Here is a 117096-nt window from a genome sequence, read left to right on the forward strand (position 1 = left end):
AGCAAAAACTGTCTGATGGGCATGAGAACCTTGCAAGGTACGCACATATCAAATATAGTTATCCTATTACTTATAATAAGAGAGAATTCAACATTACAAAAATTATGAACTTTTTTTTCAAGTGGTCACTGAACCATGAAAATGAGGTCAAGGACATTGGACATGTGACTGACGGAAACTTCGTAACATGAGGCATCTATATACAAAGTATAAAGCATCCAGGTCTTTCACCTTCTAAAATATAAACCTTTTAAGAAGTTAGCTAACGCCAACGCCGCCGCCGGATCACTATCCCTACGTTTAGCTTTCTGCAACAAAAGTTGCAGGCTCGACAATAAAACTGCAAAGTAATATAGATGAAGCAATCGAAAATCTAGACAGTTCATAATTATTAGTACAAACATTCTAACTAGAAACGTAGAAGGATTCTCCATTTCAAATTATCATTGATTAAGAACATTGATCTATAGTTAAAGGCTCTAACTCATCTGTCAATACAACTATTTGGATAAAGTAAATATAATTTTTAATCCCATGTAAAGAAACAGAACTGTAGAACATAAATAACCAAAACAATTGAGATAACCTAGAAATCATCCCATTGCTGATAATATTTGTATTAATCCTCACACAGTCATCATATTTCGGTTGATCTGTGGATTCATCAATATTCCTTAGATACATTATTTCATGGTTTTCCTGGGTACAGGTGAACCAGAAATTTAAATCTTTAACAAATTACAAATTGCCTGAATAATCATAGACTTATGCTATTAACTTCGTACTTTATTTGGCCTTTTTAACATTTTTGTATTCCAGTGTCACTGATGAGTCTTTTGTAAACGAAAAACGCTCATCTGACATAAATATAAAATTGCAATCCTGGTATCTATGATGAGTTTAATTATGCATACTTTTGAAAAACCATGATTTCAAATATCCAGGAAAATATAGTTTTCCTAAATTTCAATAAAAATTGGTACTCATGAAGATGAATAAATCCACAGTAAATGTTAAATGCAACATAATTTTGTACTTGATTCTAAGTGTTAACTTAGTTTATTTATTTGTATTTTTTTTCTCCGGTTTCTGATTTTTTTTAGTCGGGAAGGCTAATTAAAGTATTTTTTAGTTATTATTTTTTTTAATAAACAATTAAACTGCTAATTAATAAGTCAAAGAGTATCAAACTATTTTTATTTCAGCATTTGAAAAAATTATTTTATTTTTGTGGTAGATCACAATATAGATTTTGAAACTTCATATTTATTAAACTTTAAAATGTATTTCCTAGTGGAAAAGGACATGTAATCCTTTACAATTATTCTTCTGAGACAATTATTCAAACAATGCATCTTTTAAGTAAAAAAAGAGTGTCATTGTAATGACTTTTTTTACATCTACGGATATGCTATATTGGAACTTTGTGTCTACTTCCATATACTGACTGTTGTCATTGACAGACTCAGACATATAGGCTCTTCAAAATCTAACATGTAGAAGTGTCTATTGAAGCAATGACCTGTTTCCTATTTTAGAAACTCATGAGCCAGACTGAGCCTTGTTCAGGTAATTGATTTTTACTATGGTTCTGTATTTCTAAATGTAATTTATAAAAAAAGACAATTCTACAACTTCATTACATGATATATAGCAGGTTAAATTTATTTAAGCATCTGAGAGTTAAATATGACATTGAAAAGTTTCTGAGAAATTGATGATAAGATGAAGGAACTTTATTTTCAGCAATGATAGCATTCATTTATTGTAAGCATCTGAGAGTGAACCTACTATTGTTAAATATGGCATTGAAAATTTTCTGGGAAATTGATTATAAAATGAAGGAACTTTATTTTTCAGGAATGATAACATTGAAGAATAGTTGTCAATTGATTTCAAGGCTATAACTGGAGACATATTAAGAAGGTTTAATTCCAAATAATTTGAATAATTCAAAAATCTTCTTGTTAAATATAATTTGAAGAAAGTCTGAAATGACTTTTAAATTGATTTAAGATTTAAAACCAGAAAATAAGTGCTTTAAAAGCATAATGTTCATGAGAGAATTCCAATTACAGCTTCTTCTGTGACAACCAATTAATTTTGGAGATAAAATTAAAACATAAGCTTGAGTGAAGGCCTACAATTGTTTATTCTATTGAACATTATGACTCATCAGTTATAGGGAAACGATCAAAAATGGAGAAATGTTTGCATGCATTAGAAATTATATGATTTAAGAAACAATCAATGAAAATGAAAAAATAATTTTCGCAACCTTAGGCAATGCTGCATTCAATGGTTTCAAAATTTGTATTGTGAGTTTTTATTTGGTATAACCAGTCATGTTGTTATACTCCAGTCCTATAATAAAATTAAAGCTTCTAAATTTACAATTTACACCCAACATATTATTCCTGTCACTATTGTAGACAAGTATAGAAAAACAGGAAATGATTTTTCTAGCTTGAACCTTGGTTTCTAAATTCTTTTTTTAACAATAAATGATAATTTACTAATGGCATGTTTTAATATTATATGATCATTGTGGTTTGTGACTTTGTGTGTATGTTCATATAAAATAAATCAGCATGAATTCACAGTAACACAGCAACCAAAACATCACAAACAGAAGAACCACAATTCTGAGATGATATGCTGTCACTTAGACAGAGGAACTGGCATCCATTCCTAATGACTTGTTTTACAGCTACACTGTAGCAACCATGTAACAGATTGACATTGTAACAAACATGACTCAAGACATTAACAAAGTATCGATGTCATTTGTAGGTGTAGAACCCTGTGAAGATCCCTGAGTTAGGAAAAAGTGGTTTTTAGTTTTCATGTAACCCTTTTTGGACTTTTTTTCCTCATCCCCACCAAACGCTTCATAAGGAATAGGAGTTCTAATTGAAGAGTCATTTTCTCTTCTAAGTCGCTGTGTGAATGATGTCTTTTTCTTTATTTTCGATGATTTGACCACTGTGGGCATATCATAATCTATCGATAAACTGTCTTCTTCAGACTCATGTGTCTTACCACTACTTCTTGACGCTGCTCGTTTATGCTGAGTCTCTAATGGAGCACTTCTAATTTTATTTTGATCACGACTAGACAGAGGCGTGTCAGATGCCCATGAATCATCTGAGTCATCTAGGGGAGATAACTGCGGTTTCTTTTTATTTGACTTTAATTGGGATCTTCCTCCCTTTCCTGCTGATCCTATCCCAGAATCTCGACTAGCACCAGAAACTCCACGATTGTCATCTCCAGAAAATATATTATTTTCATCATCAGAAACATTATCATTACCTGGAAACATGCTCTCTGATAATTTTCTCATTGCACCTTTCTCTTGCTTGACATGTTCATTTTCAGAAAATCTGCTCTTACTTTTTGAAATCTGTTCAGTTGATATTCCGTTTAATTTTAACAATTCTTCTCTGTCTAATAATTGTGATTCTAGTTCCTGAATTTTATTCTGCTGATCTGAAATCTGATTTGATAATTCTAGCACAACTTTCATCTGGCTACTATTACCATGGATACTAGTACTAAGGTAGTCTGTCTCTATGAAAACTTGTCTTCTTCCCTCTTTGTTGTCAAGTTTCTCTGTAAAAAAACAAAACAGAGATAAATTAGAAGAAATTATACAGCATATTTGATGACTTCAAACAAGTTATCTACCCTTATTTGGCAGTTACATTTTAAACCATTGATATTACCAGTATTCAAATGAAAATTAAAAAAATAAATCAATCTTGTTAGAAACCTACAGTCTGAATTTAAAAAAAAGCTGGGGTAGGAAATTTTAATGTTTGATTATTATAATTGTTATTTTTAATATTGGTAGTAGTAATATCATTATTTTCTTAAATTCTTCATACTTTTATTTTAAGATTGGGGAACAGATAATGGCATTGTAACTTTAATTTCTATGGCAATAAAGTTAAATGGTTGCTATCTCAACATAGATAATTTTATTTTTACCATCTTCTATAGAATCCTTCTGCAAAAGCACAACATTTTTCTTTTTTTCCCAATCATTTCTATGAGAATAATTTAATTTTACATGATAAAAGTTTCCCATTTCATATTCATTACGTCGATGTTCAATATAATCTATAATTAATTTTAAAAATCAGTAGTGAAAATTCTTGAAAAATGAATATTAAACTAAAAAACATCTTATAAATAAGATTACCTAGCTATAGATAGAATTCATGTATATATGAAACAAATAAATTTCTTTCACTTATTCTTAGCCAATTTATCCTTTTCCTGACCTATTGATTACTCTTATTTAATCAACATGTGGTTCATTTGATCATAGTTGTTGAACTTGTTCATTAGTCAAAATTCAGTAATGACGTCAAATTGTCTTGCTTTCCTCTGAATTTCATATTGTGACGTCATTGTGAAAAAGGCAACCATATCTAATGACAAAGAACACTTCTTTTTGAAGATCATTGGAAAAGTATAATTAACTTTAACTGAATAGTGTTTAAAAATCATTGGAGAAACAGATTCTACCACCAAATCTTGAGAAATAAGATATTTCTCCACTCTTGACAGTCCAATATTAAATATTTGAAACCTCAGCAAGCCTTGCGTTTTAAATTAGAAAATTGACTGTCTCAAGTAGAGAAATATTGTATCACACGCGATGCAGTGGTAGAATCTATTATAACCAATTTTCATTGACATTTTTTCCATAGATAACTGCTGGTTCATCTTTTTGTTATTTTATGAAGATTTTATATCTAACAAATGGTGCATGAAAAGGTTCTCCGAAAAATCATTTTCAACTAAACTGTGTTACAATCACGTTAGTGTACAACTATGATAGTTTCTACTGTCTCGAAATTTTAAACTTTACGTAAAAGTCATTCACTTTTATTCCGTGCGCAAGTTAATCACCAGGGTTTGTTTACACATCAATTACATCTCCAAGAAATGATTTGATCCTATAATCAAGATATATTTTTCAAATTTGAATACTCTATTCCTTAAAATCTTTCTCATTGTATTTTATAATTTTAATTAAGGATTGGATCAAATTAAAATAAAATACAATTTGCTGACATAAAAATAAGCCATTATAACTAAAAATAACCATGGTGTGGCCTCTAATTAAAATACATTCCACCTGATTTCCTCCTTCACATATATATTAATTTACAATTGTAGTTAGAAATTTCCAATTACCATTTAAATTACGATTTTCCTCTGTCAGTCGATTTATTTCATCTCTTAATTCAAACAACTGTATAGATGTCTCCTGTCTGGCCTCGTTAACTTGGGATGTTAACACTTTTATTCTTTTCTTCAATCGCATTTTCTGTAATAAAAAAGGCAAAATTTATAAGCCTATATTTCAAATGCTCAGTAAGTATTTATATGCAATACAGTAAAAATGTTTAGAAATAAAAATCCAGAAAGAATATCCAATTAAAAAAGAAGATGTGGTATGATTGCCAATCATGAGACAACTCTCCACAAGAGACCAAAAAACACAGAAATTAACAACTATAGGTCACCATATGACCTTCAACAATGAGAAAAGCCTATACCACATAGTCAGCTATAAAAGGCCCCAAAATGACAATGTAAAACAATTCAAAAGAGACAATTAACGGCCTGATTTATGTACAGAAATTAAACGAAAAACAAATATGTAACACATAAACAAAGGCCTAGGACAACACTAAATTACAGGCTCCTGTCTTGGAATAGTAGTTTTAGTATTTAGTTTGATAATTGTAGGAATACTCTTTTTCAATTTAGTACAATGTATAGGAATGAATCAGATGGTCTCAAGACAAACTATTTATTTTATGACAATAGGAGTAAAATTACAATGTAGCAAAATAGTTTGACTTGCAATTAACAGGACATGTTAAAACCTGGCCTATTTACGAAACTATAAAATAAACCAGGAAATATAACTGACATTTACTCCCATACTTTATTTTTTAAATGTGTCATTTTCTTGTTCAAAAGAAAATTTATTCCGTTTTAATGTGCATTAGCATTACACTTTATTGACAATGTGAAAGACAAAAGCAGCCATAAAAATTAAAGATATGCCTTCAAATTTCAACAGTTGTAACAATGTACTTTTATCTCATTTCAAATCTCAACAAAGACTGCATAAAAGTCTATTACATATCTACAAGAATCATTGACACAATATATGGTACATTGCATGGAAATGAACCATGATCATGATTGACACCTTGAAAAGTGCAGTTAAAATCAATTCCCTTGCAACTTGCATGTACATAAGAGTTCTTCAAACATCTCTTAGTTAATCAAAATAACACTTTTGGGCTTCTGAACTTCTGATTCCAAAGTGCCTTTCAGGATTTCCATTCATCAGGAACTCTCAAGATCTCTCAAACTTAATCATCTGAAAGCTAGGCATGTATAAAATATATGTAAAAATATTACGTGCTAAACAAATAAAATTAAAGGAACTAAACGAATATATCCAAATTCACCAAAGCTCAAAATTGCCTGGAGGTGATTTAAAAACCTCAAGTTTCTAACTGTAATACTTTGTTAGGAATTGAACTTACTTTAGCATTGTTTTGGTGATGCAACACCCTTCAGAACACTTTAGGTTTGAAATTTAATTTTGTATTAGGTGCTGACTCTGCCTATATTAATGTGTGTATATGTAGCATTAAAAGGGGTGGATGGAGTTTCACATTAAAAATAATGTTCAAAATAAATTTTTGATGTATATGTCGTGTACATTTTATTATTTTGTACAGGTTATTACTTGTACAAAAACTTTGTAGGTGTAATTAATTGTATGATGCCAAATATAATTGTACCAGTAATTACTTGTACAATATTTGTTGAGAAAAAGATAACAACTTGTACAACACATTATCTTTGAGTTCTGTATGTTTCTTCTTTTGCTTTAAACGTTTTATCAAAAAACGTCTTTCTTTGGGTTTGTACGTTAAGGATTTTTTTTGTCGATTGTGAGATATTTTTTTGTTCTTTTACCATTTTCTCTTATCTATTTATTTTTTTGTTTAATTTTGCACAGTAGATACTAGTCAGTTTATGTATTTATGAAATGTATATTGTGTTCGTTTTTCTTTTCTCTTTTTTGAGTGTGTATTAGTATTATTTTTTAAATGTTAGACTAAAGATTACAGACAAACGGCGGACGCAAAGTAACAACATAAAATAACATGACACTATAAGCAAATTCAGCTAAACAGCTTGTTGCCACTTTTTTTTTAAATTATGTGTAAAGTGACAAAGTCTTTAAAGCAAAAATTAAATAAAACCCTTCTACCATTCATTTACGAACATAAAGCATGATAAAAAGTTGCATGTTATATCATATATTGGAAACTAAAGTAAAGCCTAATAGATCAAATGACCTATTTATTTGCGGAAGACAAGTAAGCATGACATCTTGAATTACACATTAAGGGGGCTCGCGGATATAATTTTTTTTTCTAATATAGGATTTCGCTATTTTTTTCTATAAATAAACTTTATCCTATATACCTAATAGAAAAAGAAAATAAAAATATGGGGTCACTGTTCATTCAAGCTCACAATCTGCCTTCAATAGATGAATGCATTTTTGTTTAGGTACTTTTTTTCTGTTCAACTAATAGGAGAAAAAAAGGGTAATATCAAAAATTAAAAAAGGACTAAATTACAGAAATCGCTTAAATTTTACAATAGTTTAGTTTAAGTACAGCTTATTTGAAAAAAATAATAAATCATATAGGTCACCAATGAGTTAAAAAAGATATTTCAATTTAAATGCCAAAGGGAGATAATTTGGAGCTATTTCAATGATATAAACATTTTTAAAGTCATCTGGGGCCAAAAGGATTTTATTTTTTTGGTTAATTTTTGTACCATATTAGAAATTAACAACTAATAGTGTAACAAATAAAATTTGTAATGAAAAAACAAATGTTTAAATACTTGCTGATTTTTTTGTACTCTCGAGCCTTGGTGAAAAATGATTTGTACAAGTTATTATCTTTTTCTCAGTAAAAATTGTACAAGTAATTACTTGTACAATTGTATTTGTACAGGTAATAATTCGTATGATGGCCTCATACAAGTAGTTACTTGTATAAAATGTTTGTACAAGTAATAACCTGAACAAATTATAACATGTACACGACATATACATGTACATTACGTAAACTTGCAAATCCTTTGGTCAGTAATTACTCAGAAAATATGAAATCTCCCTAAAAAATCTGACCAGCCCCTTGAAACATGTTATAGTTTCATAAGAATTTGTCATTTAGAACTTAAGGAAATCTGACCAGCCCCTTGAAACAAGTTATAGTTTCATAAGAATTTGTCATTTAGAACTTAAAGGGAAACTTCGCAAAAAAATCAAAAATTGATATTATGTTCATTCTGTATAAAAATGCTCAAATTCATAGATATTAAAGTTTTATTCCGCTAGATAAGCGATCACCATCGATTTTAAATTTAGAGTATTAATTCTCTGAGTTCCGCCATTTTGTCCTTCTTTCCCGATTAATGAAACGATATGTCTATAAACCACAAAGAAACAAAACTACAGTAACCGATGTAGTCGTAATTGCGTGTCGATATCTTGTCAATCGTACGGTTGTTTTATCCGACTAACTAACCATGGTCTGTTGTTTTTAAACTTGATATTGGAATTAGGTGAAAAGTCAAAGTTGAAATCATAAATAAGTGTTCCGTGAAAATTGTTTTCGAAAATCTAATTTGTTCATAATTCTTTAAAGTAATAAACCGTTTTCAAATAAATTTTTATCTTCCCTCTTCTGATTACCAGCATGGCTAAAGGTATTACTTCCAAAGGTATTGTGAGGGGTGTGAGGTGACACGTCCAGGTATTCAAGCGATTTCCTGTCGGGCTTGCAAGTTCACGCATCGTTTCACTTCTGCAGGTATTGATCAGTGTACACGGCTGATAACATTTAACTTTCCATTTTGAACTATCAGATGTATAATATACAACTCTGTCTTACTTGTCATTACCAAACTCATACGCTTGTTTATAAATAACATTTCTGGTGTAAAGAATATTATTCATAAAAATATAAATAATACCCAAAAAATAAGATTTGATGAAATTAAAATCTATTTAAATATTTTTTCCCAGGGTGAATTTGGGAAAATGTAATATATACTCATTGTCAAAAGTGAAGGACAGATTGGAACATACCAGAAATATTGATTTAAAAATATGTACGCACTTGCCGACGATTCGTTTATACGACTGGATAGAAAGTTACGGAACTATAGCGCAATTTAAAATATATACATGTATACATTGAACATAAGAAAAAAACATATATTTTGAATAAATAGGGGTAAAAGTGTTGTAAATAGACTAGTCCACGTATGCCAACAGTATGTAATCATCGAATGTCGATAGACTATTGTATACCAGAAGAACAAGAAGAGAACCAATTTGATTTAAATACAGGTCGATGTATAACTTTTGCTTTGGTACATTGAAGTTGGGGACATAGTAAAATCACAGATTTATATTTCAATAAGATTGTTCTCGAACAAAGGAAGGAATTCGTCATCACAATTGTTATATATGCCACTGGACGAACACTAATTATCCCGAAGGGATGTGAATATTTTGCTGGGAAACTTTTGAGTATCAAAGTTTCAAATTAATTTCGGGATTTTTTTTTTTTCTTGGTATTCAATAACAGAAAAAAGAAAAAATTACTTGTCCGCTAAATAGGGGTATTCTTGTCAGATGAAAGACTTTTAGTTATATTTAAAAAAAATAGGGAAATATGACATTAAATTGGTTCTGTCTTTTTTTTAAACATCGTTAAAAAGATGTGTGTCTAAGGTGAACGCCACAAGAACCCTGTAATACTAGTACGAGAGTATAGCATGTAAACATTCCTTCTCAATAATATGGTTGTATTGGAAATCTTTTCATACAGATTGACAACTCATTGTCCGATATGCATGTAATATTTGCCACATGACGCCCATAGTTCTTTCTACCATCATCATCTTATTCTTTGATATTGCTGTCAACATCGATGGTTCACACCCAAACAAAATGGGAGTAATGGACCTTCAGAGCTTCTCCGTGTTATACACTTGTGAAATATATAGACGAAATTTCTGTATTGAAATGAATATACATCTCACAAACAGGATTTTCAAATAACGATTTTGAGTAATCACCTTACAAACCAATATAAACGTATGGCAAGATATAACCATGAAGGAATTTAGTTTTTGTCAGACACAAGAACTCATCACTATCATAAACGTATACGTATATATGCATACAATTTCAACTATCAAGAACAAGCGGTCGATGTCGATAGTTAGTTTTCTAACTGTTCGAGTTAGACATGTCACTTGTTCATTCTTGAAAGCCTTCATATTCCCCGTCTAACGATGGGAACTGTTTCTGATTGTGTTGACTATAAATGCTTGTATGGTAATTCTGTTGTTTATCTGTACAAGCGGTTGCATTTCCTCTCCTTTCACAACAAACAAACGAACGAAACGCTACTAGTCTGCTTTCTCTGGAGCTCATCCTCAATGGCTCTTATACGTCAGGAAACTTACATGTATACTAATAATGATTGTTTTAAGAACAACGATGTATGGATGAACTATTCTAAATTCGTCAATATCAGTTATGCATGACTAAAATATAACTTTTATTACAACTACTGTATTACTTATTTGGATTAATGACGGCTATCATGTTCAACATTGCACAACTATTATCATAGAATTAAAAAAAAAAATCCTCAAAAATCCTTAAAAAAAAATAATGCCTTAGCTTAGATACATGGTATTTTTTCACAAAAAGTTCGTGTAAATGATTGTCAAATGAATTTAATTATGTAAGAATAAAATGTTAAAAAGAAACTAAAAAAAAACCCCATGTATGTTGTATTTTTTTGTCAATTAAAAACTTTAAAATTGCAATAGTTTCATTAGCATTTAAACACAGCCAGATTTGAATACAAGTTAAGAAATTCCGGTAAAGTCAATGATATCAAACAGATGTACAATGGTATATCAAATTGGGTAATATTGCATTTAGTTTTTATTAAAGATTAAAACTACTATTTTTTTACTTCATATTTGAATCTTTACGCCAATTGCCGCTAAGAAAGTAATCAAAAATTGTTTACTTTTATTTTTATACATTTTCGGATTTACGAATCTGAATTTTATTTTCAATTAATTTACACAATTTAATTATTGAATCTTTATTCTCATCGTGTATTAAATCTTAGTGTATTAACATCGTGACATCATACTCTTTCTAATCCTTTCTGTTTATCCTTTCCAAATAACAACATTTATACCTGTGTACGCTTGAACTCACACCTGCGGCTAAATAGCTACAAGGTAAACGAATTGACCTCAAGCCGAGAAATATACAGTGACCTTTACAAAATAATATACACACTCTGCTCACACATTAGTTGCATTGAAATGATTATCAAAACAATAACGGTAAATAGACAAGTAAATAGTAAAAATGTTCAATAAATATTTTATGAATAAAATCTCAACAATAATTAATTAAATTTATTCAAAAACATTTACTAGAGACAGAGACATATAATTTTATAGGAGTTTAATTCAATGAATACAAAACGGTATATGCATATTCATTTTCGTTCATTATTATATTGTGGTTAATAACTACGACCATTCGTCAGCTGTGCGCTTTTAATTACGTATATTGTCGATAAGCTATAAGAGTTAAACAGATTTTATTTTTTCCCAGAATTCAATAAATCGGGCTAATACGTCACGACCCACTCGAGAATTCAACCAAAAAAGTTACAAATACTTGATTTTATACGTTATTAGAAGGAATATAAATTTAAAACTTTGCAAATGTGTTTTTTATGTTAAGATGAACATAATTAGATGATAAGTAAAAAATCGCGGAATTTCCCTTTAAGTAAATGTGAATAAAACTGCCTACTGACTATAAATATACTAAAACCTCAATAAACACGGATCATACAGTAACTTTCTAATTTGGACATAAAAGGTCCCTATTTCTAGCTTAAACATTAGGAGTATTTGACAAAAATAACAATGACTAGACTGGAAATTTGTACTTTAAGTTGAAAATGTGTGTGTACAATGTAATTAAGCATTCTTTTCATGATGTCATGAAAAGCACAAATTTAAAATTTCAACAAAAATTCAATAAATTAATACCTAAGTTTTTATTGATTTTAGGGAAGTGAAACATAAATCCATGTGTTGACAATAAGGAAAAGTCCTTTCCTATTTTAACCTTATTCAAGATCTAACACAGAAAGCATGATAAAATATGAAGAAAAACACTATTACATAAATGCATAGGTAATTCAAATCTAGAACTTCTAAAAAAACTGTTCTATTTCTCAAATCATTAAAATCTAGATCAATGGTAATAAATTAAACACATGATGAAATTCAATAAAATTACTAATAAAAAGGAATTACAGATGTGTTTTAAGAAAAGCATTAATGTTTTTAACTGAATGTCAACATACATCCTTTATTCTAAATGTCAAGGAAATTACAAGATTTATCTATTCACAATGTCTATAGTGTCAATCACGTCAATACTAGCATATTATATGCATTTAGTCTGTGAGGTATCTAATGTTCAAGCTCTGATTTCGTTTAATTACACTTTAGACTGGGCATGAAATTTATAAGTAAACATTCCTGATTTATATATGTTTTCTCATTTAGTCTTTTAGAAATGTCTTATGTTTCAGCTCTGATGACATTTAATGACATTTAAGACTGGGCATAAAATTTATAAGTAAACAAAATTTATATAAGCTTTCTCAAAATAAAGAATTGAAAGAAAATTCTTGCAAAAATGTTATTCAAAGACTTTTATAGAAAATTAAAAGAAAAAAGTAAGCTGGAAAGTAGAAGCAAAAAAATATTATTCGCCATCCACCAACAACCCTACTCCTCCAAAAATACAATGATGGACAACATCAAAGTCTAAGTCTCTCTGGCAATAACCTGATGATGATTAAAATCTTTGTCTTTTCTCTCTCTTTCTTACTTCTTTTTTTGTTAGAGGGGGGGGTTTGATAGTTTCTCAAATGAAATGTTTGATTTTAATTTTTTATGAAAAAAGTTATCTGAGGGAAAGAGAAAAGAGGTTTATCTTAAACAGCTAGTAACAGAATAAAAACAGCATTGATTTTAACACAAACACATTCTTGTTCCTGTGTGTAATTCAATAAACAAGATAAAGCTGAAAAAAATAGCTTGTCACTAGAAAAAAATGAGAGACACAGGCTCACAAAAAAAGTAATCTTTGAAAAGACTCTAATCTTCAATGCATTGGGTTACAATAAAATAGTAATCTCAGAAGGCACTTATCTTTAATGTGGGAAAAAGAAAAAAAGAAAAGAAAAAAAGAAAAAAAAAGAAAGAAAGAAAGAAAAAAGAAAAACTATTTCATATCAAAGAATGATCATGATATTTGAATTCAAGCCAAATGTGTTTTTCCTTCTGATATAGAAAATATGCTCAGTTGCTGTTCAATAAAGACTCGGATTGAAAAAGCCCTCTTCATCTCTTATTTTTTGTTATAACAAAATTATTAAGAAAATCAAAATGACTGTGATACTGATTTGAAATAATGAACTTGATATGTCCAATAATGTTCTAATAAGGAAAAACACTTCCTGATCATTGACCGATGACGAATAAGACAGTTTTTTTTCTATAACATGGTAAAAATTTAATTCAATTTATCAAAAACTGACAAAAATGATGTAATGGATAGTTCTTCCTTTTCAAATAATGAATATTTAACTGAATGGAGTTCTTTATTCTGTAACTAATGGAAATGTGTCAGATCTCTCATCAAAATCACAAAGTAAAAGATGAAACATCGTTTAAATTTGATAGCCCATTACAAGTTTTGACAATCAGATATTAGAATCATCAACAAAGCTCAATGCTATTAGCTAATTGCGATATGCTTTATAAATATAAGTTATATAGTTCACATCTAGTCTAATTTAACCATAGAATACTTCATCTTACAAAATAAGTTATATATATATATAGTTCATATGTAGTCTTATTTAACCATTAATAATGTAAACTAACTTATCGTTGCGGGGCATTAATTTTTTTTGCGACTTTCTTTAGTAAAAATTAAATAGCTGCAAAGTAAAATGAAAAGGGTTAAACTCGAAATAAAAGTATCTGAAAATTGGTTTACAGTGCTGCATCATTTCCAAAATTAATACTTATAAATATCATTATTTCTGGTTATTGCTATGCTACACATTAAAGAGCTAGTGAGAAGAGTAAAGTATGTATTTACAACTACAAATAAATGTTTGTTCAGTTAAAACATAAACAAATTTTAATCAGAATTTTTAAATCTATTTTGTATAAAAAACTAAGGAAATTACCTCCATATTCAAAATGAACCAATTTAGATTTTAGTCCAAACTAACACAAATAATTATGCTTTGTGTAAAATCTGTTTAAGTTAATTATGTTCCCTTAAAAAAATCGGGGAAAACTTAGCATGAGAGAAAATGTACTAGAAGTTATTACTGACAGCTGTTCTGGGAGATCATGCAGACATTATTAATAGAAATGAAGACCATGTGTCCATTAGTTGTATCTGATTTGAAAAACTATTATTCAAAGTAATTTCATGGACTTTATTGCTTACCATACATATACAATATCCAGGCAGACTTAGTTTCCCTTTGAATCAAATGCAGCACAAGCAAGAGAAATAAAGAGTACCGACACGAAACACAGAAAAGAAATAATGGTAAAAAACGAAGCACCCACTTCAAACCAAACTCAAGAAAACCAGGAAATAAAATGTCAAAACACAAATACACTTGAAATAAAAAATGCAGAAAAATTTTGCTCGAAAATAACCCTTTACTACTCGCTTATAAGATGTTGGCCTTATTGACACATATTTTAATAAAATAAGAATGTGTGAGCTTTGGAAAATGCCTCTCAATTCCATGTTCAGTGAACCTAAAATATGTAGGTCAAAACCCAAATATGGCATATATATTGAAAACTTCACATCATTATGGTCTCTGGTGGTTAGTTGTCTCATTAGTAATCATATCACATCTCCTTATATACTTAGTTCATATGTGTACAATGTTTCAAAATTGTATAACCACAATCTCATTGTTCACTACCTTAGCTGTTATATCATTTGTAAACTCAGCCTCAACCAATTGTAATGGATGTATTTATGGGACAGAATAGAACAACATTATGCTTAATAATGGCTGCAATCTAAAACAGACATCTGAATTCCATGAAAAAAATAGATTAAAGACAGAAAATAGAGTTTTTACTAAGTCTGAAATCTTCAGCTCCCATTATTTAAATGGTGAAATGCAATAAAAGAACAAAATGTCCAACCATTATAGAACATTAAATTAGTTACTTAACATTTATAGCTTGTTGGAGTTTTTGTCAAACATGGTAGATAAGTATTCCATTGAGAATTCAAAAATGGAATTTCAGACACTTAATTTTGTATATGAACTGTGAAATCAGGAGATTTGTAATGACAGTGTCACAGTAACAAAACTAACATACATATTTTTTAATTGCATTACATGTTAAATAAACTTCTTGCCAGAAAGTAATGTTATACTTCAATTGATACAAATTAAATATCATTAACAAAACTAAAATAAATGGAGAACACATAGGACACAGATGATGCCCCCCCCCCCCCCCCCCCCTTGAATATAACGGTTCAAAGGGACTCTCAAGAACAGTAAAAGTGACTCCACCCTTATTCAAACTGATCTGTGTTTTGTGGTAAATAGCAATTGTGTATAAGTTTCATTTCATTTGATTTAGACAAAAGTTAAAGAATGGAAACTAATTTTGATGTCACAAATGTACAGATAGACAAGGGTATCACTTCCAACTGCAGTAGGAGCATAAAACATACTTGTGTTTATCGTATTCCTATTTTTATGCCTCAAAGTAATCAACCTTTAGTTTTTCTCAACACTTTTGGTAATGGGTGGAGACAAAATAGTAGGTCACCCCATAGAAGCATAGATATTACATTTTAATAGTAAAATTGAAAAAATCCTACAATTACCTGCCTAAACCCTAATTTCCTGCTGACGAAAACCTTAAGCACACATTTGTGTATGCGTGTCTTCACAACATAGTTTACATAAATCTTTTTAAAGTGCAATTTATACTAACATTACATGCATGTTCTTTCTGTAAAATTATTTATATGATAATGCTATCTTAAATAACATCACAAATGAAATCTATCAAATATGTCCTAAATCAAATAACTATGTCTGCAGATATAGTTTTGACTTGAAATTTATTAATAAGTTAAATTTGAAAAAAATAATTTAAGGTGGATCGGGACTATTCAACTGCCCATAATTTCACGCATGAATTACAATGCACACGAAAAGTATTTGTTGTAAATTCGATATTTATTTTTAAAAATTTTGATTGATTAGAAATGTTAAATCATTGTAGTTATGCCACATAAAGAATATTTTCGTTATTATTTGTATCTGTTAAAGGCTCAAATTGACATTTCACCCATTTTCACCATTTTCCCGCAAAAATTTGGGTTGTAAGGTAAAAAAAAATTCCCTTATCGGTGACCTATGTTTTTTATTTGCTCATTCTTTGGAGCCTTATTTCAGCTTTTCATATTACAGTTTTGGACCAAGTGTCATAGAACGTTTTTTTGATATTCCAATCAAAATATGTTAACACCTCTATTTTCTCAATCATTTCATTAAAAAATGGTCCCTTTTACATACCTGTTTAAAAGTAAAATTTTGAGCTTAAATGGTCCATGACCCCCTATTTTTTTTCGACCAATATGATTCACTTTATGTAAAGAAAAAATAACAAAAAATACGGCACCTCTGATAGAAACTTTCAAATAAGCCTGAGCCACCTTAAGGGCATACGATACAGTTTTGATCCCGTATTTACATTTTGATAAGAAATTCCATACAGACTATTTTTTACCTGATTTAATCAAATATGTAATAAAAAATATACCTTCATGTGCTATTTTTTTTGTTTTAAAAGCTAACACAAATTGCTGTTTGTTAAATAATTTGTAATTTCTGTATTTTATGAGTATCCTAAAAATTTATACATTTTTTATTCAGAAAAAAACTCATATTTATCAAATGTTCATGAATGTAGAAAAAAAACATCATTTTTTGCTGTATATTTATCAAAATTTTAAAAAATTGCACTATTTAGGTGTTCATGAAAATTGGCACACATAATCTTCTCACGTAATCAAACCGAATGTCATTTGAAAAAAGAGGGGTCCATGAACTCGTTTTCAAGTTAAATTTAAATAAGTTGGAATGATAAAAATCAGTCAAACTGAATCTTTTCCCAATAAATCATAGTTTGACGTTGCAAAAATAATTCAATAAATCATCCACATATTTCGATAACTTGACCATCATCTTTTTATTAAATATTCTCCAAGTGGATCTGCTCAAAACTATTTAGTGCTTGAAAGACAACTTCTACTGTGGCCAATGATTTTAATGTTGGACATATTGCCAGGTAAGCATCTCAGATTCCTGAGAGTCTCCAGTTTAAGCTTTAATTGCTCTTAAATAAAATGTTATCTAGAAATTTACCCTAACCTAATTGTAGTAAAAGCAGCAAATGTTTCTAAGACATGAAATGCTTTAATTACAAAATAATGTAAGATTTAAACTGAAACTTGATTCATTGTGGCAGCATTTTTTAATGATTTTGTCAGTTTGTTATGTAACATAGCAATTATTTGGATAATGGCACTTAGTGTAATTTTGTTTGATTAAAGCTTCAGATTAAAAAAAAATCAGCCAAGACAAAACTAAGTCAATGATTACAGTAAAATTAGGTTACATACAAATGTGTGTTCAGTTTGATAGTGAAGCTTGAATGAGTCCGGTATTTTCCCTAGCTATTACAGTTTCAAGTCACATTAAGGGCCAAGGATATTCAATTTTGTGGTTTTGCATATATTCCTGTAAACATGGTAAAACATCAGTAATTAATTGGTTTGACAATTCTAAAAAATTGTGGTTTCCTGGTACCCAAAAAAATCCATAAAAATTGGTATCCAACATATAATAATTAATCCACAGTAGTTAAGATCAACAATTAATAAAAAAATCATTTATTTACCATTGAAACACTTGTTCATTTTTTTAATATCCACATTAACTCTGTGAACACACAAACCTAAATGTGTGCTCAAATATTTTGAAAATATCTAACCTTTCCTTTGTTTATCTGATTGATGAGAGAAAATAAGATTGCAACAGGTATGGCAGACAAATTCTTGGTGTCTTTTTCATATGGGGAACACACCTCATCTAGACCATGATTTATTAATTGGATCAAAACATATTTATCATACTACTGGAAAACTTTGGACAATCTCTTGCTAAAAAATACTGAATCTATTTAATCTCACCTGCTTGTTAAAGTCTATTTAATCTCACCTGCTTGTTAAAGTCCTTCTGTTGTTGATCTTTTTCCTGGTTAATTGTGTCTATAATCTGATCCTTTCCCTTTAATGTATCCTCTACAATGTCATTATGTTCTGTTATTTCATTCTGTGATTGTATATTTACTATTTGTTCTTCTAACATCTGAATTCTATCTTGAAGGTCAAGGTTGTTGCTTTCACTTTCACCCACCTGAAATTAAATCATTCATTTTTATTTTCTGTTTTAAAATATGCTGAAAAAACTGCAATTTAACCAACTTAATTGGGAATATTAAACCTACCTATGTCCTGACATTATGTTTTTGTGAAATCGTTTATGATACCTATATATAATTGCTCCCATCATTGACAGTGAAATATAATAATTTAATCTTCTTATTTCACAGTAAATATAAAGGATGTTTTACATAAGAAAATCTGTCATTTCTGTGGTAACAATATCATTATGCAATGTAAAATCAGAAAATTTGCATGCATTTATTATTGTGAATGTTGAACAATGACTGAATGGACAGAAATTGTGAGATTTTTTATTGCCCTTCCAGGCAATGCTGTATACAAAAGAATGATGTCAAAATTTAAAATGAATTTTTTTCATGTTTGCAATACCTACCACAATAATCAATTGCAATTTTCCTAATAATTTAATCGATTTCGCAAAAATTTCTATAGTTGTGTGTCATGTGGTTTTTTTCTAAACAGAGATAGCTTGCTTTTCAATCTGAGCTGAGGCTCTGTGTTGAAGACCGAACTTTGACCTAGTATAATGGTTTACTTTTTTAAATTGTGACTTGGATGGACAGTTGTCTCATTGGCACTCATACAACATCTTCTAATATCTATCTATACCTTACTTTGAAGGAGAAAAAAACAAATCTGCTTGAGAGTCTATTTGTGTCAGAAAAGATGTTTTCACAAAGTGTCAAATGGTACAGAATTCAATTAGAGGCTCTTAAGAGCCTGTGTTGCTCACCTTGGTCTATGTGCATATTAAACAAAGGACACAAAGGATAGATTCATGACAAAATTGTGTTTCCGTGATGGTGATGTGTTCGTAGACCTTACTTTACTGAATATTCTTGCTACTTACAATTTTCTCTATCTATAATAAACTTGACCCTTTAGGGACGACATCAAAAGTTCAATTTAGGATAAAAAACTTAATTCACATAGTTTTCCCACTGACCCCTCCCCCCCTACATCAATTTTTTGATGTCGTCCCTTAGTTACAGAGGAAAATATTTTGTAAAAATTTTCAAAAATTTACAAAATTAATGAATATTGTTAAAAATTGACTATAAAGGGCAATATCTCCTTAAGTCCATTTTGGTCATGTTGACTTATTTGTAGATCTTACTTTGCTGAACATAATTGCCGTTTATAGTTTATCTCTATCTATAATAGTATTCAAGAGGATAACCAAAACGCTGTGAAAGGCAAAAATACTTTAAAAATTACCAATTGGGGGGCAGCAACCCAACACCCAGTTGTCCAATTCATCTGAAAATTTCACAGCAGATAGATATTGATTTGATTAACAATTTAACATCTCAACAGATTTGCTCTAAATGCTTTGGTTTCAGAGTTATAAGCTAAAATCTACATTTTACCCCTATTTTCTATTTTTAGCCATGGCGGCCATCTTGGTTGGTTGGCACACATTTTTTAAACTAGATACTCTAATAAAGATTGTGGCTATGTCTGGTTAAATTTGGCCCAGTAATTTCAGGAGAAGATTTTTGTAAAAGATTATAAAAATTTACGAAAAATTAGTAAAAAATGACTATAAAGGGCAATTACTTGTTAAGTGGGTCCACTGACCATTTTGGTCATGTTTGACATATTTGTAGATTCTACTTTGCTGAACATTATTGCTGCTTACAGTTTATCTCTATCTATAATAATATTCAAGATAATAACCAAAAGCGACAAAATTTCCTTTAAATTACCAATTCAGGGGCAGCAACCAAACAAGCAGTTGTACGATTCATCTGAAAATTTCAGGACAGATAGATCTTAACTTGATAAACATTTTTACCCCTGTCAGATTTGCTCTAAATGCTTTGGTTTTAGAGTTATAAGCCAAAATCTATGTTTTCCCCCCTATGTTCTATTTTTAGCCATGGCAACCATCTTGGTTGGTTGGCCGGGTCACCGGACACATTTTTTAAACAAGCTACCCAATGGTGATTGTGGTTAGTTTGGTAAAATTTGGCCCTGTAGTTTCAGAGAAGAAGATTTTTGTAAAAGTTAATGACGACAACAAACGCCAAGTGATGAGAAAAGCTCACTTGGCCCTTTGGGCCAGGTGAGCTAATAAAATGGGTTTTACGTTAATTAGAAAATTGAGCTTTGACAACAGATCTTAGATATTGACTGTGTGTGTGTGTGTGTTAAGTAATTCACAACATTTGTTAGAATTAGGGGGATTTATTTAAGAGCTTCAGACACCTTGTATGGTCACTTGACTAGACTCAATTGAAGATCCCTTATTTTGTGTTCTTACTTAGTTTGATGTATACCTAACCTTTCCTTTTATTCATATGCTTGAAAAGTAAAATGTATACGACCTGTTCCTAGCTAGAAAAATTAATATCAATTGTTAAACCACTGTTATTCATTTAAATACCTGTTTCTTTAATTGACTTATTAAAGCATCTCTTTCTACAGGACTGGTAAAATTTGAAACTAGTGAAGTGTTTTCTTTTTCTTCTTCATTTTCGTCAGCACTCTGTACAGATTGTCTAACCTGTTTAATGAGGAAACATAAACTCTATGCATTATCTTAACAATTTACATATATATATATATATGAAGCTACATAAATTTCTAAGTTCACACAACCAGATACAAAATAACAGTGATAATCATTTGTCTTTCATTGCATTATAATATATGTAGTATTCAATTTATTTTGTAAAATGTTTCAAATAGAATAAAACTTTTAGTTCTTTAATTGACAAATAATTCATGGTACTATTTAACTAAAAAACCTGGTACTACCAGGTTTTTCTAGCAAGCTATGATTTTTAAGTAATTCTGCCAATTCTCTTATTCTTTGTGTTGCAGTTTTTCTTTGTTTTGTATATTTTATGTTCAAATGTATACCAAATGTCTATCATAGACATGATTAAGAAAAATGAAGTGACATGTATATTATATATATATTGAGAGAAACTCAAGTATGATCAATACAAATAAAAATTAAAATACAAAATGAACAATCATTTATATGAATAGCAAACACCTTAGGTAAGATGATATGATGTTTCACTGCATCAACATGAAATGAAAAGGAACCCTTTCTTAGTTTAAACATATTTATTTATAGTGGATTGGGAAGTTTTGCAACTTATATTAATCCCTTTCCACTTTGCGGGTGCGAGTGCTGCCTTGTAGCGGCATTAGCCTGCTCTTTTTCTAAAATCTACAAGGGTGTCTTTAACGTGCAAGAGATATGGCTCTCTCTTACCACGGGTCAGCCAATTTATCGTCCCCTTCCGACGGACAATCATCGCTACTGTCTTATATAGGAAAATAATGGAATATGTCAGGTAAAAGTAATAAATCATTCTCTATGAACTAGACACATGTATATAATTGATTGATTGTTGGTTGCTTAACATTCAGTGGCAAATATTTCATGCATGTTCAGGACGATGTATATAAGTATACAGTTTAAATAGACATTTAAAGAACAGAATGTAGTACATGTATATAGCACAGTTACACTAACAACAAAATACCTGTAAACTCTTCGAGTCATGTGATAGGGATCTGTTCAGCGGTCTGAAATGAAAGAAAAAATATATCACTGGTTCATTTGTAACAAGAACATATGTAGCACTTTATTTGTAGCACTATCTCTGGAGAAAAAAAATAGTTCATTAGTATCCTTGGAGCATTACTGAATACCGGTTTTTTTTTGGGGGGGGGGGGGGGGGCAATCTTAAATATCACTCTATATATCTGCGTATAGGACCTTATAACATAATTTTAATGCATGTAAGATGTAAAATTAAATAATTTGTTAACATTTATCTTTAAAGAAATATCTGTGCATTCAGATCAATGAAAGCATATATACAGTTCTTTTTATATTGTTCAATTCATATCTGAGTATACAATTAAAGTAACATTTCAAATTAAAAGTTGTTCAAGTTTTACTAAGGTTCTTTTGAGAAACAACATGTACCAACTAAATATTTTAGAAAAGGTAAAGAAATTATTATAGATCAATAACAATTTACAGTGACTTGACTGTTAGTGTTGCTGTCCACCAATTGCAACTCATTCAAAATTTTGACCAAATTGCAATTTGTTTTATTAAACCAAATTGTTCAACTGGTCAGAATATTGAACAAACTGTTCAGTCAAAATGTGAAAGTGCAAGGTGATAAAACTTACTTACAATCCAATAAGACTTTTTTTTTTTTACTTTTTTTAATTCAATAAGACTTTAACTCCACTTTAATGATGATGTGACAAAATTAGCCTATCAGTTTGTATAGGTATATTATAGTCATTTCCATGCTGAAGGAACTGTTATTATTTTGAATTGCTATAAAAATGTCTGATTCTTATGCATATAGAATACTTTTAGAAAGAAAAACTATATGCTTAAAATTAGTTTGGACATTTTTATAGCAATTCAAAATAATAACAGTTCCTTCAGCATGGAAATGACTATAATATACCTATACAAACTGATAGACTGATTATGTCACTACATCATTAAAGTGGAGTTAAAGTCTTATAGGATTGTAAGTATGTTTTATTTTATGACTTTCATGACTTGGCTGTGGTTTTTCTACAGCAGTTAGTTCAAATTTCTGACCAGTTGATCAATTTGATTTTGTAAAACAAATTGCAATTTGGTCAGAATTTTGAGCAAGTTACAATTGGTGGAGAGCAACACTAACAGTCAAGTCACTGTAATTAATCAAAGAGCTGAAAGCTCTGAAGAAAAATGACGCCACTGTCTCTAATATTGGGATAGTTTTTATGCAAGTCTTGATTTTCACATACCGTAATTAGTTTAACAATGCAACATGTCTCGTAAGCATATAATTGATATTCGTATATGTGTGTGTGTGTGAAGTGAAGGCGACAACTGGCTGTTTTTTAAGACAAATGAATAGGTCAAGACTACCTGAATTGTACAAATAAATACCGTAGAAAGGCTTGTATATTTCTCACTGGTACATAGTCTGAATCCGGGTCCGTTCGCGCCCACTCATGTTCGCCCCTTTCACTTTCACACCCTACATGTTCGCACCCAATCTTAATTGGTTTTGTGTTTAATAACTCTGTAAGCAAGTGTTTTCTTATAAGTATAATTGTTGTCATTGTCTCAAAATAAAGTGAGACAGCATTTTATTTTTGTGTTGAATAAATCTTAATCATGTTTTAGATAGCGTATTGTTAAAAATTATAATAATCCTTTCTAAATAAAGTGGTATTTTGTCAACGTTTTATTTTGTGTTGAATAACTCTTAATCATGTTTTGTTGGTGTATTGCTATAACTTTGTTTCATTGACTTCTTTCAAAATGAAGTGAGATTCTGACTATGTTTTTTTCTGTGTGTTGAATAAATTTTATCATGTTTTGGTTATAATAGTGGATTGCTATATTTTGGTTCCTATATTTTATTGTTTCGTTGTTTCAGATCAAAGGGACCAAGCTGTTAAAAACAATTATCTTTTGTGTTTTTCCTTAAAAATCTTCAATGTTTTACTCATACCAAGCTATAAATACATTCAGTATTTACACCAATGCAATTTAAAACAACAATCATGATTTTCCAATTATTCAACTTGAATTTAAATTAAAATTAGGCGCGAATGAGTAGAGTGCAAACGGACCTTGGGTGCGAACGTGCGAGGTGCGAACGTGTAGGGTGCGAAAGTGTATTGGGCGCGAACAGACCTGATACCACATAGTCTGAACCCCCTTCTCCCACAAAATATTAAGTAAATAATCTTTTTGTTACTGTTATCAAAGGTCTAATGAAACTCAGGTAATTTCAAACATTTGTCAAAGAATTCTAGTCAAACCGGCACCTGGTTAAATTGGCACCTGGACAAATCAGCACCTGGTTAAATCGACACCTGATTTAGTCAATTCGTCACCCATGTTAAATATAAATTTTAACAGTATTTTAAGCAAAAAGAGTAAAAAATAAGTAAGGGGTTGCCAGAATTTTTTTCAGTATTTAAGCAAAAAGAGTTAAATACTAACTTTCACATTTTTGGGTGTTCATGTACATTTTGTATATATTTATTTTTCTCAACTTAATGACTTTTTTGGTGTATTTTTAATGATATATATATGATTAGTCAAAATAATTATTACGTCTGGCAAGGCTTTTTTAATTTTATTCTGGGACACCTTTCTATGACCGCAAGGCTATGTTAATTTTTTTCTGGGACGCCTTCCTACGAACTTCATAGGAAGACATCACAGAAAAAAAATAAAATAGCCTTGCCAGACGTCATAATTATTTGGACTAATACATGAGATATTGGATATGTGTTTATGCATTATTTAAACCAGTTGAGCATTTTACAGGATTGTTTGTTTAATGCTTTTTAAACTTTACTGAAAAAAAACCACCTTAAATTTGCTTATTATTTGGCATGAAAGTTTGATTTATTGAAAGGGACTCATAGTTTTCCATTTTATTTTAATAATTGTCTAATTGTTAAAACAACAGCTTGGGTAAGGGCTTCGTTGTTTACCTTTATACACAACAACATATTCACTATGTACTTGGTAACAGTTATTAATTAATTGAATAGAAAATATTATAACAAATATTATTGGATGCCGAATTGACGTCAAATAGGTGCCGATTTGACTAGATGCCAATTTAACCAGGTGCCGACTTGACTTGTACGTTTCAATTCCTCTGCGATCGTTTGCGGTATTTTCTTGAGAAAAACCTATTTTCCATCATTAAAGACAAGGACGTATAACTAACATATATAATATACGTCCTTGTCAAAGAGAAGAAGAAACTGCTTGAAAATGATTCTGGAACGCTTCATGATTGTTAAAATAAGTTAAATTCACTCAAAAAACTATTTTAAAACTTGCGATGTTTAAACAGGAAGTTTCAAAAGCACGTGTAAAAGAAGAAATTAACCGGTGAAAGTGGAAATCCGTACATAACAGATATCACTATAGTACGACTTTGAAAGCAAAACAGTTCCATCCTTTTGTAAAACAGTCTTTAATATACCTATCACATTAATGTTTGAAGGGTCTTAAGCTTATTCAAACCATAAACGGAATGAACAATAACCGATTACGTTTTGTAGTTTACAAATTCTAAACTGGTTCCCGTCAAACTACAACACTTTGTTCGAGTGTAGTGGAATACAAGCAGAAACCAGTTAGTTTGTAAACTGGTTCCTGGCTGATTACTACACAATGACCTCTCATGCATAATGATAACACAAGCAAATTCCAGTTTGTATAGAAAATAGTAAATACGAAACCAAGCGCGGTAGGCAGAGAAATGTAATGAAGTTCAGGTCGCCAGTAATGGAACAATGACTGCGTCATTTTCCAAAAACTATCTTGTGTATGAAATTCAGTGTTTCTCATTAAAAGATATACAAAGTTAAGCTGGGCCATAATATATTGATATTAGTATAATAGTCTCAGAGTTAAGCAACTTTAATCAATATTTTGAAACAATCCATATACATTTGTATATATAAATTATATGGAATCCGATGGATAAATCTGTTGTAGAGTTGTCACTGACTCAGACGTACTTATAAATTATATGGAATTATATACACCAATCAATTAGATGTAACCAAAAGTGTGTTAATGTGAATATAATAGAAACTATATACATGATATATAAACAGTTTCTACTTTATAACATGTTTTTTTTATTAAATGGCGTTATTTTTTCATTATCATGATTATTGTATATGTTCAATACATAAATTAAACTTTAATTATGATGAAATTTATCCTTTTAATATAAAAACAATAAGTCTTATAATGATTGATTGTATGATTTATAAGACATTACATCACAAACAAAAAGGAGAAATTAAGTGTTAACTAGTTGTATGAAGGGAAACAACTCTAATTAATTTTTAATGATTAGATAAATCTATTTTCTAGGCCTACATAGTACTTATACTGGTCAAGTTTTTAATATTCTAAAGCTTAAAATGCATTTAAAATTGATCAATCTAGGTCCAGCCATGTTCTAATGTAAAGTAGTATCAAACTACAAATGTACTTTAATAAGTGCCACTGTGGACCATTAAGTTAGACTGGCCTTAATTCAGCGTAAATAACTCCTTTTTAATAGTGGGGTTAGTTCTAGTTTGAGTCAAACTGTTCGACACAGGGACAGAGAACACAATAAGTACTTGGACAGGCTATAAAGTGTGAAGCATTCAGATGTCTTAAGTTAGTTGGTAAAAAATAGGTTGAATTGGTGGAATGTGGGGTCTGTTTGTATGGAACTATTTGGCTGTAGGGGAATTTTCTATTTTCGTGCTTGGAATCCTTATTCAAAAAGTTTTTGATTGACTGTTAACAAAAGACCTTATCACTATGGTATCCGGTCGTTCCGGCCCCAAGCCGATCCAGCCCCAAGTCAATCCGGCACAACGTCGATCCCGCTCCACGTCGATCCGGCCCCAGGTCGATCCGGCCCCATAATAAAATATGAATAAACTATATTCACTATATGGAGGAATTTGTGACAAATTTGAACAGTATATATAAACGTAATCATTAGTCTATAATTGGTTTGTTTATTCAACATTTGTCTGATGATTGTGAACTAAGGTAATGCCACTCGTAATCACTTAATTCAATCAAATCCTGATTAATTAAAGTTACGTAATCAACAAGGTGTTTATAATTTGATCTTTTGTTTGGTGTATATAATAATAATTAATTGTGTTTTTATTTCAGGTAACATCAGAGGTTTCTATATAACACTTTTTTTTTTGTAATATCCAATATAGTCAATATCTTTTAAGTTTGTATGTATCAGCTTGGGGATCGGCTTGTACCGTTGTGTACAAATGTATGTAACTATTTGTTATTACACAAGACGAAAGACTTGTTAGGATCACAGTCAATTGAAAGAAAATGCTAATTACTGCTGATTAATGTTGATGTCTGAATTCTTTTTATATATGTTTTAATATAATTATACCCAATAATCTGGAAAAAAATCTTGTACACCTTTTACATTATAATAAAAATCATAAACATTTATGAATTACAATTAATATACTGTATATCTTTATTTTTATTCCTTATCCTTATAAATATTTTTTTGGGGGGCCGAATTGACTGTACATATGGGCCGGATTGACGTGGGACGGATCGACTTGGGCCGGATCGACGTGGGGCTGGATCGACCCGAAAGCTCACTATTTGGAAGTCCGCAAATTTTGACAAAATTCTGCGCCACTTGAACTTTTGATACCATACAACAATCTCTTTTCCATTGTGGTGTCAGATATATTCCATTGTGACATAACATTCACAGGAATCTTTATGTTTATCATTTCCAGTAATGTCTGACAAATAGAGATAAGGTATATAAACATCCTCCTGTATATCCTCCTCTCGTGGGTTTTCTGTGATAATGCATTATAACGTCACACTTACAATTGGAAATAAGAATTCATATGACATATAGGAAAACATTTGATCTAACCATACATTTGTGAGACATCTTTTTCTTCTTCTTTAGGTTTCTAGCGATCCTTCAATTATTGAAGATTATTTGCCGGGCGTCGACTATAAAATTTATAATTTACATTTTAGCAGGGAAAAAAAAAAAATCAAAAATAACAATATAAATAAAAAACAAAATAACGTATGTACATTCAAAAAAAAAAATTTTGATAAAACTATATACATTTGATAACAGAATAGTTAGGGATAGAATATGGGGATGAGAGCAGATTCTGTGATCATACTCTTAAATCCCTCTACTGTACTGCATGATACTATTTATTGTGGCAGATAGTTCCAATTTATAATTGTTCGTGGATAAAAAGAATATTTATAACTGTCTTCAGATGTTTGTATTTGCCTAAATGAGTGCGGATTGCTATGTCTGGTTCTATTGTCTAGTGGTATCAAAAGGTTATGTGTAGGGACTGCAACAATTTCATGAATAATTTTGTAGAAGAAAACAAGTCTGTAACGTAAGCGCCTAATTGCGAGTGGGTACCAATTTAGGTCTGTCATCATTTCAGTAACTGAGCTGGTGTTATGGAAGCGATTGCATGAGAAGCGTGCTGCTCTTCTCTGAACTTTTTCGATTTGTGTAATTTGCTGTTTTTGATGTGGATCCCAGATTGTTGAGCAGTACTCTAATTTTGGTCGGACAAGAGCTTTATATGCATGTGCTTTAACTTTTGGAGAGGCTATTTTTAGGTTTCTACGAATAAATCCAAGGGACTGATTTGCTTTTGATGTCATGTTATCTATATGTTTGTCCCATTTTAAATTTGATTGAAGAGTTAGGCCTAAATATTTTGTAGAGTCAACTTTTTCTAGAGAGTGATTGTGTAATTTATAAGTGAAGTCTAAAGGTTTGCGTTTTTGAGTTACACTGAGAATGTTGCACTTATCAGGATGAAAATGCATGAGCCAGTCCTGCTCCCACCTGCCAGCCGCTTCTAAGTCAGACTATCTTAATGTGCTATGTTCAATATATTCTGCCAAATCGTTAATGAAGATTAAAAATAAAATTGGACCAAGCACTGTGCCTTGAGGTACCCCAGATGTTACAGGTATTTTATTTGATGTTTCACCTTCAAGGACTACAGTTTGTGTTCTGTTTGTTAAGAAATCTTGAATCCAATGATATGCATTGCAATTTATACCGTAGAAACCAATTTTGTACATGAGGTGGTGATGTGAAACTTTATCAAATGTTCTAATAGTTTGCAGCAGATGCAAGTCAATGATATTGGGCGATATTTTATTGGATCGTGTTTGTCGCCTTTTTTGAATGCTGGACATACACTTGCGTGACGCCAGTCATCTGGGATCTTTCCAGAGTTGAGTGATGATTGGAATATGATTGTTAAGATGGGAGTGATGGATGATTTACACTCTTTTAAAATTTTACCATGGATGAGATCAGGCCCAGCTGCTTTGTTGATGTTAATGTTATTTAGAAGTTTTTCTATGCCCTGTTGTTGTATTTTAATATCAGGCATTTGTGGATGTTTACTGGCGCCCTTATCTGGTATTGGGTCATCTGTTACAGGTGTGAATGATTTTTTGATCTGTTCATTTAGAATGTTAGCTTTCGCTTTTGAGTCAGATGTAAGTGAGCCCTCTTTTTGGAGTGGTGGTATATTAGAGCTTTCAGACTTTTGTGTTTTTATATAACTGAACAGATTTTTTGGGAAGCTCTTTGATATGGTAGTAGTGTTGTCATCAACTGGTATACCACATATCATATTTTCAATATAATTCCAATAAGATATTCTTTGTTGTTTTTGTATATCATGTTTTAATTTTTTGAGTTGGTCTAGTTTCCCCTTGCCTTTCAATTTGTACTTTTGATATTTTTTCTTATACTTTTTCATTTGTCGTCTAATACTGTCTGTTATCCATGGTAAATTTTTGCTGTTTCTCATCATTTTCTGGGGTATGTTCTCAGTGATAGTGTTTTGTAATGAGTTTTTAAATGTTAACCAAAGAGTGTTTGTATCTTCACTATCTTTTTTATATACGATCTTTTGATATATTTCATCGATATCCTCTTTTATTTTTTGCCAGTTTGCATTTTTATATTTGTATACTTTACGTGGCTCGGTTTGGCAACTTTTTAATGAAAGTAAACATTCTATATATACAATATCATGGTCTGCCTCCCCTAATGGTGGCATGGTTTCAGTTTTTTCAATGATGGCCGGATAATTTGTTAACACAAGATCTAAAATTTTGTCATTTCGAGTTGGTATGTTTACGACTTGTGCTAATGGATGGTCATTTATTATATCTAACAGTTGTTGATGTTGTTTTTGGTTTGCTTTTCCAGGGATGACGCTAGTTGTTTCCCAATTGATGTTTCCTAAATTAAAGTCCCCACCAATAATTATGGCTGACTTTGAGTTTGCGTTTATTCTGCTAATGGATTCATTTAGTAAATCTAAAGATGTATCATCATCTGGCTGAGGTCGATAATAAGCACCTATATAACATTTACGTGCATTTGATATCAATAGTTCTACCCATATCATTTCACATCCTGTGTCTAGTTCTTTGAGTTCTGTACATAAAAAATTATTTGATATAGCTATGAGTACGCCTCCATGACATTGTCCTTTTTTATTTGGTGGTCTATCTTTTCTAAAAACTGTGTAATGATCTTTTGAAAAATATTCATAAGAAGATGTTTTAGGGTCTAGCCAGGTTTCAGTACCTATTATGATATCAGGCTGTGTGGTATCGACCAAAATATCTACTTCTGGTTTTTTGTTCTTAATAGATTGAAAGTTGATATTTACTATTTTTAAAGGTCTGAGTAACTTATTTTGGGTATTTATACCTTTTTTGTTTTGTTTTCTGGTGTCCTTTTGTGATATTGGTGATGAACAAGCATGTGGCTGTCCAGGACTACCAATGTCGCTTAACAATGAAAAAGAATTGTTTGTGACTGATGATGATATGTCAGTATGGTTGAAGAATGAACTGCTAAAGTTTGGGAGTCCACATTTTAAACAATTCCAGGACAGGTTACTGTTGTCCATTATGTTATACATTGTTGTTTGCATACCTCCTTGGCAGTCTACATGGTACCAAGTTTTACAAGAGTCGCACTCTAGAGCTTTACATTTCCAAGTGACATTTTTGCCACATGAACCGCATGGCCAGCGTGGCATTCTAGGGCCTGGGTTGAGTTCTATTTGACCACTTAATAAAATTTTTAACAACAAGTGATGGTTTTTCAGAGTTGCATGTAATGCTTTATTGCAGCAGTGTATTTTGCATGAATGATATAGCCAGAAATACATGGATACAAATTTGTTCTCTGTAATGTTAATTTTTGGAACAAATAACAAAGCATGATGATCTTCAGTGTCTTTTGGGTAAGATTTGATAAAGGGTGATCTACCTGTAGTTTTGCCATTTTCTAATGACACAAACTTATGACATTTGTACAGTACAAAGATTTTTATTTAGTGTGAAAATTCCACCTATCAATTTCAGAATCTATATCTACCTGGCATCCTTTGAGGCTGTGTGGTCCACCTGAAATGAGTGTACTTGGCTGGATCGACTTGAAGCTGACCCCATTCTGAACTGTCGAAACTGCTACATGGACGCCGCCATTTGTAAACAACGTCTTGGTTACTTCGGCGTCTCGAAAGCGCTTCATTCCAAATCAGTAACTCTTTCTTCTGAAGGTTTAAAAGTAACTCAAAATGAAAACAAAGCTGAACGAACTAATTTAAACGTGTTTCTTTTTAAGATATGGAAGAGTGTCATGTCTCAGAAGTGCTACGTCTCCCAGTGATTCTTTATAAAATTTTAAGTTTTCTTCCTTGCAAAGCTTTAAACTCGTGTTCAAGGTAAATTAAATGCAATACACCAGTATATATTTTTTTATAAGTACAAGATAAGAATCATTTCACATTTGACATCTTACTGATGGTGGGTATTAGTTATCACAAGGACGTATAACTAACATATATAACTAATATACGTCCTTGGTTATCCGAAATATTTAACATTGTTCATGAGTGTATTTGTTATAGTGATGTTGCACCCTTTTATTTATCTTGTTATATGTTTTTGTCTTAGACTCAGATCAACCTCCGATCTATTCTTACATCTGTTCTTATAATCGATATCAAAGTCTGACGTTACTTTCTCAAATCATTATCCGATATTTCAGGATAAGAATGCCCTTTACCGTCAGGTGTCAATAGATTATTTCTGCGAACATCTGCGTAAAATTTGTAAAAATTCTACCGTGATTCGTCAAAATGTTCTTATCATTATTCTTCATAGGTCTCAAATAATTATCCAAATGGTGAAGTTGAAATCTTTCTTAGTAAATTTTCCGGACGCCATCACAAGTTTGTTGACCTTTATGGAATTACCGTTTCACAAATGATATCAGAGATGTTCCTTATGTCGCTACTTCAATCCCCTTCCCTTTTCATGAATGTAACCTACCGAAATAGACTATTTACTGGATTTGTATTAATATGAGCAACATGACGGGTGCCACATGTGGAGAAGGATCTGCTTAGCCTTAGGAAACACCTGAGATCAACCCCAGTATTTGGTGGGGTTCTATAATGTTGCTTAATCTTTTTACTATTATTTGTCTATTAGTCTTTTTCTTTTATCATTTTATAGCCATGGTCATGATGGTGCTGTCAGCTTATTTTCAATCTATAAGTTTGACTGCCCCTTTGGTATCTTTTGCCCCTCTCTCATATATCTAATGACTCTGTAGTTGGGCATGTGACATACCAGATTTCAAGCTGCCGTATTTTCTGGCAATGAAAATACAACCATACATGCCATATGAAATAAGAGACTGCAAGAGGGTTAGAAAACTATTTATTTAAAAACAAAAGCAGAAATGTTATACATTTATAAATCAAATTGTACATTTTAAAACCAATTTCTATACTCCTCTTCAAATGCAGTGAACAGGATTAATTAAATTGGATGAATGTTTATGCCACCCCCCCCCCCCCTTACAAGAGGGGGCATTAAGTTTTACCCTTGTCCCCTTGTCCTTCTAGATCTGTACATCCACCCGTCCCAAAATTGGTTTTTCGTTTTTTCTAACTTCAGTTTGCTCAACTAAATGTTTTGAAACTTATACATAATGCTTATTACCACAAACCACAGATCAAGTTCAAATTGTGTTGGCTTTACTTTTGCTGTTCTTGAGTTGACTAGCTACAAAAATGTAACAATTATTAAGGCCCTACCAAATGGCGTGTCGCTTTATGGTGATTAGTTCATCTGTCCATATGAAACAAATTGTGTCCGCTCTATATCTAGAGAACCGTTATGATTGCAAAGTTTATACTTGACATGTACCTATATTAACAGACACCTGGAGAGGATGTGTCATAATTTTTGTACAACTTCCTAGGTCAGAGGTTAAGATTTAAAACTTTTGTTCTAGTTGACGACCCCATGTCCTCTTGTAGAGTTCATGTCTGCTCCTTATCTTTAGAACTGTTATGATTTCAAAGTTGATGCTTGATATGTATATTAACGAACTCCAGAGGGTTTGTCATAATGTATGTACATCTTCCTAGGTCATAGGTCAAGGTAAAAAACTTTGGTTTCAGTTGACAACCCCATGTCCTATGGTTAAAATTGTGTCCACTCTTTATCCTGAGAACTGTAATAATTTCAAAGTTTATACTTGACATGTATATTAACCAACACCAGAGGGTGTGTCATAATGTATGTACAGCATCCTCAATGATCCTAGGTCAAAGTCAAGGTTAAAAACTTTGGTTTCAGTTAACAACCTCTTGTCCTATGGTAAAGATACAAATTTTTACCACATGGGCCTACAGAGATGGCTCTTATCTCAATGAAAGAGCCCAAATAACATTCAAGTTTAATATTTAAAAAAATTGATTTCAGAGTATGTAAAGTCTGGAGTGAGTATGCAGCAACTATTAAGAAAAAAAGAAAGAAAATAGAATGGATGTCATTAGAATGTGATGAAGAAGAGGGTCTGAACAGTAAAACAGAAAACTTGTCTGCCTTCATTGAGGTATTATTGTAAAAAGTGATAGATTTTATTAGAGGTTTTATGTTATGGCAGTGTTTATGGGTTTTTTTGTCAAACAGTGAACATTGTATAGATTTATTTTATATATTTATGCTTTCATTTATAGCAGATATTGTGTTAACTATTGATATCTAATTGTATAATGACCTAACATATTGAGTAGTTGACCACTAGTTTTCTAAGGAGTATGCAGCGGTTGGAAATATAAAATAACACTATGTTTTGTTTTAGTTGTTGTTCAAAACATTGATATTCACACTTGTTAGCTGAGCTAATTTTATATCAATTTTTCCAGTCAATCAGATATCACACAATTAAAAGGATACAGTTTAACTATATATATCTATAGATAATATTTAAAAAAAAATATATAATTGCACTTTTTTGTGGGAACCCAAAATATTTTGAAAAAAAGACTTTAATACTTTGTAATTTCCCATTGCAATATGCTGAATAGATCTAATGACTTGGGGAGGGTTCATTTTAAGTTTGTTAATGATTTTATTTAGATTGATAAATTTAACTTGGATTTATTGCATGTTTTGTGCATTTGTCATTTCAGCAACTATCTAGTGAACCAGATCATGTTTTAATGTTTTGTACATCCAGACTCTATGAAACTCCAGTCAGTTTACCATCATCTCATCCGACAAGGTTTCCACGCAATGCAAAGTGTGAAGCTGTCGAAGTTACCTCCTTCGTTGAAAAACTTTTACCAAAAATATGCCCAATGTTTGCATTAGTTGCAGATGGGGTTGTAGGTTTGTATATATTTGAATTATTAGGTGCTCTAATATAAAACACAATAGTAAATGTTCAAATTATTAAACATTTAAGAATGTTAAATACTGAATTTTTAAATTTACTAAACACATTTAATTGGATCTTAAAGCAGATTTCTTCAGATTATTTGTAGCGCATCAGTTTATGAAATATTATTGAAAGTTTTAACATAAACATGTAAACATAGAAAATATCAAATATGTATTGGATAAAATGAATTTGCAACTGTATAAAAAAAAATGAAGATAGAATAAACCTAACTGAAAAAAATATTTTTCTTTTGTGTATTTTTAAGTTGAATGTTTTGCCAAGAGTGAAGTCACATCTGGAGATTAGAAAATTTTCAGCTGGAGGTTTGGCCTCATTATCATATCATTTTAAGTTGATGTTTTCAGTGTTCATTTTGATAATAAAACTACAAATAAAATCCAGTTTTATAAAAATGTCCATATTTACATGTTTGTAATAAAGCTGTCTTTATTTTTGTAGTAACAGACCAAAAGACAAACAAGACATGTGAAATGGAAGACAGAGATGCTCTGACCCTTCTGTCAATACCAAAAATAGATGGTTTTGATATTTATACCTTTTATGTAGATATCTATATGTATGCCAACAGAATGGATGAAAGTGGCAGTGCAATATTCGAGGTTGACCAAGTCAGTACTGTGCCAGCTGACAAAGAAGTCAAGGCCATTCTTTTTTTCTGTGACGAGCCATTCTGTCCCCCTGAGATTGGCTATACCTTGTTACAGCACTATAAAAGTTGTGTGATTGCAGGAGGATATGTAGACAATTTCAATAGTAATAGGTAATTAATGATATCAGTTTTGATTAAAAGGATAATTTATGAATATATACAGGAAAAAGATGGGGGTCTTTAAAAAGATTTTGCATTCAATTTAGTCAAGAAACAAAAATATGATTGATGTTGATACAAACATTGGGTTATCATTTCATGTAAAATCAGTGTCTGTAAAATTCAACATAAACATTTAAGAGTTCCTGTATATATTTGAGGTTCATGAATATTTTTTTTACAAAGAAGTAGGTCGGTAAGGGCCAATATTGGCCTCAAATTTCAGGTTCATCTAATGAAAGATTTTTGACACTTTTTAAACACATAAGTGTCTATTTCAATTGATTTAATTAGTTTATATAAAAGATTTTAACTCATCTAGTCATTAAAAATGCTCCAAATCAAGCTTAAATATGAAAAATCTATCAAATATGCAAAAAAACTTTACTTTTCAGATGGTTTTTGTCAAAATGAAAGTGGCCGCATCCGTGTTCATCCTTAACCTTTATATATGTTATGTATTTTCATCTAATACAACTTACATTTCAATATTAGGAATGAACACAAATGCAGCCACTTTCATTTAAGACGGAAACCATCTAAAATTTAACTAAAATGCTAAAATTGTGAAGATTTCAGTCATTTAGCATGACTTAATGATGCTAGTACCCGAGATATGTGCATTGTATTGTAAAAAACAGCCCATATTTATGTCGCAGAAGCATTCTGCTTTATAATAAATAGATAAAAGATTACATTTTCAAAACTGCTATATTTTGGGGCCAAAAAAACTGAACCTACTCCTTTTTGCAATCATTGAAGCCATACAACTTGTTCTTGTAATTATGTTCTTACACTTACCGTAAGTGACAAAAATTCCTAAGCACTGACACATATTAAAAATGTACTAGCTTTTTTATTACTGTTCTTCATCTCAATGACACAATTAGGCCTGAAATACAGAGCTAGAGCTCACACCTCATTCCTTGCAAATTAGACATAAAGTTAAAGTTATTGAAAATGAAAATGAATCAGGCAACAGCACATCTTTCTATTCTGAATCTCACTAGTTCATTATCTAAGACAATAAAGTAAAATCAATTGAATTGCAGAGATAGGTCTTCAAAAATGGTCAAAAATTATTTACTAAAGAAACTTTAAAATCATAAATAAAAGTAGGTACCGTAATTATTTCAATATTAATTTTGATCTTCTTTTTTAGGAATTCTGAAGCCTCATTAATGTGTATTGCTCTCTGTGGTCCAAGGGTGCATGCTGCTTCTGTTATAATACGGGAAGAAGTCAACACAGCTCAAGAAGTGGATAAAATCATCAAAAAACTTAAAGATTGTAACATTCCTGAAGAAAATAGTTTTGCTTTTATGTTTGCTTGTATTGGAAGAGGAAAGGGACATTTCAAAGGATCTGAAAATGTAGAGTCAAGTGTTTTTAAGAAATATTTCCCTAAAACACCTTTATTTGGATTTTTCGGAAATGGAGAAGTTGGATTTGAACATTTAAATAAATATGAAGAAAACATTAACACTGAAAAGGTATCATCAGAGATCCCTAACAAACCTCTTCCAAAACTATACCATGCATACACAACAATTATTTGCTTGGTGTCAATTAATTAAATTTAATTAAAACAAAAATCTTTTAAATATACCAGTACGGGATTGTACAGTAAGGTATGCTTTTTATCCCTAATGTATTTACACCGCAGGTGATTAAGTAATGATCTCCATCTGTCTGAAAATAGTCAATACTCTCTGAGACCATTTGACATAAAGCATTCATACTTGATATCATTATTTGTCCTCATGACTATTAAGTTTCTGAGATTTTTGTATTTTTTTTCATTAAAAAAGGGTGATTTCTAGATTTAGGGCAATAACTCAAAACCACCTTTAACTAATTTACTAGAAACATTTGTGAAATGTTAACATCTATTGACATGAGCTGCCTTACAATTTTATAATTTTTAGATTTTACGTTTCAAAGTAATGGGATTTTATTCACTAAAAAGGGGGATTATCCAGTTTTAGGACAACAAAAAAATGATTTCAGCAGTTTTCATGAAACTTTAGTGAATTAATTATATCTATTGATGAAAGTTTCCTTAGGATTTTTATAAATTTCAGATTTTACGTTTTTGGAGTTAAGTTATTCTTTTCATAAAAGGGGGGATTTTGGAGTTTTCAAATAATGCTTTGAGCAGTTATCATGAAATTTTGGTGACTGATTTTTGTCTCATTAAGATAACTTCCCTTTAGTTTATCATGAATTTCTGATATAACATTTAAAAGTATTGAACTTTATTCTTGCAAAGGCAACAGGCGTATCATGCTCTCATGGCGCAGCTGTTTATTACAGAAATGGAACATTGACTTTTTTTTTTATACGACTGCAAAAATTAAAAAAATTTTGGTCGTATATTGGTATCACGTTGTCGTCGTCGTCGTCATCGTCTGAAAAACTTTTAGTTTTCGCACTTTAACTTTAGTAAAAGTGAATAGAAATCTATGAAATTTTAACACAAGGTTTATGACCACAAAAGAAAGGTTGGGATTGATTTTGGGAGTTTTGGTCCCAATATTTTAGGAATTAGGGGCCAAAAAGGGCCCAAATAAGCATTTTCTTGGTTTTTGCACTATAACTTTAGTTTAAGTAAATAGAAATCTATGAAATTTTAATACAAGGTTTATGACCACAAAAGAAAGGTTGGGTTTGATTTTGGGAGTTTTAGTTCAAACAGTTTAGGAATTAGGGGCCAAAAAAGGGCCCAAATAAGCATTATTCTTGGTTTTCACACAACAACTTTAGTATAAGTAAATAGAAATCAATGAAATTTAAAGACAAGGTTTATGACCACAAAAGGAAGGTTGGGATTGATTTTGGGAGTTGAGGTCTGAACAGTTAAGGAATTAAGGGTCAAAAAGGGGCCCAAGTAAGCATTATTCTTGGTTTTCGCACCATTAGTTACTTTAGTATAAGTAAATAGAAATCTATGAAATTTAAACACAAGGTTTATGATCACTAAAGGAAGGTTGGGTTTGATTTTGGGAGTTTTGGTCCCAACAGTTTAGGAATAAAGGGCCCAAGGGGTCCAAAATTGAACTTTGTTTGATTTCATCAAAAATTGAATAATTGGGGTTCTTTGATATGCCGAATCTAACTGTGTATGTAGATTCTTAATTTTTGGTCCGTTTTCAAATTGGTCTACATTAAGGTCCAAAGGGTCCAAAATTAAACTTAGTTTGATTTTAACAAAAATTGAATCCTTGGGGTTCTTTGATATACTGAATCTAAAAATGTACTTAGATTTTTTATTATTGGCCCAGTTTTCAAGTTTGTCAAAATCGGGGTCCAAAATTAAACTTTGTTTAATTTCATCAAAAATTGAATAATTGGGGTTCTTTGATATGCCAAATCTAACTGTGTATATAGATTCTTAATTTTTAGTCCCGTTTTCAAATTGGTCTACATTAAAGTCCAACGGGTCCAAAATTAAACTAAGTTTGATTTTAACAAAAATTGAATTCTTGGGCTTTTTTGAAATGCTGAATCTAAACATGTACTTAGATTTTTTATTATGGGCCCAGTTTTCAAGTTGGTTCAAATCAGGATCCAAAATTATTATATTAAGTATTGTGCAATAGCAAGAAATTTTCAATTGCACAGTATTCAGCAATAGCAAGAAATCTTCAATTGCACAGTATTGTGCAATTAATAGCAAGAAATTTTCAATTGCACAGTATTGTGCAATAGCAAGAAATCTTCAATTGCACAGTATTGTGCAATAGCAAATGTTTTCAACTGCACAGTATTGCACAATAGCAAGAAATATCTATTTGCACAATATTGTGCAATAGCAAGAATTTTTCAATTGATTGGAGTTATCTTTCTTTGTCCAGAATAGTAGTTGAATCAACTTAAATCATTGTTTTATACAATAAACAATGTATATTCACTTTTACTACCAACTGATAAATTAAAACAATCTTTACCATCCAGTGATAACAAGCACCTTTTGTTACATTTAATATTTTATGATGTATTTAAATGAGTAGTTATTGTTGCAAACTCCATTTGAAATTTGAATTGAGATCAGTTTTGGAAAAAGGGATAGGGGATGTGAAAAAAAAAATGGGGCGGGGGGGGGGGGGGGGGGGGGGGGGGTAAATTTTTCTCATTTCAGATTTCATAAATAAAAAGAAAATTTCTTCAAACATTGTTTTGAGAGGATTAATATTCAACAGCATAGTGAATTGCTCAAAGGCAAACAAAATATTTTAAGTTCATTAGACCACATTCCTTTTGTGTCTGAAACCTATGCTGTGTCAACTATTTAATCACAATCCAAATTTAGAGCTGAATCCAGCTTGAATGTTGTGTCCATACTTACCCCAACCGTTCAGGGTTCAACCTCTGCGGTTGTATAAAGCTGCGCCCTTACGGAGCATCTGGTTGAGTATTGTGCCAATAAATACCTTGTGCTACAAGTACTCCTCTGAGACCATCTACAGAAAGCTCTTAAATGTTATAGGACTTTTGTTTATCATCATGTTGACCCTAATTATGTACCGCCATTTTGATTTGACCATTTTTACAGGAATTAGTGGACTTCAACCATTTATTTGAGTTTTGTAACAGGCAAACTTTGTAAACACAAACTCTTCCGAGACAGTTTTATAGGAAGCGCTCAATACTTGTTAGATATGATTTAATTTTTTTTAGTATTGTTATGTATGTTGTGTCACCTTATAGGTAAAATTGCTGTTATTGATACAGTATGGGGGACTTTTTACGTGATATCAGTTTAGTGAAAACTGAATGTAAATAAAAAAAATAACAATAAACTAAATTAATCAGGATGTTCATTTCTTTTTTCTGTAGCCATTGACAATATTAAACCTGTTGCTTGTGGCTGAAGGTTTTTTGGATTTTACTTATAGGCTGTTCCCCGGTGTCATATGGTATTTTGAACCCCCTAAAAAGTGAACCCGGGGTCAAAATACCATGCGGTAAAATGACCCCGGGGTCATTATACCGCATGGTATTTTGACCCCGGGGTCATTTTTCACATATGGTATTTTGAACCCCCCTGCGGTATATTGAACCCCCCTGTTTTTGAAAAATAGTATTGCAGATAATCTAATTTACAATTTATTGGCTATCATTTTTTTAAATTTGTGGTTTTAAGTAGGGGGTTCAATATACCGCAGGGGGGTCAAAATACCATGGCTAAGCAAAATTTTCAAAATATCTTTTCCAGCATTTTTAACACATACAAACCACTTATTGGAGTATTATAACTATTTTAAGGAGTTAGAATAGCTTGAATTTTTGAAATTCTAGGTCTATAGTAGGGGGTTCAATATACCGCAGGGGGTCAAAATACCATGGCTAAGTAAAATTTTCAAAATATCTTTTCCAGTATATTAAATACATACAAACTGCTTATTGGAGTAATATAACTATGTTAAGGATTTAGAATAGCTTGAATTTTTAAAATTCAAGGTCTATAGTAGGGGGTTCAATATACCGCAGGGGGTTCAAAATACCATGGCTAAGTAAAATTTTCAAAATATCTTTTCCAGAATATTAAATACATACAAACTACTTATTGGAGTATTACAACTATGTTAAGGAGTTAGAATAGCTTGAACTTTTGAAATTCAAGGTCTATAGTAGGGGGTTCAATATACCGCAGGGGTGTCAAAATACCATGGCTAAGTAAAATTTTCAAAATATCTTTTCCAGTATATTAAATACATACAAACTACTTATTGGAGTAATATAACTATGTGAAGGAGTTAGAATAGCTTCAATTTTTGAAATTCAAGGTCTATAGTAGGGGGTTCAATATACCGCAGGGGGGTCAAAATACCATGGCTAAGTAAAATTTTCAAAATATCTTTTCCAGTATATTAAATACATACAAACTACTTACTGGAGTAATATAACTATGTTAAGGATTTAGAATAGCTTGAATTTTTGAAATTCAAGGTCTTTAGTAGGGGGTTCAATATACCGCAGGGGGGTCAAAATACCATGGCTAAGTAAAATTTTCAAAATATCTTTTCCAGTTTATTTAATACATACAAACTACTTATTGGAGTAATATAACTATGTTAAGGATTTAGAATGGCTTGAATTTTTAAAATTCAAGGTCTATAGTGGGGGTTCAATATACCGCAGGGGGGTCAAAATACCATGGCTAAGTAAAATTTTACAAACATCTTTTCCAGTTTATTAAATACATACAAACTACTTATTGGAGTAATATAACTATGTTAAGGAGTTAGAATAGCTTCAATTTTTGAAATTCAAGGTCTATAGTAGGGGGTTCAATATACCGCAGGGGTGTCAAAATACCATGGCTAAGTAAAATTTTCAAAATATCTTTTCCAGTATATTAAATACATACAAACTACTTACTGGAGTAATATAACTATGTTAAGGATTTAGAATAGCTTGAATTTTTGAAATTCAAGGTCTTTAGTAGGGGGTTCAATATACCGCAGGGGTGTCAAAATACCATGGCTAAGTAAAATTTTCAAAATATCTTTTCCAGTTTATTTAATACATACAAACTACTTATTGAAGTATTATAACTATGTTAAGGAGTTAGAATAGCTTCAATTTTTGAAATTAAAGGTCTATAGTAGGGGGTTCAATATTCTGCAGGGGGGTCAAAATACCATGGCTAAGTAAAATTTTCAAAATATCTTTTCCAGTTTATTTAATACATACAAACTACTTATTGAAGTATTATAACTATGTAAAGGAGTTAGAATAGCTTGAATTTTTTAAATTCAAGGTCTATAGTAGGGGGTTCAATATACCGCAGGGGGGTCAAAATACCATGGCTAAGTAAAATTTTACAAATATCTTTTCCAGTATATTAAATAGATACAAACTACTTACTGGATTAATATAACTATGTTAAGGATTTAGAATAGCTTGAATTTTTGAAATTCAAGGTCTATAGTAGGGGGTTCAATATACCGCAGGGGGTTCAAAATACCATGGCTAAGTAAAATTTTCAAAATATCTTTTCCAGTATATCAAATACATACAATCTACTTATTGGAGTATTATAACTATGTTAAGGAGTTAGAATAGCTTCAATTTTGGAAATTCAAGGTCTATAGTAGGGGTGTCAATATACCGCAGGGGGTTCAAAATACCATGGCTAAGTAAAATTTTCAAAATATCTTTTCCAGTATATTAAATACATACAAACTACTTATTGGAGTATTATAACTATGGTAAGGAGTTAGAATAGCTTGAATTTTTGAAATTGAAGGTCTATAGTAGGGGGTTCAAGATACCGCAGGGGGGTCAAAATACCATGGCTAAGTAAAATTTTACAAATATCTTTTCCAGTATATTAAATACATACAAACTACTTATTGGAGTATTATAACTTATGTTAAGGAGTTAGAATAGCTTCAATTTTTGAAATTCAAGGTCTATAGTAGTGGGTTCAATATACCGCAGGGGGGTCAAAATACCATGGCTAAGTAACATTTTCAAAATATCTTTTCCAGTTTATTAAATATTTACAAACTACTTATTGAAGTATTATAACTATGTTAAGGAGTTAGAATAGCATGAATTTTTGAAATTGAAGGTCTATAGTAGGGGGTTCAATATACCGCAGGGGGGTCAAAATACCATGGCTAAGTAAAATTTTACAAATATCTTTTCCAGTTTATTAAATACATACAAACTACTTATTGGAGTAATATAACTATGTTAAGGATTTAGAATAGCTTGAATTTTTGAAATTCTAGGTCTATAGTAGGGGGTTCAATATACCGCAGGGGGTTCAAAATAACATGGCTAAGTAAAATTTTCAAAATATCTTTTCCAGTTTATTTAATACATACAAACTACTTATTGGAGTAATATAACTATGTTAAGGATTTAGAATGGCTTGAATTTTTAAAATTCAAGGTCTATAGTGGGGGTTCAATATACCGCAGGGGGGTCAAAATACCATGGCTAAGTAAAATTTTACAAACATCTTTTCCAGTTTATTAAATACATACAAACTACTTATTGGAGTAATATAACTATGTTAAGGAGTTAGAATAGCTTCAATTTTTGAAATTCAAGGTCTATAGTAGGGGGTTCAATATACCGCAGGGGTGACAAAATACCATGGCTAAGTAAAATTTTCAAAATATCTTTTCCAGTTTATTTAATACATACAAACTACTTATTGAAGTATTATAACTATGTTAAGGAGTTAGAATAGCTTGAATTTTTGAAATTCAAGGTCTATAGTAGGGGGTTCAATATACCGCAGGGGGTCAAAATACCATGGCTAAGTAAAATTTTCAAAATATCTTTTCCAGTTTATTTAATACATACAAACTACTTATTGGAGTATTATAACTATGTTAAGGAGTTAGAACCTTGAATTTTTGAAATTCAAGGTCTATTGTAGGGGGAAATTTTACTTTGCCATGGTATTTTGACCCCCCTGCGGTATATTGAACCCCCTACTCTTGGCCCTTAATTTCAGAAATTCTGGCAATTCTAACTCTTTTATGTAGTTAGAATACACCAATAAGTAGTTTGTATGTATTAAATTGGCTGGAAAAGTTATTTTGAAAATTTTACTTTGCCATGGTATTTTGACCCCCCTGCAGTATATTGAACCCCCTACTCTAGGCCCTTAATTTCAAAAATTCTGGCAATTCTAACTCTTATATGTAGTTCATATGCACACACAAGTAGTTTGTATGTATTAACTTTGATGGAAAAGATATTTTGAAAATTTTACTTTGCCATGGTATTTTGACCCCCCTGCGGTATATTGAACCCCTTACTATAGACAATTCAAAAAAATCTGGCAATTTTAGCTCTTATATATGTAGTTAATATACACACACAAGTAGTTTGTATGTATTAACTTTGATGGAAAAGATATTTTGAAAATTTTACTTTGCCATGGTATTTTGACCCCCCTGCGGTATATTGAACTCCTTACTATAGACAACTAAAAAAAATCTGGCAATTTTAGCTCTTATTTGTAGTTAATATACACACACAAGTAGTTTGTATGTATTAACTTTGATGGAAAAGATATTTTGAAAATTTTACTTTGCCATGGTATTTTGACCCCCCTGCGGTATATTGAACTCCTTACTATAGACAATTAAAAAAAATCTGGCAATTTTAGCTCTTATTTGTCGTTAATATACACACACAAGTAGTTTGTATGTATTAACTTTGATGGAAAAGATATTTTGAAAATTTTACTTTGCCATGGTATTTTGACCCCCCTGCGGTATATTGAACCCCTCACTCTAGACCTTTAATTTAAAAAGTTCTGGCATTTCTAACTTTTTAATGTAGTTAGAATACACAAATAAGCAGTTTGTATGTATTAAACTTGCTGGAAAAGTTATTTTGAAAATTTTACTTTGCCATGGTATTTTGACCCCTCTGCGGTATATTGAACCCCCTACTCAAGGCCTTTAATTTCAGAAATTCTGGCAATTCAAACTCTTTTATGTAGTTAGAATACACAAATAAGTAGTTTCTATGTATTAAAATTGCTGGAAAAGATATTTTGAAAATTTTACTTTGCCATGGTATTTTGACCCCCCTGCGGTATATTGAACCCCTTACTATAGACAATTCAAAAAAATCTGGCAATTTTAGCTCTTATTTGTAGTTAATATACACACACAAGTAGTTTGTATGTATTAACTTTGATGGAAAAGATATTTTGAAAATTTTACTTTGCCATGGTATTTTGACCCCCCTGCGGTATATTGAACCCCTTACTATAGACAATTAAAAAAAATCTGGCAATTTTAGCTCTTATATGTAGTTAATATACACACACAAGTAGTTTGTATGTATTAACTTTGATGGAAAAGATATTTTGAAAATTTTACTTTGCCATGGTATTTTGACCCTCCTGTGGTATATTGAACCCCTACTCTAGGCCTTTAATTTCAGAAATTCTGGCAATTCGAACTCTTTTCTGTAGTTAGAATACACAAATAAGTAGTTTGTATGTATTTAACTTGCTGGAAAAGATATTTTTTAAATTTTACTTTGCCATGGTATTTTGACCCCCTCCCCCTTTTTTACCATGGAAAATCAAAACTACCCTTATATATATATATATATACATATGTTATAATTACAAATAATTAAAGCATTCAAGCTACATATGGTCTAGTTATAATGTGTCAATAAGTATTTTGAATGACATTTTGTTGGTAAAGACTTCAGAGCACTTATACCAAGCAAAGATATTTCTTTTAATTGAGCATGGAAAATGTACCTCCCCGTCTTGTATGAATGATTTTTTAATCTATGATAAGCTTTAGAATAATGTAAAATGTTCTAATATTCATCTAGGATGAAAAAAACAGGGGGGTTCAATTTACCATGGGGGTTCAATTTTCCATACAGGGGGGGTTCAATTTACCATGGGGGGGTTCAATTTACCATAGCGGTATTTTGACCCCGGGGTCAATTTACCATGGGGTTCAAAATACCATATGACACCGGCAAGAATACCACATTTATTATTTTGGTTTTGACAGGAAAATAACAAAAATATTGAACTCCAAGGAAAATTTAATCAGAAAGTCCCTTATCAAATGACAAAATCAAAAGCTCAACCATATCAAAGGAATGGAAAACAACTCATATTCCTGACTTGGCACAGGCAATTACTTATGCTGCAAATAGTGGATTAAACCTGGTTTTAAAGCTAGCTTAACCTCTCACTTGTATGACATTTGCATAAAATTCCATTATATGGACAACAATTTGTGAGCAAAACAAACAGACATAATAGCGTAAAAATAACAAAAATAGGGGTACAGCAGTCAACATTGAATTATAATCTTAATCACTATAAAAACAAGCAAAATGTTTTGTATTGAGGTTTCTGTCAATTTGTTTGTTCGTTTAAGTCAGGTTTCAAGTAAGTTTAATGCAACTTTCTACATAATTGTTGATGTTATGATACTCATGACATGTGAACTGATAGTCACCTGTTTACAAAAAGTATTATTTTATTACTTACAGTAGAATTTCACTTTCTATAATGTATCTGAATAGTCTTTTGTGGGGGCTGTAGCTTAATAATGCCAAATCTCCATACTAGCAAAAGTAACAACTTAAACATGACAACAATAGTATACACTATTCAAAAGTGATAAATCAATTGAAAATAAACAAATCCAGATTACTAACTAAAACTGAGGGAAACACATCAACTATAATAGGAAATCAAAGGAACCCCAACATACATAGACACAAACTATTTGATATAAACAACTGCCATATTCCTGACATGATACAGGATATTTTAGATAAAATGGTGGGTTGAACATGGTTTTATGGCTCACTAAACCTCCTGCTTACCGATATATGGCAATGTTAAAAAATATTGCTAAAGTGACAACACTACAGAGGGGGGGCAAGGGGTTTAACTGTTATGCTGTTATGGGGCAATTTAATTCTTTGTTATCTGTTATTTTGAAAATATATTTGTTGTTAGCTGTTATTGTCTTATTCTTTGTTAGCTGTTATTGGGCTTTTAGTTTTTTTGTTATCTGTTATTGTGATAATGTATTTGCTGTTAACTGTTATTGAAAATTGGAATGTTAGCATTTTTTTTGACAGTCAATATTCGGTATAAATTGAAGATCATTGGCCATTGGGGTCTACCACTACTAATATGTTTGTCCCGTATTCAGAGAAGGATTCCATTAACATATACCCATCACAGAAGTGAGGTCCAGGACAATTCAAGTATATCTTATGATTATCCTTTGTAATAAATTCCATTTTTTTTATGAATGTGTATTTAGAATTATCTTAATTTTTTGTATGAGAATAATGTTCCTTGTTTTCCGTACGAACATATTAAATTAAAACAATTCTTAATATGACAAAAAGGAAAACATATGGCCAGGAATATCTGACAAGGATCTCAATTAAGGACTAGGTCTTAACAACCACTTAACCTTTTATATAATATGGTACATAGACTCAGCTATGTGATTCTTTTCAAAGCAGAACCAAAAGCATTGTACAATGAAAGTTCCAACCATGTACTTGGGTCCGAAGCTGCACATAACTCATTACAAACAAAGATTTATTTCGTTTCAAGCCATTGTTTCCCTACTAAACTATGTATTCTACTTACTAGTACACTTGGTACAATCAAAAACCTCAGCCGATAAAAAAATTGTTCAAGTAAGGCCTTTGAAAATAGTGGAATAAATTGCTTTTAGAGTGTCAAAATTCGTTCGAAGTACTTGATAAATTGCATGCTTATAATTGGTGCTTTTGATTTTTCTACCCTATATACCACTTTGCCTCATAGTTTTATTAAGAAAAATTCACACACCTTATTAAATGGTCATTTAGAAAAAGTCAGAATATTCAAACTCTTTTAGGTCACTTTTTAGATTAGCATCAAAGGGAGCTTCAGTCAATATATATAAACAATACACCAACGTTTCATGAGAACTGCTGAAAACATTTTTGTGTTAATGTCTGAAAACTGGAAAATCACCCCTTTTTAATTAATAAAACCCGTTAACTCGGAAACGTAAAATCCAAAATTTATAAAAATTGAAAGTTACCTCATGTTTATAGATATAAACAATTCACCAAAATTCCTTGCTTTGTGAAAGCATTTTTGAGATATTATCAGAAAACTGAAAAAAACACCAATTTTATTGAATAAAAACCCATTACCCAGAAACTTAAAATCTAAAATTTATAAAAAAACATGTTGACAACAGACGGACAACAGTATACCATAATGCGTTCCGTAAACGAGCGTATAAAAAATATTATAATATATTGAGTAGTAATTTAAACACATTCTAGATACATAAATTAATACTAAAAACATAGTCATAAAAAATGGAATGCATTACAAAGGATTATATCTGTTCCAGACCGTATGAGTATTTGGACTGTACGCGTACGGTCTGGACCGTATGCGTACTTTTTCATAATACGCATACGGTCGGACCGTACGCGTACGGTCTGACTAATATTAAGAAGTTGGTCAAGTTTATTAGATACAAATGTATATGACAGATCAACTTATATCTCAAATTAATATAAAAAGTTTAACAGTAATTGAAATAAAAACTAAATAGTCTATCTATTTAAAAAAAAATCTCACTGTAATCTGTTAATCTCCTGTATTTAGTCATTAATTATATAGCCCAGTATGCTCATTGAAATTGAAGTTATTGGAAGTAAACATAATGTGGCAGGACAATTGTTTAAGAATATTTATGAACTTTACAAACAAATGAATACGCAAAGGAACATGCATGAACACAAAATGTAAATGTAAAAAAAATCTGATGTTCTTTGTAGACTGAGAAAGTGTCACCTTGGGCCAGAGTAACAAAATAGAATTCACGGATATACAATTAAACAAATGTCTAATTTCAATTGTTCTCTTATCCACTTTATCCAACTGATTGTAAAAATAACAATTTATATAAACAAAAATAAAGATTTTGATAAATGTTTGTTTAAATTTAACCCATATGATCCCAAAACATGTATGGTCAGCTAGACCGTACGCGTATACTCATACGGTCCGACCGTACGCGTATGGTCGGACCGTACGAGTATACGTATACGGTCCGGACCGTACGCGTACGGTCCAAATACTCATATGGTCTGGAACATATCCGTAATAAGAAATACTGATTTGTCAAAGACCGAATTATTTTAATATTTCATTTACTGTTATCTGTTTTTGTCCATTTTAATTCCTTGTTATCTGTTATGAGCCAAATCAATTTGCTGTTTTGCTGTTATTGGGACCCCCCTTGCCCCCCCCCCCCCCCCCCCCCCTACTACATGACAGAAATACAGCCCAAACACCAGCAAGTATCTTCTCTAATTTGAAACTTTTCGTTTTTTTTAAATAGATAAATGCTTTTGAATGGGGACATATGGTTGAAACCCCTTTATCCTGGGTTAGAATCTGCCATCTAAAAATTACTGCCCCCCCCCCCTTTTTCCATAGTGATGTTTTTTGAAATGATTTGTAGATGTAGATGTATCAACTAATTATTCACTCATTGAAGATCCACAGACTCTTGTCAGAGGCAGATTTAGGGGGCAGGGGGCCCGGACCTCCCTTTTCTGGGAATAATTTAGTTGCTTATATAAGGAATCACTGAAGCATGACCGGAGTGTGCCCCCTCTTAGGCAGTCAGTTGACCCCAAATTATGAAAATTTCTGGATCTGCTACTTGTGAATAAATAGAATTGTTATGATTAGTTTGTTAAATGTCTTAAATCCACCTGTAGCCTAACTATATAAAAAATAATAGAATCTGAAACTAGATGATGTATCAAATAATTTTGCTTTATACATTATTTAAAAGAAAAAATGGTCAGCTAAAACACAATTGGCACTCATATTTACTAGGATTGTTGTTGTTTTTTTAAACTGTCACCAGGGGCAGAGATGCAAATCAGTGCTTAAAAAATCATCTCTTGTCTTCTGTGGATATTTTTTCAGAGGAATTTATGCTGAAGCACCAAAAGATCCAATTGTTTATTCACCTAACACAATCAACGGTTTTATATAAATCAGAAGTTTACAAATATCTTGAAACTCCATTTTATAATTTAAGTAAAGTAAAACATGCATATAAGGGATCTACCATTTGATTTTAGGGGGGGGGCTTGTTCTTTTTTTAAGTTGTCATCTTTGTTCTGTCTTTTTATTTTTCACTCTACACTCTATTCTGTACTGACTCTTTTTTATATTTGTATATCATGACACTTTAATATAAATTGACATCCTGCCTTTTTTTTTTTTTGGCACTGGCTACGGTTACATGGAAATGTAACAATAATAAAAATATTATTGTTACATTGGGGACTAAATGCCGGAATGCATGGTTGGATAAGGAACCGATTAATTACTCATGTAACAATAATTATTGACGCTACGGTTACATTGCGTTATTGTTACATGAAAAACAGCAATGTTCGATGGGGTCTTACATACTTAAAAGTGAACAGTTTTCTCAGCCCGAGTTTTCAACAACAAACCATTGAACTCATATTTTTCGCCTTTGGCACTACTAATTTGAAGTAGTATCTTTAAGAACATCAAATCCATTAATACTTGAAACTATTTAAACACCATTTGTTGAATAATAATATTTATTGTGTATTATTATAACAAGTATTATTTAGTAGAAATGAATGAATTAAGCAACAAAACTATATAGAAGATTAAATTTAATAAATCTAGCGTAAATTGCTGTTTTTCATGTAACAATAACGCAATGTAACCGTAGCCTCAATAATTATTGTTACATTCGTAATTAATCAGTTCCTTACCCAACTTTGCATTCCGGCAATTAGTCTCCAATGTAACAATAATATTTTTATTATTGTTACATTTCCATGTAACCGTAGCCAGTGCCTTTTTTTTTTTGGCAATGTGTCTCATCCTGCTTTTTTATTTTACTCAAACTCCCTATCAGGCCTGTGTTTTCTTTTGAATTTCATCTTTATTTATCAATTTGGCTTTAAAATACATATTCTAACAAACATTCCCAATGGATATCCGCCTACTAAAAATCCAGTAAAATATATTCTAATACAAGTATGAGAATATCGAACACACCCTGCGTACAAAAAAAAAAGACGGAACCGTCTCCTGCGTTGTTCCGACATTTAGTAATAACTCTTTGGAATGTTTACAAACAATATGGGGGTTACACTAATGACTGGACCGAATGACAGGACCGAATGACAGGACCACATGAAAAATGCTAATTACTTTTTCATTTCTCAAGGGATTGATCTCAAATTTGAAATATAATAAGATTTCATCATTTGATAAATAGATTTAAGAAAAAAATTAAAAAATTTTGTAAGAAACTTTAGAAAACGTGACATGACCAACTCTGATAATGACAGGACCAACATCGAGAATGACAGGACCAAATACAAATGCTAATAACTTTTTTATTTTTCAAAAGAATTTCCTCAGATTTGATATATAAAATGATATGTCATATTTTGAAAACAAAATGTTATTAAAAATATAGATTTATTTTCAAAAACTTTCGAAAACGTGACATGACCATCGCTGACTGACATGACCTACCTCGACAATGACAGGACCAGCTGAAATTGCTAATTTCTCTTTTATTTCTCATAATATTTTTCTGAAATTTGAAATATAATAAGATTTTATCATTTGATGAATAGATTTAAGAAAGAAATTAAAAAAAATTGTAAGGAACTTTAGAAAACGTGACATGACCAACTCTGATAATGACAGGACCAACATCGAGAATGACAGGACCAAATACAAATGCTAATAACTTTTTTATTTTTCAAAAGAATTTCCTCAGATTTGATATATAAAATGATATGTCATATTTTGAAAACAAAATGTTATTAAAAATATAGATTTATTTTCAAAAACTTTCGAAAACGTGACATGACCATCGCTGACTGACATGACCTACCTCGACAATGACAGGACCAGCTGAAATTGCTAATTTCTCTTTTATTTCTCAAAATATTTTTCTGAAATTTGAAATATAATAAGATTTTATCATTTGATGAATAGATTTAAGAAAGAAATTAAAAAAAATTGTAAGGAACTTTAGAAAACGTGACATGACCAACTCTGATAATGACAGGACCAACTTTGACAATGGCAGGACCAAATACAAATGCTAATAACTTTTTTATTTTTCAAAAGAATTATCTCAGATTTGAAACATAAAAAGATATGTCATGTTTTGAAACCTTAATGTTATGAAAAATATAGATTTTTTTCAAAAACTTTCGAAAACGTGACATACCATTGCTGAGTGACATGACCAACCCACGTGGACCAACCTCGACAATGACCGGAACAAATGAAATTGCTAATTACTCTTATATTTAACAAAATATTTCTCTGAAATTTAAAATATGTGAATATCATTCCATTTTATACATAAATATAAGAAAACGGTATGAAAAGCCTGCTGTGATGTTGTCAATGACAGGACAATCCTAGACAGTTAATGACAGGGCCAAATAAAAATGCTAATTATGCATGACATTTGTCAGAATATTCCTCTCAAATTTCAAATATTAATGACAATTTAGACCATTTCGCACATCAAATAAGAAAAATATACAAAAAACTTATTGAAAGCTTGCGGTTGTGTGACCTGACCAACATCGGCTATGATCTGGCCTATGAAAAATCATAATTTCTTTCCGACTTATTTTACTAAAATTGTTCAATTCTAATCCATATAATTAGTAAGATAATTCTTATAAATTCAGCAAATTATATTTAATGGTGGTTAAAAATCTTGACCTATCTACTAAACGTATGTTGGCGGACAAAAAACACGAATGATCAGTATATTTAAGAAATCTTGAAATATTTATATATGCTATTACATATAATCATTTTATAGTTTAAGAGATAGTTCATAATAAACTATAGATAAATTAAGATTTATTGAATTATCATCATAATTCTTGACATCATGAAGCCCGATTTAAGCCGCTTTGGAAAGGTATCAAACATTTTAAAGTAGTCCATAAAAATGTTTGATTCAGTATATTTTATGAAAATATTTAAAACTACCAAGACATGCATGCAAGGGTCGGGCAAACTTCAAGAAATGTTTATTTGTTTATTTTGAGGGGAACTATCAAGATATACCCTGCATATACTCAAGCATACATGGAAATAATTATTTACGGTTCTGAAACTGTTAATAAAACAACGACATGAACTATTATGTGATTTCAATTACTGTCATCACAATCTTTATTGGATTTATCAACTTATTTATGGCTTATGTCACACCTTTTGTTTGTTACCTTATGACTGTTTTCAGACGTGTCAGATTATGACCATTAATTAATATACAAAATATTCTGAATGAATGATCTTTATTTTCATTAACCAAATACATTTTTACAGAGAAGATATCACAATGATGTATATAACATATATAAGATATAGCATGTGTAAAATATCAATTAATATGATAAATATTTACACCAAAGAATAATCATGAAACATATAGTTGTACTAACTTGGAGGATAGACTTTCACAGAAATAGATTTAATAAATCTACAAAGTTTCTCAAGCTCTAGGTCACATAATATTACAGCAAGCTTTTAATTTATTTTTTTCTATATTATTCCTATATGCTTATGAGATCGCACAATTGGTATTTTTTTTATTGTTCATAGTAAAACTAAGGTTTTGTATCTCATTATTTGAAAACATCATAATTTCTGTTTTGATGTTTTCAAATAATGAGATACAAAACCTTAATTTTACTATGAACAATAAAAAAAAAATACCGTGCGATCTCATAAGTCATGTCAGTCAGCGATGGTCATGTCACGTTTTCGAAAGTTTTTGAAAATAAATCTATATTTTTTTATAACATTTTGGTTTCAAAATATGACATATCATTTTATATTTCAAATCTGAGATAATTCCTTTGAAAAATAAAAAAAATATTAGCATTTTTATTTGATTACTGTCATTCTCGATGTTGGTCCTGTCAAGGATTTGTATAGTTATCTCACAGGCACTTGTCTCAGAAAAAAAATTACCTATATACCTTAATATAACATATTAAGGTATATAGGTAAAAAAAAATTCTGAGACAAGTGCCTGTGAGTTATCTAACTATACAAATCCTTGACTATACAAATCCTTGGTCATGTCACGTTTTCTAAAGTTTCTTACAATTTTTTTTTCTTCTTAAATCTATTTTTAAATGATGAAATCTTATTATATTTCAAATTTCAGAAAAATATTTTGAGAAATAAAAGAGAAATTAGCAATTTCATCTGGTCCTGTCATTGTCGAGGTTGGTCATGTCAGTCAGCGATGGTCATGTCACGTTTTCGAAAATATATCTCTATTTTTTTATAACATTTTGGTTTCAAAATATGACATATCATTTTATATTTCAAATCTGAGGTAATTCCTTGGAAAAATAAAATATTTATTAGCATTTGTATTTGGTCCTGTCATTCTCGATGTTGGTCCTGTCATTATCAGAGTTGGTCATGTCACGTTTTCTAAAGTTTTGTACAATTTAAAAAAAAAAATTTCTTAAATCTATTTATCAAATGATGAAATCTTATTATATTTCAAATTTCAGAAAAATATTAGGAGAAATAAAAGAGAAATTAGCAATTTCATCTGGTCATGTCATTGTCGAGGTAGGTCATGTCAGTCAGCGATGGTCATGTCACGTTTTCGAAAGTTTTTAAAAATAAATCTATATTTTTTATAACATTTTGGTTTCAAAATATGACATATCATTTTATATTTCAAATCTGAAGTAATTCTTTTGAAAAATAAAAAAGTTATTAGCATTTGTATTTGGTCCTGTCATTCTCGATGTTGGTCCTGTCATTATCAGAGTTGGTCATGTCACGTTTTCTAAAGTTTCTTACAAAATTTTTTAATTTTTTTCTTAAATCTATTTATCAAATGATGAAATCTTATTATATTTCAAATTTGAGATCAATCCCTTGAGAAATGAAAAAGTTATTAGCATTTTTCATTTGGTCCTGTCATTCGGTCCTGTCATTCGGTCCAGTCATTAGTGTAACCCACAATATGAAAACAGCAACACAACTAAAGTCTAAACATTTTGTAATTAGGATTCACATGATGACTAACATCACGATGGTAAAGCTGTCTAGTCTATAGGTACGGAAAATTAAGGAATTTAACTCTGACTGAACTGACTTTATACAGTCAAAAGTGTTTTGAAAATTCTTCTTTGAAAAAAACACATTTTATTAAAAAACGCTATTTCTTATCCGAATTGAATGAATTATTTTATTTATAAAAGCTACATTATGTATATATAAGCCAATCTGAAAAGATTTATGAGAGACGGTAAAATTATACCACATAAATTATTATTCAATTATTATTTACAATATAATCAGAGCTCCAGATAAGAATTCACAAATTGGGTTTTTCATACCCACCATTTTTTTACGAAATTGGGTGATAAAGATTTTTAATTATCAATTTCAGTTCACCCCTCAAGCACATATCAAATTGGGTTTTTAACCACTAAGCTCTTTTATGTATTGTGTTTTTTCATCAACACAATATTGAATATTCAGGCATGTTATATTATAATCACATTATATCAACCTCAGATGTTTTTCCATCTTAAATTATATGTGCTAGCTGTTTTATTTAGTTTATTTACTGACGAGCAATTGTACATTTTATTTATGTCCCGTTTTAAACGTTCTTCCAGTGTTTTATTTTCTCACAACTTATATAAACTGCAGCTGGTGTCACTAGTTGCACAGTAACTAATTACCTTTCTAGATCCCAAATGATCCCCCTACAGTTTAGTTGGGGTAGGCTTGGGCCGGCTAATGTTTAGATTTTTATGTGAAATTAAGTTGCTGTAAGAAAGTTTTGCCAGTACTTTCACCTATTTGCCAGACCTACTTTTGAAAAAAAAAATGATAAGTAGTTCCCAGATTTGAGATACACTTTTTCCAACTGATTTCATTTTTGATGTAACCCCGTAATTATCTTTCATTTGTCTTTCTAGCAATGTTCTGAGACGTTAAGATATGCAAACACGTACATGCGTTTGATGGATGCTTCATAAAAACCCTAGCTGAGTTTTGTTATTATCATAACTTTCCTTAAGCTATCAAAAAGAAAGAAGATGAAAACATGCTGACATTTACTTTGAAATTCATTTTAAATCATTGCATTTGTATGTTATGATAAGTCCCGAGCAAATATGACAACATGACACACGCTAATTGGATAAACGCTGAGAAGATCGAAATGTTTTCATATTCATGTGTACCTGTTGAGCAACAGAAAATTCCAACAGGGACTCATTTCAGCTACCTGATGCAGGGCTCTATTTTTAGAACGATAGGACATTTCCAATTATAAATATTCTAAAATAGATTTACGCTACGACTGTAATCAGATAAGGGTAAATAACGCAAATGATAGTGAGTAAAAGCGTTAAGAACTCATAGTTTTGGCATATAATTGGGTTTTCCTTTGAATTAATTGGGTTATTGAACCCTGCAATGGGCAATTGCATTGGGTTTTTAATTATTTTTATTGCGTAATCACGCAAATACGCAGCTTATCTGGAGCTCTGATAATACATTGTGTACATTTGTACCTAATTGTCTGCAGTTTCTTTCAATAATTATAATTTTTACTTTTATGAAAACCACTGCTTTTAAAAAGACAAATATGAATTTCTTCACACGGAAAATCGTATGGCAATATTTGACATATATATACATGTATCGTCTCATATTTTGTTTCGACCTTGTACTATTTTCACTTTCCGTATGCTGCACATGCCCATATGACGCCATATTTGGCTGCTATTCTTATAGTAACAATAGCAAATAATACCATGTGCGGTGAAAATGTTCCAATTTAGTAAGGTTATTATAATCAAGTATTTATGTTTTTTATTTGATATCTCATTTTTAGCTCAACTGACCTGAAAGGTCTAGTGAGCTTTTCTCATCACTTGGCGTCCATTGTCAATCGTCCATCATCCGTCGTCGTCTGTTAACTTTTAGAAAAATCTTCTCTGACTCTGCTGAAACTGCTGGACCAAATTTAACCAAACTTGGCCACAATGATCACCATGATCACTAGGATATTTAGTTTTAAAATGTGTACGATAACTGGCCTGCCAACCAGCATATCTTTTATACAGTCATGACAGTGTATATCTTCACATACATTAAAATTATATTATATTATTTAGCAGTAATTTATTTTCTCAAATATAGTATAGGAGCAAAAGTTTTATTGGAAGATGGCTGGGAGAGGAAGATTGTCCATTTCAACAGCTCTAAGCAGAAATACAACATTAGATTCATCATTTGGAGGGAATTCAAGTACAATAAGTGCTTCTGCTGCTCATGCAGAAAGACAGATAAAGGTAAAACATTAAACTGACACTAATTTGACACATGTGTAGTGCGATCTCATATTTATTGTGACATTTATTTTGAAACCAGTTTGAATAATTTGCAAAGCAAAGACAGTAAAATTCAAGGTTAGATATGGGAAAAATAATTACAATGATTCATTAAATGATTATTTGGTGTTCTAATTGATTCTATTCGACCTGATACCAATTTGTATTTATGTTGCATATCATTCTATGCATCAGTACACCTTATTAAGGTGTATACATGTATGTTAATATCCTTATTTTGATTGGTCAATAGCTAGTGTCTATTTCTTGCACATGTAGTTTTCAACTAATCAAAACCCTGGAATCATGTCTTAGCTGTAATTATAATAAAAATGTACATGTATTGATACTTTAAGTATGTAGTAAATATGAATACAAGGAGATGATGTCAGGTTTACTTCTATGAGATATCATCTCAATACAACACAAAAAAAACTCACAGAAAGACATCTAGAGGTAAATACAGTTTAACTTTCTCAACAAATGTTTAAGATTAAATTAAAAGTATCAACTGAAGTTTATAATGGAATTGAAATACATGGTTATACTGTATGTTTGTTTTGTAGAAGTTGAAAGAAGAAAATGGAAAACTGAGGAATGAAATCAAAGAAGTTAGGTAAATATAGTAGTGATTATGAATAAAATTGCTCTCATTGTCTGCCTCACTCTGTATACAATATATGACATTTTGATTTAGTTTATTCTTTTACATTTGTGGCACTCATTCTTTCTCTTATTAATAACAACATGACATAAACATTACAGAGTGATTAAAGAAACATAAAATAATTGTTCATATGCACGAGGAAAGGGTCAGTGGTCAAGGGGAGATAATTTTGCTATCTATTAAGAGTATTTACTTCATTTTCTGATTTTCTAAGTTGCAGGCCTTTATCAAGCTATGCACATAAAATAGATAAAAAAAACTGCTATCTTCATTACTCATGATCCATGTAAAAAGATCATTTCTATTTAAATTACAGGCCTCAACAATAACGCTTGTCCGATTGTCCGGTACCAGAGGGAAAAAAAGTCGGACAAGTAAAAGCTGTATCAAGCTTGTCCAGCGGGACAAGTTCAATTATTTTGCAGAAAATAAATTTTAATAATCCAACTTTGATGAACAAAGTAATTATAAACAAAAAACAAGAAAACAAATATTAATTTGACATGTGTTTGTATTCTGTTTGTTTAAATGCAAAACGGTTTTCTTCTTCTTTTTCTACTTGCAATCGATAATTTTTAACTGGTCAGGTACATTTTAAAGGTAAAAGGTATACTATTCTCCTAACAAGTCTAACTGATCCGAATCAATAATGCGCTTTGTAGATAAGTTAACTTTACAGGTCAGTTCGTCACCTCGACAGGTTTAGCTCCAAGTATAATAGACAGTTTGGCACGTAGGAGACATATATAGTAGACATGATTGATAGACAGTTTGGCAAGGCAGGAGACATTTCGGGACCGAAACAAATCAGTACCACATTTTGCTACCTTATTCTGTTCCTTATAATACATACCATACCTGTATTTTTTTCACAAAAATATTTTTTCTATTTACCATAAACATGATAAAATTCCCAAAATCATATTTGATCATAAGTAGAAAAAAAACAATACTTGCAATATAGTAACCTATACCGGTAGTTGTAAATTTCTGTGTCATTTGGTCTCTTGCTGAGAGTTGTCTCATTGGCAATCAGACCTTATCTTCTTTTTATGGTTGTATTTGAATACACTTTTTTTCAACTTCGAAAGATATAGGATACAAATGTCAAATGAGTGTACATGCCTATCAGATGGTGCCTCATGTGCAGAGTCTGATGAGACTAGCATTGATGAAAACTAGAACTTAAGTCCTGTGATATGACTAGATTCAGTTGTACTTGACTCATATTTTTTTAAAGTATTTCAAAAGAAAAACATCAAATTCTGTTTTATTGTTTAAATTCGTTTTGTTCCTTTAATCAACTTACGATGTAAAAAGATTATAATTATTTTTATTAAAAAAAATTTGGACAAGTAACAATTTCATTCGGACAAGTAAGTTTTGGTATGTACTTGTCTTACTGGACAAGTTGAAAAAAAAGTTATTGTAGAGGCCTGAATTAACTAAACTGGCAATCTCTAGTTGAGTGTAGCGCATCAGCACATCGGATTTTAAAATGAGATTGCTAAACTGGGGTATTGTTTGATATAATCAGTCATATCTCTTCTGAGGTTATTGTAAAGAGGGCATTCCAGAAGAAAGTGCATTTCATTTTCAATAGAATTTGAATTACAATATAAACATGATAAACATATCCTCTCATGTCGAGGTAATATTTCATATTTACCACATACTTTAATGAATCGTTCATGTCTGCCAGTTTCTATTCTTAAACAGTGATTGCTGAGTCTGAATTTTGCTTAAGGTAATGGAACCCAAAAGACAAAAAAGTTAAAGGTTCCTTTTTTTTCAACATATAGGCCATTGAAAAATTGGCAAGAAACAATTCTCTTTTGATTGTTCATACATTATACATTAGCACCTCTTTTAATTTCTTTCATAAACAATGAAAAAATATATATAACAAGGATTTTATAAGATTTTAAAATATATATATGGATGATTAAGGTATATATGATAAAATTATGAAAATAAAACTAGGGTTACCAGGATAAATATTTAATGGCACTTGTTAACGGGTAAAACCAGAGGATTCCGAAAAAACTTTGAGGAGCATATAGCCTCAACCCTCTTGATGGTCTCATAAAAGCATGCTTGCCTCAAGTGCAAGATGTCATGGGTTCAATCTCTGGCCATAACCCAAAGACTTCAAAAATTGTTCGTTGGTGCTTCTCCACTAAGCACATAGCAATAATACAGTCTTATGTTTTGATACCATGACTTAATTTATAAACTTATTACATGTTTTTTTTAACTTGAAGGAGCTTATACAACCAATTAGTACAAGAAAATTCCCATGAGAAATTTGATGAAAGAAGAATTATGTTAATTAAATCACAGGTCATTCAGCTGGAGCGACAGGTTTGTGTCAATAGGAGATCAAGAATTTGTCAAAATATAATCTGTATTTAAGTATTTACATTTCATTCTTGTACAGTTTGCTTAGGTTTATTGCTGTTCCTAATCTTGAAAGTCACCACAACATCTCCCATGATAAGTCAGACACACATTCTGAAGAACAATCTAAGTATCTTTTAGAGATGCATACAATGCCTATTGTTTATTTCAATCAATTGATTTAATAATTTTAAACCCTTGGACCAAATTATGTTACATGTATGGCATAGTACCATTTGATTACCAAATAAGAAAAATGCTACTGTTTTCTTACAAATATTGTTCTTGATATCCCATTTATAAGCAATACAAATTTAAAAAAAAGAGCAAGCTTAACTTATGTTTAACATTTCACAAATACATGTAAACATTGAGGTTAAGTTTTGCATATTTTAATTACTTAAGTCACATAAAGAGAATATATGAAAAAAGTATTTTTATTCTCTCATATTTCTATGATTTAAATAAATACATATTCTAAAGATTGCTGCAAAGAAATCATAAGGATATGTGTTATACATGTATAGTAAATGAAATACATCCTTTGCTTCATTTTTGTACAAGGTTCTAATGATGTCAGAGGCTATCAGTTCAAGATCAGAAACATTAGCAGAAGTGGAAAATTCATTAACTTGGATGACAGATCAGTGGAGGTAGGGTTAGAGGTCAAGATCATTATTACAGAAATTTCATTGAAAAAAAGAATATTTGAATAAAAAAAAGTACATACAATGAAAAAAACAAATTAAATATTAGAGAACAGCACAATGTCTTCATTTCTTGTGGTTCTATTGTCTACGTATTGTTTGTTCATGATTTTGAAACAATTCAAAACTTTAGCATTACCACTGTAGTTCTTTTGGTCTATCAGAGCAAAAGTTTTTTATAATCATCAGAAGCCCTGTAATATGTTTTTGAAGCCAACATATGTACATGTAATGAATGGACTATTGTTACATGTATGAGACATTATAAATACCTAATGAAATCAAACCTATTCTTAATAACAACACATTATTTGTCTGTGTCCACAAATATTTAGGTGGTTCATGTTGCATAGTAGCATATTGGAAAGGTACTAAAAGAATTTCAACTAATACTGGGCCAATTTCTGTATTATCAGAATGAATTACAAAATAAAATCTTTTAACTTTGTTGATATGTTAAGTCATTCTAATTGTAGGCAATATATTTCCCTTGAGTCTAGAAGTCCAGAGGTACCTGTTAAAAGATCAGATTTAACATTAATGGTTGAAACTGCTGAATCAGCAAGAATAAAATTGTACAAGCAGATAGAGGTGAATATGTTGAAACAGTGAGCAGCTTTTTTGTGTAAAGGGGAAAGGGTTTAATTTCATGATACTGTGAATTCAATTTTTTTGGTCACCAATTTTCATGGATTGCAGAAATGTTGTATATATCTGGTTTTGCTAAAGTCTACATTAAAGCAAATGGAAAATGTGTTTGTTAAACAGTAAAAACTTGTTAACCTTTACCCACAACATCAACAAAACTTGGTTTTCCAGGAATTATATTGAGTCAGAAGTATTTTTAGAAGTTTAGTCAAGGGATATACATCTGTCATACCTGATGATATATCAAGATAAGAATAGATAACTTTAAACAATTCAGTATTTGAAGAAGATATACAAGCCAAATGTACAAGATACAAAAGTACATCATAGTATTTGTAGTGATTATCAGTCCCATGTTCATATTTATAAAGTATTATGTATCTGAAAAGGACATATTTCCACTGTATTTAAAAAGTAGTTTTACAATTCTTTTTCAGAATACAACAGTAAGGAATCTGACAAGACCTCTGATGTTTGTTAATGAATTTGTACGACCTGGGAGTGAAGAGGAGATAACTCTTCTGGATATTGCTTCAGGTCATCTGGAACATCTTAATCTAAAACATGTGGTGGGTAAAATGAAAAATCTGTATGCTAATAAAAATCTTTCAGGCATGACTAATTTGAATATCAAATAATTTATTCAAAATATAATGGATTACTGAAAAATACTATTTATTTAGATTTAAGAAAAATAGATAACGAGTTAGTTGAAAAAATACTATAAAGGTCATGTTAATGAATTTTAGGTAAACCTGATATTTTATTGAGTTTAACAGTGCTTCTCATGAAACTATTCATTTATGATTACAAAAGATCTATCTAAGTTTCATTCAAGATTTTATAAAAACAACATCGCTATTTTTTTTTAATTTTTTTTTTGAAACTGTGCTCACCACTCTTATATGAAAAAAAAAATTAGTATTGAAATTCACATAGAGCATAACGTTGTTTGTTTTAAATCTGTTTTCGTATATTTTTTACAGGCAAAGCTTGAGACCAAATTGGCAAGTCTATACAAAGAACTAATTGGTTTCCACAGCTTGATAGAGGAGGCTGAAAAACCATCACTTCATCCTGTTTCAGAACATACAAACAAAGCAATGCATGATCGTATGACTACTAGACTTTTAAAATCTTGTGCCATGATAAAAGACTGCTGTGGTGATTTAGTACAACTTTCATTGTTATACCCTAGTGCTCCTTGGGTAAGCCACTGGTTCAAAAAATGTTTAAATTTCAAAATATATCTGGCTGAATTATCATAACAAAAATAATAGTAAAGAAACTTGGAACAAATCTCGATGATAATTATTCAAGTATTGAAGCTTTCCTTCAACTTCGTTCTATAGACATTATATTTTTTTCATTTTAAATCAAACATTCTATTTGATTAATTGAGACACTCCAAAGAATTTATCATCCTCTTACATTAAATTGTCTATCAACAAATAATTAACTCAGCTAAAACTATAACTGGGTTGTTATATGTCAATATAGGGAGAAAAGCTTACGGCTAAATAACCTGATATACAGTAGATTAATTGAAGGAGATGAATCCACTTTAATTTGTTCTGTTTTATTACTGTGCAATTTCATTACTGTTTTTGATTTATTTTTCAGCCACCATTGAAAAGGTCTGTCATAAAAGACTTGACTTGTGATCAGGTTATGAAAAGTCTTCCTGTTTTACCCAAGACAAAAGTAAAGGAGGTACAATCTGTAATAGACGCCATGTTGAAAGCCGTTAATTACAAAAACAGCATGACGAATCATGAGGTAATTCAATGGATAGGATAGACGTCACTTTCACTTTAAAGATTACAATTTTGAAATGATAGTGAGAAGAGTTTTTCAACTGGACAACATATTATTTTATTGAACTATTTGGAAAAAAAGAAAATAAAAGAAAATTTAGATATTTTGATTTTCGTAATTGTTGGATACTTCTATGTTAGTAAATGTGATAGATATTTTAACAAATTCACTGTTTTATTGTAATTAGGATTTTTACAAATGAATTCATGTCAAACACATTAATATTTTATTTTATGGGAAGGGGAGATAATTTAATATTAATTTCTCAAAATCTACATATATATTTGTATAGTTAATATCATAGAGTGATTTAGAAAATTAGTTTACTTTCCCAATATAGAAAAAAAAAAATTATGAGATGAAATGGATCTAGTTCATTTGAATACAAAATTTCATTTTAAAGAAATTATAATAGATACTTTATAATTATAAAAAAAAATCAAGGATTTCTTTTCTGGAAAAAGAATTTTAGTAAGGATCTTTTATAAATATTTCCTTGGTTATGAATTTTCATATGATATTTTTACAACATATATCTCTCATATGATTCTTTGACTTTGTCATATTTCAGATAAAATCACTAAAAGAAGATTTAAAGTTTCACAAGTCAGTATATGATTTACAGTTGGAGTATATCCAGTCATTATTTGATGCTGTTAGGTTAGTATGATATAGAAGCATGGTATATAACACAGAGATATAAGGTCGTTTATAAGCTTGAATCTTTATTTGATGCTGTTAGGTTAGTATGATATAGAAGCATGGTATATAACACAGAGATATAAGGTCGTTTATAAGCTTGAATCTTTATTTGATGCTGTTAGGTTAGTATGATATAGAAGCATGGTATATAACACAGAGATATAAGGTCGTTTATAAGCTTGAATCTTTATTTGATGCTGTTAGGTTAGTATGATATAGAAGCATGGTATATAACACAAAGATATAAGGTCGTTTATAAGCTTGAATCTTTATTTGATGCTGTTAGGTTAGTATGATATAGAAGCATGGTATATAACACAAAGATATAAGGTCGTTTATAAGCTTGAATCTTTATTTGATGCTGTTAGGTTAGTATGATATAGAAGCATGGTATATAACACAGAGATATAAGGTCGTTTATAAGCTTGAATCTTTATTTGATGCTGTTAGGTTAGTATGATATAGAAGCATGGTATATAACACAGAGATATAAGGTCGTTTATAAGCTTGAATCTTTATTTGATGCTGTTAGGTTAGTATGATATAGAAGCATGGTATATAACACAAAGATATAAGGTCGTTTATAAGCTTGAATCTTTATTTGATGCTGTTAGGTTAGTATGATATAGAAGCATGGTATATAACACAGAGATATAAGGTCGTTTATAAGCTTGTATCTTTATTTGATGCTGTTAGGTTAGTATGTACACACATTATTGTAAAGAACATTGAAATATAAGGTCTTTAATTAGATCAAAAATGGAACCTGATGGAATTTCTGAAAAAAAAGATGTCTATGGTTTCTAAAACATAAATTTCAGGCCTATGTGTGATATGATATCGTTATGCTGATATGTTTTCAAACTGTATTTGACCAAACACTCAGAATTTGAAGATGTTTGGGACTTGGTCATCAAATAGAAACATTGAAGATTTTTGGTGTACCATAATAATACAGTTACTTAACAACACAAAGAACATTCAATCTTCAACAATAAACAGACATCTGAGCAAGTGTCTTAATATTCTAACCAATTTATACTTAATTCGATACACAAAATAATCTGTTGAAAATCATGAGTATAATTTTAACTTTAAAATGTCACTGTTGAAATATTTTGTAGAGGTGGTTATCAGAAGTTTGAAGAATCCACCAAAGATGTGATAATAACACCACTTAAAGGTATTAATTATCATACAATAATCTTTTATTGTTCAATTATCTTAAGGTGGTACCTAACACTACAGGGAGATAACTCTGTAAAATCAGCTAAACGTTTTGATTACGTTGTGTTGTTATGGGAATATTAAGCTTCTCAATAATCAAAATAAGCGGTTGTCAAACTGCTATATAACCAGTGTAAATTTTCTGATAAAACGGTTGGTACAAATTTTTTGAAATTTTTATATTTTTGTCAAAGGGTCAAAGTAAATACTTTGTCAAAATTTTAAGAATATTAAACGAGCCAAATTAATTTGAGTTCAAGTGTTGGGTACCACCTTAAGTTATTGTATACTTTAAAAGGTGTACTGATAAATGATAAACAGTCAAACCTGCATTTACGCTTTCCTCATTTTAGCAGACAGCTGCTTCAAGTTATCACTTTCAGTCCCTCCCAAATGCAATCTCTTAGCCGTATTTGGCACAACTTTTGGGAATTTTGGGTCCTCAATGCTCTTCAACTTTGTATTTGTTTGGCTTTTTAACTATTTTGATCTGAGCGTCACTGATGAGTCTTATATAGACGAAACGCGCGTCTGGCGTATAAAATTATAATCCTGGTACTTTTGATAACTATCTACATAATTTAACTCAAATCAGCTGTCACCTGTCAGGGATCACCTATTCCTTGTATGAAATCTGCATTTCAACTGTTAACAACAGTCCTTTAAATGTTTTTGACTACCAGAATATTCATGACAAAAAGTATGTATTGAGTATTGAAGTCCAAATTAAAGGAAAACCTGTTTGAAACCAAGATTCCGCAATATGATGTGAATTCCTTGTCTTCCACTTCCCTCCATTTCCATTGAAAACCCAAACACATTTACAGCACTGGAATCTGCTATTTTTAATTTCATTGAACTTAGAACCATAACTCTCCAGCTGAAACTATTTGCCCCGATCCTGACCATTTTCGATCACAGAATCATTTTTTTTGGGGTAACCTAACTTTAAAGGTAACCTCTCTTGAACGGTCCCTTTTGATACTTCCCAAGAGTGACTACCTTATACAGGTTTGACTGACTGTATTTACTATATTTCGTTATAGCTGTCAAAACCTGAAGTAAGCTTAAAATAATCAAAACCGTATCCATCATCACTTTTTTTCAATAAAAGAAACCAAACTATTAGATCACATTCAAACTGTTTCATTCTGTGCATGGTGATTTAAAAAAAAACAAAGATGAACAATGTGGTAAAGTTGAATTGTATCATTAAAAAGAAGAGATATTTTTGTATTAAAAACCTACATGCACCATTAAGCAGAGATAATATAAAAATTGACTGCATTGAATAACCTCATTTCAAACTTGTGGGGAAAAGTAATAATCAGCTTTCATTTGATTCTCAATAATGCTCTTAATAATATTGTTTGTTTCTCCAGATGTTTTAAAAACTTATGATGATTTAAAAGATACAGCATCAGAAAAGGCTTTGAAAGAATTTTTATCCTGCTTCAAACAAAACTCAGAAAAGGTATTATAATATTGCTTCATTATCATTGCTTTGCCTGTGTATAGATGTTAGAAAATTTGCTTTACTGTTAGTATTATTTGAGAATGAACTTTTTACTTGTTTTGTTAAACAGACTGCACCATTCGACAGTTTACATCTTTATTTTTGTGACCACAAATGTTTTTTCAGATTTACCGTCCAGAATTTTTAGTCTACAGACTACCTAAGGAAGGTTATTCGAGAAATATTTACCATAAAATTGACAATGAAAATGGGGAATATGTTAAAAGAGAAAACAACCTGATTAAAGAGCAAATAACACCAATGGGTGTTCAACGCAGTGAGAAAATCCTGCACCTGGAGGTGGTCCTCAGCTGGCCCTTAAATATAAATGTTTACTAGTTCAGTGAAAATGGACGTCATACTTAACTCCAAAACATATAATTGAACTTAAATTAAAAAACATCAAGACTAACAAAAGCCAGAGGCTCTTGACTTGGGACATGTGAAAAAATGTGGTGGGGTTAAATATGTTTTGTCAGATCTCAACCCTCCCCTATACCTCTAACCATTTAGAATAAAGAAACACACAGCATAACGCACAGTGAAACTCAATTGTAAAGAAGTCTGAGTCCTACATCAGAATAGGTAACAAAAGAAACTAAGGCCACACCAATTAAATTTCTTGTTCTACAGATTTTTTAACTCCAAAAATTGGGGCGAGCTTGCAATTTGAAAATTTTAATAAAAAAATATTTAATTTGCAAATTTTTTAGGCAAAGCTTGAAAAGTAAAGCGAGTGATTATATTGTGTAAACATAAAATAGTAGGTTTTGACAATATTAAAACTTGATTTATTACTTGTACTTTGACATTTCTTTAATTTATAAAGTATTTTTTCCCTGTTCACCATGAAATAATTGAACAATAAAATCTGGTCTATGTATGTGTGACTAATAATGAGACAATTCTCCATGCTAGTCATAATCAGGTTGGGAACAACCCCTTAATGTTATAAATATCCCTTTAATGAGGGGTCAATATATTAAAGTTATAATATATATAGTAAAATACACTTTTTAATACAAAAGGGCTCATATTTCCCCAAAGAACTATATATCTATCTGGTATTAAATGGTCAAAACATGTCCAAGAATTTTGTAATATTCCTGGACTTTAACCATGTTAACACATTTACTTTATTAACAGTTTAATATTATTCAAAATAAGTGGACCCCTCTTTTAGAAAAATTGTTTAAAATATGATGTATTTCCCCTCTTTTTGAGTAAAAAATTCTAAGTTTTCATAGGTTTTGTATAGAAGCACGTACTATACAAATCCTTGGTATTTCTATTTTCCTTTCTACATCAGTAAAATGACCCATTGTCTGAGGGAGAGTTGTTCCCAACCTGATAATAACAAACACAGGTCAAGGTACGGCCTTTTACACAGGGATTTCATCAAGACTAAACAGCATGCTATAAGGGACCCAAAAATTATTAGTGTACACAATTCAAACTGGAAAACCAACGATCTAATATATATATATCCTAACGGGAAAATACCAATGAACCACATCAACAAACGATAACTGCTGAACGACAGGCCCCTGAATCAATCGGGACAGGTGCATAAACATGCAGTGGCTATGGATAGTTTTGTTACACCAGCATACAATATAATTGCAGTTGAAGGCAAATCCTTCAGAAGTTCTTTGTACTTTATTCTAACAACGAACATTTTTTGATAGGGAATATAAGTAAGGAGGAAAGAAACCAATGTTTTGTTCTGTACAGGTATTTCCGCTGTTGTATATTTATATCGGAGCACTCCCACTTGGGATTAATGCTGAAACAAATATTGTCACAGATATTTACACAGTGTGGTGGTGTGCTTATAGGTTTAAAATCGTTATATACAGGTTAGATTGATTTTAAAAACAAATGTTAATATCTTTTCATAATATTTACAAAAAAAACATTACGGGAAATGGACATGATTACATTTCCGGATACGGGAAGCGGGAAAATAAAAAAAAATAAAAAATTTTGTTTTGAAAAAAATAGGTGCGGACGGGTCCGTCGAACAAGGAATTAAATTGGTGTGGCCTAAACAAAATGACAATAATACATAAATTAACAAAGGAATACTAGCAGCTACTGACATGCCAGCTCCAGAACTCAATTAAACTGATAAAAAAGATTATTTCTTCATCATATGAAGAATATGCATAATCCCTCCCATTAGGGGTTTAGTATCATACATGCAGATATTGTTACAGATGTTTTAACATACTGATATCTCATAAAGTATTCATTTTCATTTGTGGATTTTACTGCATTCAACCTAATCATTCGACTTTGTCTGTTAGTTATATTTGATATTTTAAATTATATGTATTATGTGAATGATACTAATTTTAATAGATGTCCGAAGAAAAGTCACATATCTAGGGTTAAATATTTGTTAAATAAAGTCGAATTAAATCCTTTTTTTTTTTTTTTTAAATAAGCACATGAGAGGAAACAGCAAATACAGTATGTAAATGTATTTCGTTTATGTAAAAAATATTTAGCAATTTAATAGAATAAAACAAAGCGTAATATCTATAAGCAAACAAATAAAAAACAGACCTAGAATAATATAAATTGCATTGATTTAATGGACTGCAGTTTAATCTGATGTCTGTACATTTCAAAACCAATCTGGATTAATTATTAATAATTTAATTTTGGATGTAATGCGTCTTCTGATTGGCTGACGTCGTTTTGTTTATCATATTATAGACACAATTTATCAACATTTTTTCATTATTTACGCCGGTTTAAAATGGAATTTACAATTAAATTATAAGAAATAACTGTAATATTTTGTCAGTCTATTTGAAATAACATAAAAAATGTGATGCACACTGTTAAATAACCTGCTACGCCCGTAATTCAGTGTGCACCACATTTTTTATGTTATTCCTTAAATAAAAAAAAAATTATCAATGGATAAATTGTCAGTAATCATGCCACAATAATTGACTGAAAAGCTTCAAGTTTGATTTCTTTTACTTTTCATTATCTTTCTGAATGTTTGATTTTGGTGTTTTTTTATTTATTTAGTCTTAAATGTTACTATAGCTTTTTTTATGTTCTGGTCACATGCATGAACAAATATGTTTTGTATTTATAGCTGGAGAATGCTGTTGAACAATTATCTGAAAGTGATGATGGTATGTTTGTTAGCATATAACCCCCAAAAAATGACTGCTTTAAGAGCTTAGATATCACATATTTTTGTTCTGAATGTTCAAATATCACATTTATTGTAACAAAAATCAGCATATTACAAATTCAAATTCTATTTTCTAGAAGAAGAAAAAAAATAAAATTTCAATTGTTTACTCAAAAGTCTGCCATCTTAGACAGAAAATCTGAAGTATTTACTGTGACTACACTATAAGTTTTGCTTTCTTCCAATGACAGTTTATATCATTTGCGTTTCCTGGATTTGTTCTTCATAATCTTGAACTCTAATTGTAGTTGCACATCACCCTCTAAAGTTTGCACTGGATTTATAGCTATAGCAAGTGACATAAGTTTCCCATTGATTGATTGATTGATTTTTTGTTGCTTTTATAATGTCCAATGGCAAAAAGTTCATGTGTAATCAGGACAAAGACTTAAATCTTAACTTTCTTGTTCTTTCAATTAACAGGGTGATGCATTATATTGTTGATGAATATATCTGTTATATATTTCCAGGATCTGAAGCTCTGACACAGTTTGGTGAGGATTTCTTTTATAGTTTAGACAAATTGGTCTCTAAATGTCAGAGAAATCGAGATAAAGCTGTAAAACAAAGGACTGATCTCAAGGAAGAACAGGAACAACTTGAACAAGAGTTACGGAACTTGCTTGATGAACAAGAACTCAAATATAAAGAACATTTTGTAGAAACTGAAAGAACAGATATAAATGAAACAAATAAGAGAACTAATAAAATATCTCCACAGAGAAATAATTATTTAAATGAACAAAATGTGAGTAAAACAAAGAGTAAACATTCACCAGTAGCAAAAAGAGAAACTAGCAAAGAAAATGACCGTGTAGAGTTTCCTTCTGTGGAAAAAGAGAAATCTGAGTATATTGACGAAGACACTTCTGAACAAAATGATGAAAATGATTTGAAAAACAGGAATAAATGGAATGTTGACGCTAGCTGCCCTCCTACTTTTGATAACATGGAATTCATTTATACAAATCAAACTAAAATGGATAACCAAACAGGAAGTGACAGTGAAACTGAGGCTGAAACAGCCAGTTTACAGGAAATGCGAGGAATACAGGAAAGTGAGACTCCCACTTTTGAGAGCCAGAAATCCTTGGATGTTTTACCACCTGTTGGTCTGTCAAAACAACCAAAGAAGACAAAAACAAAAAAGAATTATGTTCCAAATTTAGTAGTGCCAAATAGAACATTAGAATTAAGGCGGTCAGGTAGTTTATCAAAAATAAACAATACATCTGAACAGTACTTAAAATCAGAACCACAAGAGACAAATGAACAGTGTGAGTCTGATGGGAGTGTGGGTAAAATAAAGTTAGTGAGATCTAGGTCAAGTAGTAAAGACAGGATGAATATACCTCAGAAGAAACCATTTAGATGATCTCAGTTATATTGTTTGGATCAAAATCTGTGATATTATATTGTTGCATATGTCAAAAAATATTTCTATTTTTGTCACATATTTCATTGTTTTAAATATAATAAACCTTTGTTTGACATACTTTTTTATATAAGGATTGAAAAAAGTTTCTAATATACAACAAGGAACTACAATGATATTTTTTTTAAAGGAATCTAGCGTTATTCTATAATTTTTTCTGGTTGAAAAAATGTTAAGTTATCCCAAGTGAGAAGCCTGTAATTCCGTTGTGGTCGTTTGCTACTGTATATATCATATTTGTTGTTTGTTGGTTTGATATTTTGTATATAATTATGGCCCTCAAATTTCTTGTTTAAATTGTTTCACATTTTTCTTTTTGTGGCTTTTTATAGTTTACTTACATCATTTGATATCTGATTGATAGTTGTATAATTTGCAACTATGCTACATCTTCTTACGTTTTTTTTTATTCAAACTTCAAAATGAACATGATTTGATGAAAATTTTGAATAGAGATTGTTATGAGTATTCAGCAACCGTAATAACATGAAAATATATTTATTACATTATATAGGGTTTGAATTTATTCCTTGTTTCGAAAATTCCAATAGGGAACATATATTACATTAATTTTTGAAACAAAGATGAAAATTTATTTCCCCCTTCACAACATGGTGGGTTCTATAATATTGAAACTAGATCTGTCATGTCTTACAAGCGTTATTACAGAAACAATTCATGCCAGATTTATTTATAATAAATTTCAATGGTTTATAAGAACTATTTCTCCGACCTTTTCTAATATCAGAGTGATGAATTTGGAAAAAATGTTATATGAAAAAATTGCATTCAAAACTTTAAAATAACTTGTAGGATCATTATATAATTATGATATTTATTTTAACTATTTATGTCAGAAATGTCTGTAACAATTTTGAATTTTAATGCTGATGTTACTTTAAAGGTAACCTCTATAAAATAAGATTTTTATTTTCCAAATGAGGTTCTCGTATAACAAATAAAATCCATACAATAAACGGTCGGTATTTGACATGACATTCATATAATACACATAAAATACTGATATTTAATAGAGTGAAACAGACTAATATAAGTGAAATTAAAAAAAACGATTTGCTCATTCAGATTTGTGGCAAATGTCTGCTCACTTGATTTTTTTAACAAACAGAAAACAAACAGTAGTTTTTGAATGTTAAACATCTAATACAATTCCTGAAACATCTGGAGTACCACAAGGCTCAGTGCTGCTTGGACCAATTTATTATTTTAAGATTTGGCAGGATATATTCTATGAGTACATAAGATTATTTGCAGATTATATTTTTTTATTTATTAGCATTATTTATTGGGAAATTAAGAAACCAGATTACACATATAAAAAATTAAAATTGAGAATGGAAATAGGGAATGTGTCAAAGAGACAATAACTCAACCAAAGAGCAGAAAACAGTCTAAATAAGTCTGACAGCAGATGTACATAGGACTGGCTCATGCATTTTGACCCTGATAAATGCATTATTATCAGTGTTAAACAACAACAAAATTCTTTAGACTTCACTAATAAATTTCATCACTCACCTGACAAAACTTTTAGCCCTTACTCTTTAATCAACCTGAAAATGGGATAAAAAAGCAAAGCAGTCTCTTGGACTTATTCGACTGCAGAAGCATTAAAGTAGCCTCACCTAAAATTAAAGCTCTTGTTTGACCAACCAATTGGGATCCAGATCAAAGGGAAAAAAAATCACAAATTAAAAAAGTAAGAAAAGAGCAAAAAGCTTCACATGCAACCATTTTCACAACACAAACTCAGTTACTGATTTGATGAAGGACATGACAAGTTAAATTGGTAACCATTTTAAATTAGGCATTTAGATAGTCTTGTTTTCTTCTGCAAATTATACACACAATTGTTGCAGTCCCTACATTTAACCTTTTGATTTCATTAGACAATAAAACCAGACATACCAATCCACACTCATTTAGGCAAATACAAGCACCTAAAGATAGTTATAAATATTCATTTTATCAGCCTTGATATGAATTATAAATAGTTTCATGCAGTACAGTACAGGGTTGCAAGAATATGATCTAATCCTTATCTTTCACCCTTAACTGTTATTGCTATTAAATACATATATAGTGTTACCTGACTAATCCGACATCTGATTATTGCAACATCCTGCTTTAACTGACACATTTTTATGGTCCCAAACTATATCTATCCTTTCAGAACAAACCTGAGTATTCTGACACCCTGCTTAATCCAACTTTTTTTCTGGTCCCCTGTGTGTCGGATTAGACAAGTTACACTGCTTATCTAAATGCTATTTTCGAAAGGTACAGATATTATTTTGATGTTTGAAATTATCCATTTGGTGCAGAAATCATTACAGATAGAGAAAAGATGTAAAGCACAGACATCCTTAAAAATTTCAATTAACTTCTTATATAAAGAATCTTGTAAATTAGCGATAAATTTTAGAAAGTTTGTTGTGATATTTTTGGCAGAAACAATGATAGATTGAATGCACTAATAATTAGCAAAAATGTTCAGCAAATAAAGATATATTACATTATTGAATCCACAACTGACCACTGGGAAGAGTTAATGCCCCTGAATCCCCCTTTTTTCAGCTATTGTATAACTGTAATAGATGGAGAGGAATGGTAAAGCAGCAAAAAACAAGAAGATTTACATATCATTCATAATGGACAAAATTGTCAATCTACTTCATGCACCTCATAGAAGTTATTTTTGTGAATGAGGTTTTTTATTCATTTTTGCATTTTTGACAAAAACAATTAAGTAGTTAAAAACTTTAAAAAGCAAAAATTATCATCAAGAAATTCAAAATGGTAAAATTGTCACACTAGTTTTCACACTAGGTATAGGATTTATTGTTGTTAAAATAAATCATCTCAAAAACTTTCATAGATACAAGGTATACACCGTTCACAGTAAAAATAATCATCATTACAAGACCTGCAAATATGACCCTAAATAACATCTACAAATAAGCAAACATAACTAATTGGAAAAAAATCTTCTCAAAGTAGCATGTTTTAACAAGGTTTTAGGCGCATGGGAGCCATTGGTTTTAAAATCATCACAATGCTATGTATATTCCCCCTTCAAAGTTTTTTTAATTTGAAAAGTTATTACTTTAAATTTTGGGACTTCACTGTAATCTATATATTCATTGCTTAAGTTTTTTTGCATCTATGTTCTTAATTAACAGCATCCTGATTAAATTGATGGAATAATGGCATAAAGTTTTTAATTGCAGCTGACAGGTACCAAAATGACACATTGTTAGTTGTTGGGTCAATCTTTAAAGATTCCATGATATGAAAAGCCGCTGCTTCCTTTTCAGCCAAAATGGCAAAACAGTTTGCCATCAAGTTGTGAAATAAAACATGATAATATTCCTCTATTTGCAATTGGAGAACAGTCATGGTTGATATTACTTTTCTGCAGCTACTTTCGTCTCTTTGTTTATAGGAACACATGAATTTTAGGAACAGTGCATACAGCGTGGGGTGTATGCGTAGTCCAAGCGTTTGTTCTATGGGTAAAGATGTGAAAATGCCATTCGATACGATTTCAAATTGTAAAGGAAGTGGTAGCATCTCTATTTCAGCAGCCATGAAGATGACATCGAAACACATCTCTCCACAAACTATTGACGGTGCATTAAGCAGACTCATTTCAAACTCCGACTTGTTCCTAGAATAAAATATTGTGAAATCTTGAAAACCAGAGATGTCTTTCTCTATATCTACCATCAAACGATCTAAAACTTCTTGGTCATCTGTTTTTATAATTTGATTGATTAAAATTTTCATAATTTCGTACAAGTAATCAACGTATCTGCCTCTATGCTTGACCTGTGCACCTCTATTCAAAACTCGATCGCAAATTTCGACTGCATGATCTATTTCACCCTCATCATAGTAAAATGTTGCTGTTTTCAATGGAAAGCCACTACCATCAACTTCTTCTGTCTGTTCGAGTAATTCTTTTGCCATTTGTAAATAGCCAGGGCATCCTCTACTTTCTCTCAGATACACACTATAAGACAACATCCCCATACAGTGCTTTATAAGTCTCTTGAACAACCATAAGTTTCCTGGAAATTTCTCGGCGTATTTGAGGAGCAAGGTAAATCTATTTAGATTTTCTTTTGGTCTATAAGGAACATAATTTTGCCATAAGCTATTGTTGCTTCCGATAAAGAATAGTCGTTCTAAGATTCCTAAACGGGCTTCTAGCCAACCGAGAGCTATTGATTGACATTTTGCCATCTGCAGCACGGACCGGTCTTCTGAACTTCGTGTGAAAATTTTTTGGAATGACAGCAGCACAACGACTTCAGTTATATCATTTATAAAGATGTTTAAATCTTTAATCAAAGAAGTTGCAGCTTCGCTGGTGAATTTCGAGTTAAGCATGTTCCTATTTTCTATAAAGTAGTTAGGTAAATGCCTATTTGTTATACATTTTCGTAGCATTTTCAGACAGAAAACCGTAAATGGAAAGAAATTTGTGTCCTTGAATTCGTCTTCATACTTTTCTGAACACCAATACACAATAGTTTTCATGATGTAGGATGACAGTACCGTGTCTTTATCTTTTGTTTTAATATAGTCTTTCAGAATAATTTTCAACAGAGCACAGGTTGCTATCTGAACTTCAGAAAATTCTTCAACAAGAATCTGTTCAGCGTGATTAAAAGACAGTCTCCATTGAATTTCTCGATCATGACTATCAAAGTGACCAGCAGGTGCCAAATAACTCGGAGAGCTGCATATTTTTTCTATTGTGCGTCTATTCGGCCAACCAGATGGCCGAAAACGCGATATCCAACAGTTAGCTTCCTCTGGCCAACCTCTATACAACACAGCATCCACGTTATCCATCTCGAATTCAATGTAATTTTCTATTTGTTTATCTTTTCTACCAACCATTTGCCTTATATGCTGTAACGACTGTCCTGTTTCGGAACCCTTTGAAGTAGAAGCAGGACCGTGGGGACTACGCAAAGAAGTTTTAAATGAGCGTTTGAGTGGATAATTGTCTTCTTGTATTAAACCCGACCTATTTGCAAAGTCATAAATGGTCTTTTCTAATCTACCTAAATAATTTTGCAAATAATAATGTCCATCTTTATTTATGAAAACCTCAGGGTCGACATACGTTTGCACAACTTTTAATAAATAATATCCGGGAAACTCTCGATCTGCTTCTGCTTGGACTCTTATCTGAAACCTCATGATATCATCCTCCGAAAAATCAGTCTTTATATCTTCACGGGTGTATAACACATCGACTGACTCATCGTCAGAAAGTAGCTGCACGCGCTTCAGAACTAACATAGAGTCAAAATCACTTGGTTCACCACTAAAATAGGGGCCACCCGTCATTCCGTCGGCAGCACTACCTGTATGTACTGTTTCAAGAAGGTCTTCGTCATATATTTGGAATAAGTTATCTGTAAAACAAAGATAATTCCATTTCAAACGTCTAACGTTGACCTCAGTCTTTGAAAATCCAATTGCTCGCATAGTTTCCATCATAAAAGTATTTTTCTCTTCTTCGTTCATTGTTAAATGCTGAAATATATAAGTATAAGAAATTTTATTGTATTATATTGCTCTATAAATCAGAAATGACTTCAATACTGATTAAGACATTAAAATCCGCGTTAAAAAATTCAACAAGCATTTAAATTTATACAATACTGTGTTTGTTTTTGGTTATTTGATCTTTCAAGTCTATCCATTTTGGAAAGTGAAGTCCCCCTTTCATTTAGTATCGAATTTTATATAATTAAATATGAGAAAAGTTATACTTAGTCTAGATTTGAATCATAATTAGGCAACAATAATACTGTTAAATATGTTAAATATGTAATCTTCTCTCCTTGCTGAAAGAAGGAGCATTGGAATTGATTTCGTCTGTCCTGACTCCATCATAACTGTCTCTTGATACCACGGTGTTTTAAGCAAATTAAAGTCGAATTGTAATGTTGTTGGTTTTGTTTTGTATGAAGTCTTTAATATGCCTGGATTTCGGTAGTGTATGTCTCGCATGCAACAAAAGTCATGGTTCAGAGAATGCTTGAAAAAAATATTACTTTTTCATGTGAATTTTTCTCTTATTACTTGTGATAGGATATCTATATTTGGTATATGGGTTCCTTGCAATCTCTATATGAATGTCATATGTCATACAGGGTTGACCTGTATTCATGGATCATTTCATGGATCAATGATTCAAGGTTTAATAACATAAACGTTACCAAATTTTCTGCACCAGATGTACATTTCGACAATCAATTTAGTTACGCTATGAGTTTGTTTCTAAGATACTTTAAGCAGTAGGTCGACTATATTTGGTGTGTGGAGTGATTGTTACGGGTAAATGGCCGTCTGGCAGGTTATATATCTTGACTTACATCTAGAAATTGACAATGAGGGTCGGTTGAAAACAAAACTTTATGACAAAAGTGATGATTTCAGCTTTCCAACTGTGAACTTTCCATTTCTAAGTAGCAACATTCCAGCAGCACCTGCATACGGGGTATATATCTCCCAATTGATACGATATTCCCGTGCTTGCATTTCCTATCATGATTTTCTTGACAAAGGGTTACTGCTCACGAGGAAGCTATTAAACCAAGAGTTCCAAATGGTGAAGTTGAAATCATCCCTTCGTAAATTTTACGGACGCCATCACGAGTTGGTTGACCGTTATGGAATAACCGTTTCACAAATGATATCGGATATGTTCCTTACGTCGTAACTACAATCCCCTTCCCTTTCATGAATGTGACCTACCGAATTAGACTATTTACCGGATTTGTAATCACATAAGCAACACGACGGGTGCCACATGTGGAGCAGGATCTGCTTACCCTTCTGGAGCACCTGAGATCACCCCTAGTTTTTGGTGGGGTTCGTGTTGTTTTTTCTTTAGTTTTCTATGTTGTGTCATGTCTACTATTGTTTTTCTGTTTGTCTTTTTCATTTTTAGCCATGGCGTTGTCAGTTTGTTTTAGATTTATGAGTTTGACTGTCCCTTTGGTATTTTTCGTCCCTCTTTTATATCTGATCTTGACTCATTTTTATGATTTATTGATCAATTTCAAGTTTTTGTGTTTTGGTCAGTTTTTTATTGACGTTAATCAATAGGTCAACTATATTTCGTGTATTGAATAATTGTGAGGTGTGCGTGTTTGTCCGAAAGGAATTCTTGATCTCATTGTTATAGATCATTAAAAATGATAAGCTTATGGGATACTTGTAGTACAACCTTTATCTTTAATACTTTCTGCATGACATCAACGATCAGTAAAGCAGGCTAGAAATCTTAGCATGTTCACTCTTGTCTTCTTTGTATATCTTCAATTACTTTTTAATGGATTCTATTTACACTTTTATTTTTCCAAAATAATATAAGTGTTTTCTTTGATAAGGCGAGTCAATATCGAGAATTTCATATTCAAATATGTACAAATGCGTTCAAAATTTTAATTATATTATTTTTTAGTTCCAACTTAAGTTTATATAACGTCTTGGGTTAAACAAATTTGAAATCAATGACATTGCAGATTTAACAACCCTGTTGGTTAATATCAGACCAAATGGGCAATTTTTTTATCTTAGCTTGTTGCTATGTATTTATTTTCCATGCATGATTTATGTTGTTTGTTTCATTTGCTCACAAGTACACGTGGTATCATACATTTATTATAAAGCATTCTATTTCCAAGAAAATGAAAAGGGAAAAAAGTTGATGATACTAGCGCCTTTCAAAAATCCCGCAGCGATGTTTAAATCATTTTCCACAAAATGAATTTGACACCTGACTTTTATTCTCCTTTTTCAGCCGGTTCAGATTTTCTTAACCATGTGTATATGTTTTGGTAATGAATATTATTGCATGGAATAAGACAAGAGTGTTATCCTATGTATGGGCTTGGGCATTGTTCAAATGCATCGAACATTCACGCGTTCATTTCTTACAGGTCGGTTGAAGTCTTAGTGTAGAGTTTAATATTTTATTCAGCAATCACCTCAAAAGCCTCTTGTGGACATATGTGTACATGCTGTGTTCACCAAGATGGGACAATAGATAAACGATGTTCATCTATATAAAAATACTTTTTTGTTGCACAAAATAAGTGTGCAGTCACATGGGCTGCCATCTATACTAACAATCAATGTTTCATAAAAGAACATTATAAATAATATTTAAAACTGGTTCAAGAACAATAGATGTAAAAGAAACACTTTCAATTACTTTTGTACTTGACTTGGTGTTGCAAGCATAAATCAACGCATTACGCAACATACATCGTTGAATGCATCTTATCACACACTGGTTGGATAGGTAGCTCTCTGTGAAAATATCCCTTCATTTTTATTGTGCTCTATGGAGTTATCACAGTCTTGTCAGCTTCTGCACTGAAGTTATTATGTTGTTGCAACGACTTACTTCCCTTTCTCTGATAATCATATATAAAAGGGACTACCAGGTACCACGGTGTATGAAAACGAGCATTCTGTAAAAACATTCATTAACATTTGTATTGGGGCTTTTTTCCATTTGTACAGACCAAAGTTTAGTTTCAAGTACAGGTACTAAATAATGATCTTTGTTGGTAGAAACTACAGAGAAAGTCCATTTGTCAACTGGAAACAAACATCAACTTATAAAAGTTGATTCTATATATCACACATTTTTTCACAAACAAGGTAAGTGTATACCATCGATACATTTAATTTTAACTGTATGTTTTGTTTTGTTTGTTGTAGTCATTGCATGTAATTGTCTCATACCTATTCCATGAAGTAAACATGCTTTGTTTTGACCATTCATCTGACATTTTTTTGTATCATTTCTGACATAGTTTATCTTCTTAGGAATGAAGATAAGAAGTTGGCAATATCCTTTAACTCTACTTTCCGCTATATAAATGACGTTCTGTCACTAAATAATTCAAAATTTGGTGACTATGTTGAACGCATCTATCCCATCGAACTAGAGATAAAGGATACAACAGATACAGTTAACTCGGCCTCATATCTTGACTTACATCTTGAAATTGACAATGCGGGTCGGTTGAAAACAAAACTTTACGACAAAAGAGATGATTTCAGCTTACCAATTGTGAACTTTCCATTTCTAAGTAGCAACATTCCAGAAGCACCTGCATACGGGGTGTACATCTCCCAATTGATACAATATTACCGTGCTTACATTTCCTATCATGATTTTCTTGATAGGTGGTTGCTGCTCACAAGGAAGTTATTAAACCAAGAGTTCCAAATGGTGAAGTTGAAATCATCCCTTCGTAAATTTTACGGACGTCATCCGGCGGTGGTTGACCGTTATGGAACAACCGTTTCACAAATGATATCGGATATGTTCCTTACGTCGTAACTACAATCCCCTTTCCTTTCAAGAATGTTACCTACCGATTAAGACTATTTACCGGATTTGTAATATCATAAGCAACACGACGGGTGCCACATGTGGAGCAGGATCTGCTTACCCTTCCGGAGCACCTAAGGTCACCCCTTGTTTTTAGTGGGGTTGCTTATTCTTTAGTTTTCTATGTTGTGTCATGTGTTCTTTTGTTTGTCTGTTTGTCTTCTTTCAGTTTTAGTCGGGCGTTGTCAGTTTATTTTCGATTTATGAGTTTGATTGTCCCTCTGGTATCTTTCGTCTCTCTTTTATCACAATTTGTTCTATTTATTCACATCTCAACCAGCTATGACTAATATTTTGAGGAGCATGATGTTAAGTTACAATGTATATAGGTATTTTTCATTCTTAGCGCGTTCGTCCTTTTGTAGTTTACCAATAACGTCTTTGACTACAACTCAAATCTGCTTCATTTTCTCATCTGATATGGATGAAGTTTCGAATATGGTAAAACGTCATGGTTTTCTTAAGTTGTCGTTGATATAATTCCATCTCGAATTGTCTGATTCTCAGTTTATCAAAGAAGTTGCATGTGGCATACGAAAATATTACAGGTATGTGTATGCCATCTATTAAACCCAATGTTAAGTCTAGGATTTGATATTTTACTAGTCAATCAATCAAATCACATTGATTAAAAAGGGGTTTTCAGGCTGAGCCAAGATATTACATTAATATACACTGTCCTTATCTATAACATAAGATTCAATTCACGCAGTTATCTATACTAACAGGTCATTGTTTCATGAAAGTGCTACCATATATTACTGAAAACTTGACTGGTTCAATGAATAATTTATAATCTATAAAACCGGGTTTAATTTACCATTTTCTACATAAGAAATGCCTATGTAAAGTTATGAATATGACAGCCGTTTTCAATTCGTTTAATTGTTTGAGCTTTTTATTTTGCTATTTGAAACGGAACTTACCGTTTTGATTTTTTTTCTTTTTCAAATCGTTATTTTTGTTATTTTACGTTTTATAACCTAACTTTATTTTTTTACCGAAATATATGATACGTTTGTCTACCATACATATTTCCCACATCTAGTCCAATTTAAAGCATGGAGTGGTCCAATGAAAAACCAAGTGTGGCAATGAGACTCCCTTAACATTTAGAAAAAGTCTCATATACAAGATAGGATTACAAAATCAACTTTTCGTAATTGAGAGCACACATTTCAATCCCACAAACTATTTTTATTTTTACATAAAATATATTAACTACTTACACCCAGTACACATGCTCTTGATTTTTAATTTTGACGTTACTGCACGACTATTATGTACATGTAAATTATACTTTTTAAAATAGACAAAGATCAGTGCTTCATCAAAGGTTGGAATATCTTGTGGATTTGTTTATTTATAAATTTAAAACTTCAAATCAATATAGAATTCAAGTAAATCAATCACGTTGGCTTACAACGTCTCTACATGTTTTGTCGGTCATATTTTGATTTCTCGAAGACAAGAAGGGTTAAATACGTACCGTTCTCAACTTCTGTTCTTATATCATTATCTTTTGTGCGTCTTCTTCTACAGTATAATAAGGTATATAAGTTGTTACATCTGATTAATTTCTGATATTGATTTTCGCAATTGGTGATCCACAACGTTCGACAGTATTGTTCGAATTGTAAACTGGAATTTCAACAATTTACTTACTTCCTCTTCCTGTTATCTGTTTTAAACTTAAACGAATACTCAACTGATAGTTGATAAGTCTATTGATATGCACTTGACGTGTTTGTTCTTTTTACATGGTTGAACCAGTGAAGTCTTAGGCCGATGTGAGTGTGAAAGTAATTAAAACAAAGTTAGTGAGATCTAGGTCAAGTAATAAAGAACGGATTAGTATTCCTCCGAATCAAATATTTAGGTTATTAATTATTATTACAAAACTGTGGTATTGTTTTTTTTTTAATTGATATGTTAATAAACTGTTTCTGTTGTTTTCATTGACAACAAGTTACATAGCCCCTTTTCATCATAAACAACCTTGATGAAACTATGTCTCCACTTCAGCGAAGGAGATATATTGTTTCGGCATTAGAAGAACTATAAGTATGTAGATATAAGAATGTTTAAAATATTTACAAAACGATGAAAATAAACGCAATATTTCGCTAGACCAACTATAGCTTTATCAAGCGTGCATCTATCCAGGTGAAATCGGATGTAGATGATAAGAAACGTTTGCAGCTCAACGTATATGTTGCACTTGGATTTAGCTGCCTTGAAAATACAGAATTGGTAGTTGAAGTAAGCAACGTCCATTGACCAATATTACGGGATAAAAAGGACGATGCTTAGTTTTAAATTATTCTTTATCTTTCCTGTATCTTTTCTCACCTTTTTCGTTAAGACCATCAGGTTCTAAAGTGTGGAGTTGGTCGATCCAAAGGTTTTCTCTTCTCCTTCTCGTCGTGGTGTCCCACTCGATGTTGACTTCTATAATTTGGAAAGTAACATTATCAAAAGGATGTTTCGTTGAACGAAGATGTCTTGTGAGAGGACAGTTTTTGTTGGTTTTGTACGATGAACAATGGTTATTGAGCCGAATATTAAATTTGTCCATTGTTTCTCCCACATACTGAATGCCACAAGTGTCACATGTTAATATATAAATTGAGTTCTCCGTTTTACAGTTGAGATTAGAGTAGATGGTATAATTTTGTTTAGTAACGGAGCTGATGAAAGAACTGCTTGTATTTGCAGCTTTACAACACAAACAATTCCTTCGACCACATTGTTTGTAGCAACCGGGCGATGGAGTATGCTGCTTTGCTAATACAGATGTCACTAATTTGTCACGGATGTTTTAAGGTCTTCTGAAGGCCATGACTGGTGGTGATGAAAATACTGTTTTTAGATTTAAATCATTTTCTATAATTGTCCAATGCTTCTGAACAATGGATGACACATTTTTAAAATCAGGATGGTAAGTGAGTACAAGGGGTGTAGCTGCTTTATTCTTATCTTTGTACTCAAGAAGTTTTTGGTGACTAGTTCTGTTTACTCTTTCGAAAGCGCTATCAATGATGTTGTTATTGTATCCTCGAACAACTAGATGTTTACGAAGTTGTCCAAGTCTAGCATATTCTCTTGATTCGCAATGCCTGGCTGAATGATACCACGGGAGCAGTGTTTAGGATGGCAACTTTTAGGAGAAAGGAATTGATGTTTGTCCGTTTGTTTGGTATGAAGGTCCGTTATAATAGTTCCGTTCTTGATGTAACTCGTAGTATCGAGGAAGTTTATTTTCTTCAAAGATGATTCATATGTAAATTTTATTGAATGGTGGAAAGAGTTACAGTGTTCTAGAAATTCATTTTTGAAACAACCAGTGATAAAATTTCATAAATGAAATCTATAAACCGTGCTGAGATTGATTCCCCTGTCATGGCAATATTGAAGGTGAAAGGAGGGGTCGGTGGGAGGCAAGTTTTTAGCTAAAACACTATTAGAGCCAATATTATTCTTATAACTGCTTAATCTGCATTTAGATAAATGAATACTCAAGGCAGCATACACAGGTTTTTAATACACAACTTCTTAATGGGATACTCCTAAGTGGGAGGAGTTAAAACTGCACCCAGATTAATATATCAAGAAGCAAAGGACAAAGGAAGCCAAATGCCACAAGTGGTCACTAATTAACAAGACATGTATATTTGTATTGGAACTGATGTAATTATACCTCCTGCTAAGAACATGTGATAAACTTTACATCTAACTGATTGACATATGATAATAAATCTGTTTCATCTCAACAGCAAAGAAAATACACATCCTGGGAAAATCCTAAAATAATGACTACTGAGTAATTAAAATCAAACTATGTATAAACCTTACTTATATAACAATAAGTAACTAATTATGAATATTATATTAGAATGGTAGTACCTATTAATGAAATTAGATATTTTTTACAGAAAAAAATCCTTTTGTTTGATTATTTTTCTGCTTTCCGTCCACTGTATTTCCGACCTAAGATAAATATTTTTAACAGGAACATCATTTCTAATTTTCTTTATGATTTCCGACATTATCCCATTTCCATTTTTTAACGTTAAATACATTCGCGAAAGTTATATGCAAAACATTAACACCAATTATCATGGATGCACACAAATAAATTAGTATCTAAAAGTTAAGTGAATGAAAAACAGAATAGTTGCATGATTTCAATTAACAAGTTATGTTTAACAATTATCATGTAATTACTACGTTAATTGTTCTTTACAATTGTAGAGCTGTATTTGGTAAAAATTTTAGGAATTTTTGGTCCTCAATGCTCTTAAACATCGAACTTTATATGTCTTTTTAAAACAATTTGATTCGAGCGTCACTGATGAGTCTTTTGTAGACGAAATGAACGTCTGGCGTAAATATAAAATTGCATACTGGTATCTATGATGAGTTTATTTACAACCACTGGGTTGGTGTCACTGCTGATGGAGTTTTAATTCGCCGAGAGTATCACCAGCCCAGTAGTAAGCACTTCTGTGATTACTTCAATTATCATTGATATGTTCAAAGTTATAAATTAACTGTTAACCTGTTAACAAAACTTTGGATTTTTGAAATACTAAGGCTTTTCTACCTCAGGAAAAGATTACTTTAGCTGTATGTATTTGGCTAAAGTTTTGTTCCTCAATGCTCTTCAACTTCATACTTTTTTTGGCCTTACTAACATTTTATATTCGAGCGTCACTGATGAGTCATTTGTAGACGAAACGCGCGTCTGGCGTTAATATAAAATTTCAAATCTGGTATCTATGATGAGTTTATTTATAAGTCTCTGCTTTTATTTTGCATAGCAATACATTCATAAATTAAAAATTGGAAAGAAAACAATCATTTGACAGAAAAATACCCATCATTAAATACTTTACGTTTGTGTTTATTGGTGGTGAATTTATAATTTTCGGAAATTTTATTTCATCAGGATTTTGTTTTGATAAAAGTTTTTTTTCAAAGTTTGACAAAATGATGCGATTTTGAAAATTGGATCCATTGATTTCCAATATAGTGCAAACTGTTTACACAACACAACAATACCAATTTGACAACAATATCGGTCTGCATTCACACAAATGTCGGATTAAATGTCCAAGAATCCAAAGCCAAACCACTTGAGGTAAACACTATGACAATTTATTTCAACTAAGTTTTTATCGACGGAGGACATTTCAGTGCATTGACAGGAGATTTTAGCAAAAACAATAATACGGACATTTTGCGCCAAAGTATAACCCATTTTAGCGCAAGATTTTAAACCCGTTAACGAAAAATGAAATTATTAATGCCTATTTTAGCGACTGAAACTATAAACTATAAATGTCATTTGAATCATTAAGCATGCGCACGATTCAAAATTACTACAATAAACTTCTTAAAATTATAACTCAAAAGTTTCAAGTCTGTTCTAGTCTGGAATTCTTTTCATAGAAAACGTCTGAAAATGGCTCTTGATATACCCCTTGTGCAAAACTGTTCATAAAATTGGAGTAGGAAATGTTCATTTTCTTTGTTTTGTCTAGCTCAAAGTGCACATTCATCTACACTCCTAGTTTTTGATAAATGTTGGCATACGAGACAGTAATAGGGACACATAATGACGTTGCTAACGTAAAACTAGGAGACAACTGCACTGTATGTTAAGCTTGGCCTTCGTAAAACATAAGACGTAGATTTTACAGTCCCAAATTGAGTTACCTAGCGACGCGTAGTGGAGCAAAGTAAACGGATATTTGTGACAGTTAAATCAAGTTTTACGAAGGTCAAGCTCAAAATTCAAGACAGTTATCTCCATTGTAATGCCACATTTTATAATAAGACAATAACAATCAAAACCAAGGAGTAAACAAAGACTCGCAAAATCAAAAGACATTGACATCAACAGTTATAAATTATAAATAAGAAACAAAACGAGCCCCTTTGATAAATTGTTTGGCTTGAATAAAGGCAACAGTAGTATACCGGTGTTCAAACGTCATCAATCGATTGAGAGACAACAAATCCGGGTTACCAACTTTAAAATGCAATAAATGCAAAAATCCTCAAAGCTGTTAGGAATACGACAGTTTATATCCATTCGTTTAATGTATTTGAGCTCTTGATTTTGCCATTTGATTTGGGACTTTCCTTTTTTAATTTTCCGCAGAGTTCAGTAATTTTGTGTGTTTACTTTTTTTGCATCTTTTTTTGTGTCGTTGTTTTCCTCTTAATTTTGATGCGTTTCCCTTAGTTTTAGTTTGTAACCTGGATTTTGTTTTTCTCAATCTATTTATTAGTTTCGAAGAGCGGTATACAACTGTTGCCTTTCTTTACCATCTAAACAATGTGACATGATATGTATACGCTGGATGTCAAACATAAATACAAGACGTATTAATACTTTTAGCACTCTTCAGAATGGTATCAATTTTGACCAAACAAAATAATTTTGAGGCCCAAAATGTGACTTTGTCGCTTGTTTTTTTTTGTTGAAAAATAACATAACCCAAAAATTCGGAATTCAAAGCGGTGGCTTTCTTAGTTTCGGACTGGTAGAACGTGGAATCTAACCCTTTTATTTATTTGTCAACGTCCAATAAAAATTATCGTTACAATTGATTTGAATTATAATGTGGGTTTTTTTTTCGCGACGTCAAACTGTGACATATCTGGAAAAAATGCAACTGTCAATTAACAGTCAGTCAATCAGTCACTATTATTTCTTGTGCACAACTATGTGCATGCATTGATATTAATTTTTCTCGCGGAAGGACACGGCAGTAAGGTAAATTTTAGAGCTTGATATTTGACTTTGAAGAATTGTCATCATTAAGGTATTTGTTTTACCTTTAATCATTTCCTTTTCTGTCTCTCTTTTAAGTGACCTTCCCATGATTATAAACTTTGAAATCTCCAAATACTACCCCAGGCAATAGCTTAGCTGTAAATGGTAAAATCTTTCGAAATTTTGGTCATCATTGCTCTTCAACTTTGTACTTGTTTTTTGCCATTTTGCCTTTTTCAATTCAAACGTCACTGACGATTTATCTGTAAACCAAATGCGCGTCTGGTGTACAAAATTTCAATACTGAGATAAATGGTAGCAATACACAGTTAAGAAAAAAATTAAAATGACACTCATAATCTTTTACCACCCTCTTTTTTTTGCTTTTAAAAAAATAACACTTAATGTTTGTGATATACATGTGCGTATATATGAAAACATCATCTTCCATTGACTTGATTTACAAAATCTAAAATTGTGAAATATAATCTTATTTTGATGAAACCATGACAACAATATGCATTTATTTGATAGCAAATATTGCAAAAAAAAATGGGATTGAAAATGAAACAAAAGTCCCAAAAATATGTTCGATCCTTTAATTATCTAGAGTGATACCTTTTCTGGAACCATAGACATTTATCTATCAAGATAAAAAAAATCATATGCATTTCTGCTCATTTTTCCATACATTTGAATTGAAAAGGTCAAGGAACAAATCCTTGTTGAAAAACATACACCTATGGGCGGTACGGATGTAAACAAATACGGTCTATCAAACAGAATAATAGCATATAAAGCTTGCATTAACAATCTTGTTGTTCATATAAACCCATTTAGAAGGCTATATTATTCTTCATCTATCTAAATAATCAATTTTATTGTACACAAACTTAAAAAAAAAAACAAAAAAACATCATCATGGCCAAAATGAGAAACTAACTGTCTAACGGTGTATTGCTACCTATGGTCACACCAAACATAAATTTTCATATGAATGGTTTCGATTTAGAGCATGTTTTATGTGTCTATATCACCTCTCTCATGAGTTCAAACTGCTTCCAAAACGAGTGTTATAATAATTGAAGACATTCAGGAAGCAAATATGAAGATACAAAAGATAAACTGAATGCATACAGATTATAAAGCCAAATGTGTGTTGAAATTTATATAGCGATTTGCTTAATACATCCAGTTTGCAGAAACTGGCAATTGCTATAGTATTAGGTTTTTGTATGGTAAACACGGAAAAAAAATTATTTATTAACAAATAAATAAAATGCATTTACAAGAATATTAATTTATTTTACATATTTTCAAAGAAGGTGTTTTAACACAATCATTATCTTATTGTCCTCACAATCTATGAATTCAAGACTGTTTTAAACATGAACTTTGCGGCATAAACTGTTTATGTATAACTATTAGATTAATAATGATGAACACTTATAATAATAAGGTCAATGTATGCCATGACTTATATATATTTAAGGCTCAAATAATACAAAGTAATATTGTAATATTTTATTCAATACAATAGTAGACTGGTGTGACTGCAGTTTCTTCAAACTTATGTCTGTATGATAACTGAGATATTTGAAGAAGAAAAAAAGTTTATTTTCTTTTAGAATTTTTCCTTGTTAGTGTGAATTCTAATAACTGACAAAATATTTAAATTATTTCTCTGTTGTTTGGCAGTATTCCCAGTTTCGGGCTACATTTGAATGTTGAAGAATAAGGATTGTCATAAGTGTACTTATTCGGATGTGCACATCTTACATATTTCTTTATCAATTTAGAACGACGACCTAAACTGTAACAATCGTACCAAACACAAATTTGAGTACCCTGAATCCAAAATGGCGCATCAGTGGGAATCGATAGCATCCACTGTATTCTACAGTTGCTGTCAGTGGTGATTGAATAGTTTGAAGTGAACAAATTAAGCTTCGTACAAAGTGTTATCTGTCTCTCATAGGCACATTTTCCGTTCTTATTAGATTCACTATTTCGCAATCTGAAACACAGTTCCACGTTTTCAAACCATTTTTCGTTTCCAAAAGAAATCAATCCCATTGATTTTGAATAAACTTTATTTGATTTTTTCAGTCCTGTTCTGGATGTTATTGATATGGTCCTGTTATAAACATTTGAACAGGAGTAATATATTCCATCTGGTCGATATGTTCTGTATGAAAGATAATTTTTTGAACATAATTTCATTTGTTTAAACCAGTCTGGAGTAGGCGACATCATTCTACTTATTTCCATAATTTCGCTATGTGTAGGTATTGGTTTTTGCAGCAATAACCTCAATTTGTTTTCAAAAAGTAACATAGAATGCATTGTCATGTAGTTTTCCTTTTTGTTTTTTATAAAACTCACATGGATATCTTTCAACAGTTCATGTATATATGCTTTGTCAGTATAAATCTATAAAAAAAAATTGTGTTATAATATATAAGATTTGATTACTCATTGTAGCTAATTTTTTCACTTGCAAACACTGTGTAAAAACATTATAAACTAATAAAATGTTTAATCACAATATTTAAATTGACATTTTCATATAACAAATTTCCAACACATCGTGATTCATATTCATTTTTATAACAATAAACGGTAAACTGTACGTTGTAGTTACTGTGATCACCTTCGGTGAACTGACAACTCAAAAAAATATAATTACATCGGGAGCTCATGTTCAAACCACCTTCAAAAGATTTAACATCTAAATCCAAAATAACAATAACCTGTCTTACAACTGCTATTACCAGTAAACATTCAAACACAGAAACTCCTGATGAAAAGAAATATGCACATAAGCAAAGAAGCATATATTTTTTTTAATAAAAATAATTTTGTTTTGTTCAATCAGTAAAGACAATTAAATAGTGAACTAATAATTCGTTGTTAGCAGCCTGTAGTTTAGTTCAATTATGTAAAAATAGGCAAATAAACATCGCTAATGAATTATTAACTTGCAAAAGAAGTATACATTAGAATCCGTATTAATGTGACCGTCAATGTAACTTTAAGGTAGAGATGTGTTACGCATAAACTATGCGTGTTTAGCTATTAAAAGGACAAGATGGTCAACATTTAAAGTGAAACAAGGAAAAACCACTTGGTTGACTGATTCGATCAACAAAAACAAGGTAAAAACAGCCATCTAAATATTATTTGACCTACAGTATAAAATCAAACAGACCTAGAATAATCCAAAAGCATATGTTCGTAATCTATCTATATCTGTTTTAATGTGAATATCGGGTTATATAACCGTCGGAAATCTTTGGAGGTCAACTCGATGGTTAATTTGATGGCGTTTCGACTAGAATACACATTAAATACTAATACATATTATTGAGTCCATGTATTGTTAACTTTTTTGTTCAGACTTTCTAAATTTGGATACAAGTTTGTGTATGTTATAAATAAAATAACAGAAGTTCAATCAATCGGTGAACAAGAATTTGACAGCTAATGCCCCTTTGACTTATTTATATCAAGACAAATATTTCGTATGCCAATAAGAAATTATCTTCTATTTTCAAGTAACCACACCTGGACGGCTCTTTTCATTGACTGTCTTTTGTTGTCGTTCACAATTAAGTCAGATATTTCTCTCATGCCTCCTCCATACAACCAAGGGTTATCAAGAACTGTTGGTATCCAAGTTGAAATCCCCCCAGCCGCCAACAAATTTGTTTTTCCTCCATAGTATCTGAAAAACAAACATTCATTATATGTACTTTTCTTGTTTTTACAAGTTCTCACATAACTTTATGTTTTAAATAAAAATACTTTTCATCTTATTCGTTATCATGCTATCATTAAATACAAATCAATAATGTTTTGATTTAATGTCAATTTGTTATAACAGAAGAAAGAAAATCAAATTTAAAACAACAATAAAATTTATAACATCAATAAAATCAATGCATTATTGTCGAATAAAGATATAAAATATAGATTTTTTTTTTTAATTGAATAGGTCATTCATCGTTATTATCAAATGAATCAGCAAACTGAGGTATACGCTACATGCATACTTTCTATTACTAAAGACTGCTTTTGTTCCATTTTATTCCCAACTAGAAGTATGAACTAAAGGAAGAAAGTGCATTGACACATATTCCAATTATTTGATTAAGATCCATCAATCTAATTAAAATATTGATCTCTGATTACGTTATACTCATAATGTAGTATAACGTAATCAGAGATCAATATTTTAATTAGATTGTCATATGTTGAATAACGTAATCAGAGATCAATATTTTAATTAGATTGAAGATCCATGAACATAATAAAAAAAAATCATAAAAATAGTTTACGTCGATAGGGCGGTAATTCCTTGATATACGATAAGACCCAAGATAGAACGTTCAAGATCAGCATATGGTCCTCAGTGTAATTTGCAAATGAGTTCATCAGAGATTGAAAATAAAATGCCTACCACTCATAAACCCTTATTAATACAACTCCTTAAAATACGATAAGACCTAAACTAGACATTTCAATATCAGCATATGGTACCGTCATCAATGTAATTTTCAAATGAGTTCATCAGAGATTAAATAAAATACCTACCCCTCATAAACCCTTATCAATATAAAAAACATTAAGCATTTAAACAGTAGCAACCATCATAATACGTTTCCCTGATTTGGGCTTTAAAGTCATTAAACAGTACAGTGGCTGACATAGGGGATTTCAAGGGTTGGACGTAACCCCGATTCAGGATTAGTAAAATAATAATGATGTGTATCTTTTGACTATACTATAGCTATAGGGCAAAGCTTGATTCACTGACAGAACAACGCAAAGCAGAGAGAACAAAGTAATTATAAATCAAAGATATGAAGGAAACCACCAAAATAATGTTGCTTCCTTATTATTTTATTTCAAATTTTTATTTCAAGTGAGCCACGTTATAAGATGATCTTTTAATTAAACGACCTCTGTCTGTTGTGAATATGAAGTCCGGGTTTTTCGAAGAACACTCATTTGAAAAACCTAATGTCCTACCCGGAATGAAAAATTGACGAGAAAATGTTTTCTGAATATGATATCAAGGAATTGTATATTTAAAAGGAATGGAAACGCGGCCGACTTCAAAGAAAATATTATGATGCATCTCTTGCTTTGACCGGGTGTTAATTACACCCCATCGCTCTAACTGGCTCATTACTTATCTGGTAGAAGTTATCGAACGTGGTCATTTAATCTGACACTAGTTATCTAACTTGACAATGATATTTTTTTCTTCTTAGGCATGTTTCTGTAATAAAAAATAATGACTAAAACATCATTCTAAGGGGCATTCTGTTTCAATTTGCTTGGCGTAAAATAAATCATATTATTGTTATTTTTGAAGATAATTCGAAATACACATTCTATTGTAGAGTAACGGTACTTACATTGTGTAGTACGAACGTGGTAAAGTAGCTAAGTGATAAATCATGAAACGAAAAATAAATTAATCCAAGAAAAAAAAATATAACAATACAACCACATGCAAAGTTAGTAATAAAAAACTTATTATTCAATTTTTTTTTTATCGTATTATTTCATGAAGGTATGTCATAATCAGATGATATCGGACATTTTACGAGTGTTAAAAAGTTTTCATGCAAAATAAAGAACATTTTAAAAATGTAACTAAATGACTGTTAAAGAAAGAAGTTAATAAATTATTATGAAGGAAGGAAAATTTTAACAACTGCAGTATATTATCTAGATAAAAGAACTCAGATTACAGGTGTTATAATAAACAACGGCATGCAGGATGTTCCAATTTGCAGGTATAATATATCATGTATCAATGATAAGCTAATTTGTTTCTGGTCTTACATGCTTTTAAGATGTTAAAAATTAATAATGTCGAGCTCACCTGTTAATTAATGCTAAATTATGCAGAGATGCAATAAATTTTCTAATTAGAAAAAAGACTAAGCTTTTAAATTATATGTCAATGTCACATCTATTTCAAGTAGTTATTTAACTTATACCAAAATACAAAGTGTCGATGTATTTGTTGACGCACAACTTCAAATTTTCAACATGTTTCGAAATAAAATCATATATATTGTACCAATTACATTTAGCATTCGTAATTTAGATCAAACTGTAGAAAAATATTCCTTCTTTAAAATGATATCTCATTTTCTCACTTTTTTCTTTCTACTTTCCAATATAATAAAGAAATCGTAGTGCACTCCCAGATTGATAGACATATTTTGACAGAATATTGAAACTCAAAACTGAAATTTCGAAAAATCGTAGAAAATTCTTAAAAGTTACAAGAAACTTCAAAAAGAGCCTAAGCGATAGAATAAGGTTTCAGCTTCATAATGATATCAACTGTTTTGTTTTGCACTTCGCAGTTTTCAAGTTTTTAGAAAAAAATCAAAACACAGTATTTTTTGTTTAGTAATCCGGATGAAACTCCCTCAATTTTCAAGACCGAGGTCTATTCTAATGAGAATTTACTCAATACAATATTACAAACGTATGTTTGATGAGGCATTAAAATGATACCTAACGCCTTACTTTTTGCTAGGAATAAAAGTTTATTCTTGATTTCGGGTTTCTCTCTCATTTATATCGTCTCAAGCAAGATGACCCCGTGAATTAAAAGACCGATTTATATGACAGGAAATGGAACTCCGTCATGATTTTTTATATTATTCATCATACTTCCGCCTGAGCCAGACATGGTTTATAACTCTGCGGGTGCGCTGTTGGTATCCCGATTGATCTCGAGCCGCGTTTCCATTCCTTTTAAATATACAATTCCTTGATGATATAGACTCTTTGACAATCTTCACTAGGATTTGACAACCAATAGATTTTGACCCATTGAGTGAAAAATTACTTGGGAAATTTGTGGTGTTGTGCTTTGTTAAATTTTTGTATATTTTTCTTTCGATTTTGCTGGTATGGTATGTCTATGAACTCTTTTAAACGTCGACAAAAGTTTGAATCTTTTCTCCTATACATTTCTAAGAATATGATTGGTTGAAGCGTCAACATGGAGACCGAGTATATTCCATATTAGGTAGGGAGGCGGGGCTTATTTCAATACACGGTTACTAATGGAGTTACGATTTTGGCCCTATTTGATTTTTTAGATGTATTGAAAGTTCTGTTCAATATTGTTATATCAAGGTTGTTAATACTAAATTGTTATTGTTGACATTAGTTTATTTTTTGCAGACCAATGGAAGTAGTTTCTTAAAATTGAACACTTGAACACTTAATTATAAAAATAAGAAAATGTGGTATAATTGCAAATGAGACAACTCTAGTCTACATCCAACCAAGGAATTGTATATTTAAAAGGAATGGAAACGCGGCTCGAGATCAATCGGGATACCCACAGCGCACCCGCAGAGCTATAAACCATGTCTGGCTCAGGCGGAAGTATGATGAATAATATAAAAAAATCATGACGGAGTTCCATTTCCTGTCATATAAATCGGTCTTTTAATTCACGGGGTCATCTTGCTTGAGACGATATAAATGAGAGAGAAACCAGAAATCAAGAATAAACTTTTATTCCTAGCAAAAGGTAAGGCCTTAGGCATCATTTTTATACCTCATCAAACATACGTTTGTAATATTGTATTGAGTAAATTCTCATTAGAATAGACCTCGGTCTTGAAAATAGAGGGAGTTTCATCCGGATTACAAAACAAAAAATACTGTGTTGTGATTTTTTTCTAAAAACTTGAAAACCACGAAGTGCAAAACAAAACAGTTGATATCATTATGAAGCTGAAACCTTATTCTATCGCTTACGCTCTTTTTGAAGTTTCTTGTAACTTTTAAGAATTTTCTGCGATTTTTCGAAATTTCAGTTTTGAGTTTCAATATTCTGTCAAAATATGTCTATCAATCTGGGAGTGCACTACGATTTCTTTATTATATTGGAAAGTAGAAAGAAAAAAGTGAGAAAATGAGATATCATTTTAAAGAAGGAATATTTTCCTACAGTTTGGTCTAAATTACGAATGCTAAATGTAATTGGTACAATATATATGATTTTATTTCGAAACATGTTGAAAATTTAAAGTTGTGTGTCAACAAATACATCGACACTTTGTATTTTGGTATAAGTTAAATAACTACTTGAAATAGATGCGACATTGTCATATTATTTAAAAGCTTAGTCTTTTTTCTATCGCATAGTGTTGGTTTTATGAAAATGGTGATAAAAACGAATTAGCTATGATTTTTCAAAATCCCATGTTTATAGTTCACATTGACGCCATTTTGTTAAGTCAAGTTCGACACCGACGAAGTTGGAAATAACAGACAAGAAATATATACAAAGACTTACGATTGGGATTGATTGTGCCTTTTTATATACATGTACGATGTTATACATTTATTTTTTTGTAAATACTTTTTTTTATACTAAATCGTTGTTTGGTAATGCAGTTTGCCATTATTAAGCGTTGCCGCAAATTACCATACGCAACAGCAAAACTGTTCCTTCCTTTTTTCTCGAAGAGCAGTAGTCTATAGGTCGCAAAAGTATTCCTTTGGTGTTAAAATACATAAAATGCGAATGTGGGAAAGTTTTAACTGTTTCTAATTAGAAAATGTATTGCATCTCTGCATAATTTAGCATTAATTAACAGGTGAGCTCGGCGTTATTAATTTTTAACATCTTCATCATAAGTATGAAAGACACAAATTAGCTTATCATTAATACATGAAATATTATACCTGCAAATTGGAACATCCCGCATGCCATTGTTTATTATAACACCTGTAATCTAAGTTCTTTTATCTAGATAATATACTGCAGTTGTTTACTTTTTTCTTCCCTTCATAATGATTTATTAACTTCTTTCTTTATCAGTCATATTTCACAATTGAAAAGTCATTTAACTACATTTTTAAAATTTCCTTTATTTTGCATGAAAACTATTTTAAACTCGTAAAATGTCCGATATCATCTGATTGTGACATACCTTCATGAAATATCAAGATAAAAAAATTAAAAAAAAATAGAATAAAAAGCTTTTTTATAAGTAACTTTGCATGTGGTTGTATTGTTATATTTTTTCTTGGATTAATTTATCTTTGGTTTCATGATTTATCACCTACGTTCGTCACAGTACTGCACAACGCAACTTGCACAATGTAAGTACCATTACTCTACAATAAAATAGGTATTTCGAATTATCTTCTAAAAAGCCCAATTATGATTTATTTTACACCAAGCAAATTGAAAAAGAATGCCCCTCAGAAGGATTTTAGTTTATTATTTTTTTATTACGGAAACATGCCTAAGAAGAAAAGAAAATCATTGTCAAGTTAGATAACTAGTGTCAGATTAAATGACCACGTTCGATAACTTCTACCAGATAAGTAATGAGCCAGTTAGAGCGATGGGGTGTAATCAACACCCGGTCAAAGCAAGAGATGCATCATAATATTTTCTTTGAAGTCGGCCGCGTTTCCATTCCTTTTAAATATACAATTCCTTGATCCAACAAATAAAGATAGTCGGTAAGATAAAGTTGTTACATAGTGTGCTAGTGATCTAATACGGTATATACGGGGTCAAATGTTGAACTTTATGATTGAGTTAGAACGAAAGGAATTTATTAGAAAAAAGTCATTCCAATCTATTTTATAAAACTTACTTGTCAATTTCATGTTTCTCAAATTTGGCTCACAATTCTTATAATTGATTATTAACCTACCAAAACTAAAATTGAGAAAGGAAATGGGGAATGTGTCAAAGCGACAACAAACCGACCATAGAGCAGCCGAAGGCCACCAATGGGTCTTCAATGTAGCGAGAATTCCCGCACCCGTAGGTGTCCTTCAGCTGGCCCCTAAAAATATGTATACTAGACTAGTACAGTGATAATGGACGTCATACTAAACTCCGAATTATACACAAGAAACTAAAATTAAAAATCATACAAGACTGACAAAGGCCAGAGGCTCCTGACTTGGGACAGGCGCAAAATTGCGGAGGGGTTAAACATGTTTATGAGATCTCAACCCTCCCCCTATACCTCTAGCCAATGTAGAAAATAAACACATAACAATACGCACATTAAAATTCAGTTCAAGAGAAGTCCGAGTCCGATGTCAAAAGATGTAACAAAAGAAAATAAATAAAATGACAATAATACATAAATAACAAGAGACTACTAGCAGTTAACTGACATGCCAGCTCCAGATCTCAATTCAACTGATTGAAAGATTATGTCTTCATCATATGAATATCAGGCACAATCCCTCCCGTTAGGGGTTTAGTATCATACTATCATAAAATATATGAAAAAAATATAACCCGTGTCATGCCAATAACTGTTTTTTTTTAAATAAATGTGTTTGGTTCCGATGCAAAGACCCTATAAGTGAATCAATATTAAAGTCAAAATATGCAACCTTTAATGACCTGACAACAGTATCGTAACTACATCCCTTCTTAATAAGTCTGTTTAAAGGTTTTGTAAGCTTTTGAGGTAAATACTGACATTTTTGTGCTTTGTAAAGAATATTACCATAAAAGATTGGATGTGAAATACCTGAACGTATAAGATGTCTGCATGTTGAGTTATATTTACGAATTATTTCCTTATACTGGTGATAAAATTTAGTAAATGTTTTGACCAGTTTGTGATATCGAAAACACTGGTGTAATAATTTTTCAGTAATACATAAATTTCTCTCGCTAAAATCTAATACGTTGTTACATACACAAGCGAATCGTTCAAGTTGAGATATATAAACACCATAAGATGGTGACAAGGGTACGTCACCATCTAAAAATGGATAATTAACGATATGAAATGAAAAATCGTCTCTTTTATCATAATTTTTTGTATTAAGCTTCCCGTTAATGATATAGATATCAAGATCGAGGAAAGGGCAGTGGTCATTGTTAGTATTAGCTTTATTTAAGGTAAGTTCAACAGGATAAATTTCTTTGTATACATACTGAAGTCGTCATTATTGAGAGCCAATATATCATCCAAATATCTAAAAGTATTGTTAAATTTTTGTATCAAATGTTGTTTCGATGGGTCTTGGTCAATTTTAGTCATGAATTGTAACTCATAACAATACAAAAACAGATCCGCAATAAGTGGTGCACAGTTAGTCCCCATTGGAATTCCAATAACTTGACGATATACGGAATCTCCAAAGCGAACAAAAATGTTATCAAGTAAAAATTCAAGCGCATATATAGTATCAAAGCATGTTAATAAGGGATGTGAATTTTTTCTTAATAAGAATATGAGGCAAAGTGGTATAAAGGGTAGAAAAATCAAAACTTTGAACAGATTCAAAATCACCAATATATGCATGCAATTTATCAAGTACTTCCAAAATTACATAAAGTCTAAAACAAACAATGGACTCAATAATATGTATCATCATTTCATATGTATTTCAGCTTAAACCTCCGTCATATTACCCGATATAAACAATAATATGGATGGATAACGAACACATGCAAATGGTCTGTTTGATTTCATATTATAGGTTCAAAATATGTTTCACATGTTTTAATCATCGTTTTTGTCTGTATAAGTATATTTTTGTGCATGTTACACTTACTATTGCTCTTTCGAGAATCAAAACTTACCTCACGTGATTTCTGGTAGAGTTTGTAAACTTGGTATCGATTTTCTTTGTACTAATTGTAGATTTTCCTCCGATTTTAAGTATCTTCTTAAATAAAGACTTTGCTTCTAGTGTAATCCTCTTTTCAGTTTTTTTCTCAAAGTAACTTGCATCGGTTGCTAGGAGCAATCTCAGTATACCGCCAAATCTGCCATGATTGAAATAATGAGTTCCAAAAGTATCTATGAATTTCATATATTTCTTGATTGATTTGTCGTTTAATGTTTCTGGTAGTAATCTGTCAATATACATTTTAGCAACTCGACCAAATTCAAGTCCCCATTCCGGTATCATGTTGATTTTATACCCAGCTGTCTGTGACGTTAAATCTTCAACATATTTTGAAGCCTTTTGAAAATATTGTTGCATTTTTGTGTAAGTCACACTTGACGAAAACAGACCTTTAAAGAGTCCTACATCGACTCTCGCTGACATTGACTTTTTAAAGCTATGACTGTTCTTGTGGATCTCAACGTATGTATCCAGTAAGCCATTTGGTATATTTACTATGTTCCAAATCTGGTCTGGTATATTGTATGTTTTCTGAAAACAAAATTAATTTACAAGGTTAAGGATCATGTTCAAAATTATTTTTTTATATTATTTATCTCGAGTATATCTCATGATATTTTTTTCAAGCGCTGCTACATTCTTAAGTCATTATGATTACATTATCTCTTCTAAGTTTGTATTAAGATTAGGATGTTTAAGTATATTAGCATTTAGCATCACTGAAGAGATATTATTTGCCAAAATGTGCACCTAGTGCAGCATATTTTGTACCGTTAATATTCATATTGTCATGAAGAGTTAATACATTGAGGCAATTTTTCGCTGGTAAATTAAGAAATAGTTTGATTGCTTTAAGAAAACAAATTATCTTAGTATCTGTAGTTGTCAAATGGCTATTAGATTAGGTTTGACGTCTTTTCGAAGCTTTGTCATAATTTGTGATACATAACAACATTGGTGAGGTAAGTATGCAATATAGGGATATAATTCGTTCCTATTACTAAGCTTGTTTCATTTTTTCTCAAAAACAAAATCATATATCACCAAACAAACAATTTAAGGTTGTATAATTCCGTGCATGTACAATATGCAAGTTTTGTAAGTTTTTTATTACTGAAAAATGTATAATAATGATTGCAACAGATATGTTGACACACTGATTTTTCGATCATATTTTTAAATTGTAATATTTTTTCAATAAGATGTAGTTGAACTGTTGTGTAGAAGATACATTTATAAAAGAAGATAAAAAAAAAGCCAAGTTATTTAATTTCACTTTCAGATATATTGATGATGTCCTTTCCCTTAACAATGAGGATATACCTAAAATAACTATAGGCTATATTTTTTTCTTACTTTGAACGAAAAAAATATTTAATATCTCTACCTGTGTAACGTTTACATTCTGACATCAAACGCGCGATTCGACATCAGAGTTAATGTTCATCTAACCAGTACTCCAAATCGTTCAATCCTTTATGGTGGATTTAACATACATAAATAGATACAAATATAAAAAGGCAATGAATGAGGTTGTTAAATTTGATATATGTTTTTTTGTACTTTTTTGATGAATATTTGTTTTAATTGTGATTAAGATTATAACACAATGTTACTGCTGTACCCTTAATTTTGATATTTTTAATACATTATGTCTGTTTGTTCTGTTCACGCATCGTTGTCAAGATAATAGAATTAAATGCGACTCTCGTACAAGTGAGAGGTCTAGCTCTATATAACCAGGTTCAATCCACAATTTTCACATAAAAAAATGCCTGTACCAAGTCAGGAATATGACAGTTGGTGTCCTTTCGTTTGATGTGTTTGAGCTTTTGAATTTGCCAATTGATTAGCTACTTTCCGTTTTTGAATTTTCCTTGTAGTTCAGTATTTTTGTGATTTTACTTTATCTTTGTAACTGCCAACCGACATATTAAAGATGTATTTGGAAAATCACAAAAAGGTACTTTTATTTGTAAGAGCATATGTCCGAACAGACGAAACATGGATAGTTTACCGGATGAATATATCCTACAGTTTATATTTTACTTATTTCTTTCACAATTTACAGAAAGCTCTCATTCAAATAGAAATTAATTGTGTGACGGTTTCTATGAAATTTCATTGGACGCAATATCCTAATGTTAATGACATATCATTCTTCATTGTTTAATTACAGAACATTTCTGTACAACGTGGCATTTGATTCTTTGATATATATATTTTTTAAAAGATGTATTTCCTTCCATGGTTAAAAAAAGGATAACAACTAACTAATTTTTCGAAATCGGCGAAATGTTTTATTGTCAAAATATTTTATTAACTTTAAAATGCTTTTTTAGTTTGGGCTTGATCCAATATATACACACTGGGGATCACAGTATATAAGATATTTTTTCTCGATATGTATTTGTCCCATCTTATATACAACAATTAGCTTATTTGTAAGAACAGTTATGAAATACATCAAAAGTTAAGTAGGTCACAATTTTATTAAACAGCTGAATTGTACTCTTAACTCAACCACAAGAACTATGATATATTTCAGTTTAGGAAATAAACAAACATATAATACACATTTTAAAAATAATAAAACTAAATATTCTGCCATGATATATACCGGAATGATAAATTTATCAGTAACAAAAGAAAAATTATATTCTAGAAAGGAAAGTTGATATGCACTACCATTTTGTTTCAAAGGAATAAACATAGGGCTGTGCGGCATATTTTCAACATTTATATGTCCCGAACTTTTTAGTGTTAAAACTTATACTACTAATATTCTATTCTACCCCTGCCTTTACTTTTTGCCTGTTTCAGAATTCATTTGTCACCGCAATAGTATGTTTTTATACTGGTAACAATCAAAAGTTATGTCTCTATGAGATTAAACATAGAGATCATATCTGGGAACCAGTATGTCAATTAATCAAATTATCTATGAATATTATATAATACTTGGGAGTTTATTTCCTAAGAACGTTAAAATATTCATCATATCGAGAAAACTTTAAAAAGAAACTTCACTATTTTATTCGCGTCTTAGGAGAACATGGCAATTTTAATCGGTTTAATTTTGACTGTGCTTTGTAGATTTCGGTTATACGTCCATCCATTGTTTGTGGTGTATGGTACCCAACGTCAAAATCCGGAACCGAAATGCTAGACAGTTGGCAGTACAAAGTCTCAAAAGTTATAATAATCTCTAAAATGAACATTCCAAAATGCTCTGTGTTATCAGAGTTAAGTTGGGAATCTTTAACAAATTATATGGACCGTCAAAGGATCGCATATTTTGCCTGGTTAGACTCTCTATATGGTACAAGATATTGCTAAACGATTTTTGCCTAACTTACGTCATCAAAAAATGAGTATTTTAATCATATAAATGGCATATTCCAGTCAACTGGACTAGATCATATATACATGGAAACGTTAATATAAAAACATTTAATAAGTTTTTTGTTATTGGTGCTTGTAATTATAAACTGAAGTCCGAAATTCTAGAAAAGTCAAGCCTCGGTGATGGCCGTTCATTTTATGTCACACAAGCACAATTATCGTATTTATCAAATGAAGAGGATTTCTGGGCCATTCGTCTTAAATTTCTGTCTAGAACAAATTGTCTTCCATTGAATGCTGTTTTATTCCGCATGAAATTGAAAAGTTTTATTTATTTATTGTTAGATTGCCAGGCATAAATTGATATTCGAGAACGTTTCCTTTCTTATTTGCACGATTTCCTTTTTAATGCCGGAACTGGCGTGTTTTTCTCATAGTTGCCTCGCTTAAACAAACTTCAATTTATTATCGGCGACACAGTTTTTTTTTTGTTCGGTTATGATATCGGAAAAAAGGTTGATGAAATGCGTAAGCAATATCTGACCTCAGTCATTAAAGCTCAGTCATTAAAGGTAATATCTTTGGTTAGCTTGCTTGTTAGCTCAACCGTGAAGTCATTGTTAGGTTAGGTAAACTACCCTAAGAATAGACTTGTCCGACAGAAAACCAATCGATCTGTCCGTTGGACTATGCTACTTCGAAAGGAGGGTAGTATACATGACATAATAATGACTTCACAGTTCAGCGAACAAGCAAGCTAAACAAAGATATTACCTTTCGCTACAAACTCTATGGAATCCGCTGTAATATATATGGTATGATTGCTAATGAGACAAATATCCTCAAGAGTTCAAACGATGTGGATGTTAACAATTATAGACGAACGCCCGGCCTTCAACTATGAGAAAAATCCTGCATAGTTGGCTTTAACAAAAAGTGAAACAATTCAAACGAGAAAAGTCACGCCCTTAATTGCAAATGAAAACAATTCATTTGTATTGCTTATAGTATCTGGTAAACATAAACATAAAAAAATAATATCGATCATGAATATGGGGTCTCATTGTTGTCTCATTGGCATTCATACCACATCTTCCTATATCTATCTATATCAGATGAGCCCTACCAGACTGACATCTAATAATCAGGATTTTATATTTTATCAAATATAGTTGACCTATTGCTTATAGTATATGATAAATATTAACCATGAAACCTTAATATTGACCAATTAACCATGAAAAGGAAGTCAAGGTAATATGAAATCTGCCAGACAGACATGTACAACTTACGATCATTCCTTACACCAAATGCAGTTGATATATGACTTATGAACAATTAACGCACGGGAACTATGACTAGCAAGATGCTATTTTCGTCATTCCCATTTAATAGGAACATGCAATTATATGTTCATTATAGAATCAAATGGCAGAGACCAAAACCAGATAGACCACATAATTGTAAATGGAAGATGGAGAAAGTCTCTGATGGATGTGTGTGTCAAAAGGGGAGCAGATTGTGGAAGTGACCATCATCTTCTACTTGGAAAGATGAAAATTAAACTGAGAAAGGTAGTCAGACCACAAAATAACAGAAAAGCATATAACATCCACCACCTTAAAGACAACCAGATAAGACACACATTTTACATCAGCATAAGAAACCAATACCAAACATTACAAAATATCAGTGAAAACAACGACAACATTGGTCCTGATCTAAATGAACATTGGAATAAAGTAAAAACTATGTGATACAGCTGCTAATGTACTAGGACTTAGAGACAGGACAAGGAAAAGGTGGATTTCAGATTCAACCTGGAATGTTATAGAAAAGAGAAGATCTGCAAAAAGTAAGTGCAATCAGACAAGATCAGAAAGGTTGAAAGTAAAGCTACAAATAGAATACTAAGAGCTTAATAAAGAAGTTAAGAACAAAGAAAATGAAGACAAACTGCAATATATTGAAGGATTGGCCAATGAAACAGAAGAGGCGTGCAAACATGGAGAACTAAGCACTGTATACAAGATCCCTAAACAGCTATGTGGGAAAAGTCACAACAATGGCACACCAATTTTAAGCAAGAATGGAGAGGTATTAACATCGGAGTCACAGAAACTTGAGAGATGGGCAGAGCACTTTCGGGAAGTTTTAAACAGAGAACCACCAGACAAACCAGCCCAATTTGATAACACCGAAGCGAAAATGAAAATAGACATATCAGAAGAAAAATTGTACTTGGTGAAATTAAGAAAGCATTATGCAAACTCAAAAATGGTTAATCAGCTGGAGTAGACAACCGTGCCCGGAAATTTAGAAATGATCCATGTAAACTTGTCGCTCCTTTAAATAAACTTATTCTAAAAGGTTATATATTTGTTCTTTTTGTTCATTGTTTATTGATTAAATGAATATATCACAAATTGAAAAAAAAACATCATGAGCATGGGAAGGGGAGTACAATGGTTGAATCTTATCTTCGAAGAGGCTTTTATCTATCATAAGATTACGGTAACATAATCTGTATTTTCTTGATAGTATGCTATATGTAATATGAAACGATTTACTTTAATTTTAATGTTATCGGAATTAGTGGACCAATGCATCAATATATTCTAAAAAAAAAGTCCTGTTTTTTTACATTTATTACGAATATAATTATGACGTATTATTTACAAATAATATTCCACTATGTTATTGTTGATCATAGGCTCGATAACTTTTGAGTTTGTTGTCAAAGTAAACATGATCGTGTCATTGATAAACAATAAAAACAGAGCAAATGGAGTATGTAACAAAAGTAAAATAACAAAAATGCTGAACTCCGAGGAAAAATCAAAACGGAAAGTCCCTTATCAAATGACAAAATCAAAAGCTCAACCACAACAAACGAATAGATAACAACTGTCATATTCCTGACTTGGTACAGCAATTTTCTTATGAAGAGAATGGTGGATTGTTTTAAAGCTAGCTAAACCTCTCATTTGTATGAAACTCGCATAAAGTTCCATTACATTAAAAATATGTGTAAAAAAAAACAAAAAGAAATAATAGGTAAATAGCAGTCTACATTATGATATATTCTTAATCACAATAAAATCCAACAAATATGTCGACAAAGAAAAATAAAAAAGCATATAGACAAAGTGCATTAGCAAAACGACAATGACACTCTGACGGGATGTTTAAGTACCGAGCCACTTCTAGAGAATATTATCAAAATCCAGAAAAAGTAATAATTTACAAAAACAAATGAAAGAACACTATAACACGTAATAAAGATGATAATGTTTTAGTCAATAGAGTCATGATTTTTTCCCCGTGCTTTCTAATTTGTTATTAAAATTTTCCTTTACTGCTGTTAAATGATTTGTTGTATTTGACTTGATTTTTCAAGACTCAGTTATCACTATCTACCTTCAAGTGTGCGTTTGTTTACATTATTTCATAACGGGTCTTCACTTGCAACTGCCCTGTGCGGTGTCCGACGTTCTAATGAGTAGTTTCGTAATTATGGTCGCTCGAACAGGAACAAATCTGAACACGTTTGAAAGTACTGGATACAAGTTGGAAGATACCAAGCAACATAATTCATCAAGTTGCATGTCTTGAGAATACCGCCATTTGTTTTTATTCGTGCATTAGATATGCTGTGTTCATTAGAGTAGACAATTTTCAGGCACAGTTATATATCGTAAACTCCGTTTGTAGATAAATATATAAACAAACCAAAAATATATAAACACACAAATGAGATTAATTTGATACACTTCTACAGCTACTTACCCCGTTTAGTTCCTTTCTCTTCTGATGGTTGCATGTGAAATCAATGACTGGATACCTAAATCCGTCATTTCCTGACACGTCTAGCGGTAGTAAGTCAAGTTTTGTTATGTCTACTCCGTCCCGTAGACGATTAAGAAATGGGGGGACGTTTGTGCATGGTATTGATCTCAAGACGCAGGGAGAAAGTAAAGAGAAGAAAACCAAAAGTACTTGCAAGAGTTCCATCCTTGCCTACGAAGTGAAATATTTTCGAGCTTCAGCTGTTGTATCGAAATGAAACTTGAGTATAACTATCGGGTTTTATTTCAGTGTATACACGCGATTTTAATATTTGATGATAAAAATAGAGTAAATTACGAATTATCCTGAAGAATACAAGTTATTTACTGTAAATTCGATGTATGCAAAAATCTAGTTATTTTTTTCTTTCTTTTTGAATTTTTACAGGGACATTGGCTACAAATTACGCTAACAAAACAACAATCTATGATTTTGTTTTGTTTTCAACTATTTACATATATAAACCGTAATTGCACAATAACATTTCGCTTTTAGCAGTTAGTTTTGGTTAAAACAAGTTAAAAACAAATGGTGATGTGTGACTGGCTTTTAAATCTATATTCATGCAAACATCAATTAAACTGTAAACTTTGATAGGCTACGCATGGACTAATCATGTTAAGATATTTAAAAGTAAAGAATTTTAACATTGAAACTGACACATGGCAGCCAATGAGAAGATCACTTTCGTTGACTTATTCGGACGATTGCACGTGCATGTGTATTTATTCTTATATTAATGTTTTTATTATTGGCTAGAGGTATAGAGTGAGAGTTGAAATCTCACAATTTTTTTTTAGTTTTTAGTTCATTTATGTGTTTTGGAGTTTAGTATGGCCTCCATTATCACTGAACTAGTACACATTGTTGATAGGGCTGAAGCACGCCTTCATCTGTACGATTTTCTCACTATGTTAAACACCCATGTGTGGACTTCGGTTTTTTTGTTTGTTTGCTTTTTTTCTTGGTTTTTTTTTTTTTTTGTCGGGTTGTTGTCTCTTTGATATATTCCCCATTTCCATTCTCAAGTTTACTGTATGTTTTGCTGTATATTTATCTAAACAAATAATTGGTGATTTCCTCATATATAAATGCAACAGTAGTACTGCTACACCATATACAATACTAGTAATCAAGGCTAGGAACGAAAATTGGCCATATACCATGTTGTGCAACACAGCTTGTGCGGATGATGTAACTTTAAACACGACAGATCCAAATGAAGCACTCATACTATTAAACATGGCATGTGTACACAGTTGTAATGATAATTACCAATTACAACCCAAAAAAGCGTTGTCGTTGAGATTGAAAACAAAAATTTTAAAAATACATAAATGTGTAGAGCTAAAATTGAAGACAAGATGCTACCAGTAGTAGAAAAAGCAACACATCTTATATTCAAAGATCTAAGTCCAAAAAGGAAACTTTAAATTATACCATCAATGAGAACATAAAAAAAAGCAAGGAGAACATCACATAGTCTTATGGTTGCAGGTTTTCATGAAAAATCCAAGCACTTGAATTCATATTATGAAAACCTATGTTCTTGTGAGTTGTCATTTTAATGTTATATTTCACATGGCTATAAAAGATGGAGGTTTGGCATGCCACAAACCTAGGTTCAACCCACCATTTTTTCCTTTAAAAATGTCCTGTACCAAGTCAGGAATATGGCCATTGTTATATTATAGTTCGTTTCTGTGTGTGTTACATTTTAACGCTGCGTCGTTTGTTTTCTCTTATTTTTGAGTGTAAATTCACATTGCGATAAGACGTGTCACGGTACTTGTCTATCCCAAATTCATGTATTTGGTTTTGATGTTATATTTGTTATTCTCGTGGGATTTTGTCTGATGCTTGGTCCGTTTCTGTATGTGTTACATTGTAGTGTTGTGTCGTTGTTCTCCTCTTATATTTAATGCGTTTCCCTCAGTTTTAGTTTGTTACCCCGATTTTGTTTTTTGTCCATGGATTTATGAGTTTGAACAGCGGTATACTACTGTTGCCTTTATTTCTTATCAAATAAACTCATAATAGATACCAGGACTAAATTTTATATATACGCCAGACGCGCGATTCCATATTACTTTATGGACTGGATACCAACCAAATTAAATATTGATAAATTAGAAATGTTTTTTAAAAAAAGCTGCTCAATCAAATATTGTCCTACGGCAAAAAGTTCCTGATGTTGTACGATACATTATCTTCGGAAAGATACCAATTGAAGGACAAATACATATGAAAATCCTAAGCTACTTCTATAGTAAATGTTAACTATCAGAGGAACCCACTGAAAAACAAATAGCCAGAAGACAATTAGCTGTCAAAACCAAAATAATCACAGTTGGTTCATTGAAGTAGTGTGACGAAATATTTGTTACTATTACTTCACTTTCAGAAGGATCAATTGTAATGATACAAATTAAAGTTGAGTATTGTCAACACTAATTTAATAATTTTCTAATACATTATCTATATCATTGCAAAATTAATTCAAATGAATAATTAACTGCTTCTTTGTAGAACAAATATTTGATGAGGTATCAAATTAACATCACAAGCAAGTCAAAATTTATTATATAACTTTTGAAAATTATTGTAATAGATAAATAATTAACATGTTATAGAGAAAACACACAAAAATCAAACCAATTGATCAATTTTGCACTTTAAAGGGGCACTAGCTACGAGATATATAAAAAATCTAAAGTATGATTTTGTTTATCAATCATTTATATAATGAAAGTGAAATAGTGAAATAATATAATTCACTTTTAGCAGCTAAAATGGTTCAATTCTATCAAATTAAGCTGATAAAAATTGATAATGACTTATTCACTTGCAAGGGAATAATTCAACCTCATTAAACCTGTATTCATGTGAACTCAAATTTAACCCCATAGAAAGAGATAGAATAACGCATGCGTTGTCCGTGTACGTAAAGGAAAAGAATGTCAACATTGAAAGTGAAACAAAGTTATATAATTTGATTGACTGATTCGATCCACAAAATATCATTCTTATTTAGGAAAAAACGACGATAAACATAATTTTTTAATCTATAATACAAAATTTAGTAGACCTATAAAAATCCAACTGCACGAGTTGCTTAATCTATTTATATCTATGTTTATGTTCACATCGCTCATATGATCATAGAAGGTCAACTCGAAATTTAATTAGATGGCGTCATTGCTAAAATTCACACGAAACGAAGCTAAATCTTATTGAGACCATGGTCTGTAAATTGTTTACTTTATACTTTTGATAGTTTGGAAATGTTTTACACTGTTATAAATAAAATATTAAAATTTGAGTCAAATTGGTGAACATGAATTTGACAGCTAGTGTCCCTTTAATATAATAGTTTGTTTTGTATTTGTTTCTTCTTTTTTCTATTATCTTTTAGTATTGTTTGATTGGCTAACAACTCTCTAATTTTTTCAGTGTTTACGATGACTTGGTACAGTTTACACATGACCAGCTAGACTATATTTGAATGGACACGATGCACTAGAGAAATCGGGAGGCTTGGATTTGACATCACTGGGGTTATACCTTTCTAATAACCACTAGGAAATTGTATCAGCAGGTTTTTCTTTGTTTTCTGTTAATTTTTCCAAAAAATCTTGAACCAATTAAACCTGTAAGAATTTTGTTGACAAATCTTTAATACCAACGGTAGCAGAGTTTTCTGTAATTTCTTGAGATACTTTTGAAAACTATCTATCAAATGAATTTGCCAATAACATTGCATACTTTGCCTTATTCATTTTATCTATGCATTCATCAATCGTAGGGATGGAATATGAATCGGTTTTGTAATTTTAATTTTCATAAAACATATTACGAATCTATAAGACTGATCGGTTTAAGACATTCAGCTCCGCTCCATTCAATAAATCATTGTGCTTAATCAGATCATTAAATATTATGATTATATCTCCTCGGGTGTACATACAGCAATCACATTCAACAATTGATTAAATTAATTTGACATTTGTATTCTCTTTCATAATATGGAATAATCATATTGCTATGACTCACTCTCATCACTCTGGGTTTGTTTTTGTTTCTTGTTTTTTGTTTTTTTATTGTACAAAAGGAGAATTTAAAAAAATCATTCATATCATTGTTAATAATAAAAATTAACCAGGATAAAGAATTTCCCCAATAGATAAAGATTGAATGAATTCAACTTGGAACAGTGGTACGAAACGTGATGTGGAAAAAGACAAAACAGATTTTGATGATATTAACTTTTTTTTATGTCCACATATCCCTATGAATTTACAATATAAGTTTGATTTATGCGATCATTCATTACGAGGAATTGTTAACAAAATCAAAATTTCGTGTAAATATAGATTGATTATGAAATAAATATATGTACATGCTCTTTTCGGTTCTTTCTTGTTCTTTTCGGTCCTTTCTTGTTCTTTTCTGTATATCGTCGCTCTTTTCTGTAAATCGTAGGACCGTATTAATAGTGGTTTAAATTCTGACTCTGAATCAGAATCCAATTCAGAAATAAATTTAAAATCTGAACCTGAACATGTGACTAATTTGGTACAGAGCCAGGTGTATAATAAGGTTTATCACTTATAAGATAAACCAATTTAATGAAAGAGATTTGATTAATACATGTAATATATTTATTTTCCTTAAATGACATATTTTATCATTCGGATCCGCATCTCGCTTCCGGCTTATAAACATCACGTGCGTGACTTCAGCCTCACAGTTGAACTAGAAATGGTCGAGTTATCTCTCCTTGTACTAGTAAAAATGTATTTACTATATTTTATCATGTTAATTAATTAGGTCTTTCCACTTTTCGTGGAAAGACCTTTTGTTAGGTCTCAAGACCTTTTGTTTTTCTTCTGATTATTTTTTTTTTTTTTTTTTTCTTCTGCCGTCTGAGATGCTTTTTTGTCTTACAACATATCGAATGGATTTTTTGGCCAATGATGTTGTACAGTAATGGGGGTTTCAAAACTCACCCTGTGTGACCTAACACTTATTCTTATAGGAGTTATCTCCCCGCGTCCCCTTTTTCTTGTTATCGCTATATCTCTAAAACCGTAAAAGATTTTAGCAAACTGTTTTCACCAAATTGTTTGTCTACTCTTGAGAATGATTTAGTTTATTTTGACTTGAGTGATCGGAAGACATCTTATAGGAGTTATTGCCCTTTGAAAATTTAAGATAGGCAATTTGTTGGATAAATTCCTACGTTATAAGTCGTAGAGGTCTACAGTCTTTTGATATGAAGTCCTTGGCCCATTAGAAGAAAATTGAGGTCAAGGTCAAAGGTCAAGGTCATGTTCTTAATTTTGAATTTTGCTTGTTATCGTTATTCCACAGAAACTGTGACAGTAAATGATATGATGTGTTTGCCAAATAACTGTTTACAATAAGGCGCAACTTCAACCTATTTCAGTCAAAGTGTTTTGGTTAACCCTTATAGGAGTTTTCTCCCCTTATGTATTTCACATCAGTATTTCTCCACAACCATACAAATGATTGACCTTGGGTCTTTTGATTTGAGATCACTGACCTATGACCTTGAAATTGAGGTCAAGGTCAAAGGTCAATTTGATGTTCTAGATTTTGACCTTTGCTAAAAATTATTTTCTGTTCACAATAAAACAATTAAGTCTTCTGCATATACCTATTAATCTTATTCTTTTATATCAATTTGAAGAACCAAATTACATCAACAAGGAGTGACATTTTCTAACATCGTTTCATTCTTACTATCGAGGTGGAAAGACCTTCAATTGTTCTCTGAAGAATTGGTTTTTAATTTTTCTTCTGCCGTCTGAGATGCTTTTTCGGTCTACAACATATCGAATGGATGTTTGGCCAATGATGTTGTACAGTAATGGGGGTTTCAAAACTCACCCTGTGTGACAGAACACTTATTCTTATAGGAGTTATCTCCCCGCGTCCCCTTTTTCTTGTTATCGCTATATCTCTAAAACCGTAAAGATTTTTACAAATTGTTTTCAACAAATTGTTCGTCTACTCTTAAGAATGTTTTGTTTTATTTGACTGGAGTGATCGGAAGACATCTTATGGGAGTTGTTTCCCTTTGAAAATTTAAGATTGACGATATGTTGGATAAATTCATACGGTATAAGTCGTAGAGGCCTACAGTCTTTTGATATGAAGTCCTTGGTCCATTTGAAAGAAATTGAGGTCAAGGTCAAAGGTCAAGGTCATGTTATAAATTTGCTTGTTATCGTTATTCAAAAGAAACTGTTACAGTTAATGATATGATATTTTTGCCAAATTACTGTTTACAATAGGGCGCAGCTTCAACCTATTCAGTCGAAGTGTTTTGGTTAACTCTTATAGGAGTTTTCTCCCCTTATGTATTTAAAATCATTATTTCTCTACAACCATACAAGTGATTGACCTCGGACCTTCCAATTTGAGTTCACTAATCCATGACCTTGAAATTGAGCTCAAGGTTGAAGGTCAAGGTCATATTCTAAATTTTAGATTTTGCTTGTAATCTATATTCGAAAGAAACTGTAACAGTTAATGATATGATGTGTTTGCCAAATTACTGTTTACAATAAGGGGCAACTTCAACTCATTTCAGTCGAAGTGTTTTGGTCAATCCGTATAAGAGTTTTCTCCCCTTTTGTATTTGAAATCTGTATTTCTCCACAACCATACAAGTGATTGACCTGGGGTCTTTTGATTTGAGATCACTGACCTATGACCTTGAAATTGAGGTCAAGGTCAAAGGTCAACTTGACGTTTAGATTTTGACCTTTGCTTTAAATTCTTTGTTGTTCATTATAAAACAATTAAGTCTTTTGCATATACCTCTTAATCTTATTTTTTTATATCAGTTTGAGGTACCAAATTACATCAACAAGGAGTGACCTTTTCTAACATCTTTTTTTAAATTTCATTCTTATTATCGAGGTGGAAAGACCTTCAATTGTTCTCTGAAGAATTGATTTTTAAATTGTGTTTGTTTTTGTTTTTAATTTGCAGGTTACACGCATTTGTATTCTCTAGGTAATTCGCCAATAAACGTCGATGAACTAAAGAAAGCTCTCAAAAATTTCCCACATCAAGAGCTTGCGCGAGACCTGATACAAGGTCTCGCAGCTTGGTTTAAACTAAAATACTCCGGTCCGAGACTTCCTATGGATATAGGTTCTAAAGAAATGAATGGGGAGAAAGCCACCATAGCCAGGGACAAAATCTTTAAAGAAATTAACCTGGGTAGGGTAGCTGGTCCTTTTGCAGAACTTCCGTTCCCCACCTTTCGGGTTTCTCCGATCTCGGTTATCCCTAAAAAATCTAATTCAGAATTCAGGTTAATTCATAATTTGTCCTTTCCTATAAATCACTCCGTCAATGACTTTATTGACAAGCAGTACTGTTCTGTGAAATACTCAAGCATAGACGACGCTGTCAATATGATTCACAGATTCAAAAAGAACACGCTCTTGGCCAAGTGCGACGTAAAATCGGCTTTTCGTTTGCTAAGACTCTCTCCGGGTGATTTTGATCTGATGGGGTTCAAATTTGAGAATCAATATTTCTTTGATAAATGCCTCCTAATGGGGGCCAGTATTAGCTCGGCGCTATTTGAATCCTTTTCCACCGCCTTGCATTGGGTTGTGCAGCAACAGTCAAAAAACGACAATAGTTTACATTATTTGGACGATTTTCTGTTTGGAGGCGAGGCACAAACTTCTCAATGCCACGACACTCTAAAGTGTTTTCAGGATTCTTGTAAACTTTGGGGGGTTCCGTTAGCAGAGGAAAAAACGGTCGAGCCAACGGAAGTGTTGATATTCCATGGTATAGAATTTGACACCATCAACATGGTAATGCGTCTCCCCGAAGACAAACTTATTGAGTTAAAAGCCAGAATTTCTTATTGTTTAGGTAGATCCAAAATCACCCTTCGAGATTTACCATCTTTGATTGGTATACTAAATTTTGCATGTCAAGTAATTGTCCCGGGTCGAGCCTTTTGTCGTCGTTTGATTGACGCCACTTGCAATTTGCGTAGGCCCCATCACAGAACCAGAATAACTAAGGCCATGAAAGAAGACCTTAATATTTGGTTACTATTTCTATCAAACTACAACGGTACTACCGTAATTCTGGATAAATTCTGGTCATCTAACTCAGATCTCGAATTGTTCACTGACAGTGCAGGTGGGGTCGGAAAAGGCTTTGGTATTTATTTTGAAGGGAAATGGGCCCAGGCGAGTTGGCCCCACAATTGGATAATTTCCGGAATTTTAACCTATATTACCTTTCTAGAACTGTTCCCTGTAGTCGTTGCTTTGGACATTTGGGGAGGCATGTTAAAAAACAAGAAAATTTTATTTCACATAGATAACCAGAGCGTAGTTTCTATAATCAATAAAAAGTCTTCAAAGTCGACAAGTGTTATGTCCCTAATCAGAAAACTTGTATTGGCCTGCTTGGAATGCAACATATTGATTAAAGCCGAACATATCCCAGGTCATTATAATTCTCTTGCTGACTCCCTCTCTCGTTGTGATTTTTCAGAAGTTCCGGAAACTATGCCCCAGAGCAGATGCAAACCCATACTCGATTCCGGCCCATCTCTGGAATGTTTAAAAGACGAGGCAGACCTATTACTTAAATGTTCGATGGCTCCGAACTCCTGGGAAACTTATAAAACAGCAGTAGAATGTTTAAAAAAGTTTCGCATTATTTATTACAATCGCGATATTTGGCCGGTACCTATCGACGAAATAGCTCAATTCATAGCATACCTGTCGTACAAAGGTTTCTCTGCGTCTACTGTTTCTACCTACATCTCCGTATTGGCCCACACACACACAATTAACAATGTAACAGATAACACGAAATCATTTATCATCTGCCAAATGATTGAAGGATTGCGTAGAAAAAATACATATGTTCGAACGCCGATATCGTTCGACTTGTTAAAACGTTTAATTCATAGTCTACGCAGCATCTGCAATTCTCAATATGAAACTATATTGTTTTCTTCTGCTTTTTCTCTTGCGTATTTCGCATAGCTACGGGCAAGTGAATTGGCTATAAGCAGTCGTACTGACGAAAGCGGAAATGCATTGAAATGTGAAGGTACCACTTTTGATAAGAGTAAGGGTCAAACCGAATTACATGTAAAAATATGCAGCTCAAAAACCGATCAAAAGCATACTTCCATAACCCTGATCATTCAAAGCCATGCAGATTCGAATATCTGTCCAATTACGCTATTACAATCTTACTTGCAAGTTCGCTACTACGGCGTAAATGGATCAAATAAATTATATACACATTTTAATGGTTTGGCCTTAACAAAACATCAATTTTGTTCCCTGCTTCAAAAATGTTTGGGTTTCTGTGAACTACCGTTCCACATTCGTTCTCATTCTTTTCGGATAGGACGAGCTACTGATATGGCAAAAAATGGTATTAAAGACAATATTATCAAGCAGTGCTGCCGATGGTCTTCCGTTGCATATTTACGCTATATTCGTATCTGAGTCTTAAATTTAACTTTCATTACAGCTCAAACGAAGTGTTTTTAATATTATAATACATATTACCTCC

At 31.3% G+C, this 117096-nt stretch overlaps 5 protein-coding genes across 5 annotated transcripts; 2 read left to right on the top strand and 3 right to left on the bottom strand.

The window, feature by feature from the left end:
• Positions 1 to 871: 871 nt before the first annotated feature.
• LOC139520821 (interaptin-like) lies at positions 872 to 31975 on the bottom strand. The gene is made up of 6 exons (XM_071313793.1): positions 31822 to 31975; positions 22321 to 22363; positions 21204 to 21323; positions 18567 to 18764; positions 5212 to 5344; positions 872 to 3615 (listed from the first exon to the last, which is right to left on the bottom strand). The coding sequence occupies exons 1-6, from the start codon at positions 31893 to 31895 to the stop codon at positions 2759 to 2761; spliced, it is 1425 nt and encodes a 474-aa protein (XP_071169894.1). The 5' UTR covers positions 31896 to 31975; the 3' UTR covers positions 872 to 2758.
• Positions 31976 to 32003: 28 nt separating this feature from the next.
• Positions 32004 to 37760, top strand: LOC139520822 (F-box only protein 22-like). The gene is made up of 5 exons (XM_071313794.1): positions 32004 to 32170; positions 34227 to 34359; positions 34940 to 35138; positions 35650 to 35971; positions 37182 to 37760. Exons 1-5 carry the CDS (start codon positions 32073 to 32075, stop codon positions 37594 to 37596), a joined length of 1167 nt encoding a protein of 388 aa, XP_071169895.1. The 5' UTR covers positions 32004 to 32072; the 3' UTR covers positions 37597 to 37760.
• Positions 37761 to 55634: 17874 nt separating this feature from the next.
• Positions 55635 to 72422, top strand: LOC139520824 (putative autophagy-related protein 11). The gene is made up of 14 exons (XM_071313796.1): positions 55635 to 55728; positions 57834 to 57985; positions 58591 to 58640; positions 60956 to 61055; positions 61656 to 61744; positions 62275 to 62389; positions 62884 to 63015; positions 63433 to 63654; positions 64070 to 64225; positions 64836 to 64924; positions 66091 to 66149; positions 67576 to 67667; positions 70828 to 70867; positions 71400 to 72422. Exons 2-14 carry the CDS (start codon positions 57860 to 57862, stop codon positions 72302 to 72304), a joined length of 2175 nt encoding a protein of 724 aa, XP_071169897.1. The 5' UTR covers positions 55635 to 55728; positions 57834 to 57859; the 3' UTR covers positions 72305 to 72422.
• Positions 72423 to 75187: 2765 nt separating this feature from the next.
• LOC139520823 (uncharacterized) lies at positions 75188 to 83613 on the bottom strand. The gene is made up of 2 exons (XM_071313795.1): positions 83317 to 83613; positions 75188 to 77941 (listed from the first exon to the last, which is right to left on the bottom strand). The coding sequence occupies exon 2, from the start codon at positions 77930 to 77932 to the stop codon at positions 75557 to 75559; it is 2376 nt and encodes a 791-aa protein (XP_071169896.1). The 5' UTR covers positions 77933 to 77941; positions 83317 to 83613; the 3' UTR covers positions 75188 to 75556.
• A 6512-nt stretch (positions 83614 to 90125) lies between these two features.
• On the bottom strand, positions 90126 to 107667 carry LOC139520798 (perivitellin-2 67 kDa subunit-like). Its single transcript, XM_071313749.1, has 4 exons — positions 107431 to 107667; positions 100247 to 100827; positions 92182 to 92341; positions 90126 to 91047 (listed from the first exon to the last, which is right to left on the bottom strand). The coding sequence occupies exons 1-4, from the start codon at positions 107653 to 107655 to the stop codon at positions 90286 to 90288; spliced, it is 1728 nt and encodes a 575-aa protein (XP_071169850.1). The 5' UTR covers positions 107656 to 107667; the 3' UTR covers positions 90126 to 90285.
• Positions 107668 to 117096: the final 9429 nt, after the last annotated feature.

The sequence above is a fragment of the Mytilus edulis genome, chromosome 4 (assembly GCF_963676685.1).
Source record: "Mytilus edulis chromosome 4, xbMytEdul2.2, whole genome shotgun sequence".
Classification (NCBI taxonomy): Eukaryota; Metazoa; Mollusca; class Bivalvia; order Mytilida; family Mytilidae; genus Mytilus; species Mytilus edulis.

Excerpts from the sequence above, each read along its gene's own strand:
- LOC139520824 (XM_071313796.1), top strand. The coding sequence starts at position 57,860 with ATGGCTGGGAGAGGAAGATTGTCCATTTCAACAGCTCTAAGCAGAAAT. Across the intron at positions 61,056-61,655 it reads TCATTCAGCTGGAGCGACAG|GTTCTAATGATGTCAGAGGC; the intron begins GTTTGTGTCAAT and ends TTTTTGTACAAG. Across the intron at positions 66,150-67,575 it reads GATAATAACACCACTTAAAG|ATGTTTTAAAAACTTATGAT; the intron begins GTATTAATTATC and ends TTGTTTCTCCAG.
- LOC139520798 (XM_071313749.1), bottom strand. The coding sequence starts at position 107,655 with ATGGAACTCTTGCAAGTACTTTTGGTTTTCTTCTCTTTACTTTCTCCC. Across the intron at positions 100,828-107,430 it reads AGAGAAAGGAACTAAACGGG|AAAACATACAATATACCAGA; the intron begins GTAAGTAGCTGT and ends TTTTGTTTTCAG. Across the intron at positions 92,342-100,246 it reads TCTACCAGAAATCACGTGAG|ATACTATGGAGGAAAAACAA; the intron begins GTAAGTTTTGAT and ends TTTGTTTTTCAG.
- LOC139520821 (XM_071313793.1), bottom strand. The coding sequence starts at position 31,895 with ATGGGGTCAGCTTCAAGTCGATCCAGCCAAGTACACTCATTTCAGGTG. Across the intron at positions 22,364-31,821 it reads ACAGCCTCAAAGGATGCCAG|ACCGCTGAACAGATCCCTAT; the intron begins GTAGATATAGAT and ends CTTTCATTTCAG. Across the intron at positions 5,345-18,566 it reads AGAAGGACTTTAACAAGCAG|AAAATGCGATTGAAGAAAAG; the intron begins GTGAGATTAAAT and ends TTTTTATTACAG.
- LOC139520823 (XM_071313795.1), bottom strand. The coding sequence starts at position 77,932 with ATGAACGAAGAAGAGAAAAATACTTTTATGATGGAAACTATGCGAGCA.
- LOC139520822 (XM_071313794.1), top strand. The coding sequence starts at position 32,073 with ATGGAAGAGTGTCATGTCTCAGAAGTGCTACGTCTCCCAGTGATTCTT. Across the intron at positions 32,171-34,226 it reads GCTTTAAACTCGTGTTCAAG|AGTATGTAAAGTCTGGAGTG; the intron begins GTAAATTAAATG and ends AATTGATTTCAG. Across the intron at positions 35,139-35,649 it reads AGTTGCAGATGGGGTTGTAG|TAACAGACCAAAAGACAAAC; the intron begins GTTTGTATATAT and ends TTATTTTTGTAG.